Consider the following 144,179-nt stretch of genomic DNA (forward strand, 5'->3'; position numbering starts at 1 on the left):
TCAGTAACCGACATGAACTCTGCCATTCGAAGAGTATACAATCTTTTTTTAAGAAGATTTTATTATGCAAATACTTGGTCTCATACAATCCCGTAAGAGTATCACATATTTCCTTCGCCGTCCGTTTTTCAACCACACTACACAACACTTGATCAGCTAGTGCCAAGTGTAGGTGCTGTCTATGTCGTTCCACTTGCTAGAATCATTAAAGTCTGTGACTTGCCTTCAATTGCAGCTAAATAATTGTCTTTTCTCAATATCACTCTTATTTTTATTTTCCACAATGAGAAAGTAGTCCCATTGAATTTCTCAACGTCAAATGTTGTTGTGCTCGTCATTGTTATTTGCTTCACACCCTTCTAGATTATTTATGAATATTTTTGCGAACAATCGTGACAAATTGTACCGTCATCGAAATTTATTATTCACATGAATAGTACTTTTCACCAAATTTTACTATTCACAAAAAAATATTATTCACAGATAGTACCTTTGCATAAAACAAATAGAATAACCGAAGGCTCTGGTACCACTGTTGGGGGGAGAGAACACTACAACTAAAGTTTGATATGATAATAAATAATGAAAATAAATTGGACACGACAATTTTACGTGGAAACCCCTCAAACAGATAGAGGGGAGAAACCACGGGGTAGAAAGATCTTACTATGATAATATGAGAGTACATTGCTCTGAAATACAAGGATAAAATAACAATTAACACTTCTCACTTGTAAAAGGAATAACTCACTAAAGAGGACACTCAAAACTACAATATCTTGGTGTATAACTCTCTTTGTTTTCTTAGTCTTTTGAATTGTATTTTTTTGTGGGATAATATAAATGAGGGCAAGAGGCCCTCTATTTATAGGAAACTAAAAACGCGTAAAATCCGCGTATTGCACCTCTCTTTTTGACTACGTATTTAAAATGCGTTTTGTTTCCTTTTTGACTACGCGTTCAAAACACATTTTATTCTCTTTTTGACTACGCGTTCAAAACGCATTTTGTAGTATTTGACTATCTTGCGGTCTTACCGCGTTGACTGACCCAGCATCAGCTCAATATGAATATTTCTATATCATAGGGGTAATGTATCGCTATTGGATTAGTAGATATGGAAGAGATAGTATTTATAATTAGGTTGTTTTTGTTATAAATATACTACCTTAACAATTAATTACCCGGAAAGTAAGGAAACTAAAAAGAGAACAGAAGAGAGAATTATAGATGTATTTTTTTTTCGTTTCTGTGTTTTTTGTATTATCATTCATGTTGCTAAACATGAGAATTTATAGTAAAAGGAAAGAGAGCAAGTTGGACAACTTGCCTTGTGGGCCCCACCTTATCATTTTGGTGGTGGCTTCCACTACAATGACATCCATCTTTTATTTAACACTAGAAAATAATGTTAAAATACCCACAATTATATTCGAAGACAATGTCGCGTGCATAACTCAATTGAAAGGTGGCTTCATAAAAGGAGACAGAACAAAACATATTTCACCAAAATTATTCTTCACACATGATCTCCAGAAGAATGGTGATATTGATGTACAACAAGTTCGTTCAAGTGATAATCTTGTAGATTTATTCACAAAGGCATTACCAACATCAACTTTTGAGAAATTAAGATATAAGGTTGGAATGCGCCGTCTCCAAAATATCAAATGAAGTTTTCATCAGGGGGAGTAAAATACGCGCTGCACTCTTTTTTCCTTAACCACGGTTTTGTCCCACTGGGTTTTCCTGGCAAGGTTTTTAATGAGGCAGCAATCAAGGCGTATTACCAGATCTGTGTACTCTTTTTCCTTCACTAGGCTTTTTTCCACTGAGTTTTTTTCTAGTAAGGTTTTAACGAGGCACAACATATATGAATATTGAAAATAACTATGTATATTATCTCTGATAAAATTGTTAAGCAGACATGGACATCCAAGGGGGAGTGTTAAATAAAAGATGGATGTCATTGTAGTGGAAGCCACCACCAAAATGATAAGGTGGGCCCCACAAGGCAAGTTGTCCAATTTGCTCTCTTTCCTTTTACTATAAATTCTCATGTTTAGCAACATGAATGATAATACAGAAAATGTTATATCAGGCCTAATTGCGTTAGCAAGATACATAAGTGCACCAATAGCACTGAGATATGGTACTTCAGGACCAAGAATTTCTTCATCTTCTATTGCAGGTCGAAATTGATCTTTTTCCACTTTAAGTGATCGAACAATCATTGGAGTACTTAATGGATGTGATTTGTCCATGTAAAATCTTTTTAAGATTTTCTCAGTGTAGGCAGATTGATGGACAAAAACCCCGTCTGCTAAATATTCAATTTGCAGACCTAGACAAAGTTTTGTCTTTCCAAGGTCTTTCATTTCAAATTCTTCCTTTAGATATTCAATTGCCTTTTGGACCTCTTCAGGGGTTCCAATGAGATTTATGTCATCAACATAAACGGCGAGTATGACAAACTCTGATTCCATTTTCTTAATAAAAACACATGGACAAATAACATCATTTATGTAGCCTTCATTTATCAAGTACTCACTGAGGCGATTATACCACATACGCCCTAATTGTTTTAAACCATATAATGATCTTTGCAGTTTTATTGAGTACATTTCCCGAGACTTTTTACATGCTTCAGGCAATTTTAATCCATCTGGAATTTTCATGTAAATTTCATTATCAAGAGAACCATAAAGGTAAGCTGTAACTACATCCATTAGATGTATTTCAAAATTTTTATGTACAGCTAAACTGATGAGATATCGAAATGTTATTCCATCCATAACCGGTGAATATGTTTCTTCATAGTTGACTCCGGCTTTGAGAGAATCCTTGTGCAACAAGGCGTGCCTTATATCTTACAATTTCATTTCTCTCATTTCGTTTTCTAACAAAAACTCATTTATAGCCAACTGGTTTTACATCTTCAGGGGTTTGGACTACAGGTCCAAAAACCTCACGTTTAGCAAGTGAGTCTAATTCTGATTGAATTGTCTTTTGCCATTCTGGCCAATCACATCTACGTCGACAATTTTTGACGGATTTAGGTTCAAGACTTTCACTATCTTGCATGAGGTTAATTGCAACATTATATGCAAAAACATTATCCACCGTAATTTTTTATCGATCTAAGTTAATCTCATCACCGGTAGAACTTATTGAAAGTTCTTCATTCACTTGAGTCTTGGGTTCACTGATTTCTTCAGGAATATCAGGATTACTCAAACATTGACCTTCTTAAGGAAATTCGTGTGTAGTATCATCTTTATTATTTCTTACGCTTCTTTTTCTAGGATTTTTATCCTTTGAACCCAACGGTCTACCACGCTTCTGGCGTGTTTGGGATTCAGAAGCTATAATACTTGTAGATGGTCCTTTTGGGATATCAATCCGGATAGGTACATTCACTGCAGGGATATGTGACTTAGTTATCCGTTTCAAATTAGTAAATGCATCTGGCATTTGATTTGCTATTTTCTGCAAGTGGATGATCTTCTGGACCTCTTGTTCACATGTGCGGGTACGTGGATCAAAATGTAATAGTGATGAAACTTTCCACGCAATTTCTTTTTCTTTTTCGGGTTCTTTTTTCTCTCCCCCTAATGGCGGAAAAATTGTTTCATCAAATCGACAATCTGCAAATCGAGCAGTGAATAAATCTCGAGTCAACGATTCAAGGTATCGAATTATGGAGGGTAAGTCAAACCCAACATATATGCCCAACCTTCGTTTAGGGCCCATTTTTGTACGTTGTGGTGGTGCTACAGGCACGTATACCGCACAACCAAAAATTCTTAAATGGGCTATATTTGGTTCATCACCAAATACTAATTATGACGGAGAGTATTTATTATAATGTGTCGGTCTGAGACGTACAAGTGCTGCTACATGTAAGATAGTATGACCCCAAACAGTAATTGACAATTTTGTTTTCATTAGTAAAGGTCTTGCTATCAATTGTAGGCGCTTTATAAATGACTCTGCAAGGCCATTTTGAGTATGAACATGAGCAACAGGATGTTCAATTTTTATCCCAATTGATAAGCAATAATCATTAAAAGCCTGGGATGTAAATTCTCCAGCATTATCAAGGCGAATGGCCTTAATTGGATAATCTGGGAATTGCGCCCTTAATCTTATCATTTGTGCTAACAACTTTGCAAACGCCAGGTTGCGAGATGATAATAAGCACACATGAGACCATCTAGATGATGCATCTATTAGGACCATAAAATATCTAAACAATCCACTAGGTGGATGAATAGGTCCACATATATCTTCATGTATACGCTCTAAAAAGCCAGAAGATTCGATGCCAACCTTTAGGGTCGATGGTCTGGCAATTAATTTGCCTTGATAACAAGCAGCACATGAAAATTCATCATTTGTAAGAATCTTCTGGTTCTTTAACGGATGTCCAGTTGAATTTTCAAGAATTCGTCTCATCATTATTGATCCAGGATGACCTATTCGATCATGCCATAGCACAAATGTATTTGGATCAGTAAACTTCTGGTTTACGATCATGTGTGCTTCAATTGCACTAATTTTTGCATAATATAGGTCAGATGACAAAGTTGGTAATTTTTCCAAAATATATTTCTGGCCTGAGACACTCTTGGTTATACCAAGATATTCAATATTCATTTTATTTAATGTCTCAACATGATATCCATTTCTGGGGATATCTTTAAAACTTAATAAGTTTCTTGGGGATTTAGAAGAAAATAGTGCATCTTCTATAACAATTTTTGTCCCCTTAGGCAGAATTATAGTAGCTCTTTCGGAGCCTTCTATCTTTTTTGAATTACCAGAAATTGTAGTAACATTAGCTTTTCTTCTAAGTAAATCGGAAAAATATTTCTCGTCTTTAAAAATGGTATGAGTGGTTCCATTATCAATTACACAAATATCCTCGTGATTTATCATTGATCCAAACAAGATTTGAGGCATTTCCATATTTTCTTCACAAAGAAAAAAAATCAATATTATAATTAATACATAATTTATTCTATAAAATTTTATTTTATTACATGGATCTAGAAAAATACAAACATAATATTTAATACATTTATTTTGTTACATGGATCTAGAAAAATACAAACATAATATTTAATACATACAACAACAAAGAGAATTGTTTAAATATTATCGGGCTTATCAACATTCATATTTACTTTTGGAAAATTAAAGAAATCAGCTACATTCAAATGCATGGGCTCAATATTGTCCTTAGAGATAAAATTTGTCTCTGGATTATTTTCTGCCCTTTTTAACGATGCCTGATATAGCTGAACCAAGCGTTTTGATGACCGGCAAATACGCGACCAGTGCCCCACACCTCCACATCTATGACATATTGTTTCTGAATTATTCTTCGGTAAAGCTTCTGGCTTTTTACCCTGCCTTTTATATTGCTGGTTATTTCTCGGTGCCAGCCGAGCATCATGATTAAAATTTCTTCTTTGACTACGACCATGACCACGACTGGGGCCATGGCCTCTTTCTCGTTGGTTAGAATTTGCCTGATTCACTTCAGGGAGTGGCAAAGAACCAACTGGCCGACTATCATGATTTTTCATTAATAGTTCATTATGTCTTTCAGCAATAAGAATGTGAGAAAGTAATTCAGAATATTTTTTAAAGTCTTTTTTGTGATATTGCTGCTGCAGGAGCATATTCGCGGGTGGAAATGTGGAGTATGTTTTTTCAAGTTTATCTTGTTCCGTGATTTCATCTCCGCATAAAGTTAACTGAGCTATAATTCTAAATAAAGCAGAATTATATTCAGTTATATTTTTAAAGTCCATCAGTCTCAGATTCAATCAGTCATAACGTGCTTGTGGAAGCATGACCAACTTCAGGTGGTCATACCTTTCTTTTAAATTTTTCACAATTTCAAGGGATCTTTTAATGTAAGATATTGTAATTTAAGACCCTCGTCAAGATGGTGGCGGAGGAAAATCATAGCTTTTGCACGGTCTTGACTAGATGCCGTGTTATCATCTTTGATGGTGTCTGTCAGACCCATTGATTCAAGATGAATTTCGGCATCTAGTGCCCATGAGGAGTAATCTTTTGCAGAGATATCCAAAGCAACAAATTCAATTTTTGAAATATTTGCCATTTTATGAAAAGAAAATTAAATAAAATTCTTACCGCTTTTTGTTACCTTCAAAAACAAATAGCCGGAGCCTCGTGCTGATAACGTGTTATAAATATACTACCTTAACAATTAATTACCCGGAAAGTAAGAAAACTAAAAAGAGAACAGAAGAGAGAATTATAGATGTATTTTTCTTTCGTTTCTGTGTTTTCTGTATTATCATTCATGTTGCTAAACATGAGAATTTATAGTAAAAGGAAAGAGAGCAAGTTGGACAACTTGCCTTGTGGGCCCCACCTTATCATTTTGGTGGTGGCTTCCACTACAATGACATCCATCTTTTATTTAACAGTTTTCCTATTATTAGTGTACTTGAATCTCCAATACTAATATATTACTCTTTTTATCAACTAGAAATTGTATACTTATTTATCGTATAATTAAATTTATATTAGTAACTACCTAATAATAGGTATAGTCTGATGACATTTAGTTGTAGTTTTGAGTATTGAAACAGCTAGTTTAAGTCACCAAATGAGGTGTTGTATGATTATTTTGACGTGTATTAATAGAGCAAACTTTTTCATTTAGTTAGATGTCTTTGTTTTTTTTGTTGAAAACATTTGATTGAAAATCATACTTCTCCGTTACTTTTTACGTGTTACAATATTTTCATCATATTAATATGAGAAAAAATATAATTTATAATATTTTTTGTATAATTTTTTTTATTATTTAAATATTAATTTTAAAATATCAAATTAATCTAATCAAATTTAGTTTTGAAAGTTAAACAAATTGACTTTCAAAACATGAAACATAACAACTATTTAGGAACGAAAGGAGAAGTACTTAGAGTTAAATTACTTAGGCCAAAAATAATTAAGTAGGATAAATTTGCTGCTAATGTTGGCAATGACAGGGATTAATTTTAATTGTCAATGATGGAACATCATTAGGCATTATTTTATAGGCCACTCAAGAGACACTATCATCATAATATCCATTAATATTTATTGGGTACAGTTATTTATCGAGAATCCTTTTCATAATGGTATATATCCAACAAGAAGTTCTATGTTGTGTTCATTAATGGAAGAAGGCCTAATATATAGCATTCATGGGATGAGTATTTTATTCAAGTAACTGAATTCAAGGGTAGCATACATAAATCCTACGTTGTCTTCGGGGGTGTGTAACGTAAGTTGGTATGAATGTTCATTGCAAGTAATCGGAGTCAAGAGTATAAGTAATGAAAATATATTTGTAAGTATAGCGGACAAGTAATAAAGAACAGAGAGAATATCAGTTAAAATATTTTATATTAGGTCAACAAACTATATATTTTTTTAAAACTATGAAAAAATTTAAAACTCAAATACATATAGCGGTTAAACTTTGATGTGTTGCTTTCCCTATCGACATAACATTTTAACCATTACTTTAATTAATGTTTGCTTCTTCTATGTAATATTTATACAACGAAGCACAGTCGGGGTTCGAATTTTGCAGAGAACACGTCTCTTTCTCTGGAGATTTAAGTCACTCCCTGTAGTTAATCTAGTCGTACATGTTGAATTTTTCAAAAATACTATATTTTTGAATGATTCAATTTAAAGGCATTTTTAAAAAAAATAAAATCAATCGAGACGTAAATTAGTTATCCAATTAATCTAATTTATGTTTTTTTATTCTCACCTCGTCTAGAGTAATTTCTGTAGTGATTTTACCAATTTCCATAGTTGCATCTTGTAAGATACTTTTCTTGCACAAGAATGTGGATGCGTGTCGATTTTTTACACTAAATTAGAAGGACAATAAGCTTGTGGTTTCGGTTCCTTGGTGCAAAAAGTAGATGACATTTGTAGTTTGGTTGCAATTAAATCATTCATATTCGAATTCTATCGCTCTATTCGTTAGGATTCGCAACTCGTAAATTTATTAACTACGTACGTACCCTTAAGTTCTTTATTTTCAAAGTTTAAACTCAAAATTTTTAATCAAAAATAAAAATAAATCAATCATATTTTGCTTGTACTTGACAATAATAAGAGAAAATGTCATAAATAATTCCTTAACTATAGGAGTAGGTTTAAAATGGTATTTTAACTACATATTTATTAGATTTAGTACTTTAACTATTCAAAAAATTATCACGTTTGGTTCATTAACTATATACTTACTGGTTTTAGTTCTTTAACCATACACTTTAGTTCTTAACTATTCAAAACCTTCTCAGGTTTGGTCTTTGTCCATTTTTTTATACAAATAACTTATGTTTATATTAACGAAACTCATGCATTTGTAAAATTAAATCTTTAACCAATTTTTTTGGTTGTTTCTCTCTCTCCGATATTTTTTCTTTTCAAATTACTCTTATGAAAAGAACAATAACTTCAACGATTTAAAAAAAATTTAATGAGGATAGAAGATATATTTATTCAATGGAGGATAAAATGAAGCATATTATTGATGCTAATGACTTGAATATTCTATGTTCTCTTTTTAAGCGGTTAACGGTTCAAAATCAATGCAAATTTTTTTAATTTGTTTTTTCACACACAATAAAAATAAGAGATTTGATCTTATTCCTCAAATTTCTCTACATAAAATAAAATCAGCAGACTAATAAAATCGATTTATTTCAAAATATAAAAAAAAAAAACTAAAAAAACATTGCAAATCTACCATTTTATAAATTTCAACTTTTGAAAAATTAAACAAATTTCCTTTAATAAAGTCGCTGGAGTACAAAATGTGGAATCAAAACATGCGAGAGAAGAATTTTAAATTTTATTCTCATTGCAAGAAATTTGTTCCTGTTAAAATAAATCTCTCCACATACCTAACGGATAATATTTTTTCTCTTTTTATAATAAATTTTAGCACATTCCAGTAATGAGTAGCAATAATATGCTTTATTTTATCTCCCGTTGAATCAAATTATGAGTTATATTTTCTTTCCTAGTGAATTTTATTTTGAATCGTTGAGATTAAGACTCTTTTTATAAGAGTAATTTGAAGAAAATTTAGCATGGAGAGAGAAACAACTAAAAATATGGATTAAAAATTTAATTTTACGACGGTTTGAGTTTCGTTAATATAAACCTAAGCTATTTATTAAAAAAAATGAACAAAAATATAATAATACTTGAAGAACTAAAAGTAATACGTATATAGTTATGGAACAAAACCTGATAAATTTTTAAATAATTAAAAAATTAAATCCGATAAATATATAAATAAGGGACCATTTTATGACATTTCCTCAGAATAATAACAAGAAAAACTGATAGATTCTACCTAGTACGAGGCAGTCATATCGTGAAAGAATAGTACATGTTCTTTATGTAGTTTTAAAACACAACAATCCTTTTTATCCTCTCTTGGTGCCTCTGGGTATCCCGCGTATCAAAAGTGAGGCCTTAATTAATCTCTACGTCTAATTATATTTTTTATATAAGAATAAGTCAGTATTTGAATTGAATTATTGTTAGTAATTTTTAATTATTTTTAATTTTGTAAGTAAAGTCAAAAATTGGGTGTTCTCAATTTATGACTTTTAATTTTTAATTTAAAAATTAATTTTTCGTCCCTTAACATATTTAATATTTAAATTATATTATCACTAAATACGGAGTAACACCCCAAACTTAACATAACTTATGAGTATATGAATAATTAAGTGAAGGGCAATTAATAAAAACCCACAATTTAATAAATTGAATATTAAATATACTTTATGTGATGTTACGAGAATTACATTTTCTTTTCTTCAATTTTGTTACCACTATATATCATTTCTTTTACTTTAGTCATCATTACATTTTTGTTGTCAGTATTTTTCTGTTTTCAATAGATTCATCATAGTTTTTTTGTTGTTGATACTTTGCATTTCATCAAACTTGTTTCCAAAATTATTTTCTTTATGAGTTGATGATTTACCAAAAATAATATTTTTATTCTATAAAAATAAAGATAAAATCTACATATACTAATCTTTTCAAATTTTACATAAGTAGTCATACTGAGTACATTATTGTTATTAGATATTACAAGATCTAAAATAAAATAAGCAGTAACTTAAGGACCAAAAACATTACTTACCCTGATAGATGATACTTCATCCGTTCAATATATCTAAAGAGTATACATGCATTGATTTGGTTCATTTTTTTTATCAAGTCAAACCAAATCAATTATATCGATTTGTTCAATCGTTTTTGTCAATTTTTTTAGTTACACAAGTACTAATTTAATCTTATTTTATTGAAATTATAGATAATTTTTTGATTAAACAATATATATCTAGTAATAGTCGATAAATTCTCGACAAATATGTGATCAACTAAACATATTATAATTATTATTTTGTTAGTCTTAACAATATTATTTCAATGATTTAATTTACACGTTCAAACTCAACAAAAATTTAATAATTAAACATAAAAGTCAACATAAAACCTAAATAATGATACTTCTTCTTTATTTTAAAAGTTACCAATAATACACCAACTTAAATTCAAAGAAAATATAAGAATTTAATATAACTTAAAATATGAATATAAAAGAATAAATAGATTGTCGCATTTCTACAAAACTAGATAAATTAAAAGATGATGATACATGTTCTCTCTCTCTCTCTCTCTATATATATATATATATATATATATATATATATATATATATATATATATATATATATTTTAAAGTATATAAGAATGGATGCACTATATGTGTTTTAATTTAAATATATAAGAATGATATATTTATATCGATTTTTTTTTCTTACATCAATATCAAATCAAACCTTATCGTTTCTCTTTTATCGTGTTTGATCTAATTTTTCGATTTGATGTGGTTTTTCAATTTTGTTGAACACCCCTAATTTTATCTACGTCCAAGAAAATTTGGTTTGTCACGTCTATATCTTTTTAAGTAAAATGACTTACGTTTAGTAACGAAAGATTAAGAGGACAGGAAGAAAAGAATTACGTTAAACTTATTTATGACACAAACAAAGTGAGAGAGATTACACATAAGTACATATAAATATTTTTTTATTATTTTTCACTTGATATTCAATATTTATATTGAAATCTGATTAATCTGAATTTGCGCTGGATAGGTCTATTTTGAATAGCGGCTACCATAAAGTTGTTTTGCTTTGTTCTTTTTCAATTAAAAAAATAAAATAAAACACTTTTTTTTGAGGCTTTTAAGATTTGCAAACTTTCTTAGAATAGAATCATATTCTGCTCTTGTGTGTATATATATATATATATAAAGCCCTAAATCCCTACAAAGATTGCATTGCTACACTTTCTAATTTCTAGTTTGGTTTATCAACCAGAAATATTTAAATGCATAGGACTGCGTCTGGAATCACTAAGTTTTCACAGAGATTACAACTAATTAGGTAATTATTAGAGTGTTGTTTAATTTTTTGATTTTTTCTTCTCTCAGCTGGCTTGCTTGGTTACTTGTACTTTTAAATTTATAATTTTTAATCATTCACAAATGCTAGCAGGATGTGTATCATCCTTGATTTCACAAGCAGGCAGCAGCGTTAAATATTACCAACTTGCCCCTACAATCTATTAAAATCGTTCTTTTATTCGATCCGTCAACAAAAAAAATTTAAAAAGTTAGAATATATGGTTGAAATCATGTCTAGTTCTCATACAGGGGCTAATTTATGTACTCAAATTCAAAAATTAGATATTATATATATATATTTAAAAATTAATATAATATTATCTGTAATCATTCATAATATAAGAAAACTAAATGGTGCACTTGATTGAATGTTGAGCTATTTACCCAGAGGACAAGGGATCAATTCCCACTTCATAATTTTTTTCATTCTTTTTTTTTTAAAAGTGATGCACTCATATTCTAGAAATGTTCTATTAGCCACTGCTCTTATACATACTAATGACTAAAAATTTAAAATGATCGATGCAGGTTTCAAAAAGTATACCAAATTAAACGCAGGATGAACACGTTTTCAATGTTGAAGGAAAATATCAACGATAAAACTGAAACATGGAGGAACGAGGAGGAGGAAGAAGAGGAGGATGAGATAAAGAAAGGGGAGTGGTGGGTGCCACATCCTCGTACAGGAATATATTTTCCAATAGGGCAAGAAAGAGTTATGAATGACATACCAAATGGTGCAGCCTCTCTTCCCCAGAATTATTGGTTAAGGAGTGAAGATGGTGTTGAAAAACCCGACCCGGATTTTCCCATTGCCTATAAACATCACTAATTATAGGCAACGTTATTATTACTTAGATAAATAAAGAGGAAATCTCTTAAGATTTGGGATCTTCCAAAAATAACTAGTGCTCTTGTTATATTGGTGTTATATATATATATATGCACTATTACCAGTAGTAATAAATAAGATACGTAGCAAAATATGTATTATAACATGGTTTCATAAGTAATCCACTATATATATCCAATATCCATGCATGCATGTTGGAAAAGGAAAAAAGGACAAAAATGATGTCTTATGTTTGAGGGTAGTTCAAAATGATGCACTTTTAACCGTTTTGATCTTTTAAGTTTGTTGAAATTAATTTAGCTAATATTTTATAAATAAATTAAAAATAATCAAAATTATAAAAAATTACCTCTAAATGTAAGTTCTTACAAACAAAAAAAAAATCATACTTTCCATCAAATCTAATAATCAAAATTCGATGATGGAGATTAAAAAGTTATTTTAAACCTACCTTCAAACAACAAAAAAAAAGCATTTTTTGTTAATTTCTCGTGAAAAAAGAGTAAATAATCAGATCCACGTAACTGATAATATCATTGGTGTTATAGTGTATTTACTTACATACATAAACTAAATCCATGCACGGTGTATCAATATGGCAATTGGCATTTACCGAATTAAGTTTGACTCTTACATTTAATGTGAAAAGAATTTAATGGCTGTACGAGTTGTTTGCTCATACTCAATATTTATATCAATTCAGTAAGTATATAATATATAAATATAATCTTATTAATAAATATATATTTAATTAATACACATCCTTACGTTAAACTCTTGTTTGTGTCATCATGAGTAAAGTTTTATATATTTTTTCAAATCAATTTCTGAACATATTCAATGTGAACTTCCATACATTCGTTATGATACTTCGTGTCAAAGAGTAGAGAAATGATACAAGCAAAAAAAAAACATTCTAACTTTTGTTAAAATATTAATATTCCTCCAAGAACATGGTGGTTCATGTACCTTTTTTATGATCACTTACAAATTAAATATATTTTTTTTCAAATTTCTTCTATACAAAAATGAAGATGCAAATAAAACACGAAACTAAAATACTTTTGTAAAAATACTACAAAACTGCAACTCCCCGATGTATACTAGACTATAAATGTGAAAAAAACTTCATGATCAAACACCTCCCAAAAAGTGATACGTGTAGAGTAGAATAATTAAATTAATTAATTTTGGTGTTAGTTTTCAACATAAAATTCTAAATTTTTTGTTATAAAATTTACATTAAAAAATACCAAAATTTATATGACAATGAGCATAATAATTCCACAAAATACATATAAGTAAAGATAAAATGTATTTCCTATATCAAATATAACACAGTAGAATCAGAGAATTTCTTAAAATTAGGGTTTTTGTCTTAAACCCAAATAGAACACTACCACTGATATTGCTCCTTCCACCATCAAACCCTCTCTTCCCTTTTCGCCTCTCTTACTTTGGCTTTAATTTTAGCTGACATTGCTAAACCAATAACTCAAAGGTATTCTCTAGCTACAAAAATTGAATCTCTTTGCTCGTATGATGAAAATTTGTGGAGAAAGATTAAATTTTTATTTCAAAGATTTGATTTTTTTGGCATGTAAGCCATTATTGTTGGAAAATAGCACACAACGGAAGCATTTCAGAAGCATATCGCTTACATGAATTATAGACAACAACTATAAATACATATCACATACAAAGTATGCTGAAAATTAACTCAAGGAATACCTCTTGAAGCGTGAACAAATATCTTGAAGCAAGTGAGACTCTAGTTCTACAGTCTTCTCTAGTGATCCCAAATTAATTAACAACTGAACTCTCTCAATACTTGGGTGGCCAAATATTGTATAGAAAACTGATTGCTCCTTTCTCTTTTTCCCTAAAAAATAGGATTCAGAGTTCTAGTTAAATATGGGCATGTAGGGACCACGGAATTAATTACTGAGACTTCTTATTATGGAAATAATTCCAAAAATTAATTTGAATTATTCTTTTCATAATAAATTACAAATCATTCCACTAAAAATTCGTAATTGCACTCCTCTATTTATATTTCAAAATTCCCAATTAAACACTTATGTAATTTCCCATGTTAAAATTATAGATACTAATCAATAAATTAAATTACCGACGAAGTTAATTCAATGATTAATTTCCTTTAGAGCAATACTTAACTTATTTCATGTGCTAGATTCATAAATCTACCGGCGGGTTTGCACATGAAAACTTATAAATTTCTCATAAAAAGGTGTATCATCAATCTCTATATTGAGACATGGATTCCATCAACTAACTAATTATTTCACCAATATATATTATCATCCAATCTACCAGACACATTGACTCATCTCAGAATCTCACATTTTAATAAATCAAAACGACAATTAATATATATAGATCATAATCGTTATATCAAGATTGAGAATATAAGTACATTTAATATATACAAAATGCACTATTACGAGAAGTTAGAACTATATCATTCTCATAATCAAGATAAATTACATTTAATCTCGTGCGACAATCTTTCTGATGGTTTGTCCAAATTCTCATCTACGATTGTGAACTATAACTTTTAACTTATAAGAGCTGATGATTTAATCTTCTGTGTATAAGCTCAAACTCTATACACCAAATCATTTACTATATAAGTTGAGGACACATATATGACAAAATGATATATTTAATCTAACACTTTATTAAATTGAATAAATAAATAAACAATTATTCAATAAATAATACTATGTCTAAAGGCATGGTTAATAGTATATCCTAATAATTATAGCTTTATTTTATCCTAAAAAGCTTTGTGGGTATGTTTTGTTTGTTGAAGAAAGGGCCAAGAACAAGTTTATGGCAACTCCTTGAGGGGTCAAGCTCCATGTTTTGCAGGAAGTTATTTTTCTTTAGTATGTAATTTTCAAAGGTGTGCATATCTTTGATTGGTTGGTCAAAGATTTATTTGGACGGTAGGTGAAGAATTTTGTATGTCATTTATGTCATTGATGATGTCATAGGATGGTAGCCTATTGCTATAAATAGGCAGATTATTTCTCAATTAAGACACACCAGAAAAGAGAGGGAAAAAAATATAGAGATATTCCATAGACTATAAGAAAATAGTCTGTGAAGAAAAATAGAGTGTGAGAGATATTGTTGTGAGGTGGAAAAACTAAAAGAGTGTTTTTCTTTTTTTGAGTGTGTAGTGGTTTTAGGAGTATTTATACTCGTGACTACACAATGTAAAATTCCTTACTATAGTGATATCAGCTGTTCCTCTTGGCCGTGGTTTTTTCCTTATTCAAAAGGTTTCCATGTAAAATCTTGGTGTCATTATTGCTGCATTTTTATTCTTGCTGATTTAACCATAACTTAGTGTTACGCGTTTATCACTAATACTGTGAATATTATTTTTGACGGGTCTATTTTATTCCCAACACTCCTTTATAGCAAGGAGTATTCTAAGTGGGGTATTTAATTTGAAATTTTGTTGGGTTTTTGAGTTTTTTCCCCCCTTTATGTATATTCTGCTAAAACACGAGAATTTAGAGATTATTTCTATGCCCAAAATCCTATCTTGATAACTGTTTCTTGATTATTTGTGATATTGTAGACTCTGTTTTAGTGGGGGGCTTATATTTTATCATCTCTTATTTATTGCAGCAGCAGAGTTTGGCAATGACAACATCTGCTTGGGACATTACTGCAACAGAGTTCTTGCAAGTATGATCATTACTTATTTTATTTTCTAAAATATGTTCTGTTTAATGATGTTTGGAAAATTGTTAAATAATTTTTTTTGGTAACTAAAGTTTTTATTGATCATCAATGGAACAGTTGTAAAATATTTTTTGTTTGAATTGCAGGGTTGTCATAGACAAAAGTTGGCATTGCCCAGACATAGTAGGCAGACAAACCGTTTGCTTTGGGGTACACTTCCAAGACAGAGCCCTGTTCCATATTCACAAAAAAATTTGAGATTAAGGTCCCATATTCCAGCGAAGATTAGAGCTGTTGTTTCTGGGGATGTCAGTAGCTTGGTAAATGAAGATTCAGGCAAATTTCAGGAGATTGTTGAAAAGGTGATACATTTATATCGCGTTCCGTTCCTACAGGACAGTGCCGCTGCTGAGCTTCTCAAATTGGTTCAGACAAAAATATCAAATCAAATAATTGGCTTGAAAACTGAACAGTGCTTTTAACATTGGACTCAGCTCAGATCTTTCAGGTGATAAACTTTCTGTGCTTGAATGGGTTTTAGGAGAAACTTATGAACCTGAGAGCTTGGGAAGTGAGAGTTTCCTTGACGGGGAGAAGAGGAAAAGTATGGATGCATATATCATTGAAGTTGGTCCACGGTTATCTTTCACTACAGCGTGATCTGCTAATGCAGTGTCGATTTGTCAAACATGCGGGTTAACAGAGACAAATAGAATGGAGCGTTCGAGGAGGTATTTATTATATGTCAACGGGGCACTTCCGGATAGTCAAATTAATGTGTTTGCTTCGATTGTTCATGATCGGATGACAGAATGTGTCTATGTTGAGAAGCTGTCTTCTTTCAAGACAAGTATAGTTCCAGAGGAGGTTCAATATATATTTATCAGGGAAAAGGGTCGTAAGGCATTGGAGGAAATTAATGAGAAAATGGTCTTGGCTTTTGATGAGCAAGACTTGAAATACTACACCAAACATTTCAGGGATGACATTAAGCAAACCCAACGAATGTAGAACTATTTGATATTGCTCAATCTAATAGTGAACACAGTAGGCACTGGTTCTTTACAGGGAAGCTTGTAATAGATGGTCAACCTGTGGATAAGACTCTTATGCAGATCGTCAAAAGCACTTTGCTTGCAAATCCAAACAATTCGGTTATTGGTTTCAAAGATAATTCCAGCGCTATCAAGGGGTTTGCAGTGAAGCAATTGCGACCTGCTCATCCTGGCTCGTCATGCCCCTTGGACTTGACTGCCAGATTCCTTGATATCTTGTTTACTGCAGAAACCCACAATTTCCCTTGTGCTGTGGCACCTTATCCTGGTGCTGAGACAGGTGCAGGCGGCCGTATTCGGGATACCCATGCCACTGGAAGGGGTTCTATTGTTGTTGAATCTACAGCTGGATATTGTGTTGGAAATCTTAATCTTGAAGAGTCATATGCTCCTTGGGAAGATCCTTCTTTCACATACCCAGCAAATTTGGCATCACCACTGCAGATCCTTATTGATGCTAGTAATGGAGCATCAGATTATGGGAATAAATTTGGGGAGCCCTTGATCCAGGGTTATACTCGAAATTTTGGAATGAGACAGCCAAGTGGTGAGAGGAGGGAATGGTTGAAGCCGATCTGTTTAGTGCTGGCATTGGGAAAATAGATCATCTTCACATATCAAAAGGAGAACCCGAGATTGGTATGTTGGTAGTTAAGATTGGAGGACCAGCATATCGCATTGGAATGGGAGGCGGTGCTGCATCCAGCATGGTCAGTGGACAGAATGATGCCGAGCTTGACTTCAATGCCGTGCAGCGTGGAGATGCTGAGATGACACAGAAGTTATATCGGGTTGTTCGTGCTTGCGTTGAAATTGGTGAAAACAACCCTATCATTAGTATTCATGATCAGGGTACTGGTGGAAACTGTAATGTCGTGAAGGAGATAATACACCCAGAAGGTGTCAAAATTGATATAAGGGCAATTGTAGTTGGCGATCACACGATGTCTGTTCTAGAAATTTGGGGTGCAGAGTATCAGGAGCAAGATGCAATACTAGTGAAGCCTGAAAGTCGCGGTCTTTTGCAAGCCATATGTGCAAGGGAAAGAGTTCCCATGGCTGTTATTGGAACAATTAATGGTGAGGGGCGTATTTTTCTGCTGGATAGCGTAGCAACTGAAAAATGCAGGTCTAGTGGACTGCCTCCACCTCCGCCTGCAGTTGATCTTGAGCTTGAGAAGGTTCTTGGCGATATGCCTAAAAAGACATTTGAATTAAATCGCATGAATACTCAGCATGAGCCACTTGATATTGCTCCTGCAACAGCAGTTTTAGAATCATTGAAGAGGGTCCTGAGGCTTCCTTCTGTTTGTTCGAAAAGGTTCTTAACCACTAAAGTTGACACATGTGTCACAGGCCTTGTGGCACAGCAGCAAACTGTGGGTCCCTTGCAGATTCCTCTTGCTGATGTTGCTGTTATAGCTCAAACTTATACAGGCTTAACTGGAGGTGCATGCTCAATTAGGGAGCAGCCAATAAAAGGTCTTTTGGATCCAAAAGCAATGGCACGGTTGGCTGTCGGAGAAGCACTCACAAATCTTGTTTGGGCGAAAGTTACATCTCTTTCTGATATTAAAGCAAGTGGGAATTGGATGTATGCTGCAAAGCTAGATGGTGAAGGCGCTGCAATGTATGACGCTGCTGTTGCTCTTTCTGAAGCTATGATTGAACTTGGAATTGCAATTGATGGGGGGAAAGACAGTCTTTCCCTGGCAGCCCAAGCATCCGGGGAAGTTGTTAAAGCTCCAGGGAATCTAGTCATCAGTACTTATGTGACATGTACTGATATAACTAAGACAGTTACTGCAGACTTGAAGCTTAGAGATGATGGTGTACTGCTTCACATTGACTTGGCCAAAGGGAAACGACGACTTGGTGGATCTGCCCTTGCCCAGGTTTTTGATCAAATTGGGGATGAAAGTCCTGATGTGGATGACGTCTCTTATCTTATAACTGTTTTTAATGAGGTTCAGAATCTAATCTCTGATGAGCTGATATCTGCCGGTCATGATATCAGTGATGGAGGACTTATAGTGGCTGCCCTTGAAATGGCATTTGCAGGGAACTGTGGCATTAACTTAGATTTAGTTTCTTCAGGGAGTAGTGTATCCCAAACACTTTTTGCAGAGGAGCTTGGCCTTCTCATTGAAGTTAGCCGGAAGAACTTGGATTTAGTTCTGGAAAAGCTCCGCCGTGGTGCTGTTTCAGCTGATATCATTGGTCAAGTTAATTCATCTCCAATAGTTCAATTGAGGGTTGATGGGGTTACACATTTGAATGAGAAAACTTCTGTGCTCAGGGATATGTGGGAAGCGACCAGCTTTCAACTGGAAAAGTTCCAAAGACTGGCTTCATGTGTAGAATTAGAAAAGGAAGGATTGAGGAATTGGCATGAACCATCCTGGAAACTATCCTTCACACCAACGTTTACTGATGATAAGTATATGACTGCCATTTCAAAGCCAAAGGTTGCAGTTATCCGTGAAGAAGGCAGCAATGGTGATAGAGAAATGGTTGCAGCTTTTTATGCTGCTGGATTTGAACCATGGGATGTTGCAATGTCAGACCTTTTCAATGTCTACATCACGCTTGATGAATTTAGAGGAATTGTGTTTGTTGGAGGTTTTAGTTATGCTGACGTACTTGATTCTGCCAAAGGCTGGGCAGCGTCCATTCGCTTTAATCAGCCTCTTTTAAACCAATTTCAGGCATTTTATAACCGTCCAGACACTTTCAGCCTCGGAGTTTGCAATGGGTGCCAACTCATGGCTCTGTTGGGTTGGGTTCCGGGCCCCCAAGTGGGAGGTGTTTTTGGTGCAGGTGGGGACCCATCACAACCAAGGTTTGTACATAATGAGTCAGGAAGGTTTGAGTGCCGGTTCACGAGTGTGACAATAGAAGAATCGCCATCCATAATGTTCAAAGGCATGGAAGGTAGTACACTGGGTGTTTGGGCTGCTCACGGTGAAGGAAGAGCTTATTTCCCTGATGATAGCGTTTTCAATCAGATTCTTGGCTCGAACTTGGCACCAGTGAAATATTGTGATGATGATGGCAGACCAACAGATGTATATCCTTTCAATCTTAATGGCTCTCCCTTGGGCGTGGCTGCAATTTGTTCTTCGGATGGCAGGCATCTTGCGTTGATGCCTCATCCCGAATGATGCTTCTTGATGTGGCAGTTCCCATGGTATCCCAAGAATTGGGATGTGGAAAAGAAGGGTCCAAGATCCTGGTTGCGGATGTTCCAAAATGCCAGAGAATGGTGCTCATGAGGTAACTATTTTGCTTCATTATGAACTATTTTTTCATCTTCCTGTCGGTATTGGCAAATAATTTCATGTTTTTGTGCTCTAATCTTTGAGTAAAGTAAATGCTTTAATTTTCATACTCCATTATGTTGAGTGCATCCGTAGTGTTGAATCATCGGGCTTAATGATTGGATTGGGGCTGTACTTCTTTTGGCTAACTTCTTTCGATGATTGATCAACTTGTGCAGAATTGATTAGACACAAAGGTAGAGACGCCTAGGAAGCAGATGAAGCGGAAGAACAGATCCCTGAGAGTACGCGGGGGTCAAGAAGGTAATGGTTTTTATTTTTTCCTCAGCTGCTACAACATTAAGAGATTTCATTTATTCTTGTTTTGATGTTCTGGTTGGTTGAATTTTACAGATGAAGGCTGGAAATGCTGGCAGGAAGAAATGATCTGCGAGGAACCAGTTCCTTCATACCAAACACAGAAAATGTTCGCCCTTATTATGTTTCTCTGGACATTTATGCAGAATCTTTTCAATTTTGTTCGAGTTGCGCAATTTGTTTTGCATGTACATATGATAGTTCATCTGAACTTGGAGAACTGAGGAGTGTAGTGTTGTTTTTTCCTGTAACATTCTTCTCTGTTCCATTATTACCTTATCAATATGAATTAGGATATACGGACTTTCTTGAAAAGAAAAGTTATGCTCTTGATGACCATCATTTTGAGTTGTATACTTTGCTCAAGGAAACTTATAAATACTTGCATCCACTTATGTTTGTATCACTATCTACTATAGGTTATCGATAAAATGAGGTAAAAATGTATAATCCTATTAACGATTCATGGATCACTGATAATGTTCAAGCATATTTTGTATTTATTCGATTTAAATATCGAATACGGATAAGTTTTTTCAAACACAATTTGTACACATCAAGGCCATGATTGACCACTTTGATTTTTGGTGTCTAAGCTGGACGTTCACATTGGAAAAACTCCAAAAGTAAAAAAAGAGAGGATTTTTTGGTGAGCCTAGTTAATAACAATGAGTGAAATATCCAATTTTTGGATAGCTTATACGCAAGCTTAGATATATATGAGTAGAACAAGATGAATAGTTATAATTTCTTAGTTAACATGGTTGTGGTGCAGGGACTGCTCCACCTTAATCGAAGGTCTCTGGTTAGAGCCCTGCAAGGAATCCGTATTTATTGGGGGCTCTACGGCTCCGCACACTAGTGAGAAATAAAAAAAAAAGTTATAATTTTTTAGTTCGCGTAGAAGTGTTTTAATTTGATTAGATAATTTTTATTTAATGTATATATCATTGTATCCTGATAAATATTTAATCAAAATTACCAAAAAAAGAAAAAGAAAAAGATATTTGATAAATAAGATAATGAAAAAGCAAAAATCAGAAATTCCATTAATTTCTAAAATCATCCACTCTCATTTATTTGCTTAGATGAAACTCTAAAAAGGAAGAAGAAGAAGAATACTATATAAAAAAGACCGTTGGGAGCGAAAGGATCGGTTGTAACGGATAGTTTCTTTATTCAAAAGCTATACCCTCTCGTTAGAGCATCAAAGAATCACAAGATAAATTTCTTATTCAAATTCAAGAAACTCTAATTACTCCATAGATTTCAGTCAGCGGTTTGTACGCTGCAACACATTGTTGAAGCCATTTGACTAATCACAGTTTTTTATCTACCAGTACAGAAAAAGATTCTATTTCCATCAATTTTAGTTTTGTGGAGAATGGATTTGGGTTGTTTCGATATGGGTTGTATTGAAAAGAAGCCGGCGAACGACAATATTTCTAATTCAGATAATAGTCCCACCGCCGCTTCTACAACGGCTAATTCCAGAGTCGGAAAGGTATCCCATTACCCATTCTTTTTTGATATCTGAGAAAGTAATTCTCAATTTTGCTTATGTTTCTTAGTTGGGTCTTTTCTGATTTTGGGGTTTTCCAAAACCCTTCTTCTTAATTAGGGGAAAAAGATTTAAATTTACCCCCCCCCCCCCCATGTTAATCTTGATTGTTATCTATTTGTGAGAGGGTGTAACGGTAATGACAAAATTAAAACTTCATTATCATTGATTATGACTGTTAAAAGAACTCATTTGCATAAGATCTTTTCGGTTCAAAAGGTGAAAATTTCTATTGGTTTTTCGTGTTCTTGTTATGAAGAAGAAGGTTGACAATCAAATTTTGTTACTTTTAAGCAAAATCACATAAATGTTTACTTTGATTGGTGTATTGCCAAACTTTGGTAGTATTTCGTTGTCTTGTTATCAAATAGTGCTGAAAAAGGCAATCAAAGAAAGTGGCCAGTCGAATCGAGTTGCTTTGAAATATTCTTTAATTGGTGTTTTTTTTTCAATTTTGGTTTTTCATTTTTTGTTTTGGAATAGTGCAGACTAAGGCAATGAAAGAAGGTGGCCAGTCAAATTTAGTTTCTCTAAACAAATCTGGATCACAAATTAGAAAGCCCCCTCATCGCAAAACGTCGCCTTTGAATTGGTTCCCTCGCAAGAAAGTGGATTCCTATTTGAAGAGGAAGATAAAAATGTTCCAGGTATATTTATATGCTTGTGCATCCTCTTTTTTGTTGTCAATATATAGTAGAAGTACTGACAGTGCTTTTGGCCTGTTATGAAATTTCAGGAAGTGGATGGAATGAACTCAACCCTTGATGAGACTTTGGGGGATGCTAATCCCCACTATTGTAGAGTTCTGAGAGAAAAAATTGCAGTAAGAGAAGCTGCTCAAAGAGCTGTGGAAGCTCGGAAGGCTGCACTTGTTGAAGCATCATGGTGCCGAATACTTCAAGCATCAAGGTGAGCATTTTAATATTCATTTATGTGTATTTATTGTTACATACATTCGATCGGGTGTTTGACAGGAGTTGTTTTATTCTGGTTAGAGATTCATATAGCACGTATTTGCAAATTATTTGATATTGGAGTGAAATGTGCAAATGGGGTACATAAAATTTAGATATAGTTAAGTTCAATGCCTTTTGGTGATCTAATTAAAAAAATAGCCAGCAAATGTATAGGTTTGGTATATTTTAGTATAAATATATATATTGTATACATATAATATACTCAACTGAATGAGGACATGACCTTATATAGGAAGTTGTAGAAGTAGAGGATTAATAGTCGAATGTTGTTGTGCAGTAGTATGATTTAGGTATCGCGTAGTTTTTTTTCTCTCTAATGTGTATTAGTATCTGTTGCTACACTTGTTTTGTACATTGCTATCTTGTTGTCTCTTTTTCTTTCTTAATTTCTTTCATCGGTTATATTTGTTTTTGAGTCCCAGGGTCTATAGGAAAATACCTCTTTGCCTCGCAAAGGTAGAGGTAAGGTCTGCGTACATTCTACCCTCCCCAAACCCCACTTGTGGAGTTATACTGGATATGTTGTTGTATACATATAATGTATATGTAATCAGTGTATATGTTTTGTTCTAGCGCCCATAATTAATTTCGGCCGACATGCAAGAAATGAAAAATAGCCAATATTAGCTTGTTTGTGATAGAGACATTGTTGATTGATTGAATAGAGATTTGTTCATATGTTAGTCTAGAACTTACCTTTTCTGTAACTGCTATAGTATGATTTAGGTATCGCGTAGTTTTTTTTTTTCTCTAATGTGTATTAGTATCTGTTGCTACACTTGTTTTGTACATTGCTATCTTGTTGTCTCTTTTTCTTTCTTAATTTCTTTCATCGGTTATATTTGTTTTTGAGTCCCAGGGTCTATAGGAAAATACATCTTTGCCTCGCAAAGGTAGAGGTAAGGTCTGCGTACATTCCACCCTCCCCAAACCCCACTTGTGGAGTTATACTGGATATGTTGTTGTATACATATAATGTATACGTAATCAGTGTATATGTTTTGTTCTAGCGCCCATAATTAATTTCGGCCGACATGCAAGAAATGAAAAATAGCCAATATTAGCTTGTTTGTGATAGAGACATTGTTGATTGATTGAATAGAGATTTGTTCATATGTTAGTCTAGAACTTACCTTTTCTGTAACTGCTATACAGGATTGATTGTAAAGAAGCAGAACAATTGCTGCAAGAGGCAGAAAAATATTCTGCAGAAGCTTTTGAAGATGCAACAGCTATTGGAGTAATCTTGTATGACATTCCTGATTGTTCACGGAAGCATTACAAAATAGAAAAGTCACCGGCAAAAGGAGGAGGACCCACCACTCATACTATTAGAACATCTTTTGAAACTGCATTTGAGGTTGATAAACAAGTAGCAAGTGCTGTTAAGGCTGCACTTCTTAAGCTTGCTAATTGCCCTTCAATGAACAAAGATGAAGTCAAGGAACTGCTGCACAGAATAAGCCAGAACCCGGAAACAGACGATAATCATCAAGAAGTGTCTGAGTTCTCTTCAGAATGTGAATCGGATACAGCTTCCGAAGCCACAGAGTTAAAAAAAGAAAAGGAAAGCAAATTTAAAGGGAAGCAGGCATATGAAAAGTTTAATATGCCAAATCTTATGGAAATGATGCTGGAAAGGCTTAGATGTTTGCAAGAAGATGAACTTGCATCTCTTGCTACTATAGTTGCAACATGTGGGTTGAACGCAGCTCTAGCTGAAGCGGAAAACAGCAAACATGTTTCAGGGTCTGCTGCTGATGACAGATCAGAATTATCTGTTGGAGACCGAACAGTTAAGGGCACTGAGGAACTTCCAAGCCTGGATAAGTTTCTGGTTAAGCGGTTAACTAGACTTGAAAGGGAGGTATTAGAAGCCAAAACTGCTAGAAGTGAACAAAGTCAAAATGAATCTTGTCATGAAGTGGTTCATTCAGAATACCATACTAACTCAGGCCATGATCTGGCAAGTATTCTTAAGAAGCCGCCTTTTTCAAAATTTGAGAAGGAAATTGAAGAGGCCAAGAACAACTCCGAAACTTTGGTAAAAACCAAGTGTAAAGCTTCAGATAGCAATGTGCATTCGTCTGAGGTTCCAAGCCTGGACAAATTTTTGGTGAAGCGATTGACGAGACTTGAAAGGGAGGTCCTAGAAGCCAAAAATGCCAGGAGTGAAGCTGGAGGAAAATGTGAGCAAACGCGAGATAAATCTGGTGGTAAAGTGGTTCATTCAGAATACCATACCTATCCAGGCAATGATCTGGCAAGCATTCTCAAGAAGCCTTCTTCAAAATTTGAGAAGGAAATTGAAGAAGCCAAGAACAACTCCGAGACGTTGTTAAAAAACAAGTGTAAAGCTTCAAATAGCAATGTGCGTTCATTGGAGGTTCCCGACTTAGGCAGTGTGTTGGTTAAGCACTCTTCAAAGCTTGAGAAAGATATTGAAGAGGCTAAGAGGAAGAATGAAAACCTTGGTGAAATGGAGAGCAAGAATTCAAATAGATTGGGTACTGTGGCAATTGGTCGAAGAAAGAAACATGAAATGGAAGTTCCTAGTTTAGAAGATTATCTGGTGAAACATATGACCAAACTTGAAAAGGAAGTTCAAGAAGCAAATAATAGGGAAAATACTGCAGACTTGAATGTGTCCGAGACCTCACTGGTAGGAAAAGAAAATGTTGACCAGAATGTAAATCATGATACAAATATGGATGAAAATTCTTGTAATGGAGAACAACCATCAAAGCCAGCAGACACATTGTCAATCGAGGTTGAAAACAAAGAACATGCAGATAGTCTGGACAAGATTCTAGTAAAGCCAGTTCATCGTTTGCAAAGGCTTAAAATGCAAGAATCATCAACAAGAAGCAACTACATTGTACAGAGGCCTCAAAGAAAGATTGAGGCCACAGACAGCGAAGGTTTGGACAAGATTTTAGTGAAGCATGTTTCAAAGCTGGAAAAAGAGAAAATGTCTTTTCATGCAAAGGAAGACAATTTGATGAATGTAAAGAAAAGGGACACAATTGGTAAAAAATTGCAGAACAATGAAGGCAGTTTGGATCAAATTTTGGTGAAACACAAGTCTAGACTTGAGAGAGAAAAGATGGCTGCTATTCAGCCAGAGGATGATGATCAGACAAGACATTCAATTTCTCGGAAAGCGACAAGGGAGAGGGAGTTGCAAGAAGCTTGGGGAGGCTTAAGTCTTGGGAAGGCCACAGACAGCGAAGGTTTGGACAAGATTTTAGTGAAGCATGTTTCAAAGCTGGAAAAAGAGAAAATGTCTTTTCATGCAAAGGAAGACAATTTGATGAATGTAAAGAAAAGGGACACAATTGGTAAAAAATTGCAGAACAATGAAGGCAGTTTGGATCAAATTTTGGTGAAACACAAGTCTAGACTTGAGAGAGAAAAGATGGCTGCTATTCAGCCAGAGGATGATGATCAGACAAGACATTCAATTTCTCGGAAAGCGACAAGGGAGAGGGAGTTGCAAGAAGCTTGGGGAGGCTTAAGTCTTGGGAACTCTTTGCGTCCTCATATGTCTAGACTTCAGAGAGACAAGGTGCATTATCTTTATCCTAAACCATTTTATACTGTTGTTCCTTTTCCTACTTCTCATGACTTTTCTCACGTTTTCCTTATAGGCTGCCTGGCTAAAAGCTGAAGAAGAGGAGAGGAAGGCAACCGTGGAGGAGTCTTAAAATTATGTTTTTAGATTAGAAACATCGTAAATTCTTTGTTTTTTCCCTCCCATTCTTTCTGTTGGTCAACATGACAGCAACCAACTAAACATTTGAATACTTCTTCACTACTCGTATAGTGATCTCGTGTTCTTTTTTGAGGTAAATATAAAATTAGAAGGGTATTTTCTTTCTTTTTCGAATGTGTCACTGAAGGTTGCAATGTAAAGAAGAGTGCTGCAAATTTGTACATATTGCTTGTCTAAATTCCTTCTATGTATGAGTGAGCTAAGAAACCAGTAGTCAGTAGAGAAATTACTTCCATTATAGGAAGAAACTAAGAGTTCAACTTCAGAAAAAAGTTTTTAAAATTTCATGGCCAAACACCCCCTTAATGTATCTCCAATATAAGGAAGAAACTTATACATCTGCAATACGTGTATTGTACAAATTTAATATATAACTTAGACAAGTACTTGAAATAATTGCAGTTACCGGATGGTGCAAGTAATATAAGGATAAAATGAGAAAAGATCACCAAAGATAATTTTGGCCATATTTTACTCAAGGCATCCAAAGTATATCAGTCAACTAATACAATAATTGAGTTCCTAAAATCATGTAGAGGAAATCCAAAAAAAGAAAACTATTAGCTGGAACATCCCCCCTCCACCACCACCCCCCCGCCAACACCCCAATTTTGTTCTTAATATTAAATGCTTACGAAAATTTGAATGTAATAATTGAGAGAAGGGGTGGGCATGGTATGGTAGATAGTGGCGGAGCCAATATTTTGAATAAAAGGGTTCAAAATTTGAATAAATAGACACACGAGCTAGTCGAAGGGGGTTTGACATTTACTTTATATACATAAAAAATTATTTTAACCATGTATAAATAATATAATTTTATGTCGAAAGAGGTTCGGATGAATTTTTGGCACAAGGTGGCTCCGCCACTAATGGTAGATACCGAATTATCATATCATTTCGAAATTTTTGATATCGTGATTTTGGTATTATGATATTTGGTCTGGTATATGATATACATTTTAAATATTTTTGGTATTCGGCATGGTATTTGGTATTTAGAAATAACATACCGAAATACCGAATACCATATCGAAGTATATAGTTATATAAATAACATATATATATTATTAGAATACTAACAAATATGCAACCTAGTATTAGTATAAACTAAATGTTTAGAAGTAGAAATTTTGACTACTCTATTTTGATTGAAATGTATTTTAAATGTAATTGATTAACAAAAGGAGTTGTTTGTACTTTTTTTTGAATATATATTTTTACACGTGTAATGTGTTAGTATAATACAATTGAGGACCTTTTTTGAATTATCGAAGTCATAATACTCTATTATACGAGTATATATTAGTCAAAGTTGAACAAATTATGATTACCGATTTATTATACCGCAAAATATCAAGACTGAACTTCAAAATACCTAATTAAATTGATATGATAATAATAGAATAATTTTAAAAATCGACTACCGAAATTACCATATCCAAATTTCTTGAATTTGAGTTCACACAGATAGTTTTTACTCTTTAGTGAACTTATCCAATGAATGGTAAAAAAAAATAAAAAAAAAATTAGGAAGATAAAAGATAACCCTTTAATTTTGTGGTTTGGCAATTGGCATTTGGACTTTGGTACACACTTATTTCAGTTGAGAGTTGAGACACCACAAAAGTCCTCATGGAAAATCTCACAGTGATAGTGTGAACAACAGAACACTGGTCTCATTTCCTCACTTCAATAATTTGTACAAAGTACTAACACTCAACCAGTATTTTACAGCTTCCAAATTTGACTTGACCTCTCTCTTATATATAACAACAAATAACACTTCTATTGGTTCTACCACTACTACATGTACTTTCTTCTTTGGCCTAAAACTTCTTGACTTTTCACTTCCATTGTTGCTCTATTCTCTCAATGGCTTTTCCTTCCTCCTTTCTCTTCTTCTTCTTCCAAATCATTCTCTGTATTCCCCCTGCCTTCTCCACAAATTCTGAAGGTAATTTCACTCAACTTAAGCTAATCTAAGTTTCCCATGTTTTCATTTTTTTGTTTGCCATTCTTAGGGTTTAAAGATTTCAGCTTTATGTTACCATTTGATTTAAAATCCTGGAAATGGACACATTTGTATGAAAGACAGAAAAAGGTTCAATCTTGAAATGGACCCTCTTACTCAAATTCCTATTTTTTTTTTTTGTTTTTGTTTACAGGGAATGCTCTACATGCTTTGAGAACCAGACTCTCTGATCCCAAAAATGTTCTACAGAGCTGGGACCCTACACTTGTAAATCCTTGTACCTGGTTCCATGTTACCTGCGACTCCAATAATAATGTTATTCGCCTGTAAGATGCTCTATCAGTTTCTTGATTTTTTTTCCTTTTTGTTTTGATTAGTTTTTCCAATTGGAAAAAAAGTAATTGACAATTCTTATGATTTTTTTAAAATTTTTGAAATTTGCAGGGATTTGGGCAATTCTAATATTTCTGGAACGTTAGGACCAGAGCTTGTTGAACTCAAGAATCTACAGTACCTGTATTTTTCTTTGTTCACCTCTTTTCTTGTTTTTTTGTTTCTTGTCTCAGCTTAGTATCTCTTGTTGGCTGTACTGAAACCGTGGAGAAAGTAACGGAAAAGTAATAGAAAAAAGAGGCGTTTTTTAGACAAAGAAATACTATGTATAGATTAGTGTCACATGATTAATGTTGTTTCTGTCATTAATTTAATGTGTGCTTTCTTTGCTTGCAAGTTTACCTATCTGTCTTTAAAATGATGGACAAACTTTTTTCCTGAATTGCAGGGAACTTTATAGTAATAACATAGAAGGGGAAATCCCAAAGGAATTTGGTGATCTGGAAAATCTTGTTAGCATGGACCTATATGGCAACAGATTTGAAGGCAACATTCCCAAATCTTTTGCTAAATTAAAGTCTCTTAGATTTTTGTAAGTATTCTCATTGAATAATTCACAGAGTTTGACAACTTTGATGTTATAAAGATTGAATCTTTTTCATGCTATGACTACAGGCGGTTAAATGACAACAAACTAACTGGTTCAATTCCAAGGGAACTTACGACACTCCCCAACCTTAGAGTATTGTAAGTTCTCAAATTCTGTTATTATTTTCATATTTACCATGAAACTGATAAAGACGATCAAACGATATGGCATTGATTTCTGCTTGAGTGAATTTCTTTATTGCATTGATGCAGTGATGTTTCTAACAATGATCTTTGTGGAACAATCCCTGCTGATGGACCCTTTGGAAGCTTTCCTATGGAAGGGTAATCATTTTCTCTAATTTCTTGAAAATTTGCTTACATTTTCGCTGATGCTCTAACTGTCCCTTGATATGGTACTGGTTCATTACTGTCCATTTTATTGGTGAAAGTTGTTTTGAGCTTCATTCTGTTGGTTGTTTTACTCGGGGAAGAAGAATTCTACTGAATGACCGGTTGCATCATGCTAAAAATGTGCTTTAAGGTTCATAGACACAGGTTCTGAGCTTAATCCACCAACCTATTGCAAAAATAAACTTATGTCAAGTCATTAGTTAGTAGTTGTTGGCTTTGGTTGATAGCTAGTGATTTATGCTTGTTTGGTGCAAGTGCAATTACATGTTATGTGTCTGCCTAGCCTGTTAGTCCCACATCTGCTATATGCCCTCAAATTGTTATTGGATGTTGATGTTCATACAACACTAGTATGAGTCTTAGAAACTATTCATTGGTCTTGTGTTGTTGAATTTGGATGACACATACAACCCCAAATGTTCGAGTTCATCAAATCTATCCTTCTTGGATTAAGGATACATCATAATAATAGGTAAAGTTGTGATATTTGTCGGTATCACAACATCAAAATCCGAACTCCAAAAACAGAATAGAAAAAGAAGCTGTTCTGAGTTACATATATGTTTGTGGCCTTTAACTCTATAGTGCAACTCCATAGTAGATTCCTATTTTGTCTTCCTCAATGTTGTGTAATGTTATTAGTTCTACGACTTGCAATCAATGCAACTCTTGATGACAATTCCTCTTGTTTCAGTTTCGCACACAACAGACTCAATGGACCTGAGCTGAAAGGACTAGTACCGTATGACTTTGGATGTTAAGAGGTGGAAGTATAGTTTTACAACAGCCTTCAGAAAGATTGCTACTATATCTTATGTATTGTATATGTAGTTTGACAGTGTTACTGAAATTAAAGACCTCGAGTCGAATGCACTTCATGATATATAAGGTTCTTTAAAATCATCACTAAAAAGCTCACCTTCACCGATAACTTGGCAGCAGAAAATGCGCTGTCTTGCTGAGTTTTGAACAAGCGTTATGATGGTTTCGAAGTGAAATTTCTTCTTCCAGAACAATCTATCTTTATTTCGTGTCACATTAATGTGCTCTCTAGCAAAGTTAATTTCATACGACTGAGTTATATATGTGGTTGTTGATATGTTAACTTAGGCTATCAGAAAATGTAAAAATAGAGTTGACGTCTTATTCAAAAAAATATAAGGGTATATATATATATATTACAAAACTCATGTGAGGTATAAGTTTTTATTTGGCACGTGAATAGACTGAAGTGAAGCTAAACATAAAGAATGAGGGTCATCCAGGAAATATTCAAAACTTAGAGGGACTCACAAAGTAAAGCTGGAGGTCCTGGACACGTGTTGAAAAGAGGATGGAAGTACGGAATCGCGTCAAAAAGTTAATGCTGACGTGGCTCTTAACTAAAATGCTGGAAACCCTTCAATGCAATTCAGCATGTGAATCGACTTTCTGTACTCGCGGCGCTAATTATTGTTCACTCTCGTAAATTGCCTTTTTTTTTTCTTCTTCCTGAAATATAAATAAAATACAATAAAATATTGTGTTAATTTAATAATGACATTAGCATACCGAATTGCTATCACTATAGAGATGATAAACATGATTGTATACTTCATCCAACCCAACTTCTTTTATTTTGAAAAGAAAAAAAAAAGAGATGGGACAATAGACCTTTTCATATTAAAATTTTTATAATTTAATTGGAGACAAAAAGGGAGTCAAATAATTTGGACAGAGGTGTGAAATGTAATGCAGACACATAGGTTTATTTTGCAAAAGATATGGACGAAAAAAAAATTCATATTCAAATTTTCACACTTTTAATTGGAGAAAGAAAAAAGGTAATTACAAACATATATTTGTATATTAACATAATTGAAAATATTTAGTATGTATGATGGAGTAGGAGTACTACTTTTTTCTAGCGACTATATTTTCATTGTGATTGGACTTGTGTTATATTAGTGTATATAATTGAATAGAAAAGAGTTAAAACTATATTTAAATTATGTGAAATGAATAAAAATATTTTTAATTGAAAGTTTGGTTCAAAAATAATTTTATAATTATTTAATGAGTTTTTTTTTTGTTTTTTTTATCATTTTTATGTAACAGAGAGTATACATTATAATTTTTCTTATATCAAAGAAAATTATGACTAAGTATTTTGAGAAAAGCAAAATAAACACGTGGATGAATATTAGGGAAGTGCTTGGTAAACCACAAACAAGACTTTACCTTTATTTTGTCTTGTACAGTTTGCTCCCTTTTATTGGCGGCCATATTTGAATGCCTGAACCAGAAAGCCAGAAACTTCTCTTTCTCTACTGACAAACAACAAGAAGAGGCAGACCCTTTTCCATTCTAACTCCTCCTCTACCATCCTGGGGTTTCTCCACATATACAAAAGATGTGTGCTTTTTTCCTCAGAAATGGTTCTAAAGCCCACCATTTATGGAGAAGACCCTCCATTGAATCTTGGAATATCAAGAACCATATTGTTCATCACCAACTTCAACATTCTAAAGTTTATTCACGATTACCTCATTCTTTTTACAAGAAAACTAAGGAATTAGAGTTGTCAAATCCCACTTTTCTCGCTTTCTTTTCAGGGATTTCATCTTCTGCTTCCAAAGTTAGGTTTGTGGGATGGTACTTAGAAAAACTCAACTCTCGACCCATTATCACCAAGACTATCACTTGCTGCCTTATTCTTACTACCGCTGATTTTTCCTCTCAGGTACTTTTCTTTAGTAAAGCTGTAAAGGAAAAAAAAAAGATTCTTGAAAGTTACTTAGTTGAAAAAATCATTATTAGGTTAAATAATCATGCGTGTTGTATATTGCTTTCCGAGGTCAGCTTTATGAGGTTTGAAGAGTATAGTAATGCACCCTGTTCTTTAATTTGAGGTGAAAAGGAAAAGTTGAAGGGGTTCTAATTGCAGAAATTATGAAGTAGGGGTTGTAGTAGGGGTTCTAATGGTCCTGACCCCTTTCCTCTCGTCCGGATAGTTTTTCACGCTAATTAAACATAGAGCTGAAATAGGGCATACCATTGTTAACAACACCATACATACTTAGTGTAATCCCTCAAGTGGGGGTCTGGGAGGGTAGGGTGTACGGCTACTTAAACGCAGGCAGAGAGGTGGTTTCCAACAGACCCTCGATTCAAGAAAAAAGAATTAACAGCTCTTAGGTATGGAATGAGTGGCCTTAAACCTAACCTATGAGTAATAAATTTTCCCTGCAACTCTTAGATGCCTCTTCTGCTTTTCAAATGTTACTGCACTTCATTGACTCAGAGAGCAGTTTGATACAGCAGCCTGTCCATTCCTTTATTTAAATCTTTCACCGATAAAGCTCAGAACAAAATTGTCATTTATTTCCGAGTATCTTTTTTAGGTTCTGTACTTCCCAACATCTGTTATAGTCTCACCCAAATCCACTCCACTTAGCATATGTACAATTCAAATTAGGTTGGCTTGTGAATCATCTTCATCCAGAGGTTCGAACTACACACTGAACATTATTCCTCCTGTTTGTTCTTCATCCTGTTTGTTCTTTAATTTGTGGCTGTCTCCACTGTGAATCCAAGTGATGAAGGCATCTATAAGAATATGACTTGTTGAATAAATTTGTGAGCTGCCACTGCAACATGGATTATCGATGAATAAGAGGAGCTGCCCTTGGAAATGACTTGACTTAAAAAAACACATGCTGTGAGGTGAAGAACAACTTGTCTAGTCTTGTGGTGCGCTTATCTAGTTACGAGAATGAAATCACACCCCAGTTTGACCCGTGGCAAATACTCTTTATGAGTCGCCTGGTCAAGTTCGAAGACTATTATTAGAAAGAGGTGCTTTAGTACATGTTATTGGATTGAGTGCGAGTTCCCCTTCTTTCATAACACTTAATCTGGAAATTGCATAGATTGCTTTGCTTGGGACTCCCTAAGTAACCAAACCAATCCTTGTCATTTCACACGGAAAATGGTTGCGTCTGAAGAGGATGAATAATCAGTGAATTTAATAGAGTTTCATGGTATCATGTCCTCTGCCTAACAATGTCAGATACTGCCCTCATACGTCTTGGTTGCTTGTGTAAAATAGAACTTGCCTAAAAATGAAGATGTTATTTTCCTTGGTTTCCAAGGCTTTAAGGAAGGTAGGCATCAATTAATCTGCTTATTGTCCTTAATTATCTATCTTCTAGACATAGCTGGAATGAGTACATTAAGTATAAAACTAGCTTGCTTCCCTTCTCCCAGCAAGCTATTTCCACTGATCAATCATTCTCCACGTAAAGCAACCTTCTCAGCTTTATATCTGGAGAACTACTTCATTACACCGGAGTAATACTCTTCTGCTATATGACCCATAGTCCATGGAAGGCTGGCCCATTTTCCACCAAGTTTCACACCATGCACCACGGCGCTCTTACAACTAGATTAAACCCTGTGGACTATTATTGTCTGATAGACTTGTTTATGTCATTCCTTATTTTCATCTTCACATACTTAGCAAGCTAGAATTCTTAAGAGTCTCCTCCAAGTTCATTCGCAATCATAGGGTATAGGATCTGCCTATAATCTCCTGTCTTTTAACAGATAATCATGGACCAATTCAACCACATTCAGTCGTTTCACCCACAAGTTCCACAATTATCTTCCCATAGTTGCCATAGCTGGCTCTTCGGTGCTCCTTTCCATTACTTTCTGGGCTGAAAACTGAATGACAGTTGGGATTTGCACCAATTTCTTTTACATCATGACCCTTATTGGCAATTCAAATTATTTGCATCTAAAGACTTGAATAGTTGATGTGGCCTTAGACTACTCTAGCAACCGGATTGCACAAAATAATAAAGAAGTGAAACGGATTTTTAATTCTTAGAAACTAGTACAAATTGACAAAGAGTGATTTTGCCTCTTTGTTATTTGAGAAATTGCATGTTGAGATTTGTTTAAATAGTTCTAATACTAAAACAAAAGTAAGATGCTGCGGAGAGAAATTAAATCATAGGAGAGCAAACTTAAGGAAAACGATCATATAAGATGAAGATCGAGGGTTAATGTAATCTTATTTTAATTAATGATGGTTTGATAATAACAAAGCTCAAGTTAGAATCATTCTCTTCAAAATAGGATTAAGTGATTAACTAACTTTGTTTCTATTCTGATCTTAACCGTCCCTTCCTGATTGGTTCGTAATTAGTAGTTGTTCAAGATGCTTTAATTTGTTATCACTCATAGCACGGACTGACTTGAAATTCCTAGTTCTGTGAAGTTACTTTCTGGAAGAGCCTAAACTAATTCAGTCAAACGTGCATTGATATCTAGTTCTTTTCTTCACCAGCACAAATTTGCCTAAAGTCCTTAGCAGGTAGTTTAGTTGAATTTATATGTAATGTTCTATGTTTCTTGTGTAGTACTCAGCTTAATATAATTTATCTTGTCTGACCCTATTTAGTTGACATTCAATGGCACAAAAAAATGCACATTCGTTCAACCTAACCATCTTGACTAGAGTTTATGCTATTGTTCGTGAATCATGGAGTAATATGTATTCAATAGGCACAAAGACGAAAATAAATTTTAGAAAACCCTAAAAGAATAAACATATGTTAAATAAAACTTTTAAAAAAAAAAACATATGTTCTATATAACCTATAACAATATGTTTTCTCCACTCTAATAGTTCAAACATCAAAAGGTAAATGAATGTCTTCATAACAACTTTCAAAAATAAAGAAGAGAAGAGAGAAGGTCATAGAAATGCCCTTTAAAATTCATGAGCAAAAATCAGTTCGTGATTGTAAAAGTTTTGAGTGTCTGGAACAGGTGTCTAGGCATTGAGATTGGGCCTAGGTGCTCAGACACTGCCAATTTTGGATCACTTTTGGTTGCCATGGTGCCAAGACACACCTAGCACTGAAAAGTCACTTGATTTTATCAATAGGAAACTAACATATCAATAAGCATGCAATTTATGAAAAATCTGATGAACACGGAAGTGTGCAGTTCCGCCCTCTTCTCCCATGCTGAGTCACAGGCAGCGCCTCGGAAAGCACGGACGAGCTACGTGCAGGGAAGTAACCATTTATTCTTTAAAATTTATTGAGCATATCTTGCAGTCAACAATTTATTTCCAGGAGAAGCTAATAGTAGTCTGTATTGGTCAGTGGAAAATAACAGTTCTATTCCTATAATGACAGAAAATTGGCACTTTGTACCTTTCAGGCGGCATCGTATTTTAGGATACATCTTGTAGGGGTTAAACATGTTTTTCATGTATTATGGTGTAGTAATAATGTCCAATACTGCACCCAAGGGTGTGGCCTAGTACCTATTGCTGGTGGGAGGTGGAAAGTATCCTGTGAAATTAGTTGTGGTGCACGCACGGTGCAGCTGACACGGACACCACTGTTATAAAATAAAAAATGAAAGAAACAAAAAATTAACAATATCCAATAGTAAGTGGAGTGGAAAGGTCAGGGACGATTCGTATAGCCAACCCCAACTTGCTTGGGATTGAGGCATTGCTGTTATATGGTGTAGAAATGATACCTGTAAATCTTGTTCAACAACACTTTAGAAAGTCAGTCTGTTAGTTCTCTTTCATTTTGCTCAACATATAATTATGTAATTTGCGTTTCACCTGCTTATTTATCATTCCCTCTTTTAGTGTAGCTTTTTATTCTGGTTGACCAGTTGAATAAATCATGACACGTTTCTAATCTTATCCCCCCCCCCCCCTTTTGTTGCACTCTGTACTGCAGACAATTGCTGGCTCATTGATGCAACAGTATGATCTCACACGAACATTGCGGATGGCTGGTTATGGAGCGCTAATTGTTGGACCTTCATTACATTTCTGGTTCAATTTCCTGTCAAGGTGCTTTCCAAAGCGTGATGTCATAACAACATTTAAAAAAATAGCTTTGGGACAAACAGTTTATGGCCCTGCAATTAACTCGGTTTTCTTCTCCATGAATGCTGTAGCGCAAGGTACATCTGAGTCCTGCTTTAGTTCTGTGTTGCTCTTGTTAAATTTAATAGTAGGCTGTATTTTACTGTCATTAACAAAATAAAATATTTGTGGAGGACTCTAGACCTCAGGCAATTATCATATTTGAGATAGAACCTGTTCTTTTTGTGCATGTTTCCCCGAGAGGAGGGCATAGGGTTAGTGACATGAGAGAGAGAAAGGGGGTGGGGGTGGAAACTAACTCGAAACCTCGGGTTTGAGGGATAGTGTTTAAACCCTGTATCACTTCTTTCTTTTTTTTTAATTTTCAAAATAAACTAGAAAAAGAAATTTAAGATTAGATAAGAAACATCTATTTGATAAACTTGACACAAAATAAGAATCTCAGTCAGTTCATTTGCAAGCTGCGTTAGGAAGTGCATTAGCTCCTTTCCCCTTTTTACTCTTTTGTTTTTATTAGTCCTTAATGGCTTTCTACCATGCTTGCTAAGTTTGAATTTGATTTTGTTGCAAACTTCTTTATTATATGGATGAACTAGCAACAGTTTTCAACATCTATTCGAACTCTTGAGAATTTTATTTTCTGAATTACAATAGGCATTTAACTTTGGATGCTTGTATCACTAATCCTTATATTGGTTGCTATCCTAGGTGAAAGTAGTTCAGAGATTGTTGCCCGACTCAAGCGTGACTTGGTTCCCACCATTGTCAATGGTCTTATGTACTGGCCAATATGTGATTTTATTACATTCAAGTTTGTTCCTGTTCATTTACAGGTATGCTCAAGGTCTCATCGACCTCTAAGATTGCTTTACATAACTTAAGGTTCAGATCCCTCAACTCCCAATTTGAAGATGATAAAGTTCTCAATAGTGTACCAAAAGAAAAGAGGAATTTCTCCCCTTCATTTTTCATGTCTTCACTTTTTTAGAAGTAACGTATGGGTATATATGTATTTGAGAAAGTAACTAACTAGATGCTACTATGACATTTGACAGCCGCTTGTGAGCAACTCATTTTCGTACTTATGGAATGTGTACCTGACCTACATGGCAAGCCAACAGAAAGTCTCTATGACATGATTCTATACTAATCACGTATGATGTCTTCTCTGCTAACAATTCATATATTCTTCATGCTAACAATCTGGATGGAGGCACGACTTTGGAGTGATTTTTATCTCGGTGACATGTTAGTGTGGCGGAGCAGAACTTCTCCAGAAGACGGAGGCCATTGAATGTGTTATTTAAGAGTTGCTCAGACCATCATGGGTTCTTTTATGTATATCCTAGTTCTAGTTACAGAAATAGCATATTACAACACTTATCAGCTTTCACGTAAGAGCGATATTTGACTATATAGAGCAGACACAGTTCAAATTTTGAAGATTTTGCAATTGTATCCTCATTCTCAACTTCACTCCAAGTTGACTATACAATTTATTATTGTACCACGTTGTTCTGAATATTGAAGATGTATTTGCAGCAGGCATATAGTTCTGATATCTCTCCCTCTCTATCCTATTAAGCTTGTAAAAGTAACAGGAAAGGAAATAAACTATTGTTGGCACATTAAAACAGTTGAATCTTACCCCCTATAACACAGAAACTCATTAAACAATGTTTATATTTTACTGTTAACGTGAGTAAAGCATTCATTTCTCTGTTCTGTTTAGTGTTTAAAAATTGCCAAATCTTAAACTACTTTGTGCTATTCCTCTTTGTTCTTATGTTAATATTTAATTTTTTTTTGTCTTCATTTTGTGTAACCAGAGGATGCCTCCCACTCTGTACTGACCAAGTCTTTATTTGGACTTTACTCTCATCTTAGTGGGTAACCATGAAGCCATTACATCAAATGTCAACAAGAAAGATGTCACATTGCTGTATAAAAACCAGAGCTCTTCCTCAAATATGCAAGACAAGTTTTTAGTTCTCTCTGTCTCTTCTCGAAGTGTAGCTTTGGTTTGCATATCAAAATGAGAAGCTTAGGGAGGCTGGGGCAATTGCCCCTACTTGCAGCTGCTTTGGCAATCTGCTAAGCAGCCAGCACTGTTTTTGCTGATTACTCCTATGGCTATACTTCTCCCTCACCTTCTTACAATTCTAAGAAGTACTACAATTCACAATCTCCATCTAAGTATCATGTACCTACTCCTTACTACAAGAAACCTGCTGAATATTCTCCATCACACAAATACTACAAAGCACATGTACCTTTTAAGCACAACTATTACAAGTCGCCATCGCCAGTAAAATATTACAAATCGCCCTCACCAGCAAAATATTACAAGTCACCTAATCCGTCAAAGCATTAGTACAAGTCGTCAATTGCAAAGAAGTATTATAAGTCCCATACTCCTTCAAAGCATTACTACAAGCTGCCAACTCCATCAAAGCATTACTACAAGTTGCCATCGCCAGTAAAGTACTACTACAAGTCGCCATTACCGGTAAAGTACTACTACAAGTCCCCAGCTCCTTCAAAACACTATTACAAGTCGCCATACTACAAGTCACCAACTCCTTCAAAGCACTACTACAAGTCCCCTGCTCCTTCAAAACACTACTACAAGTCCCCAGCTCCTTCAAAGTACTACTACAAGTCGCCAGCACTGGTAAAGTACTACTACAAGTCCCCGGCTCTTAAATACTACAACTCACCACCTCCAACAAAATATTACAAGTCACCAGTTTACTACAAATCTCCACCACCACCAACTCATTATGAAAAATCACCTTCATACTACAAATCACCTCCACCCCCTCTGAAATACTATGAAATATCACCTACATACTACAACTCACCTCCTCCTCCAAAATACTATGAGCAGACACCTACTTATTACAAGTCACCTCCACCTCCACCACCAAAATATTATGAGCAATCACCAAGTTTGTCACAATCCAAAATGGGTCGTGAGTGGCACCCACCCTTATGCGTGCTGCTTTCTCTCGAGATGAAGGCTGCACGTTCTCTTTTTTTTTCCTTCTAAAACCCTTATGTGTTGAAGTGATAAATATCATTAACTTATCTTAATAAATAAAGTGGTATATGATATTAAATGAATTAACACTTTAACCCACCAATTAAATAAGTTATCTAAGTTCACCCCTCATGGGTGAAACCTTCAACAACACTTGCTCTCCCTCTATAAAGTCCATGTCCCTGACCTTTCGGTCTGCATATTCCTTCTGCCTGATTTAAGCTGCTAGAAGTTTCTCCTGAATAAATTTCACCTTCTCTAGTGATTCCCTCAAAAGATCAGTTCCCCAAGGTCTCACCTCAAATGCATCAAACCAACCAATAGGAGACCTACATCTCCTCTCATACAATGCCTCAAATGGAGCCATATCAATACTCGAGTGATAGCTATTATTATACGAAAACTCTGCCAGGGGTAGAAACTGATCCCCATGACCACCAAAATCTATCACGCATGCACGAAGCATATCCTCTAGCACTTGAATTGTCCTCTCAGACTGCCCATCGGTCTGAGGGTGAAATGCAGTACTAAGATCCAATCTAGTACCTAACTCAGCATGCAAGATTCTCCAAAAGTTAGAAGTAAATTGTGTACCTCTATCTGATATGATAGAAATCGGAACTCCATGTAATCGAACAATCTCGCGGATATAGAGTTTGGCTAACTTTTCTGCATCATAAGTCACCTTGACTAGAATGAAGTGAGCAGACTTAGTTAACCTGTCAACAATCACCCATATAGAATCAAACTTACCCAATGTCTTTGGAAGTCCGACCACAAAATCCATTGCAATCCTTTCCCACTTCCATTCAGGAATGGGCATTCTTTGAAGTGTCCCTCCAGGCCTTTGGTGTTCATATTTTACCTGCTGACAATTTGGACAATGGGCAACAAAATCAGCAATGTCACGCTTCATTCTGCTCCACCAATAATGTTGTCTCAGATCGCGATACATCTTGGTTGCACCAGGATGTATAGAGTACCTCGAACTATGAGCCTCTACAAGAATAGTCTCGATCAAAGTATCAATACGGGGCACACATACCCGCCCTTTAATCCTCAAGACGCCTTCCCCATCTATCATAGCCTCTTTGGCCTCTCCTTGCAAGACCATATCACGAATCTGGCTCAGCTTCTCATCATCAAACTGCTTTTCTTTAATCTTGTCAAGGAAAGAAGATCTTGCCTCCACACAGGCCAAAAATCCTCCTTTCTCCGTTACTTCTAGCCTCATAAAGTCATTAGCGAGAGTTTGAACCTCTCTAGCCAATGGGCGATGGGAAACCTGCAAATGAGCTAAACTTCCCATGCTCCCTGCTTTTCTGCTCAAGGCATCGGCCACTACATTAGCTTTTTCGGGGTGATAAAGAATAGTGATATCATAGTCCTTTAACAATTCCATCCACCTCCTTTGCCTCAAATTCAAGTCTCTCTGAGTGAACACATGTTGTAAGCTGCGATGATCTGTATACACTTCACACTTCACCCCGTATAGATAATGTCTCCACTGCTTCAGTGCAAATACAACCGCAGCTAACTCCAAATCATGAGTGGGGTAATTACGCTCATGCACCTTTAATTGCCTTGAAGCATAAGCAATTACCTTCTTCTCCTGCATTAGCACTGCACCTAAACCAGAATATGATGCATCACAATAAACAATGAAATTCTTACCTTCTACTGGCAGGGCAAGAATCGATGCAGTAGTCAATAAGGTCTTGAGTTTCAGAAAACTCTCTTCACACTCATCCGACCACACAAATGGAACTTTCTGCTTGGTCAGATTAGTCAGCTGGGAAGCAATAGAAGCAAATCCCTTGACGAACCGGCAGTAGTAGCTAGCCAAACCAATAAAGCTCTTTACCTCTGAGACATTAGTGGGCCTTGCCCAACTCTTCACTGCTTCAATCTTCTGGGGATCCACCATCACTCCATCTTTAGAAACCACGTGCCCTAAGAAAGACACTGAATCAAGCCAGAACTCACACTTGGAGAATTTGGCATATAACCTCGTCTCCCTTAACAATCCCAGAACAGTTCTCAGATGCTCTTCATGTTCTTTTGGGCTTACAAATGCGCCTGCTGCTTTCATGAGTCTGATGAATGGATTATAAGTCTCCGCCTCCACCTTACTATGAATCTCCACCACCTCCACCAAAGACCTATGAACAACCACCATCATACTACTCACCTCCACCACCACCAACCTATGTCAAACAAACACCCACCTATGCCTCACCTCCACCACCTCCGAAGTACGAGCAATCTGCCACCTATTCTTCACCTCCACCACCAACAAACTATGACAAAGAAACATCCACATACGCCTCACCTCCACCACCTATGAAGTACGAGCAATCTGCCACCTATGCTTCACCTCCACCTCCATCACCATCTCCACCACTAACCTACTACTAATATTCAAATCCTTTCGCTTCAATAATTATCCACCATTTGACTTTTAACTCATTTTCAAACTCCTATTTGGAGCATTTTCGTTTCCTCTTCCAAAATTTGTTTGTAGGCTTTCCTAAATGATCGGCTTTGCTTGCTGTTTGTTCTTTTGTTGTACTAATATTTTGTAACATGTATTCATTCGGGATTTAAGTAAGATCCTCGAGATCTCCATCAGATTGGCTCACTGAATCAAAAGATTATTTTTGGTATATTCTCCTAAGAATTGTATTAATGCTACCATCTTCTTCTTTCTATAATATAGTTTCTGCTAATCGGCTGAACTCCTTGGTCTATACAACTCGTAGGAAGCATTAATGAATCTTTCTGATAATAACAAACCAAGTTATTTAATATCATCCCTCATGGTGATCGAGTTCTCCCAGTATTCGTTTGAAATCAAAGAGACGAAGACATCTATTGAAATAATTGAGTAGCTAAAGGCTGTAGCTCAAGGAAACGACGATACAAGTTCAGCAATGCTCTAACGACATTCAATCAACATCAATTATATACAATGGGGTTACAAACACCTTAAATCATTCTGTGAACCCAATCAGTGCACTATACAGTTCATGCATACAGTTGCATCAGCACATCCACATAGTTCAGTACAGTTTGGCCCTCAGGCATATTATCATATCAGAGTCAGTTAAGTTGAGTTCAGTCGGTATGTGCTTTGGGCAATGCAAAAAGAGATGGTTGATGTTCCCCGAGTTGCTGGGATAAAGGTTAACATCTGTTGCATGAGGTAAAACCTCTTCTCTGCAGATTCACCTGAGCCATATCACTACAGTTTCAGCTGAGCCTCCACGCTCACTGCTTATACATAGTGATCCTCCCTGTTAGTTTATACCTCTCTAGTCTTATACACACATAAGATGAGCACTTAGATGGTGCTCAAAACATACACAAGATGAAAGTTCATCTTCATGATGTGGAGCAATTAAGAGACAGAATTGGAAAAGCATGTCTGATAATTAATGTGCTTATCTTATAAAATTTGCTTCTATTCCTTTGAGTTCAAATTTGTACAAGCACTCGAAGAATTTCTTAAATTACCTCCATTGCAAGGCAACACAGAGCTTATCTTTTGCGTTCATGCGCAGGATTCTGAAGCTGCAGCAAGGCTGTTAGAATTTGTGTACAATTAACATTGAGAGCATGTTGGTGTAGAGAAGTGCTACATATTATGGTCAAAAACATAGGCAAATATATGCTAATATTTGAGAAACAAAAACAAAACAAATGGTGTAGAATTAACAACATACCCAGTATAATCCCACAAGGTGGGGTTAGGGAGGGTAAAATGTACGCAAACGTTACCCTTACCTCGTGGTGGTAGAGAGACTGTTTTTTGAAAGACCATCGGCTCAAGTAATGCATAGCAAAGCAGTTTTAACAGATAAAATACAGAAGTAAAGCAGGCATGACAACTAAATGAGAAATGGTGCAAAATTAAGCACACTAAAAAAGAACAATTAAGGAAAGTTAAATGTAAGATGATGTCAAGGACCATACTGTTCTTGATTCAATCAGTCTATTTGGTTTGGATTTTCAAGTTGATTCTGATTATTTAGAAAAGTAAATATAAGATAACTCAAAATTATTCAGTATCACTAAAATGATAGCATTTTCTAAAAATGATCTTTTTGTAAAAAAAAATAAAAAATAAACCACATAGCTGATTATAAATTTTACTATATATGAAGTACTGAAAATCAAGTAACTAAATTCAATACAAACAGGCATGTACATCTATCTTCATTCTATCCGACCTTTTTGTCGTGTTCTGTTTCTTTTCTGGCAAGTAACTAAATGACAATCGCTTCAATGATGCAAAGTTTCACAATATTCAGCCTCCCGAAAGAATCACTGGAAAGTAGTTACATTTTTTTATTTTGGTCCCTTTCAGACAAAGTACAACAAAATGTACTCTATACAACTATTGAATCAGTAACAAAAATCAATCCAATTGATTCAAATGTTCTTTGCCCTATCTCATGCTGGTGTACATAATCGTGTGTTACTTGGTAAGGAAAATTAGCTGAGACAATGAACTCTCCATATTTCAAGAATATAAATTTTAAAATTGAGAAAAAATTAGAATGCAAATTGCAATATCGGATATAGAAGGTATGGCAAGCGCAAGTCGGAGAAAAGAGCCTCACCAACATTGGAAAAAAGCCTTTAACTGCACAAACAAGCAAATAACCAAGGAAGTGTAACAATGTACAGTATGCTAGAGAGAGAAGACCGCCAACAGCAATAAACCTTTGAACAGAAATGTTACCTTTAGCAGCCAAAGCTAGAAGCATATATCAACTGAAGGCTTGAAGGCACCAAGCAGGGTTTGGATTGGACAGACTTCAGATCAGCCTCAATAATTTAATAACAAGAAGAGCATGCCTCAACCATTTAGAGGGTTCTGTCATTTGGATGAGCTAGAAAAAAGCACAGCAAAGAGAAATAAGCCCATCCAACATGCAGAAGTTTACGAACAGGCACAGAAACAAGGAAGAGTAACAATGCATTTGCTATGCTCGAGACAGGAGACTGCCAGAAGCAACCAACTGCTGAACCGACCGTGATGTTTCTTTTTGATGCGAGTACTGGAATTGTATATCATTTTAAGGCTCGAAGCTACCAATCAGGCATCTCATTAGACAAAGTCAGTTCAAACTCAGTAATGTAAGGGCAAGAAGTGCATACCTCAACCTCAAACTTTTAAAGAGCATTGTCATTTGGATAGACTAGAAAGAAAGGATGACGAAGAGATCAGAAAAAACCCGCAAACATGCAGAATTGCACTAACAAGCAAGGAACAAAGGAAGAGTAACAATGTTTAATATGCTAGAGATAGAAGACGCTAAAAGCAACCAGCCTTTGGACCATGATGTAACCTTTTGCAGCCAATGCTGGAAGCATATACATAACTTGAAGGACTGAAACCACCCATGAGGCATCACATTACATCAGATCAACCTCAATAAATTTGGGCAGACTCAACCTCAAACATTTAAAGGACATTAGCATTTGGATAGAATAGAAAGGAGGGATGAAAAACAAAGAGAAAAAAGGCCCACCAACATATAGAAGCTCAAACAAACAAACAACACCAAAAAAGAAGCAATGTAAGATATGTTACAGACGACTGCCAAAAGCAACCAATCTTTAAACCATGATGTTACATTTTGCAGCCAATAATGGAAGCATGTCACCTTAAGCTTGAAGCCACCAATCAGACATCACATTGGACAAACTTCAAATCAACCTCAAGAATTTTAAGGGCAGGAAGTGCATATCTCACTATATTCATCTCTAGAGGATTGCACTTGACACTTTAACCCAGGAAGAAGAAATAAAATGTCCATTTCACTTGACACGGGAAATAAAACTGTTGCCTCTTTGTTGCAAAAGTGGATCATTGAAGAGACAGGAAATTGGAAAATCTTTGGAGCTGAAAACACTCAGCAATGGTTAGAAATTGATTCACTTGCTAACTTCTCAGTTTTACAATAGTACACAGCTGCATGGAACTAAATGATTTATTTCATGAAAATATTTCATAGAAACCTCATCTGTAAAATGAAAAATGACATAAGAGCAAGTGCTTGTAAACAATATCTATTCTTAATCTATGTAAACATGACCCTTTCAAGGGACCAATTCTCCTAGAATACAAATCCCACAACACACATCCAACAGCTTCCCACAATATTCACATGCTTGTTCCTTCGGCAATTCTCATAGATACTTCATTCTGTGAGAAATCATGTCGAAAACCTCATCATCAAATCAGACACAAAAACCTGAAATTTCCACTTATCCATCTGGTAACAAGATTGATGACCGAGAGCTGTTTATTCAGAAGCAGAAGCACAGACCTTCTCAAGTAGTGTGGACCAATCTCCCCCAAGTATATGAGGATTTGTCTCCATTGCCACTCGGAAATCCAACATCCTAGCATATGAGGATCTTGTTTGTCTTTTTGTATAATTTCCAGGATATTGTCCATACCATCCAGGCAGTATTTGGCCATTACAATATCTGACACGTTCATTTATATGTCGAGATCCAGCCAGTCCTATGCAAGGTTCAATCAGCCTTTTCAAAAATGCATCTAAGCTATTATTTAGCAGGTTAGCACAGTCCAATGATATTCCAAGCCCCTCCGACTCTAACTTCCGCTCCAAACGGCTTCTTAATGATCTACTGTCAGGCAATTCTCCACAGCTTTGACAAGTCTCCAGACAAAAGTTGTACACTGATCCACTATGGAGAGTTTTTCGAGCCCCACCTACATTCACAGAAATTCCAAGAGGGGCAGTGACAAGGCTTCTGCTTTGGATGCCTGGACTTCCAATAAATTGTTCAACTTCTTCCCCATCTTCTACAGATGCAACTTCAACTGGAGGTCTGCTACCAAGGGAATGCAACTCTGTGGCACTTTGCTGTTCTTGTATCCTAGGTGCTGCTTCTTCACACATAATAGGACTTTTCCCAAGTGGTCCAAGAGGACTTGGACGATCCCGCAACCTTCTGTCCCTACTAACTGGAGACCTGGTTTTGCGAGGTGATGAGGGAAATGCATCACCATAGAGCGATTGTAGACAACTTCTTTGGTAACCGTTCCCAACTTTGATGCTGAGAGATTCTTCAACTTTTTTAGGCCTTGGTGGAGGAACCTTACCCAAAGAGGCATTTTTCACTAGGGAGAGAAGTAGACGATTATGTAGGTGGATATTCTCTCTCCCAATAGTTCGAATGCAAGACTTATCGAAGTCAACCTTGCTCAGCTTTGAACTGAAAAATCTACTAAGCTCATTGAAGTACTTTTCAGCTCTCTGCTGCCCAATCTTCCTATAGATTAGATCTCTCAGCTCTAACGTATCAACTCGAGTATAATGGTGTTTGGTTACCATTTTCAATTGAACCTCCTAAACATTCAAAATAACCAGACTTTCGTGAATTCCAGCAAAGAACATAAACAAATAGCAGCATTTACTACCAATACCCAATAAGCCCTAATTGCATATACCTTTCCGTAGATCACATTGTTGAAATTCAACTTTTCAAGACTTAGATCAAATGAAAGTAATTAAAGCTTATAAGTCCATTTTCAGAATCCAGACGTCAAATTAACAGAATCCGATAATTAACAAGAACCAAGATAAAGTCAGCAATTCCTCCTTTACTAGCTCCAAATTAATACTATCAAAACCAATATACATTAAAGATTTGCCCCAATTTAGTAATTTCAAAGTAAAATTAACCCCAAATTGAGATTAAGCGATCGAAGGAAAAACAGATGATAATCTAACTAAAATTAAAAGACAATTAAGAAACCCTTTTGATGATTAAACCCCTAATTAACAAAATTGAAGTAAACATAAACATTAGAATAGGAATTGACCTGTGTGGGACGAAGACGACGTTGGAGGTGTTCACTCAAAGCTGTCTTTTTTATTTGTTTTATTTTATTTGAGGAATGGCTTTTGCGATCTGTCTGTCTTTTGTAAACTATTTTTTTTGGTTGTTTTTTTTTGTGTGTTTTATGAGTAATGAACATAAGCCAAACACGAACAATTCTTTTCTCAGTTATAGGCCCTAATGTCACACGTGTGATTTTAATAATGGGCAAGTTTTATTAGGCTGTGTTTGGCTGATGCTGTATAAGGATCCCGTCTTCTTCTGTCAATCAAATGGCGGTAAGTTTAGGCGCCGTATAAAATAAAAATGGGTTTTATGTATAGTTTCGACCAGATAGTTAGACACTGCTCTGCAATAGCATTAAAGAAAATTATAACACTATTATATTATAAAAATAATAATGTATTTACCAGAATTCCTTCGTTATGGATGGACTGATCTAAAGAGTGGGTTATCGTGGTCTCCAAAAATCTTTTTCCGACTTCTGAGGTGGTTTTTGTGGTATTGAAAGGGACCTGTACAAGTGTGAAATCTTGTAATATGAGATTGAATGTCATAACTCTTATTTGTATTTTACTTTTTATTGGTGTTGTTGGGAAATATGACTGATATTGCTCATCGCCATTTAGCTATAGTATTTTACTTTTGTCGTTTCAATTTGTTTGTCCGAAAAAAGTAAAAAATTATAAATTTTGTAAAATAAAATTAATTTTATAATTTTAAACTAAAAATATATAGAATATATCAAAATACTTTTTAATCTTGTGGTCTTAAATATGGATGTAGAAAGTTGGAAAAAAAAGAATTATTAAAAAAGAAAGAGACATCATTTTCAAAATGGACTAAGAGGTCGTTTGGTGGAGTGTATAAGAATAATATTGAATAGAATGTATTAATAATGCTGATATTAGTTATACTGACATTATTTTTATACATTGTTTGGTTTGATGTGACAGAAATAACAACTCTTGCATAACTTTTAAAAAACTGTTTGTTTACAAAAATATCCTCATCACTCTTTAACTTTGGGAAATGAAAAATGTTTTAAGAGAGATTCAAGGAGTAATTATGTCATTAATCGATTTAATGCACGCATTAAAACTCTTTGTATTACTAATACATGAAAAATTATGGTATTAGTAATACACATCTCGATACATAATAGAGTATGTAACTAATACAAGTATTAATTATATATATATATATATAAAAATTATCAAACAAGATATTAATAATACACAAAATTAACGCATGTCTATGGTTTGGAATGAAGTAATAAGATAGCCACTGGTGAGGAAGTTATAAGAGATGCACAATTTGAAGTGCAACATCACTAGCTTGAAATCATTAGCCTTCATGAAAAATGGCATAAAGAATTTTAACATATCACTATCACGTGGGGTAACTCAAGAGTGAAGTTAGTAAATCCTTTGCTTTAGATCCGAAAAAAAAATAATGTTAAATTTTATGATTTTATTTTTACTTAAAATAATATTAAAAATTGAAAAACAAAAGGTTCAAATTTATATATAGAGAGAGAGAGGAATCATCTAATATTTACCAAAAAAGTTTTAGAACTTTGAATTAAATAACTCAAATTTTCATATTAATAAATAATTTTTTTATAACAAATATCCAAGATAATGTATGGTGAACACAAGACTAACATCTTTTTATTATAATTAATTCTTAATTTTATATTGCTAGAGGTTAACTAAAGGCAAAAACAACTTTAAATAATTATTTCTTTGTCTCTATCTATATGTACTTGAGGCATTTTAAATATGTATACTTAAGGCATTATACATAATTATTTCTAACGACATACAAAAGCATTTTTGATATTCAAATATGTTCTCAAATTCAAGACTACAATATGTGAATGTCCATATTAATCAATTATGAATCAATGTTTTAACAGTGGTCTTTATAATAGTGCAATCATTATCTCCATAATCGAATAATCTGAAGAAAGACAAATTGTAAAAAAATCACCTTCATACTATAAATCATCTTCAACTTTCTGAAATACTATGAAAAATCACCTACATATTATATTATTTTATTTTACTTATTTTGTAATTGCAACTTATTTTATGTATCTGAAAATATTTGTTGCAAACAACAACAATTCAAGTTCCACTTCTGCTCTAAAGCAAGCTAAAACAGATAGTGAATGAAAATTTTAATTCACACTTTATATATATACTAGATACGTTAACACGTGTTAGCACAGATTCAATACATGTTATTTTTTTGTCTCAATTTATATGACATCTTAGAAATTTGAAGAATTATCCAAATATTTATATGATTTTAAAATATTTTAATTTTTAATTATTGTGATTTATAGTGTTTTTTTCCGTCATTTACAAATAATATACATTACTTTTTTGTTCCAATTTATGCGGCACTAATAGACTTTTGAGAGTCAGATAAAATATATATTTTAAAATTTAAATATTTTAAATTGTTAATTATTGTGATATATATATTACGTAATTTTCAAATATTCAAAAGACTGAAAAATATAAATAAATAAATTAAAATTAAAAAAATATAAAATTACAGAAATGCATTCGCCTAAAAGCAGGCATGATTAAGGGTGTTCATGGTTCGATTTGGATCGGTTATTGGTTAAAATCAAAACCAAACCAATTAAGTTGGTTTTTAAATTTCTTAAACCAAACCAAAAAATAACTATCGGTTTGGTTATTGTCGGTTTGGTTCAATTTTTTTGGTTTTTCAGTTTAAAAATAATAAGTCTGTGGAGGGCATACACATCTCGATAGACATAAATACTCAGTACATGAGCAATTAAACAATACTAAAATTATTATTACACGAACAAAGTGACTTAGTTAAGCAATACTAAAGTCATTATATACCAAAGATCAAAAGATCAATTTTTATTGCAAAAAAAATAAATCCAAGCTCAACAACTGAGAAATAACCGGGGAAGGGGTAAAAGAAAATTATATATCAAAATTTAAATGTTGAGCTTGAAAAAATGGCAAAGTTAAAGAGTTAAGTTAATGAAAATTTAACAAAATATTCACATTTATTTATGAATATTTATAAAATTTATATATATATATATATTTCGGTTTGGTTTGATTATTTTTAGTAAAATCAAAACCAAACCAAATAGTATTGATTTTCAAAATTTAAAACCAAACCTAACCAAACAAATCAAATATCAATTTTTTAAATCGATTTGATTCGAATTGAGGTTAGATTTGATTTTTTTAAGCATATCCATAAACAACCCTAGGCACGACGACCGAAAGGTGCCTGCTTGAAGAACCAAATTTTATTTTTGAGCTTGGAATCAAAATCATTTTCACTCTTTGACTTAAATAAACAAGGAAAACTTGCATAAATATACTATATTGAGAATTTTTTTATCACTATAGCAATAATATTTTTTTTACACTTGACACTTACAATATATTTATAATATAATTTTAATACATATTATAAAAAACTATTTATAAAACACATATTATACAAGTTTTATTCATGGATAATACATTTATCATACTTTAATACACTTATAATATATTGTGTCAATTTTTCACCCCAAAAATATAATATATTTTAAAATACTTATAATATATTTATATTGCACGCATAATTCTATTTTAATACATAACAAATTTATCATAGCATTGCTATGTATTGTTATAAATGGTAATAAATTAAAAAAATACAAAAATCAATAATTTTTTATTAAAAAGTATTCACCCAAATAATTTTTCCAAGCACTAAATAGTCCTTATACTATGAAATATAAGTGCACTTTTAGCATAAAGTATCGAAACACTAAAATTTGGTGGAGAATTCCCTTTGTAATCTAATTGGGCCTCTAGATTTCAAGTAACGTGGGCCGGAATATGGCATTCGAATGGGCCCGTTGAAAAACAATTTTACTTGCTAGTTGAGGTACCATTACTAATCAATACATCCAAACAAAGAGTTAAATTTTTGTAGACTTTACCTAAATCTCATAGTGAAAAACCTCAATTACAATATATCCCTTATTTTTCTTAAATTATCCAAAGAAAAAATTTCATATTTCTGATACATTACTTATTTTGCTGATACATCAGGTTTGAGTGTAGAATAATTAATGTTGTTGAGTTATATATGGATAGTAACGTAATTTAAGTTATGATTGGTTGTTTCAATAAATTACCATGCTAATTAAGGAAAATAATCCTTAAAAACCGTAACAGTTATGAAGAGGAATAAAAACTCAAAAAACAGAGCATAACTGCGAACAAAAAATTCAATCCAAAATTTGATTTTCATCAAGCGAATCGAGATGAATATCGCGATACTACTGAGACATTCTGGAGTTTGGCAATCTGAGGCGAAGCACTAAAGCTTGATACATGAGAATCTGATACATAAACAAGATGTATCAGAAATATTAAAGCTTGATACATGAGAATCTATTATAAAAACAAGATGTATCAGAATCATTAAAGCTTGATACATGAGAATATAATACAAAAACAAGATGTATCAGAAGAAGTATAGCTTGATACATGAGAATCTGATACATAAACAAGATGTATCAGAAGCAAACAAGTTTGATACATGAGAATATGATACAAAAACAAGACGTATTAGAAATAATAAGGCTTGATAAACGAGAATCTGATACATAAACAAGATGTATCAGAAGCATTAAAGCTTGATACATGAGATTCTAATACATAAACAAGATGTATCAGAAGCATTAAAGAATGATACATGAGAATCTGATGTATAAACAAGATGTATCAGAAGCAAACAAGTTTTATACATGAGAATATGATACAAAAACAAGATGTATCAGAAGCAGAAAGGCTTGATAAATGAGAATCTGATACATAAACAAGATGTATCAGAAGCATTAAAGCTTGATACATGAGAGTCTGATACATAAACTTTCATCTTATATTCGAGTTTAATACATGAGAAAAACTTAAAAGTCTGTTAAATTGTTGAATAGCCCCAAAAAAATATATTTACTATTGGTGCAAAAACATAACTGTACATTCTACTCTACAAAATTCAAAAAAATGAACTACTCGACGTCCATCGGTTCTCCTTGACTAGGAGAGATGAAATCTCTCTTAGGTTTTTTTGGATTATCGTTTTTGCTAACATAATCATCCTTGGCCTTTCGACAACCATAAATCCACAATAGTGCGACATATCTTGAACGAAAGAATTCGACATGTAGTCCAGTAGTTGGAAAAGAAATTCCATCACTAAGATATTCAGCAAAAATAGCCAGAAAAATACCACAATCCCTGCAAAAATATAAACTTGATGTATCAGAAGCATTGACATGGAAAAATATTAAATACAACTTGAACTTGATACATAAACACGATGTATCAGAAGCATTAAAGCCTGATACATCAGAATTTAATACATAAATAAGATATATCAGAAGCAGTAAAGCTTGATACATGAGAATCCGATACAAAAACATGATGTATCAGAATCATTAAAGTTTGATACATAAGAATCTAATACATAAACTAGATGTATCAGAAGCATAAACCTTCAGAAAAAATGATATTTAAAATAAAATAAAATATAAACACGATGTATCAGAAGCATTAAAGCTTGATACATGATAATTTGATACATAAACAAGATGTATCAGAAGCAGTAAAGCTTGATACATGAGAATCCGATACAAAAACACGATGTATTAGAAACATTAAAACTTGATACATAAGAATCTGATACATAACTAGATGTATCAGAAGCAGTAAATCTTCAGAAAAAATGACATTTAAAAAAAACACATATTATATGAACTCCTACCTTTGGGAGATTAGGGCGTGTTGTAACCCCTTCAATCTTCTTGTCTACTTCTTTGGATGCATGTTGAACTGAAGATTTCGACTTTAATTTCTGACGTAGCTTATTCATCACTGCTGGATCGTTACAATGTTTGGATCTAACCTCGTCGTAACCTTTCCAAGATGAATCAGAACCTGGTGAAATAAGAATTTCTTGATTTTTATTCAACTGTGTGAAACCAACACTAAAAGATGGAGCGGATTCCATATGTATCAGTGAAGAGTATGAGTAAAAAACAAATAAAAATTTATAGAAGAAAGTAGAGGAAATCAAAGGAGGTGAGAATGAAGTGAGATTCCAGATAAGGAAAAACTTGAATATACCTTAGTTAGAATCTTGAAATTGAGTAATATATGTATAGAAATTCAAAATACAAAAACTGACGAAGCGGAGCTTGAAATTAGGCGTGAATTTATGGTAGTTGAGTGAAGTAAAATGTGATGTATCTGTGAGATGGGGAGAGAGTTAAAAAAAGAGGAATTTTTGATATTTTTTCATATGGTAGGGAATATTAGTAAATATGGTATTATAATATGTGTAAATAGGTAATTTTCCCTAAATTTTTTAATTTCTTTTTAGAATGGCTGAATACATAAATACACCCTTAAACTTGGTTGGTTTTTCCTCTCAGACACCTAAACTATGCTGCCTTCCTATTGAACCCCTGAACAATACATAATTTGTACCTTTTAAACATTTATTATTAACATTGCATAAATCGTTTTATCACGTTTGAAGAGCGTGTGAAAAGGATTTAAAGGGCCTGATGTAGAATTCATTTTGGGATGTAGTGTTATCACGTTTGAAGAGCACGTGAAAAGGAAGACCGTTACATCCCAAAATGGGTTCCACATTAGCCCATTTAAATCCTTTTCACGTGCGCTCTTCAAACGTGATAAAATATTTTATGCAATGTCAGTAATGAATGCTTAAAAAGTACAAATTATGTATGGTTCAAGAGTTCAATAGGAAGGCAGCATAGTTGAGGTGTCTGGGAGAAAAAACCAACCAAGTTCAAGAGCCTATGTGTTTAGCCTTTTAGAATTTACCCATTACATTACATGGGAATGGGGTAAGATGGGAAGGTAACGAATAACAGTGAAAATTAGATGCATGTTAGTTAATATCGTACGAAAATTTCTTTAATAGTATCACTAGACTATAAGATCATCGTTAAATCTTAATTTCTTCCCTTTACTAAGATAGACATGATTTCAAAAAGTAGCGTCAACTCAGGATGATAGTTCAAAATTAGTCGCCTCTTAGATAGGTTGTTCTACGTGGGTCACCAAATGTTCAATAAAGTGATGGTTGAACTTATTAACACCTACAACTTAGAGAAGAGTATTATATTATCACTAGTCAGCGTCAAGCTACAACTCTGCAAGTAGTTTGTCTAATTAACCAAACTGTCCAAAATAAAAATAATAATATATTACAGTACTAGTAGTACTAAACATTAATAAAACACATATTCAAAGTACCTGGTTAGAGTTTAGTTTTACCAAACACAGTGTCTCGTCAAGCTTACCACATTAAACTTTCTTTAAATCTAAGTAATACTTAATGGCACCGTTAAGATGTCAATTATATATATGTATATTAAGCCATTTAATTTCCCTTTCTCATTCACTCTTTGTGCCCACTTTCTTCTACTATTAAAGAATTAGATCTTGACTTAAACTTCGAGCTACAGTTTTGTTTGTTAATATATAACAAATTTCTAGTAATTTAGAATTGCTGAAATTGTCACGTTTTGCAAATTCAAGGAGAAATAAGAAGCAAAGGACAAGCAAGCATAATGATTTCTTCTCACTTCAAATTTGGGCTGTCTAATACAAGTACTTAATAAACTTCACGTGTATAGTTGTCTTTTTTTTTTGTTTTTTGGCAAAGGTGAAGAAGGAGATTCTTTTTATAACCTTAGTGTTGGGAATAATTTGCGCGCGTATCAATTTATTCCACAACCTATCTGGTACCTTCCGCAACAACAAACATATCATAAAGAACCCAAATTTTCATATTAATGACCGTGGATAGAGTAACAATACTACCATACCAATGTTCTTTTGTGTCATTTTAAGGGAAGTCGAATCCGTGGTGCAAATTTCAAATTTTGTAAGGACATATCAGACACCAGATAAAAAATTACACAAAAAAAGGCAGTTGAATTGAGTTGGAATAAATTAATACATGCTCCTAATCAAATCAAAGAAAGAAGCTATATTTTCCCACAATGCTATATGCTTATGTCACTCAATTGGTTATCTTTTGTCTTTATTATCTAGTTCGTGAATAATTGATCACACTTCACAAATATCACACATTTTTTTAAGTCATTAGTCACCAATTTCTCAAATATTGAAATATAGCTAGAGTCGCTTCACTTTGTTTCTTGATCTAATTCTCCAAAATATATACACATATAAGATGCTTGATTATGATTAATGGAATCCAAAAATGCTGTTTATGATAGCATGTGAGTCAGCTTGAAGGGAGGATCTTAGTTTCTTGCTTTAAAAAAACAGCAAAAGGTTAAATTAAAAGGGAGAAATAATTAAATTAAAGATACAAGTTTGTCCACAGTAATGTCTATTTGCTGTTCCCTTGTGATTCATCATTTCTGTTGATGTACTTATTAATAATAGTATAGTATTTTCTATAACTCGAATTTCTGGCACCTAATAATCATTATCAAATTCAGAGCCACAAGTATCCAAAGCAATATGAGTAATTTATCTAACATGAAATGCATTAAATAAATAGTACTTCCTCCGTTTTAATTGTTTGACCTATTTTAACTTGATATGAAGTTTAAATTTTGTGATCTAAAATTATAAATATGTCAAATATACGTAATATGTATCATTTATTTTATAATTTTAAACATGTCATGTGGAAATTTAAAATTAAAGAGTTACTAAAAAATAAATAAATATTTTTTTTTCACATGAACTATTAAAAAAATAAATTGAAATAGATAAAGTAGTACCTAAATTAGTAACAGTAAAAAAAGGAAATAAAACAATCTAATTTTGTTGTTAAGTGGCACAGTGACTTTTGGAGAAGAAGTAAATAGAGAAAATTTTAACATGCATGCATGGAAAACAAAGATATCTGAATACATTCAGAGAGACACACGTGCATTCCCATATTTTTATGTCTATAATAATTTTTGGATTTTATTTAAATATCCGCAGTCATTGTAATAAAAAATTATACACTACAGTACAGTTTAATTTGCTATAAAAGGTTAGTTAATTTTTAAATTTTTTTAATTTCAGATGACTAATTAGTACTCAACATGGTTATTTATCTGTAATTATATTTGAAATGAGCTGAAAGTATAGGAAAGCTATATTGTCGAACTTTTTCTTATGTATTAAATGACAAATTAAAGTTAAACCTCATTTTAACGAAATTTCTTATGAAATGGTGACAAAGAGGATAAGTCAGTAAAAATAGAATTCTCTTTCTCTTTGAAGTAATTTTTTTTTAATTAAACGGTTGTGATTTTCGGTGAAGTTGGGCGAAAAATGCTAAGATTGATGTTAAAATTATAAGAAATAAAGTAAAGTTAAGAAATTTTGTGGTTAAAAATAAGTTTGATAATTTTATCCACTTATATTATAAGTTGAATATCAGTATCGTTTGTGGACTTATGGTGATGGTCGGAATCTCTTCGATCTTTAATAAGAGGTTTTGGTTTGAGTTTATACGAATAAAGTAAATCCTGTAAATATAATTGCAGTATAATATATTAATTTAAATTTAGTTGAGACCCAATATAAATACACGGATGGAAACCAAAAAGAAAAGTTGAATGATCTTATATGAAATTAATCAATCATTTATTATATATGTTACCCTACTTCTTCAAACTTTTCACCTTCATCTCTTTCTTATTAAAAGACAGAAGTACCTATATATATAGGAAATAAATAAAGTCACGGGTGACCATAACTTCAAAACAAAAAAATGAATACTTCTTTGGCCATGAAAATTCTGACAATATATTTATATATCGATGTGAATGTTTGGTAACAAATGGTACGTTTCTATTTTAATTGTTTTTCATCTAAATATCAGACACACACATTATTCATGAACCTACGTACCTACAGAGGTTGGTTTTTCATAAACTTGGTTACTACCTCGGATTCTTGTGACATATCCCACAACATGATACTTGAATTCCCCCCCCCCCCCCTTTTTATTTTATTGTTACATTAATAAAATACGTGAAAATGATCTCTTATGATTACTTGTAAATTAAATTTTAAAAAAATATTATTTTTAAATCTTTTATATTTATTTGTAACGGACTATAAAATCAAATCTCTCTAATAATGTTATACCTGACCTAGAGACTAATCCAAAATTTTTAATAAGTGACTTTCTTACTTATGCACCTGTATTATTATATAAATTTCGTTTTGACATAATAGTTTGATAAATCATTTTGAGTTCAACCTATAAAGTCAAATGTTCAACTCAAATGAGTCATAATTCAACTCGTTTGACATATTAAACAAGGTTACTAAATAATGTATGAAATAAATTAAGGCGAAGGAAACAAAGTAAAGGAATAAGCAGAGAAGCAAAATGCGGCAAAAGCTAGGGAAATATTATATTTTGGAGACTATGAGTAGAAGAAAACAATGAGTTGGACGGATCATCTTATTACTAGGCTGTAGCTAGCAATACTTGAAAACTTTTCCATTTATATTTACTCAAAAGAAAAAACACAACATTTTGAAGCATATCTTTTTTGTTTGCAAAGGTTACAAGGCAAGGATGTCTTTTCAAGTTCACATTCCGTACTACATTTGAGTACTTATCTTCTTCATCCTTTCCAATCATCAGGTAAACTATCTCAAGTTTGGAATATATTACTGAATATCAATTGGCAAAACTAAATTTTATGTAAGTCAATAACAACAACTCAATATTTTGAGTTTATAGATTTTGAATTCTAAAAAAGACAGTTTACTGTATATATTATGAATAAAAGTTAAGTAGATTTCTTAACATAGATACATGATTTTATCTGAAATTACTGAATTCTGCTGAATCCGTAATGAGAACTCGAATTTCATCATTCTTGTGTAATGAGTGGGGTCGATATATTGTTACAATTTGTTTTTAGGTGAGTTTGAGTACTCTATATGACTATGATGCTTTTGAGGTTTATTGCATATAACATAACAAAATAATATATACTACTTGTATTCTTTTTAAACGGTGTTAATTGGACCATTTAATGTACATATGTACGTGAAACTTGATGTATACTTGAAGATTATATATACAAGAATACATGAATAAAAGTATTGTTGTAGAGATATAATTCAATTCATAAAGGAGGAAACTTAGATGGATCATATATATAGAGAGAGAAGAGAAGGGAATGTTTTAGTGAAAAAGACATTTGATCCACATGAACAACTTTAGACAGACACAATTGACACACAACTTAAAAAGTTGGCATACATTTATTTCTGATATACACAAACTATATACTATGTAATTCATATTACTATCTACAGTGTTGTAACTTCACTAGAATTAGCAATGCTCACATGCAAATAAGACACATAAATTTAAAGCCTATGAATTGCGTCCATCGATGTCATTCTGTCTTATGTACCAAAATATTAAAAACCCAAATTTAAGATATATACATTTTTATTGTGCGTATCAGACTTACAACAAAGAATTATTTATTGTTGTAGGTCAATTTAATCGGATTAGGTAAATAATCTATACATTGACTTTGTACAATAATAAAACTCTAAAACCCCATTTTAGTATTTTTTGGTTTTCTTTAATGAATCCTTATATAAATCCAAGAATAAGAACAGTCAATATAATTGTGGGACAAATTAAAGATTCCTTGGCTTGTTGTCTCTTATTACTATTAGCTAGATTCTTAAGCAGTTCTTGTTTAAGGGCCTACTTTAATAGTCAAACTATGAAATTTGTTTTATGTTAGTTAACTTATATAAATAGCTTTGCTGCCCAACAAAATTATAGGTAGTTAATTAATTTTTTTAAAAAAGAATATGACCAAGATTAGCATGACCCCTAGGAACAAATGGAATCTACTAGGGCATTAAGTTTTCAACTATTTTGAATTGTCCAAATTTCTATATTATGGAGCCATATGTAATTTAACTTCATAGTCTCGTATAGCTGAGGGAACTGGGAAGTATAAAGATTTTTTAATTTTCTTTTTTTTTCCCTTTTTTAAAAATTTATTTGACACTTGTCTTAACAAAAGGGTAATAGGACATTCTTATTTGAAATATAAGTTGAAATAGTTTAGTTTGTCATGTAGCAAAAAAATATAATTTCCATGCCCCCGGCCAAAAATAAAATAAAAATACATACCAATGACGCAAATTTTGTATATAAGGCTATTTAGATGTATAAAGAAAGATGAACAACTAGAGTTTTGAAAGAGTTGAATGGTTATGGTCTAGTAAACTATTAGTCCAATGTTGAGCAATTTTTCAGTTTATCCTAATAGAGTTATAGTAGTATTTTTTTATATTGAAATATAACTCAATTATGTTTATATTTAGAAACAAAATAAAAGAATGCTAAAAAAAAAAGTAGGCCATTTCTCAACAACTCACTTCATATAATATGCAAACAACCTTGGTTAAACAAAATAAAAAGATCCATTTTTATACCCCATTTTTTAAAACAATAAAGTAAAATTCGATTGAACAATTTCTTTTAAGTGGTAACCACATGAATATATTTTTAAACAAATTGTTGATGTGATATACTCGTATGATATTTTGTCTCTAAATATGTGGTGGTCTATTTGCATTATTTAAGATCGAATTTAGAATTTTTGATGTTTTTTCTCCACTTTTTAAATACTGAGGCATTATTATAAATTTAAAATAAATTAAAAATTAAATGAGCATCCATGATGTTGCCTATTGAGTTAGAGTTATTATAGCATTATTTTTCTTTTGACATGTCATATTCGTTATTGAGGGAAAGGATAAAATTTTAGAAAAGCAAAAAAATAAATAAAAAATAAAGTAATTACTTGCATTTCAAGTATGGGAGCTTTTAATATGTTTTTTTTCTTCTTTTTAAATCAACTTTTATATGGAGTTGGGACACCTCCATCAATACCTACGAACTCCACTCGCAATAGACAAAAATAAAGAAAAGTGATTGTTTTACTTGATGCAAATAATAAGTGAAATAATCATTTTCTAATTACTAAATTACATAATTATACTGTAGTGGAAAGGAAGCAAAATTAAATATCATTAAGAAATAATTGTAACATAAAATTTGTGATTTGCTTAGCGTAACGTCTTTCCAAAGATTCACAAAACCCCAAAATCAGCCATAGCAAAAAGATGTACCAATTTTCTGTACCCCCAAATCTGACCCTTTTCCCTTCACCTCTTCCGCCTCTTCACTCTCACCGGAAAACTACTGGCTACTTTTTCCGTTTCGTCATCTTTTTCCTTTAATTTGTGCCTTTTTAGCTGTTCAATCTTGATTTAAAAAAATGTGGACTTTATCAGAAACTCATAATGGGGTTTTGAGTTATGGTGGGATTTCTTGAATCTTGAATCTTTCTTGCAGGAGAAACGGAAAGAGCTAATGGTTAAGTGTATATTGTTTTGAAAATACAATGTGAGAGCTGAATTCCCATTTTGGAGTGAGAGAGAGAAAGAGAGAAAGTAAGTGTGATGATGGTTGCTGCTGTTTCTGGAGCAGTTTCAACTGGCCGACAAAACCCCAAAACCTCATCACAAGATGAGCCTTCAAGAAGACCCCCATTACTGCCTTCTGAGAAAGACAACAATGGAGTTGCTAACCCAAAAAGACCCAAATCAAGAACTGTTCAATCTCGGTATATGTCTCCTTCTCCTTCAACTTCTTCTTCAAATTCTTCTTCACTATCTTCAAATTCTTCTTCTAGTAGAAGATTTCCGTCTCCTTTGGTTTCAAGAAACTCTACCCTTTTGTCAAATACTCCGGCTTCAGCTCCCAAAAGATCTGTTTCAGTGGACCGGAGGCGGTCCTCAGTTTCCAGGCCCCTTACAGCTGATCTTGATTCAAAAGTAAGCAATGTAGCTGAAGTTTCTGCAGCAACAAAGTTGCTGGTGACATCTACTAGGAGTTTATCTGTATCATTTCAAGGGGAAACCTTTTCACTTCCAGTAAGTAAGACTAAAGCGGCTCCACCTTCTCCCAATTTGAGTAGTTTAAGGAAGGGTACCCCTGAGAGGAGGAGGACTACTACTCCCCTTAGAGGGAAAGCTGATGGGGCAGATCAGTTGGAGAATTCTAAGCCTGTTGATCAGCACCGTTGGCCGGGGAGGTCTCGCCAGGGGAATCCGCTGGCGAGGAGTTTAGATTGTAGTAATGGGGACAGACACAAGTTTATTGGATCTGGGAATGTAATTAGGACACTTCAGCAATCTATGATTGATGAAAGGAGGGCTTCAATTGATGGCAGGTTGAGTCTTGATTTAGGAAATGCAGAGCCTATGAAGGCTGTTGAACAAGTTCAGGATGTAAATTCAGCAAATAATGATTCATCTCTGCCATCTGATCTTACTGCATCTGACACGGATAGTGTTTCTTCTGGTAGTACAGGAGTGCAGGAGAGTGGTGGTAGTTCCCGTATACGCAGTGTGCCTCGTGGGATTGTTGTTTCTGCTAGGTTTTGGCAAGAAACAAACAGTAGGTTGCGGAGGTTGCAGGATCCAGGTTCACCTCTATCGACAAGTCCAGGGTCCAAACTGCTTGCGCAACCAAAGTTGAGAAAGTACCCTAGTGATGTCCCAATATCGTCTCCGCGAGCAATGTCATCGCCTATTCGTGGTGGCATTCGGTCTGCATCTCCTAGTAAGCTCATAGGATCATCTCCTTCCAGAGGAATGCCTAGTCCATCTCGTGTCAGAAATGTGGTTAGCACCATTAATAGTAACTTCGTTGAGACCCCGTCAGTTCTTAGTTTTGCCGTTGATGTTCGGAGGGGGAAGGTAGGGGAAAATCGAATTGTTGATGCACACTTGCTGCGGCTTCTTTACAATCGACACTTACAGTGGCGCTTTGTAAACGCCACGACTGAAGCAACTTTGCTTGTGCAGAAACACAGTGCAGAGGTAAAGCTGTATTTTTAACTTGAAAATTTGAATCTCTTAACTTGAATTGCATTTCTCATCTATGTCGTGTGTTTGCTATCCAAATGTGTACCCTAATCTGCCTTAATAGACAAATTACTTGCCATTATTGGAATCAAATAGGCCTGAATAGTGCAGAATATATAGAGGATTCATAAAGCGGACTCCAACTGGTTAGGAGTTGAGTTGTAGTTGATTAATTGATTTGCCATATATGCTCACCTCAGTATCTGACTGCTTTCCTCTGACTTTGCGTGCTGTGAGAAATAAGAGTAAGGGGAGCTCAGATTCTTTCATATTTGCAGAAGAACTATGTGAACTAGTCACTTCAAATTATTCCTCTTACAGGAGCTTTTCTTTGGTAGGTAACGGATGACATCTAGGGACAAAGAAAGCTCAGGTTGAATTGCATAGAACGTTAGATATTAGCGGTCCTATCTACAGAATCCAACTAGTTTTCTATACAAGTGGGGATATCTTGTAAACTCCAAAAATAATGAAAATGGTGCAATTTTAAAATCTGATCAAACATTTTATCTATTCCTTGAATTTCCTTCGGTTTTGTTCTCTCCATATAATCTGCATAACAGCTTCTGGGATTACATTCCAGGCTCTACTCCCCTGTTCTTCTTTTCTGTCCCCTCCAGTATCGAAGAGTCTCAATAGCAGTCCTAGGCATTGTCTGGTTCACCAAAACGTTGCAACGAGAAATTCCAATGGTTGGTTGGCTATCTTTACAGAGAATGAGCAAAATATTAATATATTCATTAGCTTCTTTGCTCAAAAACTACCAGCTGATATTTGTTCTTTTGTTCCTTATATAATTATCAACTGTTAAGATTGCGTCTGCTGTCCAAACAAATAAGTTCATCTTGCTAGGAGCATGGCTATGCCAATAGCCTAGTAAGGAACTCTCTTGCTTCCTGGTCTTATATGAATTAACCTTCAATTTTAGTTTGTGGATAAGATATGTTGCAAGGGAAGTTTTTAACTAAAGCTATAAGTTCATCTATTTGGCCGTTGTTCTTCTCACTTGCTAATTCAGATATGTAAAATTTAGTGAAACTCTTTTTTTTCCCAGTGAAATTCTATCTGTTAACGTTGATCAACTTGATGGTTCTGCACTTCTTCTTTCTTAGAAAGCTTTGATCGGATCCCATTCACTTTGTTCAAGTTGTCATGAAAATAGCTTCAATCAACTAGGTGGCTATAAGGTTGATCAACTTTGGATAATTATACTTAACCATTGTATTTGGATATTAAAATGACTCATTATCAGAGATCTCACCTCTACTAGGGAAAATGGAATGAGTTCTTGTTAATAGAAATACTTTCTACAATTCAAGCAGCAGAAGTTTCAAACTTGTTATGACAACTCTTTTGCTTATAGTTTTACCAGCTCATGTTTGAGATTCACACATACCAAGTAAGAAATTTGCAATTGAGAAGTTTACTTTCTATTTCTGTGTTTTTAAAAGGTCTATGCTAGTGTTCCACATATTGGAGTTTCTGCTAATCTCTTAGGTCATTGTTTTTGTCAACCTAGTAATTATTTATTGCAGTAGGCAACTTTTCTAAAAAAAGGATATTGAATTTTGCAGTTCGACCATACAAAATGTTCTTCTAGCTAATTTCTTTTTAGATGTTCACACCGTATTTATCAGCGCATTAGGTACTGAATGACTGTATGTAGGCTGCTACAAAAGAACAAATGGAGTGTTCTATTAATCTGGTCCACTTTACTACCTTCCTTTTGAAGGCATTATCTTAGTTCCTTTATTAAGTTTCTGCTGATTCATAAGCAAAATTGTAATCCATTTTAACCACTAACATATTGAGCTTTTTGCAGAAAACTCTGTGGAATGCATGGATAACAATCTCAGACCTACGTGATACAGTCACTAAGAAGAGACACAGGCTACAGTTGCTGAGGCAAAAACTGAAGCTAGCTTCCATTTTAAAGGGACAGGTATGGTCTCAGCCCTTTATTCTCCTAGTACATTTTCAATATTATAAATTTTGCTGGATTTTGGGTGAAATGATCTGCTGGTTTCCATCCTTATTTTGATATAGTCTGTTGAAAAGATATTCCCTACATGGTAAAATCAACCAACCTGCTGCAGCCAACTTTTAGGGTATTTGCTTTGCTTCTTAAGCATCATAATTGCCTCTTTCCTCTGCTGGTTATTATTGAATTATGGTGTTGCTTGATCTACCTCTTTGGCATATGAAATAAAGCCCTCAACTGCGTCATCCATGAATCATGACTAAAATTGTAATGTACAAGTGGAATCAGTTCAGGTCCTTCATATTTTCAGATTTCCTCAATATTAGATTGTATTCAAACGACCATTGCATATTTTTCTGTTCCATCATGCTTGACCCTGAACATCGTTGAAATCCAAGGCAGCTTCTTTTAATATTTTTTTATTATCTAAACTATCCATATTCCTTGGTGATCCTCTCTTTGGCGTGTCAATCATGAATCTTATAATTCCCAGCAAATACTAACTGGGGCATCTGAATATGACTGACACTGTCGACCTATTTGACACTTGCCTCACCATTTTTATCACGAATCTTGTTGATTATTTCACTCATGTCAGCTCTATTTGGATAGGGATGGAAGATTTCTCTCCTCCTTCCTACCTGACACTAGGTGTAACATTCAAAAGATCACAATGTGTTCTGGGCTTCTTCACATTTTTCAGTAGTCACTTTAGCTGCTCCTCCATTCCATTCTATGTGGTACCTGGTTCCTTAGTTATGAATGGAGTTTGGAACAAATTAACTTGGTATAATCCAAGTATAAAGAAGCAAGATTCACTAAAAGTTGTAAGATCCCGGCAAGTAACAACCTTTTACACTTGAAATTTTTCGACTGTTTTTCTACTGAAATTTGGACTCCACAAGCTCACTCAGACATTTTTTTTGATAGCAACAACAACAACAACATACCTATTGAAATCCCACAAGTGGGGTCTGGGGAGGTAGGATGTACGCAGACCTTACCACTACCTCATGGAGATAGAGAGGTTGTTTCCGAAAGTTTTTTTTGATAGCATAAAGTCGAATTAAAAAATTGATGAATGGAATGAATTGATACTTCCACCATGCCAATACAAGTTGAAATTTATGTGGGTACAATGGTTAAGAAAATAGTTGAAAATAGATGAAATTTTATTGTACTGAAATAGAAGTAACTCCAACTCTTGAGATAAAACTAAAATTCCAGTAGAATTTGAGACCATTTTATTGGGTGTCGGATGAACTTTTCATAGTAGAATATTGAGAAAGTACTGAAGAGTGAGATGGGAAGTTTCTTTTCGAGAATAAATTTACTTTAGGAATACATGCCTTGCTTATTGAGTGAGCAGGTGAGGAAACATAGGTAAATGGATGAAAAATTGGCAGAAGTTACAACTTACCCTATCTAACCCATTTATCAATTGTTTTAATTTCTTTACTTTAATAGTCAGCATGAAAGTTACTTGCTATATGCTCTCAAGTTTGTGGCATTATCATAACCCTGTATTACTCAGTTAAGATAAGTTTGTGCCATATTCATAATGTTGGAAAGCTCACTGTCAAAGCGTTGCTTCTACATGTAACTATGCAACTTCATGTGCTTTATAAGTTAATTTTAAAATATTCTTTTGTTATATTTAATTTTTTCCCCTTTTTAAAATGACGGTGGTGTCCGGGACAGCTTGCACACACTTCTACTATTCCACAGGATACCATTTCACTAGAAGTAGTCTATGACTTGCTGTAGTAAGATTACCATATAAGTAGTCTATGACTTGTTTCACCAGAAGTTTTCTGTGTTTGTCTTGTTGCTCCGAGTTTTTGCAAAGAAATTAGATGTCAGTTTTTACCTTCATTATATGAAAAAGGCCCTAAACTACTTAATTTATGACTATTATTTGCAAATAAAATTGCATCTGGTTTCCTCACTTAGTTTACATTTTCTGCACAAATACTATCTTTTATTTTTCATATATGGTCCATCCTCGTCAGTCATTTCAGCCAAAGTAGAGCCAATTTATCTGCAAACCAAGTCCAGATCAGAAATCTGATAGTTTTTAATATTAACTGCAAATGAAGCCCTGAGAAAGTGTCTTCAAGTTGATATAATTGATGTGGCCTTGTTGTAGTTACCAGAAAGAGAATAACTGTAGGCATGATATGAGCATTGCTGAGCTAAGTTGATTCTTTTCATATGTAGATGATGTCCTTAGAAGTTTGGGCTTCATTTGATAAAGAACACTCCATCTCACTTCTTGGAGCAATTGAAGCCTTGAAAGCTAGCACTCTCCGTCTGCCGGTTGTTGGAGGAGCTAATGTATGTAGTTGTGCGACACATATATTTTGCTTTTAGATTTATTTCTGTTCTTCACTGAATCACAAAGAGGCCACATGTAATTTTTCTATGTGTTAATATTAACAGATTAACATACAAAACTTGAAGGATGCTATTAGTTCAGCACATGGTGTGATGCAGGCAATGGCAACCTCGGTCGGTTGCATTTTGGGCAAGGTAACCTCACTAATCTAGTCATCTTTCTGTTAATGCCGACTGTTTCCGTGAATTCAGTTAATGCGTAGTCATTTTCCTAAATTCTCTTTTGTGTTCGATAAATTTGTTAGGTATATAAAAGCATGATAAAAAATTGTCTATCAAGTAGATCACAACTGGTGTTGAATTTCATATTCAATAGCAATAAAATTGTTTTTCTGTGTCACAGGCCTTTGGGAATTTCTTGTCACCCCAAAAAAAGATTGTTCCTATGTATCAACTAATTGGATAGCACAGTTCCTCTTTAAATCTGTTATCACTTTCTAATCTCAAGTTATTAAAAAAACCAAGTGATAGAAGCACATTTATCTTTTCATCTCAGCGTATTTCAAAATAAGAGAGATGCCTTAATGGAGAAAAACATCATATATCTTTTGTAAAATATAGGTGCTTACAGAATTAATCTTTTTGTGATGGAACAAATTGCGGGGGTGTATTGAATTTAGTATGTAATCTTTTTGTTGTTCTTTTGCAGTACTCCCTAGGTACTTGTTCAATACAACACCAGTATCTAATTTAATAAAAGACACTCTTAAAAAGATAATTTGTCAGGTTTCGCTGGTACGGTCATATTTCTTTTGACTTAATATTATAGGAACAGGCATACTCTTAAAACTGCTGCAGTCAAAGCAATACGTTAAGCTGAGAATTCCATAAGAACTTCTAAATAATTACAAGGGAATCCAAGGGCGTGACCTAGTGGTCAATGAAGTGGCTTGAAACCATGGGCTCTTAGGTTCAAATCCCAGTGGAGGCAAAAATACTAGGTGATCTTTTTTTCATCTGGGTAAGCCTTGGTGGACATAGTTACACAATATTTGTGCTAGTGGGAGGTAGCAGGCTCCCCTGTGGAATTAGTCGAGGTGTGTGCAAGCTGGCCTAGACCCCACAATTATTTAAGAAAAACAATAACAAGGAGCTTGGTTAAAGTATTTTATTACTTGAAATCTGGAACCCCTTAAAAATCTTCGGAGTATTAACTTCATAGAGGAAAAATGTTGGGGAAAAAAAGGGAAGAAGATCAACTTCCATAGAAGACCAATTGCAGAACCTTGAAAGGAGTGCAGTGATAAGAAAAAGCAATTAGAAAAGACGAGGAAAAATTAAACGAAAAGAAGTCTCTCATGCTAAACCCCTTTGTTTCCAGAACTATGGAATGCAATATACGGTGGTAAAAATTATAGGCAGATTTGTTGGATTTGATCTGTTAGACTCAGTGCTTACTGATGAATCAAAGCATAGTCTGCAATTGTGTCAAAGGGGAAAAGTAAGGGATTGAAAGCACTCTCATTCTCTGATCCAATTTCATCGTTTTGATTGAAATGATTTTTTTTGTAGTCTGAGGGAACTCTGTTGCAGAGATACACATAAAATGAGAAGTGAAAAAACAATTTGGAAGAGATATCACCTTTCTGTCACTTAGCAGAAACGTTAGGTTATTTCGAATACCCTGTCATCCATATCAATGTATGACAAATGAATGCAATTTGCAGTTTTACTGGTTGAACTAGAAAAGAAAAATCGTTGAGTGAGAATCTGTAACCAACATAAATTAGAGAAACAGTGAAGTTCCGGACATGTGTATCTTCTGCTGCAGCACAGATTCTAATGCTGTAGCAAAATATTTTTCCTTTCTATTCAAGTGGCCAATAAATGAATGTCTTGCCATAGACTATGTGATGCTATGGCACTGAGGTCTCCTTGGACTGCAGATCATTTCAAATCTGGATTAACCTTGAATGGAAAAGCTCATGAGATAAGCTTTTCCCATAATGTAAAATTTATCCGATCAAGCCTATGAGCCTGATCTGTTTGTACCAGATTCATGTTCAATGGTTATATTGATCCCTGAAACTTTCTTTCCTTGTTATGCTCACTTTCATGTCTACCTGAAGACGTATAGATTGAAAACCATAGATGTAACTAACATCACCATTTAGAGGGAGCATAATTTGATTCACACATTGATGCCTTGCTGAAGTCGCACATTATACTATCCTGGCAGCTCCACAGATCTCTATACAGGAAAATGAATTAGCTGTTATTATTCATAGAGCCTAAAGCTTTTACTTTGGTCACCTCCTTATTAGTTTTTTCTGCTCTGTAGGAGCCGACATGTAGGGATGGATTTCCATTAGTAAACAGCAGCAAAATTGAGACATAAAAATGGAGTTATGTATGGGGGGAAGGGTTAACTGGAATATCAAGCAGAATATATGATGGAATTTAGTTTCATGATGCCTCTGTTAAAAAAAAAAGCAGAATATATGATGGAATAGACAAATACATGAACAAAGGATTTGGAGGGTTATGGAAAAAAAAAATCTGAGAACCTCACCTGTTTTTTTTTTCTTTTGATAATGTAGAATTCCCTGAGGGCCTGTGGCAGACGGGTTCTAAATTCAGTGGATAATGGGTCAGCACTAATCTGAGAACCTCACCTTAATCTGTTTAGATACTACTTGCCAAGTTTCTTGTTTTTTTGCTCTGCTGATTAAATTACAACCTGGAGACTTCCACTTGATTACACAATCGTTAGACTTGGATTTCCAGTTCTTCACTGAAGCCTAGACCAAAAGATTTACTCAATTAATAGCAAAAGTTAGGAAGTTTAGTGCATTTTAACCTATGAATGTTTGAAAGCAGACCATCAGCAGCTGAGTCGACTCGTTCCCTTTGAAATATATAGAGGGATGAGTTTACTCAATGTCTTACGGAACGACGCCATACAGTCAGTTGTTAGCGTATAATAAGAGCTGAGATTCGCGGTGACACACGGTTGCCAAATTCCAGATTGCGCCTAATGTGTGTCTTCCAGAATAAGTCTATTCCAAGTTTCTAGTTTTCACGTGCATCAATTCTTCTTGATTGTATCCAAGCAACACCAATAAAACATATTGGATAGTGTGAACTACCTCATCAAAAAAATTAAGCTGTTAGCTGTAGGGTTATTTTACTTATGTCTTTAAGCATTTGAAAGCTTTGGATCTCATTGGTGCCATATGAGGGAATTTTTAGGAGTTATTATATATACTTTTCTGTCTGTTGAAAGCTGCTAGTTTGAGTGGTAAGGAATCTGGGACCTCAGCTTAATTTTTGCAGAAATGGGACAATTGCTTAAATCTAATGTTGTCCAATCCTGTTACCCAGATAAGCAACAAATGGCAACAAGTATGCCTCAATGCTCAGCTAGTTAGGCTTGGCCAGTCCTGTCACCTGGATGCATATACATTTTTTTTATAATTATTTTGATAAGTCAAGAATCATCTCATTAATAGACACAAGTAGGTGCCAAAAGTTAAATAGATAAAAGTGCCTAGTATCAAGCTTCAGAAAAATCTAACATATATCTTTACAAAAATGCACCAGAAATACAAGTAGAAAAGTAGGCAGTCTTGATTTTTACCCTGGCTTCTCAACCCTTGAAACTTAATTTCTGTTTCTCTCCAGTCCCCTAGAAGGTTCATAAAGGTTCTATTCACAGAACTTTCTCTCTAATTTGGTGCGTGGTCCTAGTAACAATGGCTTCGGCAACTGTTTTAAAGCAGCCATGAAATGTTAAACATGCAGTACACCAAATTCCATTATTTTATAAGGTGAGTACACCAAATTCCATAACCCATCTGCATACTCGCAATGAAGAAGTGAGGGGTCTCACCACTTTTCTTGCACACACGTGTCCAACTCACCGATGTGCAATTAATCCCTCAAGTTTTGCACTGTAAAATATTCCATTTGACCACATAATAAAGTTACCTTTTCTATTTCAGTCTTCCAAGTATTTCACATGGATTCCTCCTCTTTTTTCTTTTTTTTTCTTTTTAATAAAGGTAGGTAATTTTATTAAGTATCAGCACCTAGAGGGCACTGTAAATAGTACAATAGAGAGAATTACAATGTCCTCCGCCTAGTTTCCTCTCCTCTCCTATCCTATCATCTAGACAAAGGATCTCACCGAGGAACAATCTAACTCAGGCTCCTCCACTGTCCTAGGCTATGTATTGCTTGATGAAAATGGACTTGGCAGTTTACCTTGTAAAGAATTTTTTTTTTAAAAAAAAGTCCTTCGGTGAATTCCTCATAATGAATTAGTCTTCTAAAGGAAGCATTTCAGGAAATTCCGCGTGTCCTGTTAACTAGCATTCCACCAGCAAATGCCTTTGTGTCTCATTTAGACCTATCTGTTGAAAGTTTATCTCTTTGCCACCTTTATTAACTACAATGTCTAGTATAATTCTTCAGTTGGGTACCCACTCTTAGGGTTCCTTTAATACTGGTGGCTATCTATGAACATTGTGTGTGTCTGTAGCACTGTCAAATTGACTATTAGACTATTGTCTATTTTAACTTCTGTCCCAGCAGTAATATTACATTGGCGTCTTTTGAAAGATGAATAAACTAGTAAGTGGTTCTGGTGTTCATTTAAGGATTGTCCAGAGTTGTGGGCAAACAACTTTTACTTTCTCATATGGAGTGTTAGACAGTGCGAAATAGTGTTCCAATGTAGTCCATCCTTCCCCAGACCCCTTATAGCGGGTGTTTAGTGCACGGAATTTCCCTTTGATGAAATTATTATCCTTCGGGATTCATTATATAACCTGCTTGTGTTTTCATGATGGAATGACATGATGAAGTTGTAGTTGCAATACAGCACTTCTTATTGTATGATGGAAATAGATGACCTAAGGACCAATACCTATTTAAGACTGCAAACAGTGATGAAAAATACCTGTTGTAGAAGCATCTGGTTAGAGATTCGTGTGTTAATATTCTTACTTTGATTTGTGAAAGTGACTAGTAACTGTTCCTGACATGTATCTTGTGGTACCAATAGCACCGCAATTCCTCCTTAAAACTGAACTGTTGTTGCTGCATCTCAGTAATAATATGCCGCAGTAGACAAATACATATGACTCATGCCTAAAAAAGGTTCTTCTTTTTTCAGGTGGAGGAATTAAATTCTTTGGTAAGTGAACTTGCCAAGGTAAGTGGCAAAGAACAGGCTTCTCTTGAACAGTGCAAAGATTTCTTGTCGATGATAGCAACAATGCAGGTAATGCAGCCCTTTCATTTGTTCTGCTATGTAGTCCTTTTCCGCGTTACTCAGATTATGATTTTAACATTTATAATTTTGTGGAACAGGTTAAAGACTGTAGTTTGAGAACACACGTAATACAACATAACCGCAGATCAACAACCTGACATGACAGGTGTAGAACTGATCTTATTTTGACCAATTTTTAATGCTAACACCCTATAGTAACGGTGGCCAGAGCAAGAGAACGATGACTAGTCCTGGTTCTTGTTAGGCATTTTTTTGCAACACGTCTGTTCGCCCTAATCTCAATGTATTCTTCTCTATCAGAAGATGATTTCGGAAGTGATTTCTTTCTCACTAATTAGTTGTATACATGTTCTAATCTTTCGTTCTTTTCTTTTTCCACTGTTTGTCAAGGAAGAAGAGAAAAAAGAACTCGTGTATATATATGTAAAATTCTAACTAGACAATGATTCAGTAGTTGGTGCAACTTCCTGGTGTTTTTATTTCTCTTTTTGTTTCAGAGTGCCTATATGATTTTAGAAGAATTTGATTGTTACTTGACAATTCACAATGATGCAGTTGAGTATTTCTACTTATTTGTTTCCAGTCTCGAGTTACATTACTTTGATACATGTTGTTACTGGGTAAAGAATTTGAAGAAACATTTATAGTACTTACATCAACAATCGTCTCAAATAGTCAACCCGCACTAGCATCCTATTTAATTTCACACAAATTCATAAGTGACCAGAAGTAGTTAGTTTAATCTTAAGGTGTATGACCATTAACACTCACTTTAATTAGTTCACATTGTCAGTCTTGTTATTTTGTAGCCTTAAACATCTGAAAGCAAGAGCTGCGGACAGTTTCAAGGTTGTTTGATTCCGAGGTCAAACATCGGAACCGCAACCACTTTTATCGAGGTGGACAAGAGGAAAGTTTAGATCAATAAAACTAATCGCCGTTGATGGAATTTATTTAATTTAAATTTCTACTCAAAACAAATGGTTAAACAAAAAGCGACAATATAGAAAGTTGTTTCTGACTTGCCTTGATACAACAAATGAACAACATTGTTATGGAATAACTAAAACATAAAAAATAAAAAGTCAACAATCTTGTGCGCCTCTTAATTTTCTCAAAAAAACTATTCATCCAATAAGTTTCTGTTAAAGAATATTTCTGTCCTGAGCTTTTTGGGCCTTCGGCTCTAAACTACATGGTTAAATATTAAGGTGGTCCTCAAAATCTAGCCATCGATTTTGTGGACCTCACTATATTCAAATGGTCCAAATTAAGGCGTGGTCCATATAGGAGATGAAAGAAAACCCTCTCATGTTATATACGAATTCATGAAGTACGTTTCTACAAGTTTATTGGTAGGTTGTGTGTGTGGTGATACCCCAACAATCCCCCTACACCAACAAAAATAATACTCTCCCGTTTCAAATTTGTGTGCTACTTTAACTGATATAAGTTTCTAAATATTATACATAATATACTGATCCACTACAAGATCAAGCTCATAGAGAATTTTGGACCAATCGAGGAAGGGAATTGCCTTTTTTTCTGAATAGACTAAAAAGAAAAATATGTCATCCGCACTAGTATAAAATAGGAAGGAATATCTTAGAAGTGGTGGTGGGGTTTATCTTCCAAGCCTTTTGTGTAAAGTTAAAGGATTATTAGCCAATGTGACATTAGATATAGACTACAAATTATGCTTCTTAAATTTGGTTGGTGCTCTTCAAATGATGATGATGATGCCATCATCCAACTGCTGTGTGTCGCTGCATTTTCAACTTTTTTTTTTGTGTTTCCATTTTTATATCTATTTTATTTTTTAAATTAAATTGTGGATTGTGGATCCTTCTTTTTCTATTTAGTTTGTGGATTGTGGACCCTACTTTAACATATTTCTTTTTATACCTCTTTTTTGTAAAGCTATTTAGGTAGGGGGCTAAACCTAAATTGCAAAGTTTGAAAGTAAATATGCATGCTTGGCTTCAATTATATCCCTCCTCAATTTTAAAATCATTTATCTTGTAGCTACATTGACTCGAGGGTGCTACTCGAATAGTCTTAATTAAAAAATTATATTGTGCATAATTAAAAATAATATTACGTAGATAAATCAAATTATTTTTTTAAAAAATATATACTAATTAAAATTTTGAACATCTTTGATAAAATTTCTACCTTCATCACTGTAACTTCATTATATATGGAATTAGGGTCGACAAAAATATAAGCGGCTTAAATGTGGGCAGGCAAGATTTAAGTTAATATTATGGGCGGATATATCAGTTTGTGCATAATCCAAGTTAGTCCATATGAAATTTTTGGTCGCATTTGTAGTTCAAATTAACCTTTAAGAAACTTATAAGATATAGAAAGAGATATAATCATGATATTTGGAAAAGACAATCCAAAATTGATTTTGAGGGCATTTTTCGTTATAGTCATTATTTATCGTCCAAGTTGATCCAACAAAACATTAGGTAACTTATCACTCCACATGACCACATATTTATTAATTTGATATGTTTTTAAGCCGCTCAAATATAATTTAACCAGTTCATTTGGCACCTTATATATAGGATCTATTTGGAAAGCTATCTGGTAATTGAAATTGATGTCATTACTAGGATAGTAATTATCAGACTAATAATTACACAACCTAGTAATTATACTGACCTGTTTATCACAATATAATTACAATGTAATTACAAGTGTGTTGTTTGGTTGCACAAGTGTAATTACAAGATTATACTGAATTTTAAAAATAAAAGTTAATTATCTAAAATTAAAAAATTATATTAGATAAATAAGAGTATTTATAAATAATATTAAATTAAATATTTAAGATATATATTGTCTTTTGAAAATATATTAATTAGTAAACATATGTTCTTAACTAATATTATAAAAAATCAATTTATATTTTCCAAATTAATATATTTTAATTAAATTAATTATAAAACTAAAAATACAAGATTTATACGAACATCATGAAATGCATGTTTGATAAAAATATTAAATATTATAAATATAATATCATAGTAAAGTTATTAAAAGAATTGACAAAAAGATAATCTATCAAATTTAATTAAAAAATAAATGACTTGTAATATGAAATATCAAGTCAATACTACTAAAAGAAATGAAACTAAAAATATAACATAAGTTCTAAATTCAAAATAAAAATTTAACATAATACTCTTATGTCAAATTTCAACATGACGTACATAAATATAATTTAAAAGAAAAAAACGTAAGTTTATAACTTTATTCAAAAGCGAATTCAACTTTTATTTAAAAATTAGAATATTAATAAAATCATGCTAATGAAAAAAATAAACATAGAATAAATAAATAAAAAAGATAATATGAAAAATTGCATGAAATCACATGAAGTAAAAGTTGAGAATAAGAAAGAAATAAAAAATAAATATTATAAAATTAAATATATTTAAAAAAAATTAGAATAATAAAAATAAAAATAAATTTAAAATATTAGAAATAAAAAAATTAAAATTAAAATAAAAGAAAAAAATTCAAAAGTAATCAACTTGTAATTACACTATATAATAAATCCCTTATGAATTGAAGAATGTAATTACACCCTATTAATTACATCTAATTATATGCTAATTAAGTAATTATTTGACTAAGCAAAAAAATTAGACAACATAATTATATTCAATTACATCAAATTCAATTATGAAGGTGACTTTTCAAACAAGCCGCGACAAAACTTAAATATAAGTAAAGAGTTTACTTAGGTGTCAGAAATCATATTAATAAAAGAATTAATTAATCCAGCAATTGGATAAAGTGATGAACAGATAATGCAAATTGTACGTAGGACCCTCTTCACCACCGGCAATTGTTACTCCCCGTCATCCCCCACTAAGTTTGTTTTTATATTTTTTTATTGGTTACCCCAAACTTGGAAGTTGGGAGTAATGCATGTTTAATATATGGCTCTTTCACAACTCAAAAGCCAGAATAAATGTTTGTGGATTAAATATGTATACCGACTTCTTCAACTACTACTTTATTCATTTAACTCACCTTTTAGGACCTTCTTTCTTTTCTGTCTGACTCATTGAGATCATCATTTCTGTCATGTAGTAAACCTAAAATATTTCAGTTTGCAAAAACAAAAAGGCTTGAGGGACATTATAACTACTACTAATAATAATATTCAGAATCTTTTTTATGATATTGATTGAAGTTAAAATGGTTGTCATGTGAGATTCATTTATCAGGTGAATGACCTCACCAATATTAGGCACATGGTATGCAGGACTACTTATTTCCCGCAACATATAGTTTTCGATATTATTAATGATACTTTACATATGCTTGTATTGATTATGCATGTTGTATTTATTTCTTATTTGATGTTTGATTTGATGTATTAAAAATAACATACATTATATAATTTAAAAAATAATTATTTATTTATAATATTACCATTCATAAATACGGTGGAAAGTATCTACAAAAGATTTTCAGGGATAATTGTATTTTTTTAACAAGTGTATACATGCATTAAAACCTCTTTAATTGCTAGTACCATGCTTTTCTATATATTAATTGGTTATACATAACATAATATCAAATAGAATGTTTAACTAAAAAATTATATCAAACAGTAATACATAAAATTAATGCATATATTCTACTAAATTTCTTTATAACACACTCTACTAAAGGACCCTAGCTAATAGCTTAACAAATAGTAGTTGCCAATATCATGGTAAATTTTGATATATAAATTATAACTTTATTGAAGAGAGGAAAGCCTCAGCCATCATCCAATTCTCTCCAACAGATAGACATGGTAAAGGGAGAGTACAAATCATGTATTTAGATTAAGAAATTTATTTAATATGTATAAATTATTTATTTAAAACACAATGACTCGAAATAACTACATTTTCAAACCCATATATATTTTAAATCTGATTCCGCCTATGTTCAATAGCCAAAGCAACTTCCTCATTTTTGTGTACTCATTAAATGACAACCCTTCTAGTGATTTCTCTAGAGATCAATTCACTTATGTAGATTGACCTGAATGCAGAAAATTTACTAATGACAGGCGATCGTGTTTTTCATAAAATCTTTCATTATTCATATCTGCATTTTAACTTTTTATTGACTCAAGTAATGGAGACAAAAGTCAAAATACAAAAACTGCATAAGCTCCGGAGGGACACACACATATATATATATATATATATATAAATATTAAATATTAAATATTTGTAGTCGACATTATATATGGTTTGTTCTCTTCAAAGTCAGATTGGAATTTAAGACCAAATGCTTGCCGAGAATAGAACCCGCAACTGTGGGCTGAATCACATGTGTCTTATCCACTGATCCACAATCTTCATTTATTAAGGGGATGCAAAAATAATATTTGTACATTAATAAAAAAATTCGCAGTATATATAGTGCAATTTTCCGACGAAAGGGGTTCGGTTGCCACCCCTCGCACTCCTGTAGCTCCGCCCCTGTATATATATGCATGATATAATTTGGCTAGCTTTTTGTTAATTGATGTGAATTCATCCTCATCTAAATAAGTGTTTGATAATGCTTTATACATTTTTAATATCTATAAAATATTTAAAGTTATTCTGACTTAAAAACGATTAATAAGTCAATACAGGAACGCTCTTGAGTCTTTGACCCTGACTTGCCCATGGGTTAGCTTATGTAAACACTCAATCAGCACATAGACTAATCCTAAACAAGGTCTAGTTCTAGTCCTGTGTAGCTTTTCTGAACCTCTCAATTCCTATTTTCTTATGGTAAAAATATCTAAAGACCATTTTAAATTTGAAATTGTTTAATCCAGATACTCCAAACGTACACTTGCACCAGTTGCACGTATGGCTGCCTTCCAACAATATATACATGTTAATTTATCGATTCTCAACAAAATATATGTGGAGCAAAGCACATTAATGGAAGCATTTGTGATTCATGTAGAATTGTTTAAGTTTTAGTTGGGAGATTGGAGCATCACTTAATTAAGCTAATTCCTAGTTATACGTACGATAATATTCGTTTCTTCATTTGCTTCAGACATTTGAGACGATTAAAAAGCTTTGGTCATGCTTAATTTGGCAAACCATAGTAAATGACAAGAAACTACTTGTAAGACATACAGATTCTCTCAACTCTCTCTCTCTCTATCTCTCATTTTTATTACATTGCTAAGTTAATTTATTTTATAACACGTTATCAGCACGAGCCTCCATCACTTAGAGCTATTTTAAAAAGGTAACAAAAGGATAAGAATGTTATTTTCTTAAAATGTCGAATAAATCAAAACTTGAATTTGTTGCTCTTGATATATCTAGAAAAGGCTATTCATCATAGGCACTAGATGCCGAAATACATCTAGAATCGATGGATCTAGCAGACACCATCAAAGATGACAATTTGTCATCTAGTCAAGACCGTGGCAAAGCCATGATATTTCTACGTCACCATCTTGACGAGTGTTAAAATTACAGTACCTCACATTAAAAGATCCCTTAAACTATAGAAGAATCTAAAAAAAAGATATGACCACCTGAAGTTGGTTATCCTTTCACAGACACGACATGATTGGCTCAATCTGAGATTAACGGATTTTAAAAATATAACTGAATATAATTCTGTCGTATTTAAAATTATAGCACAGTTAAATTTATGCGAAAAAGAAATCACTAAGCAAGACGAACTTGAAAAAATATACTCCACATTTCCACTCGCGGATATGCTCCTGCAGCAGCAATATTGCGAAAAGAGTTTTAAAAAATATTTTGAATTACTTTCTCACCTTCTTATTGTTGAACGCTACAACGAATTGTTAATGGAAAATAATGATATTCGGCCCGTTGGTTCTTTACCCCTCCCTAAAATGAATCAGGCAAACTATAACCCATGAGAAAATGGGCATGGCCCCAGTCATGGTCATGATGCTCGGCTGACACTGAGAAATGATCAGCAATATAAAAAGAAGAGTGAAAAGCAAGAAGCTATACCAAAGAATAATTCAAAAAGTATATGTGATAGATGTGGAGGTATGAGGCATTGGTCATGCAGCTGTCGGTCATCAAAACGTTTGGTTCAGCTATATCAGGCATCTTTGAAGAGAGCAAAAAAAATTCAGAGACAAACTTTATCTCTGAAGATAATATTGAGCCTATGCATCTGGATGTAGCTGATTTCTTCAATTTTTCAAAAGTAAATATGAATATTGATAAGCTTTATAATATTTAAATATTTTTTTTCCATTTGTCTATACTAAATAATATGTTTATATTTTTCTAATTCATGTAATAAATAAAAAATTTATAATGAGCCGTGTTTTAATTATAACGTTTACCTTATTTCTTTTTGAAGAAAAATATGGATATGCCTCAAATTTTGTTTGGATCAATAATCAATCACGAATATATTTAAGTAATTGATAGTGGAACGACTCATGCCAATTTTAAAGACGAAAAATATTTTTCTACTTGCTTAGAAGAAAAGCAAATGTTATTATAATTTTTGGTAATTCAAAAATTGTTGATGGCTTCGGAAGAGCTACTATAATTCTGTCTAAGGGGATAAAAATTATTATAGAAAATGCACTATTCTCTTCTAAATCCCCTAGAAACTTGTTAAGTTTTAAAGATATCCGCAGAAATGGATATCATGTTGAGACACTAAATGAAATGAATATTGAATACCTTCGTATAACCAAGAGTGTCTCAAGCCAGATCGACTAGTTCATCCTGTATCAATAATGATGAGACGAATTTTTGAAAATTCAACTAGACATCCATTAAAGAACCTGAAAATTCTTACGAATGATGAATTTTCATGTGGTGCTTGTTATCAAAGCAAATTAATTGCCAGACCATCAACCTTGAAGGTTGACATCGAATCTCCTGACTTTTTAAAGCGTATACATGGGGATATATGTGGACTTATTCATCCACCTAGTGGATTGTTTAGATATTTTATGGTCATAATAGATGCATCATCAAGATAGTCACATGTGTGCCTCTTATTATCAAGATAGTTACAGCTTACCCTTATAGTTCACTTGATACTGAAATTTACATGAAAATTCGAGAAGGATTAAAATTTCCTGAAGCATGTACTAAATCTCGGAAGATGTACTCAATCAATTTGAAAAGATCATTATATAATATAGTCTGAAATAATCAAGGCGTATGTGGTATAATCGCCTTAGTTAGTATTTGATAAATGAATGTTATTTAAATGATGTCATTTGTCCATGTGTTTTTATTAAGTAAACGGAATTAGAGTTTGTTATACTCGTCGTTTATGTTGATGACATAAATCTCATTGGAACTCCTAAAGAGGTCCAAAAGACTATTGAATATCTAAAGAAAGAATTTGTGATGAAATATCTTGAAAAAACAAAACTTTGTCTGGATCTGCAAATTGAACATTTAGCAAACGGGATCTTTGTCCACCAATCTGTCTATATTGAAAAATTTTAAAACGATTTTAAATAGACAAACCACATCCATTAAGTACTCTAATGGTTGTTTAGTTACTTGAAGTAAATAAAGATCCATTTCGACCTCCAGAAGAAAATGGAGAACTTCTTTGTCCTGCAGTACCATATCTTAGTGCTATTAGTGCACTTATGTATCTCGCTAACGCAATCATGCTTGATATAATATTTTCTATTAATTGTCTGGCAATGTATAGTTCATCACCAACACGAAGACATTGGAACGGTATCAAACATATTTTGCGATACTTAAAGGGTACCATTGATATGAGTTTATTTTATACTAACAAATGTTGTGCATACCTTATTGATTATGCAGATGCAGGCTATTTAACAGAATTACATAAAAATTCGATGTCAAACAAGCTATTTATTTACATACGGAGGAACTGCTATATCATGACGATCTACAAAGCAGTCTATTGTTGCTACTTCTTCAAATCATGCTGAAATAATAACAATTAATGAAGCAAGTAGAGAATGTGTGGGGTTGAGATCGATGATACTGTTCATCAAAGAAAATTGCAGCCTGAATAATGATGTCAAAGTACCCACAGTTATATTCGAAGATAATGCCACGTGCATAGCTCAATTGAAAGGTGACTTCATAAAAAGAGACAGAATGAAACATATTTCATCAAAATTACTCTTCACACATGATTTTCAGAAGAATGGTGATATTTATGTACAACAAGTTCGTTCGAGTGATAATCTGACAGATTTATTCACAAAGACATTACCAACATCAACTTTTGAGAAACTAAAATATAAGATTGAAATATGTCGTGTCCAAAATATCAAATGAAGTTTTCATTAGGGGAAGAAAAAATACGCGTTGTACTCTTTTTTCCTTAACCAAAGTTTTGTCTCACTGGATTTTTCTGGTAAAACTTTTAATGAGACAGCACTCAAGGCGTATTATCAGATTTGTGTACTTTTTTTTTCTTCATTAGGCTTTTTTCTACTGAATTTTTTCTAATAATGTTTTAACGAGGCACATTATCTTTTGATGAATTCCAATCAAAAAGGGAACTTGCAAGTAACTCAAGCAGTGAGGATGAATCATGCAAAATAATGAGGAAACAAACAATGTTTATTACAAATAATTATATATATGTTTTTCTTTTGTACATGAATATCTAAGGGAAAGTTTTACACTGTAGCTCGCCATTTTTTTTCCTTCAGAATTTGCCTATAAAAGGGCACCACTGCAATACTTTACACACAAACATAGATTCTATCAACTCTATTTCTCTCTCATTGTATCTCTTTATTAATTTGCTAAGTTAATTTATTTTATAACAAAAAAAAATTAATAACAAATAAGCTTTTAATATTTGAGTTTCAGCTTAAATTTTCATTAGTTTATTAGAGGTTTTAGAGCTTCTTTAGATAGACTTACTAGAAGTTTGCCCTTCTTTTTTTTTTGTCTTCTTAGCTTAAACATAAGTATTGAAAAGCAATTTTCTTTACCCAAACAGTGCAAAAATACTTAAAAATTATTTTGACTTAAAACAAGTTAATCCTAACAAGCTATTAATACAAAATTACCAATTGCTCAAAAGGTTATTCTCATTTTAATTGCTAATATAGTTAACTTGGATGCTCCAAACCGAAAAAAAGGAAATGTGAAAAATTGATTATTATTAGAACAAAAAGTAGAAAAAAGAAAGAACCAAAAATAAAAGAAAAAAAAGGAGAGAGCAAGCAAAAAAGAGGCAACTCTCATTTTTCCCTCAGAACTTCATTTATGGAGAAATCCAGTGCCATGGAAGCATTTTAATTTAATTACCTCCTTAAGTTACCAAAAAACTTACTAGTGGATGCGTAACATTTTTTGACAACAAAAAAAGCAAAATTCGCTCTGAAGCTTCAGTTAATCGGTAACATGTAAGTAGGCCACACTAAAAGTTGGATCAATCTTCAAAAGAACAGTCTAAGAAGCTTCGTTTCATTTCCTTGTTGTGGATTTTGATGGTACACAAAACCACTTTCCAAAGTTGTAGTATCAGATTCATCTGAATTCAGTGAAGGCGTCGCCGCTCTTCGTTTCTCCGTTCGCCGGTTCAGTTTTCCTCCGGCATCCATCATCGATAATACCGACGTAAGTCCGAGATCTAGATCCTCCGCCACCTCATCTATAATTTTCCTCTTAGATCGGAAGTTGGAGCTTTGCGATCTAAACAGATCAACGTCATTTGCTTCTGAATCAAACTCCGAGGAAGCAGTAACACCTGAAAACTCCGGCAACGGCCGTAACACTCCTCCTTTAAGCACTGTTTCTACAGCAGACTGGCACACGTGCCAGTTACCCGTCCACAGTAATCCTACCGCTCCGTGCACCGGGTTTACCGTCCTTCCGCACGCTTCGAACAACAGCGATTGAAATAAAGCTGCAGGTACGCAAAACAAAACTACTCAGCATAACTTCTTTTTTTCAAATTAATTGTAGAAATAAGTTTTTACTAGTATGAAATTGGTTTCATGCACATGAATAGTAATTAATTAGTACCTGGTCGTTGAGATTCGTTAACGGAGGAAAGGAAAGACATGAGGCCAGCACGGCCGAAGAATTTGGCAACGAAGACGGTGGCATTGGCTTGAGCATGAGGGCTTTCAATGCCCTGTAAACTTTGTCGGAGTATGCAATTCTCATTGCAACCTTTCCGTAGAATTCGACAGCCGTTGCAACTCATGATGGAAAAAACGTAAAGCTTCTATTTTAAATAAACAAAACTTGAATATGACGCTTTATTAACGGCGAAATGGAGCAATGTTGAAGAGAGTTGAAAGTAGAAGGGAGCCTGGGAGAAAAGGAAACGGAGAGAGATATATAGAGATGAAAGGAACGTGGGGGGTAAGGGGCATGGGATGTGGAGAAAAGTGGAGAATTATTGAGGGAAATGGAAGTAAACCATGATTAAGAAACTAAACTATGGTTAGGTTAAGAATAATGAGTGGCTTTTGAGTAAAATGAGTGGACATGAGATGAGGTTGAGTGGGAAGGGGAATAAAGTATTACTCCCGTTTTAGTATAGGGCAGTGGGTTGGAGGGTTCCAAAAGTATTGGGTAATAGAACGGCTCCGTGTCTCCGCGAATGGGTGGGAGAGAAAGATGGATTATAGTGCAACACAGCGCCAGCACTTTGGAATCTTTTCTCCGGACAGCCCTCTTTTTACTCAACTTGCTCCACTTACCAACACAACGACTACGAGTGCTCGCATATTTTTTTTATTCAAAATTTTAAAAGAGTAGAATTTATGGTATAAAATAAGTTATAGATATTTGTATGGCTAAAAATTATTTAATTAAAAATAAAATAAATATTTTAAAATTATATTATTACTAAATATAAAAATATCTTTTTGGGGGGACAAATTAAAAAGAAAAGTAAGTTATATAAATTGGGAGAGGGGGAATATTTATTTTCCTTTCACATTTCACTCACTTTCCAACCCTTTTCTTTATATGAAAAAACTTTTTTATTTCCTCTCACGATAATTGTTTGCTAGCTGGTTAGAGTTATACAAGTATAAATAATGTACAAAGTAAATATGTGAAAATTTATATATTATTTTATGCATGTATTAGTTATCTAGAAATTAGTTATTCATGTATTAGTTATACATGTATTAAATATTTCACATTCTAGCTGCATAAAATAATATATAGATTTCCTCATGACTTATATATATATAGCTGCAAACAAAATACCATATTAATGTTATACATGAATAATTTACCTCCTAACCAACTATAAAATATGGTATAACTTATGCAAAATTTAATACTTGTATAACTTACCCCAAATCAGCTACCAAAGCAACCTATGTTTAGGCATTTGCAGCTTCCATCAAACACTTCACTACAATGAAAACTAATCAGTATCGGGTGTACAATAAATAAGTAATTTAATGCAGCAATTAAGCATAATTAAGTTAAAGAATTGTATATACAAATATATATTGAATATTTATGAGATTGATTTGGAGTGGATACATGATACGGATTAGTTTTAGTTTTGCTACCTCCTCCACTTTCACTTTGGTTCTTTCCCCTCTATGCTGACCACATAACAAAAGAATTAGTACTGTATAAAGAGAAAGTGGAAGAGGTACTGTATTAGCCTCCTTGCTTGTACTTTCATATTGATATCTTTTTAATTTTAATAAAAGGTCCCAAAACACTTTGTCTAGTAATAAATTTTGCTAAAAATATATATTACAATTATTTCTTCAAAAGTTTATAACCCCAATCTAATTAAACACAATAGTTTCTCAAATCCAAAAACACTTACAAATATTTTCTGGAAATTAAAGCTAATTTAAACTAATTCCTTCAAAGAGACAAAATCCAATGGACCTAACTTTATAACAAAATTCGATTCTTTTTCCAGAAGCTTTTGTGGATGCATCGCAAGCATAGAGCAGGTGAAATTTATTACTGCTATATTATACTCTTTTTGTCTATGTTTACTTGTTCACTATACTAAAAATAAATATCTAACAATACTTATTCAATTTATGAAATCAAAAGATAATTTTAACTTAGTTCTTAATTTACTCTTATTATTAATTGGCAGTCATTTCTCTATTCCCTTTTTAAGACATTATATTTATTATATTCAAAAAGATGATATGATAAAATTATCCTTCTATTTATAATTTTTTAAGAATGACACTAATTCAATAGTGGACAAATATTACTGTAGGGAGAGAGTAATATATATAAGGTACTTTGGCTTCTTTTAGAGCAGCTGTCAATATTGACAAAGAGGAACAGTAAAGATTTTACACTTTTTCGCGTACCATGGATGGAATTCCCGAGGGGATGCCAGGTTCTTGTGCATAACTATTGGAATTTCGGACGTATATATACTCCATTAATATTCTTTTCTGTTTTTTAATCTACTCCTCAACCAATGTGTTATAATTACTCATAAGCTTGTAATACTTAATTAATTATTTAAGACAAGGCTTTCAATCTGTATAACCAGTGACTATGGGATAAAAGTTAGTAAAAGTCAAGTGCAAAAGCACATTTTCTAGAGTTATTTGATCTATTTCTTATGATTCTTATAGTAGCATTTTCCTCTTCTTAAATCATTGACTGGTTGAGATTGGTACAATCTTTCCACATTATATATTGCCCCTAACTTATATAGTGTTTCCTTCGTTTTATCGTCATTTAAAAAAAATAGATGTCTAAAATCTCAATTATGATGAGATGATGGTAAATTAATAAAGTAAATCTTCAATGAAAAGAGACTATATTTTAATATGTAAATAAGTATAAAATAGTCAAAACTCCCCCTAATGAATATTTTCTTAACAAGGGTATAAAAAAACACCACAAATAATTTGACAGAAGAGAGTAAGTAAACAAAACTGCAGGCAATCACAAGTTGGAAAGCCTTGGACAGAGTATGATTAACTGTACTAGGCATGGCAAAATCAGTCCATATCATGATCTGCACCCCTAACTATTATAATAAGTTCTTCCCAGTGATAAAATATGCATTTTACTTCGCACAAAGTACTGATTAGTTTTTTTTAGTTTTCATCTGCTGTTTGGTATTCACTTCGAGGCCTGATTAATTTGGACTCACTTTGGGAAGTCTCATTTCGAGATAAAGTATTCCTTTCAAAGACGACTTTATTCTCAAGACTCGAATCTAAAATCTCTAATTAAATATAAAGAAACATTATCATTCCATCATAACTTTTGGTTGTAATTTTTACTTAGCTAGTTAACCACTTAACCATATGTTAGTTTGCTTAGAGCCCGTTTGGATTGGCTTTAAGTTGGTCAAAATCAACTTAAAACCCCTTTTCAGCTTTTGGACGTGTTTGCCTAATGCTAACTTTAAGCCAGAAAGTTCTTAGTCAAAAATGAAAAGTTAGGATTCCTAACTTTTTTTTTCTAAGTGCTTAAAGTCATTTTCTTTGACCATGGAAATTACTTTTATATCCCTTATATTTTAACTAAATTCCCGAACTACCCTTTTTATTCTTTTAACCCTAAAATTCACGTAATTTTCCTCATTTAAGCACTTTTATCCAAACACTCAACTGCTTATTTATAAAAATAACTTTCAGCACTTTAAAGTTCTAAAAGCACTTCATACATAAAAGTTACTTTTTTTAAGTCCATCCAAACGTGCTCTTATTTTACTCTCTTGGCTAGAATTAAAAGAAAAGGTAGGTAAATTATTAAATTGGACATAACATTGTCGTTTGATATCAACATTTCAGATCCAACAATATTTGTATATTTTATAAGGGTTTTGAGATTCAAACCTTATAAGTTGTTTTTTTCACTTATCAGATAATATATAATGGGCAGAAAAATGAAATATATTACATAAAGATTATCTAAAAATACAGAAATATATACTTGTGGGGGATAGGTTAAAGGTGGCCCATGATAAGGGAAAATAGATAAGCTACATTGTATGAGGCCCATGAACATGATTGAGATTTGAGAGGAAGGGGCAAACCAATTTGAAAAGTAGTTGTCAGCTAAAGTTGCAATTGTCCTTTCAAGAACATGTAAAGATCTTCTCATTTATTTGGCTACTTTTTTATCGTGAGATTCCCTTCTTCTTATATATATATCTACTCATCTATTGATGGCAACTTATGACTCATCCTTCACTACACCATTCGTAAAAGCCCTTCCCCGCTTCCTCTTTTCTATTTTTAAATTGGAAAAAAGTTTAAGTTTTTAATTATTGGCGGAGACAGAATTTTTCATTTTGGGAAATTAAAATTTCACTGACTTCCACCTTCGAGCTGTAGGTTTTATTGGCGAAACGCCGGTGTGCCCAATTTGTTACTAGGCTACTGTTTGTAGCCGGCGGATGAATCGGCAGTGAACAATTTCGCTACCTCGAAGCTTACGCCTTGCCTTGTATCAGATAAAATTCGCCTTAGCACCTTTAAAGACACTGGCCGATAATATATAATCTTTTCAACACAATCGGTTTAAGTGATTTGTAATAACATATAAAACAAATATGATCTGATAACTCGAAATATAAGGAAAATATTTAGCTATAACATATTAAATTACACAGTATAAAATATTTATATAACTCAAATTCCATCGCAAGCATATTTTAGGTCATATAACTAATGGTTCTATTTTTAGTATTGCTACTGATCCCTTAGGTCTCTTACATGTTTTTATATTACATGAGAAATGCTGATGCAACGTAAGCTTAAATGATCAATAATTGAAGCAGAAGTCTATCCATTATAAATTCTTAAAGTGGCCTTTTTGAGTTGTTAACTATGCATAGAAGACCCCTGTCTGAACTGACTCTACCAAAAAGTATTGTCAAATGCTTCAGTAATACCTATGTGGATCACATAATTGATTGTTTGGATAGCTATAACCAGCTGTTAATTATAAGTGAGGAGTAATGACAATAAATCATAAGCCAAAAGCTGTGAGATTCCCTTTCTTCTTCTTTTTTTTCGTCCTTTTTTAATGTAGTGTTAGCCTTTTGGTATATTAAAAGAATAAGTACCATTTAATAATTTGGTTAAAGTTATGTTTAACTAATATTCATCGACAATATAAAAGATTTTTTTCGCTATTACATTAACACTTATTATAATAGGTAACATATCTTATTTTTAAAATTGTATATCTCCCCTTTTTTTTGGAGAAAAATTGCTTGTTAAATGATCTGACATTTATCAGTGTATATAAATTATACTAATTATATTTGTGTTTCAGAAAGCAAAGTCCGGTAAGATTGGATCACTACAACAAAAACAGTTTTTAGCGGCAAAAAATATACATATTAACGAGAGAAAATTACACGCAGTGGCCATTCGGCCAAAATAATTACCAAAAAAATGGTCATTCTCTATATAGACATGTATAGCCAGTGTGTATTTCATGTATAGTCAAACTATATTTCGTTTTTGAGTGTATCATTATGTATATTCAGTGTATAGATCATGTATGATTAATCTTTATTGTATAGTCACGGTATATTTCTTATGTTTTTGATTATTTTTTATGTAAATAAAATATGGCTATATTTATTGTAAACTAATAAATTTCAAATACATGATATATATGTATTTACGCATAAAATTTTAACACTTGATCATAATTAATCCTATTTCTTGCTGTTTTTTCCGGTATGCCAACATACATCTTCACCCTAATAAATCACTCCATTATAATAATTTACATAAAAGGAAGAAGATTCATTGTAAATTACAGTTGTTGACCTATGGTACGTGGCATCTTAATCCATAACATGAGGGTCTTAGTCTGATGTGGACCACAATAATAAAATCCATAAGTAGCATTGGCTCCACATAGAACTTGTATCTTTTTTTATTATTATTTTTTGGGAATTTGGGTGCAAATTCCAATACACAAATGATGTATGCTAAGAATGGGATTCCAACCCACGAGGGAGGATGTTTGGCACTAGTTGAGGAGTTGGTCCAAATTTAAATAATAGTTACAAGTTTTATAATGGAAGTTTGGGTTCCAAATATATATGTAGATAATTGGACCAACTCAAGTATGTTGAGCTGGTCATGGAAAATTCCAAAGAGTAAGACATTTTGGACTTACTATCATAATAAAGTAAATGTGTCCTTCCATTGGTGTAGAGAGGCAATTGGTGTTTTACACTCTCCAAGGGGAGAGCTACATGCACCCTGACCCATCAATTCAATTCAATTATTATTATTATTCTCTCTGTTGCTTAATTATGTGATGACTGATTTAATTGACCAATTATATCTTTAAGGAGTATGTTTGCTTGAAAATGTATTGACTTCTAACTAATATTTTTAGCCCTACATTGCATATGTAAGGTGGTACAATTTTTTGGATTGGTCTAATAATCACAATTATACTCAAGGTTATTTAGGTCGAGAGTTCTACTCATAAGAAAGTACTTAATTCCCTCTATCAATCTCTAGCTAGCTAGTTTCTATTGAGAGTGTGTTCAGACTAAGCTAGATTAATTATATATTATAGTTTTATATTTATAAATTGCAGTAAAATATTCGATTGTACATATGTGTAAAGGAATTGATTAGGTGCGTAGATGTACCTTGATGATGTATCTAGACTGGATTAGCTACATTATTCATTAATGTGATTAGTTGCACAGTTAGTTGTAGTTAGTTAGAAAGGATTAGTGAGCTGTCAATTAGTGAACTAATTCAATTAGTCAGTTAAGCCCTATTGTATATCTACAATACTTTGTGCATTGAGCTCAATCAACAGAGAATAATTTCTTTCTCCAAACTCTCTCAATTTTGCTATAGTGCTAGTTCAGATTCATGAAGTTAACAATATGATATATGTTAATATCTAAAGTACTAAATATATGTACCATCACCCAAGTTGTGTGGTACATATAGAGTAATTTTTTTTCACACAATAGTTGTGGATTCAATTCTCAATTTTAAAAAAAGGAACCTGATATGCACTAGTAATACAATAATATAGATGAATCAATTTTATTTTACTTTTTCAAATTCTGTCAAGTAGTCCTGAGAAAAAGATTTAAAAAAACAGTAATAGACTCTATCCTATATGTTTAATAAAATATTAGTGGTTAGTTAAACTATTTGTGTGACTTCACCTTATCTAACAATTCAACGTATAAACAAGGGCATAGATAATTTACTTAAATATGGCCAGCCTATTGGAAGAGGTCATACCATTTCTTATATTTTTAATAGGCTTTGTGTACTTGGATTAATCCGCTAAGATAACTTAAAATTTCTCTAATGCACGTTGCTTTGTCTTTTTCTTTCCAAAGGTAAGTTAAAAGCTTTAAGTTTGAATAATCAGCCAATTTCAAAGGAACATTTATCTAATATGATTTTTGTCAACATGTATAAGATAAGACAATTAGCTGATTGTTTTTTGTTACTTTGTAAATGTCATTCCTGTACTAATTTATGAAGAGTGATCCAAAGAGAAATCAACAACTCTTTAAGATCTTATGAGCTTTGAGATTTACGCTACGCATGGAAATGTACAAGTTATTGCAGCTAAGTGAAAATTACTGTCTCTCTGAAAAAGAAAGATTAATTACTTGGTGTGTTTACCAATTTATATTTTGAACTTTCTTAGTGAAAAATTATTTTTATGTATATATAGTAGATGTTGAACCTCCTTCAATCTCTTTGTGTGTTTTTTTATTCATATTTTGAACTTCCTTAATGAAAATTATTGTTTCGCTATTGATCTGAAGAAACATATTTGTTAACATTCTATTTAGGATCTGTTTTTTTAAAAAAGGAAAAAGATTGCGTAATTGTTCTTTCAAAGGTTAAACTTGGTGCTTATTGGGCCAAGAGACCCAAAATTATTCGATTGCAGTCCCATGAGGAATCAAGCCCAACACGGGCTAAGTCCATAACCCACATATGAAGGGATCGATCACTTATGAGAATTGGGCTTCTAACATTTCATTTACATGTTCCAATCTACACCAGAGGAGAACAAAACTATTTGCTCGAATAATAAAAGATGACAACGATCTAAGATATGAAAACCGTTATTAAAACCCCCCCAAAAGGGCAATTTGCCTCGTACATGGGAAAATGAAATGTATTATATATATATAAAATAAAGGGATGATTACAATAGATGGACATTCGTTGTATATTTATATGTATTCGATGTATATTAATATACTCAATATATACTTTATATATAGAATGTATCATAATATATATTCAGTGTATAGTTCATTTATAAATAATCTATATTATATAATTAGTGTATATTTTCTATAACTTTTGACAGGCTATATTATATAGTCAATATATATTACATATAATTTTTGACTATTTTTATATAAATAGAATATGAATATATTTATTATAAACTAATTAATTTATTATATATATTTGAAATTATCCTCACAATAAACTTACCTTTGTCATTCATCTTCTTTTTTTTTCTGGAGCGAGTAATTCAGAGCTACATTTGAATGCCTAGACTCTATTAAGTCTAAATTCACAGTAAAATTTCTTATATGAAACTAGCACACCATAAAGTCATAATAATTGAAGAGCCACCTAATGTTAGAATACCTATACAATAAAAGCTCTGTTTTGTTGGCCCATAAGAGGCTTCATTTCATCCTACAAACTTCTTGTCAAACTATATCCTTCATTTTCTTCTAGAGACTTCAGAGAAAGATGACTAGTCTTATGACATATGCTAATATCATTTTAAAGAAAAACCAATCAAAAAAGGCCACCAAGAGTGCATTCCTAAAAGCTGTTAGAACTAAGAAACTGAATGCCTTCCTTTTCTTGAAGGTGTAGACTTAGCTTCTTCCAAGTTATTAGTAGATCCAAGACTCTCGGACGAATCTGAGCCACTATTCTCCCCTTGTCCACCTTTGTTAGACCATATTTTCGAAAAGAGCCTCTTTGATATGAGCAACCCTTTCATTTTACTCATGGCAGCCCTGTCAGCATGGCTCTTGGCATCACCAACATTAACTTTGTCATTCGTTCCTCCATTCCCCATTCTTAAGGCTGCAAGCTCTCCTCTCAAAGCCCTGAGTTCTTCTGCAGACGCTGCAGCATCCCAATCTTCTTCTGTATTAGTTGTTGCAGATCTTGAACTTCCATATGAAGCACTGTTAAGGTCCCTAATTGCTTTGGGCAGATCCGGAGTACTGCTACCAGATGAAGCATTAGCCCTGACTTGCTCAAAAAAGAGCACTTGTACAACAACACGAAGGGGAAGCCTCTCATTTTGCACGGCATGCATACAAGCATCTACGGAGAGCTTCTTGCAGTCCATCAGCTTACAAATTCTCTTCCTCTCACTCTTGCTGATTCCAGGGTGCTCCTACACAAAGACACAGTTCAATAAGTACATACAAATTATTCATTAACACGAGCTTAAACACTTTAACCCCAGGACAATCTGTTTATGTGCACTGCCCTTTAACTTATTGCAGTGTTGATAGTTATGGTTCTTTCCATAAGAAAACGACTAAACTAACCATCAAAAAGCACTAACACTGCATTTGTTCCTCCAAGAATCTGAGAAAGAATGTAAATTCATCAAATTCAAGCATACCTAACCTATATCTTCCACAAGAAGAATTCAGATTTTATGGAGAAAAGCTTCATCACTCATTTCTCCAGAGCAGAAAAAATACTTGGGTTTTTGTTACACTAATAAAATGTAAATTGCTACATGACTAAAGAAAAATCAAACAATACCAAGTTTTCTCCAAAAACTTAACAAATCTCCCATGATAAAAAAAACATAAAAAATTCTAGAGAAGAAAACTTTTTTTTTGAAATTGGTAATGTAGAAAAGAAACATATTTTCTTTTCCCAATGTAATTCAGTAAACATGTCTCTGTTGAAATTCTAATCAAGGATAGAGGGGAAGATATCTGCTAGTTATTTGTATAATGAGACTGTATGCAGAAGTCGAGAGAAGCTCACCTTAAGGTACATATCAATTGCGCGATAAATTCCGTCATGACCGGGTCGAGGGAAATTGGACACCATCTCTGCCAGACCAACAAATGTTGACAAAGGGAGATTAGGATCTTTTGCAATTTCAGTCAGATATCCATCTACTAGCTTTGCCACCATCAGTTTTGAAGCTTCTGATAAAATCCCTGGCTTACGGAGCTCCTGAATTTCATCTCCATCTTCCAGCTGAGGTTCGGAATCCTTATCTCTCATCATAAACGCTTCTAGTATTTTCTGGACGATATGCGCATCATACATGGTTCCTTCCCCATCTGCCGCTCTAATCAAAAGATCATTCACAGAAGCTTCCTCCAATTGCTGTCCTATTCTTTTTACTAGTTCTGCCTTCACCATTTCTCCAGAGTCGAGTGAAATAGATGCTTTTAGCAATTTTAACAAGAAACTACAAGAGACGCTACCTTTCTCAGAGGGCAATAGCCATACCACCGAGTCCAATATTGGACGACATTTGGCGACATCATTGAATTGGAAGATGCCTTTATTAAAGCCTGGGAACCTTCTATATGCATAAGCTTTGGCAGCTTCTCCAATAACTTCAGAAGAAACAACCCCTTTGTTTTTTATGGTGATAACCACTCGCTTATACAGATCTACTTCAAGCTCACATAAGTCCTCAACCCACCAATCTTTTGGCACTGTGCGGCTTCTAATCCCATTCAAGTTAGGATCATTTCCATTCTCCTCTGGTAGCTTTTTACGATTATAGGTATAGGACCAATCCACCCTCAAAACGTCAACCGAAGCCTTGGATGCTACAGCATCAATGCAGTGGCTGGTCAACTTCAGTTCCTCGCACAAGCATGACTGAGACTTAGTAGTCTGAAGAACTATTATTGAATCTTTCCAACTCCGGAAAATGCTCGAGTTCAGGAAAACATCAATCTTGTAAATAAGGTTTCCTTTCTCAATACTTTCATGCATACCAAGATACTCAGCAGCACATCTTGCAGAAATGACATTATAAGCATTCAGTGTAACAGTCATGCCGTAACAAAACTTGGCACATATTTCGAAAGCACTAGGTCCTCCAGGAATGTCATGAATGTCAGCTTCGTCACAATTCCCTTCACTTGCATTAGAAACCAGCTTTTGCAAAGTGGCACTCTTGGACAGGAGAGGGAACTGCAGAGCATTTCAGCAAAGAATGAGTAATCGGAGTATAAATATGGTCAATTCAATAAGTCAAGTATGTAAATAAGATATTTCTGTTGATTAAGATACTTCAAATATTAAAAGCACTTCACACAATTGTTTCAAAAAGTTTAACATCATAAAAGTACTCATACAGCAAAGCACCACTTATTGGAATGCTGAACAACAGCTACTGCTACTGTGATACCTATCAGTCCAAGTCAATCATAAGTACCACAGCTTTGAGTGAAGGTGACCTTTAAACTTGAGGCCCATGCACACACATGGAATTTTTTTTTTGTTATTTTTTTTTGTGTGTGATATGTAATGTGCAAATCCATGGATTATAACTTTATGTATTAGCACAAACAGCATAGGACAAATCAAAAAGACCTATTCAGCTATTATGCTGCAGTCTATTTGACCCACCAATGAACGCAAGCAACCCATGCTAATGTAGAAAATATATTTATCTTAATAGATAAGTGGAAATAGTAAACAGAACCACAACTTAATTTGGACCTACTGCTGCCCTCCCTCCTACAGGAGAAAAGGATCCATGTTACTCCTTCAGGAAGGGACTGTACAGCCATTCCACGTAGTAACATACACCGAAAAAGAAAAGCAAAACAACACAAATGCATGCTTAAATTATTATTTGTTCTCAAGTCCAGCTGACCGAATTTCTAAATAAAGCTTGAAAAGAGGAGAGCTCAGTGTACTTGTTAGACCATTGTACCTTGTGCAGATAAAACTTCACATCTCCAACATTAACTGTGATGTCCGAGGCCAACTCTGAAGCAACATATCTGCATCAAGAATTTGTTAGTGGAATTGACAAGAGTCTAAGAAGATACCAATAAAAAGGTATAAAAGTCATGGTAATATTTTTAAAATCAACAACTATGCCTCAATTTGTAATATGTTGAATCGGCTATACGAATCCACGATATTTCTCCATTTAAACTCATCTCATGCTATAATCATACATAGATAAAAGTAAGAGATAAGGTAAATATATATAAATAATAGTAAAAAAAATAGATCTGTATATTATTAATGTCGTATATGATAAGGCCAAAATGCTCCTAGAAAAGCATTGGACCTAAATTAAAGCTACTAACATGATTAAAACATTCTCTTAACTAGTTAATATCCCCCTACATAGATCTTTTACTTCCATTTTGCATATCTATAGCTAAATCTGTACGGATTCCAAGAAATTGTAGGTCTTTTGAGACAAATTCCTTCCATATGATTTTTTTAGCATCTTTACTCACCATGGTATAGTACATGGTGGGTGAGATTGGTATACACTAAATCATTTGAAGAGAGAAATTGGAACAGAATAAACTTCACGCTGCTATCGTGGTTGCTAAAAGTTGAATTACAATGATTCAAAAAGAATGAAGTCAACTTCATTCTAGCCTTTCTTTTCCATGTGTAATTATAACTCAGCAAAATGAAATGACACCAACTTCTCTTTGAAAACCTGACTACAAGGATGTGATATTATTTAAGTAGATAGGTATATATTTCCTCTCTTAGTGTTTCAAATCCATCAGCCAAAGACAAAATGAAGTTTCATCAATCATGTATGGGTCATCAGACAGAAACTGGTGAAGTTTTTGGCATTATCATTGTTAGCTACCCAAAACCAGAAAAAAAAAATATGAAAAGGAGCAATATATATGGGTCCCTATGTTTGCGCTTATATTACCACACTGATGGTATGGACCATTTATACCGACAGTTAGAACTTGTGCTATGAAATCTGGCGTGGTTTACTATAAGATCAAACCTAAAAAATCAGTAGTACAAACTTTTCATGCACTAGTATTTCATAAATGACAGCATTTGAAACTTCCAATCCACCATTCCTGAAATCCAACTTGCTGATTCTCTATTTGGAAAGAAAGGTATAATGCTTTTGAAATCAATAGCTAAGACTAGAGAATAATATGAATCAAGCCTCAGTCGCTTAACTGAGTAAGCTCCACATAAGCCAAAGAGAAATGGACCATCAAAATATAGCAGGCAATGTTGGAACTGGAAACTTCAAATGGCTGGATACCTTTATTTTGATTATCTATTTTTCTGTTAGGTGAAGGACTCACAACAATAAAAAATGGAGCCAATCTTTAGAAACGCTTTTCTGTTCCCTAATACACATAGCTATGAAATTCCGGAAACTTTATCCAGAGTTTGGCATTCCTTCTCAGTTCTCCCCTAACAATACCAGAAATAGAGAATTGAATGGTAATCAAACCAAAGTCATAGGATAGATTTTGGGGAAAGACAAATTAGGATAAAGAGTATACTTGATACAATCCTTAAACCATTTTCTAAAGAACATCCTAGACCCACCCCCAACTCCCACCCACCCAAAAGTCAATACACTAATATAGGACAGAACACAAGTAAAAGATAGAGCTGGATGTTGACACTAAATAAAATGCCAATTTATTTAACACAACCAGATACATAAAAAGACAAACACTAAGTAATTTTCTTAAGATATGAATATCAGTTACAATTCTGCAAAAGAAAACAGGTATGGATGATTGTTACCTTCCTCAAAATAAAAAATAAAAACAGGTATGGATGACAAACCATCGACAAATAAGAAGTCTTTTTCTTCTTTTAGAAAAAAAAAACTTAAAAAGAAGCTAGCAGAAGATCTGACCTGACATTGCTCCCATCTGTCTGAAAGGTATCAGGCTTGGATCCAAGTTTCATGAACTTCATCTTGGCAACTTAGAAAGATCTGATTTTTGTTGACACTTGAGAAAATAAACTTCCTTTTACTACTCAATAAATCACTGCAAAATCAAACAGTACCCTTTGTTCATAACCTGATATTCCCAATGCTCAAACATAACCTGAAACCAAGGACAAATGGCTCCAGAAATGGAAAAAATGAAAGAATCCAGGTGAGGGGACCAAGTTTCTGAATATAACCAATTTTCCTCAACTTCAAGGGAGAGGAAGGAAGACTAATGGGATCTCAAAGAGGGGTATTATAAGATATAAGATATAGCGCTTAGTATGACGGAATCTTGAAAGTAAACAAAGGCAAAGGCAGGATGAGCTATCTTAGAGTAAGATAAGAAGAAATGGTTTCTTTAATTTAAAGAAAAAGAGGATCACTTAAATGGGAAGAGAGCCATTAAGAGAAGAGATTGTTTCCTTGGTCGGCGGCAAAGCCCACGGACCACGGGGGCTCCTTCTCAGCCCAGGAGACATAAACAACAGACTCTCTTCACTAAATTATTCACAAAAACCAGTAACTGCACACCCCCACTACCATCCATCTGACTCCACCCCACCATCTTTCTTACTCTTTCTTTAATACTCCTACTACTTTATTTATTTCCTTCCCCTCTCTCTCTCTCTCTCTCTCTCTCTCACACACACACACACACACACTTTACTCTTTGCTAGTTTCTTCCACAAATTGGTTTCTTTTTTAATATAGAAAAACTAAAAGGGCTTGAGTTTCAGACCACACATATAAGAGAGAAACTAAAAATGGGGTCTTTTTTAAAAGATCCAAACTTCCAAACAGAAATCACATGTAAATCTAAAGAAATGTAAGATATTTTTTTATTGAAAGTTGAGAGATTTGAAGAACCTGCAACAGAAAACAGCATCTTGGTATCAGTTAGGGGCACCACCAAAACGGGAGACAGCAAGCATCTAATCTTTATAGTTTTTGCAAAGCCAAAAAGAACAAAAAATTAATGAGAAAGATCACAAGAATAAATAGAAGCATAGTTTATAATGCATTATTTCAAAGGACAAAATCAAACATCACCAACGAACAAAATCTGTAGAAACAAAAAGAATCATCACACAGAGAGAGCAGAAATCTAGCCAGTAAAAAAAAATTGAAATCAAAGAAAATTTACTTTGCATTTGAAAGATACAACCCTTTGTAACATGAAACCCCTATGTAGAAACACAAGAAATTTACTTCAACAGGAAGAAAAAGAATACCCACAAAAATATAATCTCAAATCTCTTTCAAGAACCAATTTTTTTTAGAATAAAAAGTTTTAAAAGGGATAAAAATAAAAACCCACATGCAAAAAAAATAACTAAAGCCACCAGAGTAATGTGAGAATCAAGAAACTGAGTTGTGTATCCTGTTTCCAGTAGAAAAAAAAAGTAGAAAGAAATGCAGAACAATATAGCCCAAAAAGCCAAGATTTGCTAGTATGTGCTTACCAGTTTTGCTAGAATCAGCACAACAACTTTATGGTATCAGAAATTTTCTATTTTACCAATTCTTATCAAAAGACAAACCATAAAAAAAGCAGAAGTCCACTCAAATTTAAGAGTATTTGCTTTTTTATGTTGTTTTAACCTTTTTCCTATTCTTGTTTCTTTTTTTCCTGTTTTTTCACTCTGGAAATTTCAGGGCAAAGTGGGAAACTATTCTTTATTTCAGTACTAAAGATTGGGAAGGTTGTAGTGATGAAGACACCCAATTTGCTATGTTATGCACGCCACACTGACACTCTACTTTCTTGCTCCCTCCCCTTCTCTGGTTTTCTCCTCTTTAAAGTGTGTGGACGCCTAAATTATTTTAGAATTATAATTTCTGAATAATTTATATTACTTGAAAAATGAGAAAAAATAATATCAACATTAAATTATAAGATGGGATATTTTGGATTGAATTTGGAATAAAAATTATATTGTATTACAATTAACGGTGGAATAAATTTATATCGTTAATCAAATAAGATATAAATCAAATTCTAAATTTAATCCTAGATTATGTCATCATATCGCGTTCTAAACGAGTTTGTCCTTTGGTAAGGATACGTTAGAAAAAAATAATGTATTCAGTAGTTTTGTGTGTTACTTTTTTAATGCACTTTTTCAACATACCTAAAACTTGTTATGTAGAACTAATAGTACATGAGAAATTATGGTATTAACAATGTAAGAGATTTTAATGAATGCATTAGCATGGTAGACACAAATGTTATTCGAAAAAAATAAAAATCACATAACTAATACAAGCATGACTAGAAACAATATTACTAAGGACAACATTATTAATACACTATATTCAACATTATTCTTATATTTCTTATTAAAGAGTCGTTTGGTAGAATGTATAAAAAAATTAATGCATGCATTAACTTTGTGTATTACTAGTATTTTGTTTGATTCATTTTTTAAAATATATAATTAATGCAAGTATTAGTTATATATTTTATTTGATATTAAAGTATGTATAATTGATGATACATGAAAAATCATGGTATAAATAATGCAAAGGATTTTAATTAGAGCGGTAAAATGGTTTGGCCCGTAAGGCCAGCCCAACTCAACTCGTGAATTAAGTGGGGTTGGGCTAAAATAATTTCAGCCTATTTATGAACGAGTCTTTTTAGTCCAGCCTCATTTGACCCGTCAGCCTCATGAGCTCAACCCGCGAGCCTCAGAGGCAGGCTCATAGGTCATGAATTTTAAAAAATAACTATGAATCTTTGACATCTTTCACTTTTGTGTTTATGCCTAATTTTTCGTTTCTCCTTTCTTATCTAGTTTATGAAAAAATGATCATGTAATGTATGTTGTTGTGATAAATTTTGTGATTGTTGTCTTTTAATGCATACATTAGCATAATTAGAGACACAATTATCACTCAAAACATTTTCCACATCATTTCCACCATATTCGTGAAGGATATTTTTACAAATAATTTATATATATATATATATATATATAAATTATCCAATGCTTGATATTTTTAATACACCAAATCAAATATTACTTAAAAAATATTTTTTACATATTTAATCAAAAATTAAAATTAATATTTTTAATACATTATATTTAATATTATTTTTATATACCCCACCAAACGCCCCTCGGTGTTTTCTTTCAAAGTCTATATCAAAAATGACCCCATTATAATTACTAGTAATTAACTAGGAACCACTCCTAACGACTTGTCAATCCAATCAATAATTCTTTACAAAAATCTTTTAACTTTTTCTTGTTTATAATCATTGTGCTTGTACTTTTATAAATTTTCCAGGATCATATCTCCCATCCCTCCACTGTACACACCAGATGAAATGAAACACTGATCAAGACTAGTCTTTGAAATCACTCACCAAATATTACTTTATTTTTGGTAGTATATTATGATAATAGTTTGCCTGCTATTTAGGAAATACCAATTAGTTAAAATTAGATTTTAGTAATGTAATAATTTGGGTCCAATATTTGTTGCAAGGTTTTTAATTGAGCTTCAAGCACTTTGACAATGCGTCACAATCTATACTTGGAAGTCGAAGGATTCACAATACATGTGAATTTTTTTTGTTTTGAGAAACAGTATATCGAAAAGGTCCTTGTAAACCACCTCATTCATTTTATATACCACTAAGATATTAATGTACACGACTACATGATAACTATTTTATGGAGTTAAATTTTAGTCATCATGTCGATATATTTTTATTATAAAGTCAATATCCGTTAAAAGTATTTTAATCTTATTAGAAACTTTTATTCCAATAAAAGATGTAGATAACTTTTAGTAATAAAGAAACCAACATAATTTATAATATTGAAAAGATATAAACTCAAATGAAAGGATAAAAGATATAAACTCAAATGAAAGGATATAGTGAAAATTATACTCCAGTAAACTCTACTTTAGCATGAATTTGAGGCTAAATGTTTATACTCCTTGATTAATACTACTAATTATCAGCAAATTCTTACCATATATATGCTAGCGTTTAACCTCAAGTTCTCAAAAGATTTTTGACAAGTAATTTTTTGGTGAAGTTTTACCATGCGTTTAACCTCAAATTTTTTAAAAAATATTTGACTGTTTCAAGAAATATTATTTTGTACTCGTAAGTTTTAAAAATTATTTAAAATATCCATAAATTTGTGTTATCATTTTATAATGAATATGCTCCGTTAAAAAAAAATCTTATAACATAATTGAAAACAATCAACGACAACAAAATAACAATATGGACAATAGCAATACATTAATCGAATTAAAAATAAATTTTTTTTTTCTCAATCTTGTCACTCAAACAATTCTTTTATAAATTTTTCCCACATTTTATGGACAGTCTATTCCGGACAATAAATGATAGACATTTTTATAAAATATAAAAGTTTGGATAATTTTTAAATTTTTAATACTTCTCAAGTTTTCAAATTCTAGAAAAAACTAAAATTTGGGAACTTGGATAGTTGCCAAATACATTTGTCAAATAATAACAAATTATATCATCAAATAAGAATTTCCAATTTTTTTTTAAGTTTTTCTTAAAAATTATTTTGAGCGAACGACACCTAAATATAGTGAAAAACTTAAAGTCATTATGTATTTACTGTACTGGTGTGAATCCTAATATGGTCAAATCAACTAATAGAAAATCTTACTCAGCATGTTTTCTAGAATAATAAGAGGCTAATTCCACTTATATATACCATAAATAAAAAAACACTTGCATGTTGACTATTATGTTATGGATATAAACGTAATCAAATATTCCAATGCTAAAAACGACCTTTGACCAATTGAACGCCCTACGTTTGAGGTGCCCCAAAAAATATCTTCCGTTTCAAAATACTTCTTCACATTTATTGACCTGATACACCTATTAAATTTTTTTTAATTAAATATATATTAATTTAGTGTGAAAAAAAAATTTCTCTTAATTTGTTTAAATATATAAATAATATGAAACATTATAATAGTCGAGTAAAATGAAACTGCAGAAGTGCTATACTATCTAACTTTAATGTACGTACATGCAATTTTGAGCTATAGAATTATTATTTAGAGGCAAATATTATTATTTCTGTTCCTCCAGGTTACAAGGCACCAAAATCTCTTGTTTTTCTTCATTACCCCAATTAATAGCACTTGACTAGGTCTTTGTATCTAATGACAAACACATGCTGCTGACTGTTCAACTATAATTACACATAGAAAAAGAAGTGACCCACACTTCAAGTAAGCACTTGTCTCCAAAGGCACCGTTGTGGGAACTTGAAGAATGGCAACCACCTCTGATAATATATTATTATTAGTGACCAAGTTAGAAATATTTTTACTAAATAAAATTTTAAAGAATAATAATAATATGTTGCTCGCCAGTGAACCCTCTTAATCGCTGAGTTAAAATTTTAACGCAATTTGTATTGAGGTATTTCACATATCGTATATATATACATTTACAACAATTTATCGATATATGTATAATATAAAGTTTTTAAAAAAGGAGTGAAAATTGATTGACTTCTCTTGAATAAGAGTACGGCATCACCCTTGGGTTAACCGTATGGTAAATTTTAAAATTTTAGATATACACATTAAAAAAATCATTTATAACATCAATTAAGATTATTATTTGATTAGATTATTATTTATTTCTCCACAATTTCTTTTACAAAAGGTAATGAACAATGAAAGGGTTTTTTAAAATCTGTTTAGATCAACTTGAAAATAATAAGGTAAAATTATGTCGGAAGACAAACATGAGATATGTATTTACTATACACAATAATAGTTTAAAAGAATTACGATTCATAGCTTAATTAGGGTTTTATAGCAAACATACCTCTCTTCTCTCCCTCCCTCCCTAGCTTCTCTCCCTCGCTTTGCACTCTCGCTCACCTCTCACCCTTCTCTTTTTCGCTCGCGTCTCTCCTCTCTCCTCTCTCTCTCGCCTCTTCCTTTCTCTCTGCAATACATATATAAATGGTAGCAGTCAATGGTACATATGGTAACACAAACACTCATGATAATACATTAATACAAGGGAAAAGGTCCCGATATATTCCTCAACTTTGTCATTTAGAGGTGATGTATCCCCCGTTATGAAAGTGACTCATATAATTGTATCTCTTTCACATGTCTCTCCTAAACCTCGCTCGCCTCTCTCTTTTCTCTCTCAATCTCGTTGCTTCTCTCCTCTTTCTAGGAACTAGTTTTTGATACAAATCAATTGTATTTGTGATAAAATTATCGCTCATATATACAAATCAATTGTGTCTCTCTCCTCTCTCTTTCAGATCTCGCTCGCCTCTCTCCTCCCTCTCCAATATCGCTTGTCTCTTTGCTTCTTCTAACATGTAACTAGGAATCGTAACTAAGCTAACGATAATTAATAAGTATGATCATGTTTCTACTCTTAATTAGTTGCTTTTTAAATTTCCTCGAATAATAATGAAGAGAAGTTAAAGTTAAACTTATAATACCGCCATATATTTTGGATGGTATTTGACCCCCAAGAAAGTCAACGATATACTTTTAGGAATTCAAAAAATATGTTTGATTAATCTAGAATATTCTTTATAGGGGAATAATATAACACTTGCTTGGAGGGGTCCCCTTGTGTTTTAGTTAACTCTGACCCATCACATGCTTAATTATCATCTTCCCAACTTGCATGGGATCCATGATTCCCCATAGTATGTATTTTTGTACTAATAATATGATTTAATTCATTATAACAGTTTAATTATTTACCAATTATTCTTGTTAATGAATTCATGTTACTATTAAATTGAGCTAATTACCTATAACTGCATTTTAAAATAATATGATTGTTGTATAACTACATTTATATTATTGCACACAAATTTAAATTCTTTCGACCAAAACACTCACACAACCTCCTGCCCACCCCCCACCCCACCCCACCATCGCGGTCCTCCAAATAGGAGCAAAGTTACATGATTCAAATAAAAAAAAAATTGAAAAATTATACTACAGTAATAGAGTAAAAATAATCTTCATTTTTGTACAATTTACAATTTATACATATATTATAAATTGTAAATTTTCTCGGCATAAAGGAAGCTTCTAGTATAACTGTAAATATAATTAGAAATTTACTTTACGTTACTAATTAAAATTTTAGAATTTTTGATTCCGCAACTATTATCATCAAAAAGGAAGCTGGGTGGGGTGGGACAATGGTGCGACACCAAGACAAGAAGGATTCTCTCTGCCTGAACTTTTTATAATATCTTCCTAAGGAGGATTTACTAATCATCTTCCTAAGATTCTAGATCGTTAATTATTGCAAATTAATTATATTAATTGATGATTTCACTTGTTAACAACCACTGCCTTTTAAGATTTCATCGTAATAACTAAATTAAATATGTGCAGAAAAAAGAGAGTACACTGTGACTTAATAGAGTAACTCAATTAGCACAATTCACATGCCCCACCCCAATGGCAGATTCTACGTAGATTTTTGGCTTCTTTTTTACAAAAACACTGACGTGTTTGCTTAATTAGCCATAATTTTAATTAAGATGGATTTGATTCTTCTATAATTATGATTAACACCATTTGGTTATACTCATGGCACGTTGCTAGCTAATTAATCTCTTAATTAATCACATGCATCCATTCATAATCAAGAGTATATTCATATATGACCATTTGTCAAACTCACAGGATGATCAATTTTATATATAGATCCTGGACCACTAATCTACAATTTTTCCCTTGATGTTTTTTCTATTGATTCTTTTACTTTCTATTAGTTGAAACGAATATATATATGCAAAAGTTGCATCCACAAAAAGGTAGTAGATTCCAATTGAGAACATTCGATTGTCCATATTCTCGTGCTATAGAATAAGTGGGGGTGATTTGAATCAAGATATTTTAAGTTTTCTTTATTACTTTTACTTATACAAATAAACATCTAGACAAATTAATTAAATTATAAAGTGTTGTCATGACTTAATAATCGTTATGTGTACCATTTATTATATCTCGACGAAGATTCTTTCGTATACATATCTTAAAAAAAAGGAAATTAGGTGATTAGATCATTTTCAGTATCGCCTTCATCACTCATCATCTTAGAAAAATGATTTGAAGACATTTTAGATCATTCAACATGAAAGAACTTCATAAGCACATAATATAAGTAGATATGACAGTTGTAGTTTGTTTTGGAGGTTAAGTGGTAAATAAGAATATCATCAAAGATTATGATGAAATGACTGATGTGTAATGCTCCATTCTTAACTAAGAATTTCTAGTTCAAACTTTAGAAATTAAGTTGACGTTGAAATTAAGTGATTCAACCCTTAGAAATTATGAAATTGACTTTGGAACTAAGTGATTTAAAGTGAAATTTTTCAGTACAAATCTGAATTCATTGAACCCAAAGTAAGTACGAATATTGAATGGGGAGCAAAAAGAAGGTAAAATAAGAATATCATTAAAGGTTACGTTATATATGTTGGAGTGATGATTATTTCTCCATCCTTATCCAGTAATTTTGAATTTAAACTATAAGAATGAAATCAACTTTTGATAGGAAGCGCGAGGTTCTTTAACTCCAAAGCAGTTATTGAATACTAAGCATGAAATAAATAAAAATAAAAATAAAAATGTGAATGGAGTATAAGATGGAGGTAGGAAATAAATACAAGAGAAGAAACAGACCGGCGTTGACAAGGAGGTTGATTTTAGAGATAATATAGGTCCAGCTTTAGCATTAAATATTGAGTGTAACTGCAGAAATATTATTTCAGAAAATCAGATCCATTAATTCCAAAGTCTAGAAGAATAGCCCAGCAGCCTCACAGTTCAAAATTGGAACCTACAACTCTTAATTAATTTTGAATTATACACAAGTTTGCACAATTTATCATGGTAGGTGGGGGGTCTCATTTTGAGTTCATTAATATCAATTAACAGAAGTATTTCTACATTGCTTATTAAGAAACAAATAAAAATTTCAAAATTTTGTCTAATAAATTGGACTTTCAAATAAGATCTTTAATCACTTGAAAGAACTTTATTGATCAGTGTTAGTAAACCGACGGATAGGATCGAATTTGTGTGTGGCAAAATGTGTTAAAACAAAAATGGATGTTAATTTATTTTGTCAAGCTTTTAACACGTTCGTATTTCTTTCAGTAATATACAATACAGTAAAATGAGCATGTAAATATTTTTACAATCAGATAGTTGCATGACAAAATCAGTGTGTAAAATTATGTTTCACCTGACTCATTTAGGTTTGGGCCGGTTAATGATCCATTTATTATTAGCTCAATTTATTTTGATCCGTTTAATTTAGTCCGTTTTAAAATTGATATTGACTTTTATCTAAATACTTTTTAAAAGATAATTTTTATTTGATATGTTATGTATAGTCATAATACAAAAAAAATAATGTTTATTAGGTACTCAAATAAATTACTCCTAAGAAAACAAACAAACAATAGGAAAGTAAGTAAGAATTAGACACATTGAGTTATGATCTGTTTTTTTAACCCGTATCAGCTCAAGTAATTTTTGAACGAGTCAATAATTCGTCCATTTATTCACTCATCTTATTTTAACATATCCAAATTCAACTCATCCGTTCATTTAACACCCCTAATTACAACCTTATCCTATATCATTAACATGTATTTTTTAAATGACTCATCTTTTTAATGTTTATCGAGTCGGTAAGTCTTGATATTTCAATAACAACGGAATTACATATATGAATTGGGTATTTAAATAGATTTGCAAATGCAAAAAGGGAAATGTTATAGAAAAAAAATAATCAAAGAACAATTTTTTTATGTGTACTCTTGCTAAATTAACGTCTCCTTGGTTTGGATTCAATCAAACGTACATCCTAATATTTTCAAAAAAAAGCAAAAATCATAGAGTGCACAATTGTGCAATTATTGAACTTGGTACCACAAAAATGATTAAACGATAAAAGTGAAGTAGCTATCTTTTGAGATAATAAAGTAGAAATAATGTTATCTTCCATTTGTAAAAGAGAGCCAATTAATTGTCTTGTACGATACTTAAGGTAGCTCTGCTATTAAATGTTGCTACCAATGGAACCGATAAGCATGAAGAGTATCAATTATGGGATCAGTTAGATTCAATATATTTAGTTTGATTATTAATTTAGAATTCTGTATCTATGATAACGTAACATTCTTGCAACAAAATGTCATTAGATTTTTTAAAAAAAGTTTCTACAAAAATTGAAACAATTTTCTATAATCGTGTTTTGAAAACAAATGTCAAATTATTAGTTCTTGGAATTTTAACATTTTTAGTTAGTCCGACATAAGAATTTTATGCTTAATCCTCCAATCATCATGGATCATCTTTCAGAACAAACAACTCACAAATAGATTCACAATAATAGACATCTCTCAACTACTATAATTGAAAAAATATTAACTGTCAGTGAATTTTCAAATTCTACAAGTGAAATTTGACGTTTCAAATTGTCATATAGTTTCACATATGATATTTGAAGCTTTATAAAACTGGCTTTAAAGATGGCTAATGAAGGTTATTTCTACATTCTATGCAGCATAGCTGTCCAGACCAGACTATGTTTCATGCTAATAGCCCAGAATTTAAACAGAATTACTGGATTGGGTTATTGGCCCATTTCTATTTTATTGGGTCAACTTTCACATCTGATCGAGGAGTGGGCCAAGCTTGCTTTTGGGCTTAATCAAGTACAACTCACGAGAAGCATTGCTTTACTTGAGCTCACAAATGGCAAGTACTGAGGTTCTTTTAAATACCCAATAATGGGAAGTAATGTTATATTGATTGTGAATTCTGGCCTGAAATCTTAACATTTTTTAAAAATAAAATTTGTATATTGAAAACTACGTAAAAAGTACTATAAGTCACAATATTTGACATTTCAAAGTAGTTAAAAGATAAATGAAAAAATTACGTTAAAATAATTGTTTGAATCTAGAAATTTGAAAAATGTTACATAAATAGGGACGGAGGAAAAAGTAAGGACGAAAAGAACAAATTGTTTAAAAGTTGGGGGTATTTCACCTACGTTTTTTTTAATTATTATTTAATATAGATGGGTGTTTTGTGTTTATTTTGTTAAAAAACTTTAAGTTAAACGAGAGCTTCTTTAAACTCGAACAATTATAAGTTAGATTGTTCACCTCCCATCTCACATATGTATTTGGAATTCAGGACCCATCGAAATATATATTTGTTGTCCAATGTATGTCTTGTTATTGTCCTGTTATACACATGCATTGGTTGATATTTTAATTATTTTTGTTTAATGTTTAAACTCACTTTTTGGGGGTTTTAAAAAGTAAAAAGAACAATCAAGCATACTCACTTACCCTTATTATACCTTTTGTTGCTCGTAGTGTTACTTTGGAGAATTCGACATGGATGCGACATTCAAAGTGAAGAACACACAACTTAGATTGTACCCCACAAATTGTAACTTTTCCCTATTTAATTGTTACATTAATATTTAGCATTTGTCAATCCTTCTGTTCATAGAAGGAGAAATATGGATGCAAATTGAACTTGGAAAAACAGGGTGACCAGCGTACATGCAATTTTCTAAACTAAAGCATTTAGAATGTGATCAATATATATATTTAAAATGAGATTAAAAAACGAGGCAGAGAAACTATTAGGATTTAAATCTATGAGATTTTAATTGTAAAATGAAAAACAAAAACAAAAAAACTAACATACTGAAAATGATTTTAAAAATAAGTTTTTTTCGCCTAAGACCGCAATTATCGTTTACGAACGGTCAGTGAAGGATAGATGCAAGAGTTGAGTCAAGTCATTGATTTGATTTTGACCATGCCGCTACATTAGCCATCATATATACTCGTGTGATAAAGAAAGGATGAATGGGTCACATATATAATTTTAGGAACTCGTTATTTTAATTGGTAGACTTTGTCAAATTTTAATTACTAAACTATAAAATTGGTCAAGTCAAACACACTTCCAATTTCAAAATCAAATTGAGGTTAGAGTATGTTTTGAATTTTTCATACTGATCTCCATAGTGCCTTAGCAGCCTCTCCATTTTCTGTATTTTTCCACGTTTTTCCTACATACAACAATTTATTTATTTAATATTTATCGCATTTTATTTTTCTACAGTCAAAACTAAGCTAACTTGGCTAACCTTTCAAGATATTAGTTCTCTTGCTTTGATCGATAGGAGAAAAAAACACTTTTTTGTAGTACTATTTTTGTGTTAGTCGCTGAATTTTAATTTAAACGTAACTAACAAAAGAACTAAATATCATTTAGCTTCGTTATTAAATTGTTCCTTGATAGGGGAAAAATTAATTTCAAATAATCATGGAGGAAATTGAAATCAATCAAAAATTAGTCAATTAGAGATGAATTTTTAATTAGTTAGAATCGTTTATATGAATCAAAAGTAGATGTAATCCCTCAATTTCCGTCTCACCCAAGCCAAAGCCAACTGTTATAGATAGGAAACTATTCATGAGCCCATCAAACAAGAACACTGTCTGAACCAGATTATAGTTATTAGTTAGAATTAATAAGAAGTCAGCATTGTGGTTTCAGTGTTTCACCAACTATTTTAATTTCTTGGTGATTTCTCGCACAGAGAAAAAAACTAGAAACTTTATTAATGGACAGAAAATGGAGTTGAAAAAAGTCCAACTACCAGACTAACACCAATTAACAATTGGCATGCATGATACTATTCCGTCCGTCCATCTTTACTTATCCAGTGTTGACTTGACATACCTCAATGATGATTTTATTATATTACTTTTCAATATAATAAATTCAATGATTCGTAAAATTCATTGCAAATGACTATAGCTAATAATGATATTAAATTACAAACTAAGTGATAAATTATCTTGATTTTCTAAACGGAATAAATAAAAATAAATATTTGTTTTTGGTACAGTTGACAAGTAAAAGTGAACGCCACGGGAGTACTACAATGTTTAGATTCATTGATTGAGAACAAAATATAAGATTTGTTTTTTTTAAGAATGTGTGGGTCTTATAACATATGCAACTTTTGGCAAGTAACCTAACTCATTAGGCTTCCTAAATTTAGCTGATTCACCAAATCCATTTTGGGAAAATATTATTAACAAACCAAAACCAAGCGTATTTGGCTTTAAGACAAAAATCTGAATTTTCATAAATTAAATAGCCTTCTTCTTTGACACCACAAACAATCTAAAGTGGAGCATTTATTTGATTTCATATTTACTTTTTATAGAGCTAGTTTTCCCGTTTGAGTGAAGTTGTGTGCTTAGATTAATTCTTTTAAAGGTAATTTATGTTAATTTTAGAAAAAACTACATTTGGGTTATACTTGGGTTTAGGAAAATATTTTTAATTGATTTCCTGAAATCAAATAAATCCAAATATCGCTGATTATTGTTTTGAAAAAGAATTAAAAGTTTATCTAATTTTTCTATTTTGCTTAAAGAAATTCTATAATTAATCTAGCTAAAAGTAGTATATAAAGCTCCAATAACATATTTCAGAAATTAATACAGCCATATAACCTTTTTTCCAAAATTGTTGTTCAGATTATTTTATTTTAAAAAAACTCATTAAACCAAAAAACAAAAAACTAATTCATTTGGATTAAAACCACACAAATTTCAGGTCCACTAATGAAATCCTAACAATATGCTAATAAATTAATCCATATGCTCCTCAGTGAACTCTATGTTTAGTCTTATCAGAACGGTTAATTAATGCCTAAACAAACAACTCTAATTAAATAGAAAATGAATTTAAGCCAAACACGTAAGTATAAAGACAATGATATGTCATATGTATCATTTTAGTTACCACTTTGGTTAAATACCGTAAATGTATAAAATTTAATCTCTTCTAAAAATTAATATGATTAGGCACACTTGAAGTTGATATATCAAAAGGCGATACTTTTAATTAAACAAGTGTAAATTTATTATTTAACTTGCAATCCAATTTGGACACTTCTTCTTACTTGCTAAGTATGACACTTGGGGTTAAGTGATAATTCAAACTTGCCAGAACAATATTTAAGTGCAATAAGACTATATACTATGTACTAAAGTGATTGTATATCACCTTGCTATGAGCTTTTAAACTACTAGAAAAAGCATTTACAAAGATATCCTTCGTAATACATAAGCACTTAAATTAATAAATTAGCAGCGCTCAAACATTACTCGAGCTGGTCCAAATGTTTATCAAATATGAAAATAAGCAACATATAAATTAATTTAACCCACTTATAAGCTTAGTAAACTGCCTCATAATCTTGATGGGTGCAAAAGAAACACTTAAAAGGCATCATAGTTAATAGATAGGAAGAAAGAAGAAATCACTCAATTTCTTGGTTAAGTTGTGAAATTTCAAACTGAAAAAATAAAAGTAAGAAACAAGGTATTGATGTGAATCTCATCGGAAAAAAAACCTATGTGTCCTAACATTCATCGCATCAAATCAAATTACATTAACTTATCATATATAGTTAAATTATTGAATGTGATAATAATATATATTCAAACAAATATATGTATTAGCTTAATATAAACTTCGATTCAGATTTTAAAAAAAATAATCATGTCATGTAGTACAATTGTGGCTTATTGGAACTTATATATGAGTGCATGCGTTAGCATGAATCGACCGCCAAAAAATATGTGCATATCTGGCAACGCTGTAACCAAAAGACACCTTCTGAGATGACTTAATCCACAAAGTGTACAGCCAAAGCAAGCATCACGAGACTTACGTACCTGGCAAAACAAACTAAGGCAAAAAAAACACCCTACTCTACTTTGCTATACAATTCTTGTGAGTGACAGGCAGGTTTAGAATATGTTGACAACTTAAAACAACTAAACAGTTCATTCCCAATATCTTTTTTTACTTTAATATATATTCTATCAACTGAAAGCTGGACTGGGTGTGGCTTGTACAGTTTATACTCTTTTAATAAATAATTAAGAGGATTCCAAGCCGCGTAATGTGGTGCTTGCTCAAGAATAAAACCTCATTGACGATGCACGTACTCTACACGTTGCCTTGTTAATCACGCACACACACACATTTCACATTAGACGACCCATCCATTATCATCATCTCCAGCTAATTTCAATAGGATCAACATGGATTGTGGTGCAGTGGTGGAACTGCTTCATCGTGATCAGAAGTCTCGAATTCGAGTCCTGATATGAAAAAAAATCTTATTGGGAGCGCTCGAATGGACCCTATAGTGTACGATCCAAATTTGAGCCTTGTAATGCACGATCCAAATTTAGTCAGGGAACTCCACAGGCTCCAGATATCAAGTAGGAAACCAAAAAAAAACCTAGTTTCAATGACGATATATAAAGGGCTTTCATCTACTTTTACTGTTCCTATGTACAAGCTGTTTACTTACCCTATTTTACTGGTCAACTTTTGAGTTTGTTGTCTGAAGAAAAGGCAGATGTAGAACAAACTAGTACTAATACATTTTTTTAGGTTGAAACAGTATCTAGGTAGACTATTTTTCACCATTGCGTTTTCTCATACCATTGAGATTACATATTTGTTCCTATAATTGAAGATCAACTCAGCAAAATTGGAACCAAAACTTTTTCCTCACTTTCGACCAAATTTAACAATTATTCTACTTTCACCGAGAGTTCGTTTTTTTCCTACGGCACACTGGTAATTGTAATCACAGATACATCTAATTCCTTTTTATAGCAAAATTAAGTTTGTATTAAACACTGAAAAAGAGAGCAGAACCTTAAACCCCAATTTGTTATTAGATCATTCTTAGTAAATAATTAATTGAAAATAAAAAGATGCAATTTATTTTCCGTTCAAGACAAACTAGTTTTGCTAATGTGATCAAGAGTTATGAGTAGAACATGGAATTTAGAAAAATAGCCACATGGACAAACGTCTTTTTTTATTTGTTATTGACAAATATTTATTCACCGCCCAAATAAAAACATTCTGCAGATCGTGCTATGGCATGCACCATTACCCCTATATCCACCGTCCTCCAAATTTCCACCTTACATAATATATACAAACATTAATCATTTCAATGATTGACTGACTGAATGAAATGAATAAATTTAACTAAATAAAAATTAGATGAACTCATGAGTAAATAAAAAAGAATCTTATATTGTCAATAGATAGAAACTAGAAAGTGTAAAAGCAATGAATGACCTACTTACTGTCTCTATACATATAAAAGGTACCCTTTAACTAAAAGGGTAAAAAAACAATCAATATTTTACTTCTAATAAATCACATGAAAAACCAATTAACTAATTTGACCAACACAATTTAATCTTCAAATTGCTATAAGAATTTTCAATCGAAAAATAAACGCGGCTTCTTAGCAGGCATAGGACTTTCCACTTCTTGTTCAATAGGAAGTTGACCTCTACCTCCACAGTCGATGCTCAGATCCAATTGCAATTCCGGCGATGGAAGCATGTTTAGGTCAAAGCCACGCGGCATGTGAGTCGACGCGCCGCCGCCGTCTGATGTAGTCACAACGCTTCCACTATGTACGCCTCCGCCGCTTATATCACGGTTGTTACCACCGAGTTTACCTTCGTAGTGGCGGCGTTTGTGTCCACCCAAAGCTTGACCAGTTGGAAAAGCCTTTTGACAAATAGAGCAAACGTGTGAACGACCACTCGGATTCAGAGCAGAGATATTAACGCCGCCGCTTGTGGAAGTTGACGTCGACGGATTGTTATCGTCGGAGGCGATAGCGGTGGCCGTAGTAGGAGTTTTACGGTGACTTGCTTTATGCCCACCAAGTGCTTGATAAGAAGTAAAAGCCTTGTCACACACGCTACACTTGTATAATTGCTCTGTTTTCTCTTGAATAAAAACCGGCCTCAATTCGGCGGGTTTTTTCTCCGGTTGTTTTTGAATAGCAACATCAGTCGAATCGGTTCCCTTTCCGATTCCTGTACCGTCATCGCGGTGGAGCATGATGAGACAGAGTGCTAAATACTCTTCTTCAGTTGGTGGGTTTTCAAAACGTGATCGTTTCGATCGTTTTCCTTTAGCCCATGAATCCAAATTATGAGCATCATCAACCTCTTCAGGACGCGGTGGCGGTGGTAGAGCGGCCGTGGGTGACTTCAAAGCTTCAAGTGCCATCGAGAAATTCTAGTAACGGTTGTAGAGAGAAAAAGAAAGAAACTAATAAACTTTAACACAAAGGAGAAGAGTTGAGTGAAAGAGTGAAGGACTGAAAGAGAAGTGTGTGAATATATTTATAAGGGTTTAGGGTTGGAAGTTGCGTGAGGAATGGCGGTGAACGAGTTGTAGAGGTTAATAATATGACTACATTATATTATATACTATACTTTTTATTCCTAATTCAATTGGGTTAAGGAAAGAAAAAATAAGAGGAATGGACACGTTTGGACATGAGTTGTACTGAAGTCGGTCAAGCAAAATGTAAGGGACTCTGTTTAATATGGTAAAGGATTTGGGCTATATGATTCAGCATTTTAAAATTTGACTTATTCAAAGGTCAAAACAAAAAAATTGTCCGTAGTGGATTGTTATCACTAGTAAAATTATCAGGTGACTTGGCAATATGGACTTATTACGTGGGCAAGTGCGTAATCAGCTAATTACCAATTCGACCCTCCTGATTTTTTATTTTCCGGGAATACTGATTAATAAAGGGTATTTATGTAAAAGGCGTGAATGAGCCTTAATATGTACTATAGAATAAAACGAGGTAATTTCAATGATGATTATTAATTCTAATACTAGTAACCTCTATTTTAAAAGAATTTCTAAGTTTTATTTAATTTGTTTAATATTTTTTTTCCTTATTATGACTTTCTCTATATTACATATAGCATGTTTTCATAGGCTTTTAGTTGAATCGTTTTTGATAAGCATGAATAACTTATGGAAATTGACCATTTGTCACCTAGTTACTACCTGGAAAACAAGAAAAGTCCTATTTTAAAAGCTAAAGCAAAAGATGACTTTTCAGAAAATCAAAAAAGTAGAATATCACAAAAAGTACTCCTACTTCTACTCGGTTCGTTAGTTTTATATACTTTTCACGCAATTACAAAGGGAAGAATTTTTAAATTTTTTCCATCGTTAAAATAGAAAATAATAATAAAAAAAACAATTAATTAAGTGTAGGTAGAGGGATGAGACTTTATGAAGTGGTGAGGGAACTTGGTTAATTAGCTTTATGGTTGGCCATCCATCTTGAAGACACCTATGCTGTAACGTTTTTAACAATTTAGACACGTGGTTTTATCTTTGACCAAATTATTAAGTAATTACACAATTTTCTAGAATGTAATAGATCTCCTATGATTGGTAAGAAAGTGTCCCTTTTTGACATGGAGTATCTATTCTCCCCTCTAGATAGACTAGCACAATTTGTGATGTAGAAAATCCTACATATTTATCTCTACATTTATTTATTACTACTATACTATATACTTGTTGTCAATTGCTAAAGCCGTTTTCCTGCCTCTCTTTTTTTCGTTCGATAGTTTTTAACCAGTGGATAAGTGAGAAGGAAATTTAAACTTCGAAACTCAAATTAATTTTCATATTTAACCTTCAAACACGTAGCTAATTAAAGCATAGCGTAGCAACCCTTTTATAAATTTTATACCACACTATTGTTTTTAAAAAAGTGTTACATATATTGTGACCATAATTTTTAAAAATTAATTATTACTTGATTAATGTAATCTATAGTCTTATTTTGTCAAAATTTCAAGCTTATAATTTTTATTTATAAATCTTGATTAGAATCCACGTATGAATTAATTGACAAGAAATATTAAGTAGTTTAATCATCGTAGCTAGGGGCATATAGTTCTTTCATTCAAACTCAAAATATGTTGCGTAGTATATTATGAGCCCGTTTGGATTGGCTTTAAGTTGGTCAAAATCAACTTAAAACCTCTTTTTAGCTTTTGGACGTGTTTACTTAATGCTGACTTTAAGCCATAAAGTTCTTAAAGTCAGTCAAAAATGAAAAGTTAGGATTCCTAACTTTTTTTTTCCAAAGTGCTTAAAGTCATTTTCTTTGACCATGGAAATTACTTTTATATCCCTTGTATTTTAACTAAATTCTCAAACTACCTTTTTTTATTCTTTTAACCCTAAAATTCACATCATAAACACTTTTATCCAAACACTCAACTGCTTATTTATAAAAATAACTTTCAGCACTTCAAAGTTCTAAAAGCACTTCATACATAAAAGTTATTTTTTTAAGTCAATTCAAACGGGCTCATATATCTTGTTTGTGATTGTACTTTGATCCTTGCAAATAGAACTTAATTTTTTGCTGATTGCTCCTTTTCGGTACAATTATTTTATAATAATCCATTTTTGTAATTGTAAAATTATATAAAAAAAAAATTAATAACATATTTATCAAAGTTATTACGTCATGCTGACGCTAATTTGATGAAAGATTTTTTAAAAAAAAATAGTTTCTTCTCCTTAAATAATAAAAGACGAAATTAAAAAAAAAAAAGAATAATTAAGTGAAGTGAAGAGAGAGGAGTGTGGAATATTTCGTTTGAGTGAAGAAGTAGAGGATAAGAAACAAGGCACGCAACGTGTGATATGTTGTGGGCGATGGATTTTGCAACACGTGTACACAACGATTGCTTCAAGGAAAGATAAATGAACAAACGACACGTGGCGATATGTTTGGGCAGGTTCCTGAATATTTTGAACAAGTTAAATATACCTCAAGGGTAGAGCCGTCCAAACACCAACAAACTTTGACAAAATTAAATAACACATCAAACTAACAAGATAATTAGATAAGTATGGTTCTCCTTCGTTTTAAGTTTTGCGTATAAAATATTCGTCATAGGAAATGTTTCCTTTAATTTTTCTTATATAGGTTAGGGAGTACGTAGAGGAGTCACTGAGTTCACGTGAATTTATATTTTGATATTGATTTTAAAAAGTTCGTAGCTACTTATAGATCAAATGTCATCATTTATTCTCAAATGGTGAGTGTCACCTCCACAAGAATTGTACTTTCTCTTGATTTCATGCTCCACTCTCAATATTTTATATAGTAATGTTATATTTTTTTAAAAAAAATTTGTTTAAATCAATATTGATGGAAGCACAAAAAGAAAGGGGTAGTTATTTAACTTATTACTTCCTCCGTTCCTTTTTTCGTTGTCAAATTGTATTTTTTAAGTGAATTTTAATTAACTTTTTAAGTTAAATTAGATTACATTAATTTAATATTATAAAATATATTAAAAACTAGACAAAAAGTACTAAAAATTATTTTTAAAAAAATTATATCAATATGGTAAAAAAAATCTTAAAATATTAGTCATATCTTTTGACACTTAAAAAAGGAATTTATGACAAGTTAAAAGGATGTGTACTATGTTAAACATGAGTTGTATTAGAATAAGTGGGATAATAATGACATTTTTATATAATTAATTAATCTTGTTCATATTCTTTTAAGTTTTGGCAACTAAGAACAAACATAGTTGAGTGAACGATATTTACTAGGTTTAATGTGTTCCTACATATGTATTTGGAATTTAGTACAAAAATGGTACTACTATTTTTATAAAAATTAAGTGGATGATAATCATCAAATTAAATTCCAATCTTGGTTACGTTTGGACAAAAGTCTCTCCAGAACAAACTTTTTGCCGACTCTTAAATACAAGAAAATATTGATCAGAACATGTGGCCAAGTCTAAGTAATAAATTTATGTCTCCAAACATATCAGAAATCATGTTTGACCATAAATAAGTCATGTAATTTAATTTTTAAGTCTTGTAGATGTATTTTTCAAATCCCAAACAGCTCTTTTTTTTTTTTAACTCTGTTTTAAATAGAGTAGCACCTTTATAAGATTTTGGGTTTAAGCCGTATCGAGTCATTTTTATTAGGGAAAAAGGCTCAAATGTGCCATTAAACTTTGAAATTCATCTATGTCATCCGTTAAAAGTTTGACTCATTTATGTTATTTTGTCTGAGAAAAGGCTCATCCATGTCATTATTTGTAAACTAAAAATATTTTCCGTTTTGCAAAACTATTTTGTACACGTGGTCAATTATGATTCGGCCACGTCATTAATTAAATTATTATTTAAAATAAAAAAAGGTTCAAATATGTCATCAAATTTTGAGAAAATGCTCATCTATGCCATTTCAAATAACAAATAATGGCATGAATAAATCTTTTCTCAAACGAAAATGGCATAAATGAGCCAAACTTTTAACGAATGACATAGATGAGCCTTTTCTCAAAGTTCGATGACATATTTGAGTTTTTTCCTTTTTATTATACAATACTTTATCTCTTTGTATAGGAGTTTTTAGCTTAATATAGATAACAAATATCAAATGAATTTATATAAATAAATGTCCATTAAAATATATAAATAAATGTCCATTAAAATAATAGCATACTGACCAAATAGGTAACTTGCCTTCAAAAGTATGATTTGGTTTGGTTCTATCGATCTGTGTATAGTTTGAAGCAAACGCAAATGACTGGGCAAAAGTTATGTATTGCAAACTGTCACCACTTCATTTTTGTCCACTTTATACCAGGTTTATCATTTGTTATTAGCAATTATTATCAAAGGCCAAATCATTTATTATCCTCCGCAAAAAGAAGGAAAAATATATCATATAATAGACATAACTAAGTGTATTTATTCTAATTTTCAATTCGAAACTTTTAGATGAAATGTAGATAATATATATATATATATATATATATATATATATATTTCAACAAAAATTTGAGTTTTATCACGGCTATCATTAAAAAAATCCTCGTGTATTTGACACATAAAAAAGAATTGACGTATATAAAGAGTTAAATGCTTAATTAAATAAATAAAAAATACATTTTTTTAATAATTTAAAATTAGTCACAGATTTACTCGACATAAACTTGTTGACACTTCTCTTTATTAAGTTCAATGTATGTTGTATTGGCTATAACAATATGATCATTTTCTGTTTGTAAATTAAACAAGTACGGCACAATCAAATATAAAGTGAAAGTGATTTTTTGTTCTCTTCAATAATCTGGCATATACTCTTTCTATTCTGATATTTCTTTTAAAATGTTCCGTAAAATAATTTTATTGAGTCGAGGATTTATCAAAAATAATTTTATTACCTCATAAACATAAGGATAAATTTTGTGGTCACTTATCTTCTTCAAACCTCGCTTATAAAATTATACAAATATGATATTGTTGAATATAATAATCCTGATTTCTCACTTATCAGACCAAAACAAAAATTAAAAATATTTTATCACGTAAGTCAACCTCTTTTAACCAAGTGAATTTGTCTATTTATTAACTTTGACTATGCCTACGTGGTGTATACCAAACTATATATTGGAAGGTAATTTTTTTTAAAAAAAAATAAAACTAACATATGGTATATGTGGGTTTAATGAACCGGAAGTTCCGTGACCCATTAGTGTGTGACTCAATAATGTTTATCCATTCAAATATTATTATTCGCATATTAATATCTACAATATTAAAATTAAAATGCATACTATACTAATTGAGTCTCGAGATAGTTCAACTCCAACACTGAAAAGTATTATAGTAAAATACCTACTCGCATTCAATATTTATATTAAATTAATAAACATATCACACGCATTTCCTCCGAAAAATAGTACAATAAGCCAACTAGCAAATGGAACTTATTGCGTGTGCTCCATCTCATACACCATAATTATACTTCACTACTAAGTATGGAATACAGTATAAAAAATGTACAAGTAATTCCCTTCTCAATTCATTATTCTTTTCTATACTACTTCCCATTCATCACTTTATTCCACTTTCACTTTAATTGGCTCCCAAATAACTGTTGGTGTCGTGTCAATTTGTGAACATGTTGATTATCCTATCGATAAATACTACTGCCTACTAACAAATATACAAAATGATTACTTGTAAGAAATTAACTCTAAGTCATGCATATAGATAGGGCAGAACAAAAGAGTTTCTTTTTTCTATCGAATTTCAGACGTATTTATCACGTGTTTAATAGTATCAAGAATTCATTCATCGAATCAGTACTACCTAAATGGGGGGGGGGGGGGGGGGGGGAGGGGGTTGACACTTGAGAGAATAATTGGTTGTATATGGAAAGCATGAATATGATAAAAACTTATCTCTATAGGGGAAGCAAATTAAGCAATTAAAGTGAAAGTGGAATAAAGTGAATGGAAAGGAGGAAGTTCAATAGTGTAAAAGGAATAATGAGTTGAGGAGACTCAGAAGATGCCTGCAGAGCATCTATCTGTTTCTCCCATTGTAATCCCTGGAATTTTATATGGCTCAATAAACAACCAATGGAAACAAAGGCAGCCATGATATTGCTCTATTTTTAGAGAATGGGACTGCGGAATGTCACAGAAAAGGTACAATTGCTAAGTGGATAATTACAAATTTTTAACTGTTCTCTAAAATTTCCAGTCAAGAACATGGAGTCCTGGAATTCAAACTGACATATGTAATAGAAAAAGTCTTTTTTGTTTTCAATATATGATAAAAAGTTCAACACTAGAAAGGATGGAGAAGGATTTCTAGTTTTTATGAGGTAGGATTCGGCAAAACTTTTGGCTTTGGCTTCACTTCAACTTCATTTACAGTGCGAACATATATGGCATCTGGCTCATGACTGCATGGTTAAACCACAGTTAAGTCTTATAATATAATGGAGTAACAAGAAAAGGTAACAAAATAAAAACAGCCTTCTTACGGTTTTTCTCCTTCTTCAAATGTATAACTTGATGCTACAGCCAAGAGTTTACCATCTTTGCTAAATGACAATGCTGCAACGCTTGAAGGATACTTAGGGTACTGCAGGTTGATCCAGTAAAAGCAATCAGCATACCAGTCAGTAGTTACAGAGAGATAGAAATCAAAGGCAATGTCAACAAATATTTACCTGATACAATCTCTTTTTGTTGTTACCATCCCAAACATTGACATAACCATCACAACCGCCAGTGGCGAAAGTACCATAGCTGCAGTTAACATGGAAAGGGATGTTACCCAAGAACATTTAAGATCACGTCAGTAGTATGAAATCAAAAACACATGTCACACATCGAAACATATCAATGAACCAAACAAGCAAAATCAAGGAATTTATGTAACGGAACAGAAGTCAAGAATTTTGGAACTAACAGCTAGAACATGAAATTTCGTTAGTAACAAAAGACAATTGCAAAAATATAAATCCAAGACACAGATTAATTGAAACTCCAGATATTTTAAGACCGTTTATTCTGAAATGTCAGGATTGAAGGCGGTCATGTTTCAGATGAGATGTTATCACAAAAAACATCAGCCATTGTTCAGTCCTGGACATGCCAAGAAAACTTTTGTTACATCTTTATGAAATTCAATCCATAGGAGAAAGTATGAAACTATACATGTACTGCTCCGCTTAATCCGCTAGTTTGAGGAAATATATATCATAATATCAGTGAAAAGATACTTTACTGAATGTGAAATTATTCCATTTATTTACACAGGAATAAAGAAAGTTGAAGTGAAGTTGGAACTCACATAGGGTGAAATGCAATCGCATTTACAGGGTACACGATATCCCTTCCAGCTTCAGATTTCCGATGACATTTAAATGCATATCTGCACATTGAGTCTATTTTATTACATATGAATAGATGCCAAATAGACAAACGATCCACCTAGCACATTGCAAAATCACTTCACATCCTCCGGGTTTTGGAAAGAGCTAATCGTAAAAACTAACCTATAACATGGTTCTCCATTCTTATTTCCAATTTCAGGAGGACTAGCTGTCTCTATCTCGTCATTCAACCATCGACAAACTTTTTTTTTATGATGACCACAACATACAATTGGCCACATTAAAATTCACATCTTAGATGAAAGAAAACAATCCAGCAAAAAGTTGACTGGACATAGAAGGTCTATTCAAAATTATATTTCACATCAAGGCTTTATTTCTCATTCCATTTCCTTGATTGTAGAATGATTCTCTGTTTGTACACACTGTTTTGTCAGTCTGTACAGTATTATACGCTAAAAGAATTTTATCTTCAATAGATTTAAGTTATATACACGGGCAATGTAGTTTAACTTGTGGTCGCAGGTTAATTACCATTATTAATATGTCATTATTATTGCTTATCATAAAGATTAACTGTAATTACCTTATAAGTGACTTAATTGTATAAATATTTTTTACACCGTTAGAGCATAGAACTTAAACTCCTTTTCAATAGTTTCATTATGTTTGATATCGAAAACAGGAAAGTATCAATTTCTAAAATTAACACCTATTGATTATTTTCTTTAATTTTATTTTTTAAGGTATAAAGTGTCAACCGGAATATGCAAATGGTTAAAGTTGGAAGTTGCCAAGAAAAAGCAAGAAACAAAAATAGAAGTCTCTTGAAAGGAACTACAATATGGATAAAGATTGTTAGCAAATTTACATACTTCTTTGATTGACCAGACTCAGAAAGATCAAAAAATTCCATTGCAACCCGACCTTCAACTGAACTTAGAGCATAGCCTGCAAATTACACATATAATGAGAAAAACTACGCAATGCATCAAAGAAACCAGAAAATTGATGAAGGCACAAGTCTTAATAGGAACCTAATGTTAGATTGAAGCTCTAACATTCAATATCCAATAAGTTAATTTTCCTTTACGCCAAGAATTTACAACAAATGGGCCATCAAAAATGTGCTCAAACATTCAATAAAATTCATCATGAAAGACTTCAGAGAATATTTGTGTGTCGCTAGGTTTTGCATACAGATAATGATGTAAATGTGGTTTTATGGTCAAATTTAGGATTGTCCAGACTCTTGAATTTAATGAATCAGATTAGTTCATTTACTAAGACCCCCAGATATTACAGAACTGCAAATCAATCCTGGCAGAACTATATTCATAATTTTATTTTGACTACTGAAGCTCCAGAAAGATATATATATATATATAATGGACACATCTAGTGCTTGTTAAAGTATTTGAGTCTGAAAATTTTAAACAACATAGAGTGGATGTCCTATGAAAGCAGGCAGTTGTGATGATTGATAATTGAGTCCAATATAGTGTAAATGGACCCCAATATGGTGTCAATCATTAGAGTTATCGGTAACTAGCTCTAAGATAGTGAGACGCAGAAACCTTGCAACCAAACGTCCAATATTGAGCCATTAAAGCTGTACAGTGGAGCAGCAAATAGAGATTAAGGAATAAACCTGTTCCATTGGGATAACACCGCACGCATCTAGTTTGATACTTCAAGGAAGATTCCCTCCGTTGTTCAGGTTGAGACATGTTCCGCAAGTCATAGACATTCACATGTCTTCCAGCAGTTGCGACTACTAAACGGTTCCCAACAACAGAGAGAGAGTAAACACGCTCTGGTTGTGTATAAGCTCCAACAAGAGTATGTTCCTGTCCACTTGCACCTCTAGGATCCCAGCATTTCAAGGTTTTGTCCCAGCTACCAGTTATCACTTGTCCTATCCCACACGAGAAAATCAAATAATTCTATTGGAGCCAACTTTCCAAAACATACCGACTCTAAGCTGAAATAATAGAATGCCACCATTGAGATTTCCAGTCAACATTTTATAGGGCCCGCATAATCATCAGAAACTAAAGTCATATTGGACCATATCATACTAACTGATGAATGAGATAAGGTTAATATTTGATCACAATAGTAAGAGGCATATGAAGGGCACTTTTGAAGAGATAGGCCAAAATTTTATCAAAAGGAGAAAGAAAACAGATAAATGCACGTGCAACTTCTTTATCCAACCAAGAAGAACTTGAGTCGTGACTGAAGTGATTGAATTTCCGTTGCAAAAACTTCTATGGAGCCACCAATATATTGGACATATGATTCTCTTAGATTATTTTACCTTGTCAATTGGAACACAACAAGCCAAAAAAAAAACGGAGCAAACAATTGCTAAAGTAAATACAAAAAAGCAAATAACGTATTATCATTTTTGGTAGCTTTACAATGGGGGACATAATATTGAACCGAATCAGAAAGTATAAGAATGGAATTGTGAAAAGATGTAAAAGGTTATTTCAATTTTCACGAAAGCCTGATTAAAAGCTGATATATGCAGAACAGAATGCACAAGATAAATTTTTAGCTGACTGGTAATGTTTTTCCAGTCTCCTTACATATCAAATGAATATACCACTAAGTCATATCTTCGAGCAGCAAGAAGCAACTTAGATTGACAATCAAAAATTGTAAATGCCAAGAATATCTACACTGACCAGTTGCATATGAGTATTCAATGCAGCGAACAGGTGCATCATGCCTTCCCAATATATCCTCTCTTCCATAGTTGAACACAAGCCTAGAGCAGGGGAAAACATTTTTCAGTGAGAAAGTCATTATAACCAAGGTGAATGCTCAAGCAATTATATACTATGCAGTAGTAAGAAATAACAATATGACATGGATATGATGACTATTTCTCAAACTTCAATATCCATTCACGATCTTAACACAAAATGATGATATGTATCATCAGGAAATCACTTGAAACTGGAAAAGTCTGTGTTCATTATCTAATTTCCAACATTATCACAGTTTTTCTCCCCAAAATTGTAGCCAGTAAGAAGAGAGTCAGCAAATTAGCATAGACTATTAAATCCTAGAAAAAACAAAAGAATAATACTTACAATTCACCTAACCAGGATAATTCAGCTATGCACTGTATCCAAACACTGGGTATATTAGAAAACACAACATCATATTACCTTCTAACAGTATTATCAGCACTGGCACTGAATCCAGATGAATCATCGTGGAAGCAACAATCGAGCACTGCACCTCCGTGCATGAACTCTCCTCTCAAAGCATTAGCACTTGCATCGTACAAACGAACCGTCTAATAAAATGCAAAGCAATTAAAACTTAAAAACTCACACTATAAATCAAACTAACTATATAACAACAACATATCCTGTGTAATCCCACTAGGTGATGTGAACTAGCCTTACCGCTATCTTGTGAAGTTAGAGATACTATTTCCAATAGACACTCGGCTCAAGTAAAGCATGTCAAAATCAAGTACCAAAGCACACTAAATTTCAAACTAGTAAGATCTAATAGTCACAAAAGAGATGAAACCTATTGAATTGCTCAAAATTAAATCAAATGTACTCGGGGATTTAGGAATTCAGAAAAAGTGAGTAACCTTATCCCAAGAAGAAACAAGGAGGTGATCACTGTGGTTGGAAAACCGGAGGTTGGATATGCCGTCCTTGGGCGGGTTTTCGAGCTCTCTTCCAGCAGACTGCGACACCGCCGTCATGATATCGCCGTCGTTTGCTTGAAATGATTGATTTCAGAGATAAGCAGAGGTTGTGGGAGTGACTAGGGTTTCACAGGGAGTGGAGGGAGAAAGAGAGAGATTTTGAAAATGAAAAAAAAGGTCAGATAAATGCTTCCAAAATTTGAATTCAAATTGGGGCCAGATAGAGAGTAATTGTTTTGGGTTTGGCAAAAGAATTTTATAGAGCTAAAGAAGGTGGGGTAGGGCCTAACGTCTTTTCCGTTTTGCTGCGCTACTAGTACTTCCGTGGAAGATCAGATGCGCATCAAATCTAAAATCAAACACCAAAAGATATACAGTAATATTAAATTTTTAATTTTTGTTAGGAAATTTTAAATTATATCTCATGATTTGAAGTTGAGTTAAAACTTATTACAGGTCTTTTTCTTCTGTGCAATTTAATAATCACACTCTGATTCGAGATCAAAATTTAAAATTAGATTTTTAAATTTTATGATCAAATGTTTGCCTGATGTATATCAAATAAATTAAATATCAAAAATATTGTTAATTTTTTAAAATTTTGTTACTCCATTAGCCGCCCTCTTAATCGATGGACTTTGAATTCGAATAGAGGGGGTAAGAGCACTTTTTTCGAAATAATTTTTTGTGATGTGAATTCAGATCAATCGGTCTTAAAGTATGTACCTGATGAAGTAATAACTAAGCAATAAAAAAAGGTATTAAAGTTTTTGCTCTTGATCTGACCTGTAGTCTAAAGACATTTGTATTAGTAAAAAAAAATTGTGGCTTGTCTCCCTTAAACAACTATTTAATAAGTGATTTATTTTATTTTTTTATAATTTATTAATTTTTAAAGAATAATTTTAAATATATATAATAAACTAATTAGTTTACAATAAATATAGTCATTTTTATTTACATAAAAAATAGTCAAAATCATAGAAAATATATAGTGACTATACAATATTGATTGCAAAAAGTCATAAAAAGTATATACTGACTATACAATATAGATTACTTATACATGAGTTGTACACTGAATATAAATTATGATACACTCTATACATGAAATATACATCGAATAATTATTTTTTTGGTAATTAAAATGACCAAATGGGCGTCTACTGTAACTATCCCTTTTTTTAAAAAAAAATCACGGCTCAAAGATCTATTTGAGCAAATTAAAAACTTTAAAAGAAATATCAAGAGCCTGTTTGAATTGACTTATTTTAAGCACTTTTGGAGTGTTTGAGTAAGTTAAAAAAGGCTTATAAGCATTTAGTTTTAAACTAAAATTCTAAAAATAAGCCAAAAGTTATAAGGTAAAAATTTTAAGAGATAATTACGCCACGTGACCATTAGGCAAAAATAATTATCAAAAAATTGTCATTTGCTGTATAAGCACGTATAATCAGTGTATATTTCATGTATAGTTAAGTTATTTTCAATTTTGAGTGTATCATAATGTATATCTCATGTATAAGTAATGTAAATAAAATATGACTATATTTGTGGTAAACTAATTAATCTATTGTATATATTTGAAATTGTCCCTATTTTTAACTTATAACTTTTGATTTATAAGTCAAAAATGAAAAGTTAATCCAAACAGGCTCTATATCGCGATTTTAAATATAGAGACGAAATAAATCAACATTTGCTAGAAGTGTCAAAATGAGCCCAGATATAGATAACCCGCCCAAACTTTTATAGGTTGGACTCAAGATAATTTGTATCAGGTTTAATCTCAATCCATTCAAGTATTAACCCATTTTAAAAGAATCTTCAATTGAGCCCAACTTAATCTCCAATTTCAACATATTTTAAGGCTCTTTATTTGTATTGGTGTAATGTATGTTCTCATATTAAATGTATGAGTTACTAGCTATTTTATATCTTTTTGGGTTAATCTATCCGTTTGTAAATTTTTATTTTTATTTTCTTGAGTTGAAATTTAAATTGTGGTTATAATAAATAAATAATAATATGTTAAGATTATTGAGATTAAGCGGGTCAAATTGGGCGGGTCGTGATTCAACCCAAATTTTAGCCCAATTAAGCCCAAAATAAATTTAAACGGGTCATGACCCAACTTAATTTTTATTTCAATCCATTTTAATATTTTCAATTTCAATTCAATTCGCCTATTTGACACCCCTAACATTTGCATTGACATAGCACGTCAGGTGGTTTTGGGTACCGTAAGAAAGCCCAACACCGAGCCCACACTCAACAGATCCAGTAGCGAGCTCCATCGTCATCAAACCAATCAACAATTCCCAAACATCGAAACGGATCTATAAACTCCCCCTAAACATAAATCTGAAGTTAATGCCGCTACGGACACTGGAGTCTCTCTCTCTGAATTCTGATTTTAATTTATGAATTCGAATTTTCCGCACCCTAAACCCTAACAATTCGCTGTTAATCAAATCGCCGACGATCTCAAACTCATCTGTTTCACTGGTACTGCAGCCAATGCAATGGTGGTCTGCAAATGTCGAAAGGTATTATTCTCCATCTCTCTCTCGTGCGATAGATGAGTTGTTAGTTCAGATGATCAAACAATTTGTAATTTGGAAAATGTTAGAAGTCGTTGGTATTCAAACAAACGTGCGTTTCTATTGCAAATTTGATTGGATCGGATGTTTAATTGCCATTTCAATCGTACATTGCTAATTTACTGGATTTCAGCTAGTAGTATTTTTATAATTTGTATCTGGATTTTCCAGATTCATTAATGAAGGCGGTAAAGGCGTGTTATGCTATCAAAGTTAACTGAACTTTTATCTCGTGAATTTTTACGTTTAAATTCTCAGCTATGGCTGGGTTGTTTACTGACAATTTCATGCTTCATGGATGTCAAGGACTTTGACTCGTGATGTTTTTTATGATTAATTGAATCGTAAATTGTGTTGGATTGCAGGCAACTAAATTATACTGTTTCGTGCACAAAGTCCCTGTTTGTGGAGAATGCATATGCTTTCCGGAACATCAAATATGCGTGGTATTGTATTTTTGCTATTTTTCTCTCGGCTTTTAGCATATTAAATTATTTAGTATTGAAAGTCATTTGCTTGCAGTTATTTGTGCTGAGCTTACATCTGTATTTTCCATTTGTTATCAACATATGAATTGTACTTAACGGTGAACTGATAGTAAGATGAGGGATGGAACCTTATTCAGATGATAACACTGATATTTGTATACATAAAACAACCATATTTTTCAATTTTCGGTCCTAATAAGAAAGTAGACTGGAACTCTGGAGCAGTGGAGCACAAGATCTTTTTTATTTGAATATAAGTTTGGCTTATCATTAATGACCAAATAAATTACGAAAAAACTGTTTGAGAACTTAGCTTGAGGGTGTTAGAAGGTGCTAATACGAAAAATCTTCTCATCAACGATTTTGATCAAAGCCAATACGACTATGCTGATTGAGTAGTCATTATGAATTTCTGATGTAATTGGTACTCTTCATGTTTTCACTTGACCCACTAATAAAGTTCATGGCGCTCAAAATATATGCACTGTTGTTCACTTTTTGTTTCCATCAGGTATTGTACACTAATTTTGCTGAGACCTGATCAATTAATATTATTTTTGGGAATTTGGGTTATACTATCTACCCTGCTGCATTTTTGTATTCAATTTGTATTTTCTATTACATTCTTGTCAAGCTGTTTTGTTGTTGATCTTGCTTCAAATGAGGTCCACTTGCTTCCTTCTATCTTCCATCATTTTGTGTTTCCTTTAAGAAATCCCAATTTCAGATCCGAACCTATTCAGAGTGGGTCATTGATGGAGAGTATGATTGGCCTCCAAAATGCTGCCATTGTCAGTCTGTGCTTGAAGAGGGAACTGATGCTGGGACAACTCGGTTGGGTTGCTTGCGTATGTAATCTTGCTAATCCATTGCGATAAATAAAATGCCTTCCCTTAATAAGTTGATAACTTCTTTTATAGTATTAGTTACACCGGTGATTGCTTTTCGCAGATGCAATACATACAAATTGCATGGTTTCACATCTGAAATCTTTTCCGCCACACACTGCTCCAGCTGGCTATGTGTGTCCTGCATGTTCAACTTCGGTAGAGTCTGCCTTCCACAATTATTATTCAATTATTTTATGTTGCTTTTGTGCATAAGAAATTGATTGTCATGAAACTTCCCCGGATGAAATGGCTGGATTGAGGGCTCTTAGGGCTTTGGTCTACTGGTAAGGCCGCCGTGACACGTGATATGTGGATTAGGTGCACGTCATGGATCCTAATCCTGCCACATACAAATGTCTTATATTTAAGTGGAGAAGGGTAGAGGGGCCGGCCCAGTACCCACTAAATTTTGAACTGTGTGCCATTAGTCCTCAGGGATTTCTTGGTTATAAAAAGAAAAAAAAAAGGCTGGATTAAGGTGTGAATTTCAGCTGTGCAGTCATTTGTTAGGGTGACTTAAGAGGCATAACACATTGTCTGTAAATTGAATGTCTGCAGTTAATGAAAAGCCTTCCAATTATATGTTTACTAAATAAACATGCTGAAATGATGGTTATGTCGGTGGCCTAATGAAAGAAGACATCTCTTTATTAGTGGATTAGCCAGAATACTTGTTGAATAGATTGATAATCTTTTCATTTAGTCACAAATTATTCACACCATAATGAAACAATTACTAATGACAGATATCAATGAAAGTCTGAAATTGTTATTCAATACAATTCTAAATGTTTAGTGAAAATCTCTAACCAAGATATAACTGCATATGTGATGAAATAATGAGCTTTATCCAGAAAAGGAGAAACATACTGGGATAGTTTGTGATTATGCTGTAACTTCCACCTCACCCCCCTCCCAAACTCAGAATTGGGCAAGCGTATTAGCATGAACATGTTCATGAAGAAGAGCTCGGAGGTGGAAAGATAAGAGCCAACAAATGAATTGGCAATTTGAGTCTCCGATGAACTTCATACTCACATTATCCAGTGCAAAACTATTAAACAACAATTTTTTTGCCCAGATAAACTGTTATTTAACAATATGTTTTGCCTTGAGACCGGTTATGACTTGAGTTGTTAAAATTGGATTTATGCTGAAAGGAGCTTTTGTAGTATCATTTGAATTAGAAGAGAGAGACTATTTTGTACTTTAGCATCTGCCTTTTATTCCTGTTTATTAAAGAATTTAACAAAAGTAACAGAAAAAAGAAATTGTACGTTCCATTATTCGCAAGTCTACTTTGCAATGAATTTGTGAGTGTTTGTTGCTGAAAGGAGGCTAGGATGGATGTCTAGCTGGTACTTGTACTTTGTGGTTTAATCTTTATGTTCACTTGCATGTAGTCACTACCTTATGTTTTTGCAGTTAACCGGCTAACTAGTAGGTTTATGTTGTACTTAGAAGCTAAAAGATTATTTCTTTTAGCTCACTGGGCACTAGTCTAGAGGTGTGAGTGCCTATTGTGATGTGTGGGTTAGCTGCACGTCACAGATCCATATCCTGACCAGTCAAAATCCTGGTTATTTAAGTGGAGTGAGCCAGAAAGTTAAGAGGGGCAGACCTATTATTCACCGAGTTCTGAATTTTCTGCCATTGACCATCAGCAATTTCTCGGTTATTAAAGCAAGATGAATATTTTATTGAAAAAATGAATTCAGAAATAACCATTTTGAGATCATTAGAAATGTTCCACTTTGGATATATTGGCATAAAATCTTACTGGCGCTTTGAATCTTTGATTTGCTCTGATACAGTAGCTTAAGCTTTTTTTTGACTATATTCATTTCTCAATCACCATTGATGTTCAGGAGATACTTTATTGATGCAGATTTGGCCTCCTAAAAGTGTTAAAGATTCAGGATCACGCCTTCATACAAAGTTGAAAGAAGCTATTATGCAGGTAATTGTGTTGTCAGTTGCAAGCATCTTTTTTTCCCCCTTTTGGTCGTGGAGGTTTGTTTTAGCAATTTCATATAATGAGTATGGTTAGCTGGCTTGATGACATTTGGCACAGAGTAGTATTCAGTAGCCAATAGGTTATATCTTCTGAAGCATGTTAATTTCTTAATAAGGGTTGATAAATAGGGCAACCCGGTGCATAAAAGCTCCCGCTATGCGCGGGGTCCGGGGAAGGGCCTGACCACAAAGGTCTATTGATAAATAATGATGTGATAAATGCATGGTGGACTTTTGGTTAGACAGGCACCGTACTGCTGGTAAAAGTCACAATAAAACCTTTTTTCCCATTCTCAAAAAAAAGAGAAAAAAGCCACAATTAAGTTTGAGTGTTCATTGTGATTTTCTGTTTGACTTTGTCCATCCATACCTTCTTGTCATAACTCAATTATCGATCCTCTTTTATTTTTCTTTTGAAATAATATATCTCATGTTTTCAACAATTTCTTAGCTTTACGGTGTGTTTTGTCATTTGTGTGACTTGAAATGTTTACCATGTAAAATATCTTACTATGGAGAACTACTTTAGATTATTTTGTCGATGTTTGCTTGGCATAGAGGTAAGTTACATATGGTATAATGGGGGATGGGAATGGTGAGATTGACAGTTCCAACAACAATATTTAGTGTGTTGGTTGAAGTAAGTACATAGATTTAGACCTTATATTTGGTTAGCCCTATATGTCATAAGTCATTTTCTCACGCGAGAGTTAGATTAAAACATCGTGATCAGTTTACCTCAACCATAATGGAAAATGAACTTCTAGTTTATCTTGGTTTCCTGGAATACACCCTCCACATTTCACCATAGATAGTACTAACTGCTTTATTCTTAATATTCAACGTATATTCTGTTATATCTATGTGCCATCATATACATTGGCTACAATGTGAACCTTATGTCTTCTGCTAATCAGAAGATGATAGTAGTTAGGATCGCACTTAAGCTTCATGTCCATTATCTGGCTGTAACTTATTAGATGAAATTTTTTGTATTGTGTGGTATTTTGGCTACGGGATAATCTTGAAATATTTCATATCCAAGTTAGGTGTATATACACACATGTTACCAGTTTCAAAAAAAAATCCCAAGTTCGGTGTCATAGTTCCTAATATGATTTTCTTCTGAAATATTCAGTGTTTTTTCTTTCAATTTCATTGTGCCGGCGGGGGGAAGGGGGGGGGGGAGCGAATTCATTGTAGCAAACTAACCAGTTGTGAATCCAGTGGAAATCAAGGCCATGCTGATCTTTTGCTGCTTTGCAGTCTGGCCTGGAGAAAAATTTGTTTGGAAACCATCCAGTGACTCTGCCAGGAACAGAACCTCGAGGTCCTCCACCTGCTTTTGCTTCTGATCCATTGAAGCAGGTTTCAGTGGGCGGAAAAGATTCTGAAGGATTAGCTGCAATTGCGACAGGTTCTTCTAAACCTGCAAGCTTGGACATTGTGGAGATGGATGGCTCCACCTCAGCACCTTCATCTATGTCTAATCACGAGACCAATTTCATGAAAAGCACAAGTCCTTCTGGTGTAAGCACTTTTTTTTCAATGTTGCAGGAGGTGTATTTTGTACTGCAGATTTTTATTTTGTGTGTCGTTTGGGTTTATTTGCATCTTATTCATGATGACATTCCTAGCAGCCTGGAGCCACCACACGAAAGAACACAGTGCAAATAGAGAGGCAAAACTCTGAAGTATCATACTTTGCTGATGATGAGGATGGAAAGCGGAAAAAGTACACGAAGAGGGGTGAGCTCTCTTCCTTTTGATAATGTGTATATCTTTCCTAGCTGAGCTCCCATGAGTCAAATGAAAGAAAAAGTTCATTGCAATTTGCAACTAATAGACTTTTCAAAGCCCTTATTATTACTTTTATTTTTCTTGGATGATTTTGCCACTGGGTATTCTGAAACTGTATTTATCTGTCTCATTAGGAAACTGTTGGGACTTTTCTGAAAAGTAGGAAGTATGATTAACCAGCATTTGTTCTCTGTGTATCTTGGAGTTTTCCCTATCAAAGGAGGGAACACAATAAGAATTCCTTGTGTCGAACCTTTACCTTGATATATTAGTGCACGTTGTATTGTGATTTTGAATTTGTTGAACTGAATTAAAGTTACCTGTTTCAAATAAAAAGATTTGTCGAACTGAATCCTTAAAAGAGGGATGAGGTAGAACTCTAAGTGCACCAGTCGGTCTGTGCCACAATTTGATTGAATTATGTTAAAAAGGGATAAGTTGAACCTAAATCACATGGAGTAAAGTTGTTTGAACAGACCTATAATATCTTGGAGTCTATACGTTCTTAACAAAGAACATTATCCATAGAAGTGATATCGACTACTTTGGAATTATGTCTAGTCGTTATGGTGCATTACATTAATTCTGGTGCTTGTCAGGAGTCTTTAATTTAGATATAGATTTGTATGTTGATGTAAGGGTAAGCATGGGATTTAAATTGTTAGCTTTAGAGAAAACATCACCTGTACTGAAAGATGAATTACTGAATAGGGAATGACATGAACCCAAATAGAGCGGATTAGATATATAAGATTCGTGTAGGACCCAACTGGTGTAGTGGTTATTGTCAAACTAATGCCTTTTATCAGCAGGTTCATTTCGCCATAAGTTTATGAGATCATTGCTCCCTTTTTGGTCGAGTTCCTTACCAACTCTACCAGTAACTGCACCACCACGAAAAGATGCATCAAATGTTGATGAAGTCACCGAAGGTCGTCAACGCCATCATAAATCTTCAAGAATGGATCCAAGAAAACTCCTCCTTATTATAGCAATCATGTAATGCTAATTCTGACTCTTGGGTTCCCCATTTTATTGCTTCCTTTCTTGATCAAACTGATTATGTTGAATTCTGCTTCTTTATTTAAATATAAAATAGTTTAAGGAAGAATACTTGATAAATGATACTTCGAAGACTAAGAAATCTTGAAACCATGCTTAATTTTGTCTTAGTCATTGTTTTGAACTCGTTCAGATTGACATGTCATCATGTCACATGTCCTTTTGTTCTGTTGATTTTGCATCAGGAAACATTATCAGGATTGAAAATTTTCGCCTGCCCCTTTGACTACTTATGGGAAGACATAGATACTTGACCCAAAATATCTGGTTCATATACCCAGCTTCAATAGAAAAGTACAAATAAAAAGAAGAAAAAAAAAGAAAATTAAAAACCTCCTGGAAGAAAGAAGTTTGCTAGCTGACACCCTAAGATTACCTGTACATTCAGGAAAGAGTTTGCTAGCTAACACCCTAAGATTACCTGTACATTCAGAACAAAACTAGTTCTCAGATGACTATGTAAAGGTTGTTTATGTGTTTTTTTATGGTTGCCATTACTATTATTATTAGGTTCAGTTTTTGGTGGACATGAAACTTCTCTCCTCTCTTATGTGCAGGGCTTGCATGGCAACCATGGGTATCCTGTACTATAGAATTGCTCAGAGTGGTCTAGATGAGGAGCTGCCTGATAATGAATAGTGGTAAGTTTATGGTCATAAAGTCTTTGGTCACCTGAGTTACGGCTATACATCAACAGGACCGACAGAGTTGCTTATTCTTCTGCTGCTTGTACGTGTTCAGTCTTTGTTATCATCATGTCACTGTTTTGGGTGGAACACAAAAATCTTGGTAACCTGTGATTTATAGAGATGCCTCCCTAGCTCCCATGTACCTCATTGATAACCTTCTCTCTCTCTCCTCCCATTTCGTTTTCTTGTTTGGTTTTTTAAGTTACTTCTTTTTGGAATTTAAATAGAGTAAGTAACATGCTGAAATGAAATAATATCACCTCGTCTCATTGTTTTTGTAATCGATTAGATTCTGTTAATGACTTTGAAAATTGGTGAAATCATGTGATCAATATGAGAATTTGATTTAACAAGGATATGCAAGCCTGAGATCTGTTTGCTTCCTTGCGAATCTCATTTCTATCATATTACTGGTGTACTATGTCAGGAAAAGTTCTGATATTTGGAAACAGTATGTAGAGATGTTTTTAGCCTTTTTGGCAGGCCTTCGACTCTCACGTTAATAGGAACATTCCCATCCCAGAAAATAACTTCTTTATGCAAGTCTTCGTGCACGTTATTTTGAAGGTTAAGAAAAAAAAGTTAGTACTTGCATCGATGGTGAATTTTACTCCTTGTGGGGGTAATATCTGTATTGTTCTCGTTTCTTGTTCAACTTCTAATCAAGCCATTAATGCCTGTCTGTAACCATGAAATCAACTGAATATGACGTATGGAATGTAGTGTACTTTCGTCAAGCTTTAGGCTCTCTGGTCCTGGTTTTAAACTTTTGACAGCAAGATCGCGATCCGAGTATTTTCAGGAAATATGTGTAGTTATTATTTGCTCCAGCGTGAATTGCCAGATTTTTAAAAACATTTGTGGTGGAAATTCCGACGATTCATTAGGATTTGGCAAATGATGAAAGTGGATCGAGACATTTATTAATTTGCTTTTTAGTCAATTTAAGATTAAAAATCCTCTCTTATATTATTAACAGATTTAAGAATATTCCATTCATTTTAAATAAGTATTTTTGTACACAACTTATCAACAATTTGTTCTTAGCTTCTACACATCTATTCTAATGTAATTATTTATTTCAATGGTTTTATAGCAAAGTTAGAGGAGAAAATGATTTTCACCGCATTTATTTACAATAAAGAAACAATACTATACGGTTAATTGGCATATATTTATGTATCAATCATGGGGTAATTACAATTTCACAGTTAGAGTAATAAGATATATATATATATATATATATATATATATATATATATATTAATATAAAGGATGAGAAAACGCGTCGTTACAATTAGATTAAATACAGATAATGTTTCTACGTGTCGCCGCAATTTGGCGATTCTCCATCTCTCAAACCACACCAATCTCTATTTTAAAATAAAATAAAATGCATCAGTTTTTTCTAGAAGTCTAGCTTTCAAATACAATCAAGTAGTAGAGTAGTTACTATTAATTAAAGGTTTTGAAGTTTAAGAATAAAACACAATTTTGATTTTAAAAAAAACTTTTTTCTTTTTAATGAATTTTGCACAACACAAATTTAAATTATTGGAAACTATCGAAACGGATTATGAATAAGTAGGTATGTACCCTCTCAAAAGGTAATGGAGCCAAAAGGCAAGTAGAAAAAAATAGGGTAGCCTCGTCCCATGAGACATGAACGACCCTTTTATGTAGCAAAATCTTATGTCGTCTTTGAGTTCTATATTTGTTAAGACCAATGAAATTATGTGTCTAAAAGAACTCAAATCATTATTAGGATGGAAATTGATCGTCTTCAACCATATATCTTATTCTTATATATAATTAAAGCATAAACAAAAGTTCAATTAAACTACGTCTCATGAACATCCTTCTCACCAGCTTTGATCTTACATCTTCTCACCAGCTTTGATCTTGTCATGAAAAATTAATCTGAATACTCTTTTTCTTAAAAATAAATAAATGATTGTGGAGTGTAGCATTGATTAGTTTATATAAAATATTTTTAAAATTCTATTGGCCTCTTATCTTCCAACAAAACGTTCTTCCAGCGACTAAGGCTGTCAAATGTATTCTCAAGTAAAGAAAATAAATCATACTCCTAGATTAATAAATACAATTATTGTAAGCTTGTTCATGCAAGTTGATTAATTTCTTTATATATATACTCAGCATTTGGAACCTTTGATTTGATTCAATGAGCAAAATACTAAAAGAGGGCACTCTAAATCTGTAGCTCACTTTGAAAATATCAAAATTGTGTTTTAGTAGTAATATTTTTCCAACTGCAGTGCTGACGTATATTTTTCCAAATTAATTGATGTTCACTTTATATTATTTTAGTGGATATCGTATATATAGATATTGTTTTCCAAAAGAAATATCAGTAATATATAGTTGTACAGCTGGACTTGCAATTTATTCTAGCTTACCATGATTGAGAACCTCTCCCAAAATAAATAAATAAATAATAAAAAAATATGCTTTATTTTAGGGAACTTTTTTTTTTCCAAAAGAAAAATAAAGAGTTGGGCTTATAAAAAAAAACAAAAAAAACCATGGACATATTTGTAGACGTGCAGGCCGTCACTCAATCTGTATGTGTTGTATTTTTCTTTGTTTCCCAATGATGTGCATTTTCTTCTTGTTGATAGAGAAAAATATATAGTTCTGTTTTTTCCTCATACTTCATGACAACTAGAAATCACTTTACTAAGATTTATTAAAATGTCTCTGTGTTTATATCAACAAAAATAATATATTAAGTATAATTTCATAAATAAAATCTGAAGAAAGAGATAAACCTTAATTAATTGATATGTCGCTTCACCCGTGTTATTTGATTTTTCAAGAATAAATATGGGGCAATATATGGCCTTTATTTATTTAGTTAAAAAGAAGAAATGAAATGTACAAATTTATCCGTCATTCACTATTTAAGTGAAATCTACAACGAGTCTAATGTCTCAAGTGACTGGTTGGTTCTACGAGCTCGTAATTAATGAAAAGTCTAATTATCAGAAACAACTCTTATGATTTGTTTGGTAGTCGATTAGAGTTATGCAAGCATTAATAATATAAAAAATTAATTATAATGGAATTTATGTATTACTTTATGTATATATTAGTTATACATGATTTAATTATTTATGTATTAGTTGTTTAATTTTTTATTATGCATAAAATATAATACATAGATTTCTTCATAACTTATACATGTATTAATTATTCATACCTTATTAATTTTATACATAAATAACTACCTCCTAACTAGTTAACTAACGTCAGTGGCGGAGCCAGAATTTTTAGTAAGGAAGTTCAAAAGCTAAAATTAGAGTAATGAACTAGCCGAATGAGTTCGACATCTACTATATATACATAAAAAAATATTTTAACTATATATAAATAGTATAATTTTTCGTCGAAGAAAATTCGAATAAATTCATGACTTTAAGATGGCTCCGCCCTTAACTAACATGATATATACATATTACTTTTATATAATCAATAATTTAATAATTACATAACTCACCTTCAAATTAATCACTAAACGACCCCTTCTCTTTTCTTCATGACGATCCCTTGTCTTTTCTTAATTAATGAAGGTCAAACTGCCAGATACAACTCTTATCTTTTTCTTAATATCCACTCGATCCCTTAATAATCTAAAAAATCCATAGAAATATTAATTAATCTGTTTAACTCGTGTGGCGGGCAGGCTTTCGATTTTTAATTATAATAAATTATAAATAGAAAAGGGATGTTGTACTCGTTTTTAAATGTATTATGCATGGTTTTTTATTAGTATGATTATTAGATGTGAAGGAATATTTAAGTACATCGTGCAATGGCCGGCACGAGTCAGTCTTCTAAAAATGTTTATATCTCACTAACATAATTTTTTATACTATACCGACATGTAAATTTTCATTACAAGTATAGAATAAGATATTTTGGAATATAAAATAATTAATTGTTACCTGTTATATTCAGTTAAATTACACTAAGGATGTACTCGGTACGGAGAATTCTAAGAAAATAAATAGGGTTTTTTTCTGATACATAGGTAATAAAAATATTATAGTGAAAATATTTATATATAATTTAAATAAATATACTACTATGAGAGGTGGGGGATATGGGTGGTGGAGGTAGAGGCTACATGAATGAGGTAAAAATAATATATGTTAGGAGGAAGGGTAGACACAATTAATCAATATAGAATGTTACTTACAGAACTTATTTTCATTATAAAAGTTATTTTCCTCATTTTAAAGAAATTTATTTTTCTAAAGAGTTTTTTTTTAATAATTCAAAAAATATTTTGTAAGAATTAAAACGTTTTCCTCCATCTAGCTCCACTCCTAACACACCCTAAGGCATCTTTTGATTTTATTTTTTATTTTTGGTATAAGACGGGATAAAAATAATAATCCCAGCAATCAAGTATAAAAGATTTTCTTGGACTATTAGCACATAAATTAAATTCGATTCATAAATATTGTTCAAATGGTGGAAGAGGTCCGTATTTTACTGGTAGTTCGACGCGTGTTGAAGCGTTTACACCGCCGGAATCTTTGGCTTCATCAACCGAAAGATAATCAAGTAATGAACCATTGAATTCGTTGTTTGGTTGTTACAAAGAAGTGCGAATAATATTTGTTATTTATCAGGAATACATGTATTGAGTAATTTATTTTTGTGTCCGTTCAAATTTAACTGAAAACCCATAATGTTGTTAAAGTGTTCTCACATTTTGCCCCCTTCTAATTCATAACTATTATCCCGAATCTTGCGCACAACAAGTGCTTTAATCTTTTTTTGAAACGATTGATTAATGATATTTTAGCATAATTTATCACAGTTTAAATAGTAACAAGTCATAATCCGATTATATGTGCTTTTACTAAAAATTATTTACACGATCAGTATATATCGTTTAAGTGGCTAGGTCCACCAGCTAGCCAGCTATTTTCATATAAATAATTCACAAATATAACTACGTAAGCAGACAGAATTAGGTCAGACAATAACCAACAACGTTCCTCTGCTTCTTATTAAATCCATTAAACTATATATTATAACTTCAAGTAAGCTCTTCCAACCAAGATTAGTCTTATTTTAATAATTTTATATGCGAATTATAGTCCTAATCTTCTGCTAGACCCTTTGCTGCATTTCACCCAAGCAAACAATATGTGATCTGCATTATCTCAGATTAACTGGGTTGAGATATATTTTTATTTGTCTATTTTCAGAAAATCTAAAGTCTCAATTAGTCCAATATTTTTTAATAAGAAACTATCAATAAGATCAACTAGATAATTCCATATTAGAAAATCTTTATTTCTCTAAAAAGTCAAAAGTTACTTTTCACTTTGGGTGAGATATGACTTTTACCTTCTGGGGCTATATATATAAAAAATTTCACCTTAATTTAATTAAATTGAGTCTTGGAGATTGAAAACGCTTTCTTTTTCAATGAACCTTGAGTCCACCTTCTTTGAGCAATATTCTATTTTTCAGAAAGAAGAATAACCAAAAGTAAACCTGACCTGAATAAGTACATTATGAATCAAGAAAGACGGGAAAATGGCTGTCTCTTCTCTCTCAAAGTAAACGAGCTTGAAGCTTGAAAGATCAAAAAAAAGCGAGAAGATCGAGTTTGACTTGCTCAACGAACTCGATTTCCCTTATGTCTTTCTCTACCGGGCCCCATTCGAGGTTTTTGTCCAGTACCTCTCGAAGGTTTTTGTCCAGTACCTCTCGCTTCCCGGAAAAGAAATCCATAAAGTCAGACCGATGAATTAAGCCCACAAAATGAATACTGAAAATCTGATGGAAAACTAAGTATAAAAGACTTCTATTTTCTCTCTTTATTTCTTGTTTTCCCTTCATCAGTTTAATCAAATACTTGTTTCCTACAAATATTTTGTTACTGCCTTATCCCGTCCTCTCTTTTGTATGTAATTTAAATTTTCAAAAATGTCCAAAATCTATTGTCCCTTTAGAAAATTATGAACATCACATAAAAATTACAAAATATAAGAGATATAATACATTTTTAGAACTTTGCATTGGAGGAGACACGAACTTAGTAGCTTAAAAAGATTAAAATTCTAAATTCAATAAACTTCAAATTTTGACTTGCGGGTGCTAATGCAGAAGACTTTATGTGAAGCAGCAGATAGTTTAAATGTCCTCACCTATCACGATCTATGTTTTATTCCAGGATGTGTCATTTTCATTAATATTTTATTATGAATGAAAGACCCGCACGTTCTCTAGATTGCCAGATATGATTCTCTGCAGTATCTACTTCACCAAATGATATCTCACTTAATTCTATCTTTACCTAACTTGCTCTTGATAATAACATTGTATCCTTTTCTCACTACTATATGATCGGAATTTAATTAAATTTCAATCACTCTTACACACATATTTAATAAGATGGAGTTTAAATTCATGTTGTTTTAAGGCCTCTGAAGGGTTCATTAATCATTATGTTGACTATAATTGCTTGAACCAAGTATGTCTTAGTTGTAACAAATTAGCTCACATAATTATTTTCTATGACGGAAAAATAACATCTGGACAAAAACATCCTTAGCTAAAATACGGAACAACTCCAACACTTGGTACTGGAGTTCAAAGCTTGGACAAGTGGAACTCTCCAATACAATGTGTTGGAGTTAGAGTTTCAAACTCTATGAACGATTCATGAAGTTCAATCTTTATCAGTTCAAACTTTCATTAAAAGTTCAAACTCCAGGAAAAGTTTTTTAGAGTTTCTTCGGTAAATGTTTACCTTCAACCATAGGTTAAAGGTTCAAGTCACCAAGAGAGAAAAAAGGATAAAAGTTTATGATGAAGAGAAAAAAACAAAACAAAAAAAAGGGCCATTTTTATCAAAATTTTATTTCCGCATTAAGATGTGGCTAGATACTAAATATAGTTTTAAATCACTGGCTAAACACTGAATTAGTGGTCCCAAAAATGGCTATTTACCATTTTTTGCTGTCTTAGATGTAGTTGGCCCATTCTTAACAAATGATTGCTAGTTCAAAAGAACCAAGTTCTAAAATATTGAAATTGTTATAAAAAGTAGTGTATGTGCTCTCTTCCTTATCTTCTTGCTCTTTAGGCTATAAATAGACTCTTTCAGTGTGTAATACTGACACACAGAAAAAGAAATTCTCTCGACTCTCTCTATATCTTTCTGTCTTCCTTTATGCTTAATTTGCTATGTTGGTTTGTTTTATACCATCTGTTTTATACCACGTTATTAGCACGAGTCTATACTATTTTGAGCTATTTTAAAAAGGTAACAAAACGGTAAGAATTTTATTTTTTAAAAATGTCGAATATCACTAAACTTGAATTTGTTGCTCTTGATATATCTGGAAAAGGCTACTCATTATGGGCACTAGATGCCGAGATACACCTAGAGTCGATGGATATGACAGACATCATCAAAGATGACAATAAGGCATCTAGTCAAAACCGTGCCAAAACCATGATATATCTCCGCCATCATCTTGACGAGGGGTTAAAATTACAGTACCTCACATTAAAAGACCCCCTTAAATTGTGGAAGAATCTAAAAGAAAGATATGACCACCTGAAGTTGGACATCCTTCCACAGGCACGTCATGATTAACTCAATTTGAGATTAATAAATTTTAAAAATATAACTGAATATAACTCTGCCTTGTTTAGAATTACAGCACAGTTAAATTTATGCAGAGAAGAAATCACTGAGCAAGACAAACTTGCAAAAATATACTCCACATTTCCACCCACGAATATGCTCCTGCAGCAGCAATATCGCAAAAATGGTTTTAAAAAATATTCTGAATTACTTTCTCACCTTCTTATTACTGAACAACATAACGAGTCGTTAATGAAAAATCATGATAGTCAGCCCGTTGGTTTTTTTCCACTCCCTGAAGAGAATCAAACAAACTATAATCAACGAGAAAAAGGTCATGACCCCAATTTGTGGTCGTGGTCGTGGTCGAAGAAGAAATTATAATCATGATGCTCGTTTGGCACTAAGAAATGATCAGCAATATATAAAAAAGTGAAAAGCAAGAAGCTATACCAAAGTATATGTCATAGATGTTGAGGTATAGGGCGCTGATCACGGACTTGCTGGTCATCAAAACGTCTAGTTCAGCTATATCATGCATTCTTGAAAAAAGCAAAAAATAATTTAGAGACAAACTTTATCTCTAAAGATAATATTGAGCCTATGTATCTGGATGTAACTGATTTCTTCAATTTTCCAGAAAAAAATAT

At 32.9% G+C, this 144,179-nt stretch overlaps 11 protein-coding genes and 2 pseudogenes across 16 annotated transcripts; 8 read left to right on the forward strand and 5 right to left on the reverse strand.

Moving 5' to 3' along the window:
* The first annotated feature begins 11,425 nt into the window (after positions 1-11,425).
* LOC129884529 (uncharacterized) lies at positions 11,426-12,618 on the forward strand. The gene is made up of 2 exons (XM_055958823.1): positions 11,426-11,537; positions 12,086-12,618. The coding sequence occupies exons 1-2, from the start codon at positions 11,482-11,484 to the stop codon at positions 12,387-12,389; spliced, it is 360 nt and encodes a 119-aa protein (XP_055814798.1). The 5' UTR covers positions 11,426-11,481; the 3' UTR covers positions 12,390-12,618.
* A 3,473-nt stretch (positions 12,619-16,091) lies between these two features.
* On the forward strand, positions 16,092-20,463 carry LOC129884530 (probable phosphoribosylformylglycinamidine synthase, chloroplastic/mitochondrial; annotated as a pseudogene).
* Positions 20,464-21,948: 1,485 nt separating this feature from the next.
* Positions 21,949-27,249, forward strand: LOC129885625 (uncharacterized). The gene is made up of 5 exons (XM_055959974.1): positions 21,949-22,330; positions 22,876-23,034; positions 23,124-23,296; positions 24,520-26,932; positions 27,015-27,249. Exons 1-5 carry the CDS (start codon positions 22,211-22,213, stop codon positions 27,069-27,071), a joined length of 2,922 nt encoding a protein of 973 aa, XP_055815949.1. The 5' UTR covers positions 21,949-22,210; the 3' UTR covers positions 27,072-27,249.
* Positions 27,250-28,864: 1,615 nt separating this feature from the next.
* Positions 28,865-31,362, forward strand: LOC129885626 (leucine-rich repeat protein 2-like). Its single transcript, XM_055959975.1, has 7 exons — positions 28,865-29,096; positions 29,308-29,440; positions 29,559-29,630; positions 29,896-30,039; positions 30,123-30,194; positions 30,309-30,380; positions 31,144-31,362. The coding sequence occupies exons 1-7, from the start codon at positions 29,015-29,017 to the stop codon at positions 31,208-31,210; spliced, it is 642 nt and encodes a 213-aa protein (XP_055815950.1). The 5' UTR covers positions 28,865-29,014; the 3' UTR covers positions 31,211-31,362.
* Positions 31,363-32,676: 1,314 nt separating this feature from the next.
* LOC129885627 (uncharacterized) lies at positions 32,677-39,077 on the forward strand. Its single transcript, XM_055959977.1, has 4 exons — positions 32,677-33,171; positions 37,208-37,436; positions 38,068-38,192; positions 38,415-39,077. Exons 1-4 carry the CDS (start codon positions 32,842-32,844, stop codon positions 38,496-38,498), a joined length of 768 nt encoding a protein of 255 aa, XP_055815952.1. The 5' UTR covers positions 32,677-32,841; the 3' UTR covers positions 38,499-39,077.
* A 241-nt stretch (positions 39,078-39,318) lies between these two features.
* Positions 39,319-42,848, forward strand: LOC129884531 (extensin-3-like; annotated as a pseudogene).
* A 2,467-nt stretch (positions 42,849-45,315) lies between these two features.
* On the reverse strand, positions 45,316-48,512 carry LOC129885628 (uncharacterized). The gene is made up of 2 exons (XM_055959978.1): positions 48,273-48,512; positions 45,316-47,796 (listed from the first exon to the last, which is right to left on the reverse strand). Exons 1-2 carry the CDS (start codon positions 48,426-48,428, stop codon positions 46,720-46,722), a joined length of 1,233 nt encoding a protein of 410 aa, XP_055815953.1. The 5' UTR covers positions 48,429-48,512; the 3' UTR covers positions 45,316-46,719.
* Positions 48,513-61,430: 12,918 nt separating this feature from the next.
* On the forward strand, positions 61,431-73,549 carry LOC129885629 (QWRF motif-containing protein 2-like). The gene is made up of 6 exons (XM_055959979.1): positions 61,431-63,315; positions 65,183-65,302; positions 67,562-67,678; positions 67,784-67,873; positions 72,858-72,965; positions 73,055-73,549. Exons 1-6 carry the CDS (start codon positions 61,891-61,893, stop codon positions 73,112-73,114), a joined length of 1,920 nt encoding a protein of 639 aa, XP_055815954.1. The 5' UTR covers positions 61,431-61,890; the 3' UTR covers positions 73,115-73,549.
* Positions 73,550-83,141: 9,592 nt separating this feature from the next.
* Positions 83,142-84,734, reverse strand: LOC129884532 (LOB domain-containing protein 37-like). Its single transcript, XM_055958824.1, has 2 exons — positions 84,014-84,734; positions 83,142-83,894 (listed from the first exon to the last, which is right to left on the reverse strand). Exons 1-2 carry the CDS (start codon positions 84,195-84,197, stop codon positions 83,425-83,427), a joined length of 654 nt encoding a protein of 217 aa, XP_055814799.1. The 5' UTR covers positions 84,198-84,734; the 3' UTR covers positions 83,142-83,424.
* Positions 84,735-92,424: 7,690 nt separating this feature from the next.
* On the reverse strand, positions 92,425-99,726 carry LOC129885631 (BTB/POZ domain-containing protein NPY2). Of its 3 annotated transcripts, none has more exons than XM_055959981.1 (6): positions 99,397-99,726; positions 98,801-98,865; positions 97,853-97,988; positions 95,906-95,975; positions 93,982-95,157; positions 92,425-93,370 (listed from the first exon to the last, which is right to left on the reverse strand). In XM_055959981.1, exons 3-6 carry the CDS (start codon positions 97,912-97,914, stop codon positions 92,798-92,800), a joined length of 1,881 nt encoding a protein of 626 aa, XP_055815956.1. In that variant the 5' UTR covers positions 97,915-97,988; positions 98,801-98,865; positions 99,397-99,726; the 3' UTR covers positions 92,425-92,797. The 3 variants fall into 3 exon arrangements, with proteins under 3 accessions (XP_055815956.1, XP_055815955.1, XP_055815957.1); XM_055959980.1 differs by having other exon boundaries at positions 98,801-98,870; XM_055959982.1 differs by lacking the exon at positions 98,801-98,865 and having other exon boundaries at positions 97,853-98,800.
* A 14,408-nt stretch (positions 99,727-114,134) lies between these two features.
* LOC129885632 (zinc finger protein ZAT10-like) lies at positions 114,135-115,421 on the reverse strand. The gene has a single exon (XM_055959983.1). It carries the CDS (start codon positions 115,151-115,153, stop codon positions 114,347-114,349), a length of 807 nt encoding a protein of 268 aa, XP_055815958.1. The 5' UTR covers positions 115,154-115,421; the 3' UTR covers positions 114,135-114,346.
* A 5,856-nt stretch (positions 115,422-121,277) lies between these two features.
* LOC129885634 (mitotic checkpoint protein BUB3.1) lies at positions 121,278-126,655 on the reverse strand. The gene is made up of 9 exons (XM_055959984.1): positions 126,280-126,655; positions 125,840-125,970; positions 125,351-125,433; positions 124,306-124,572; positions 123,530-123,605; positions 122,612-122,692; positions 121,986-122,064; positions 121,797-121,897; positions 121,278-121,715 (listed from the first exon to the last, which is right to left on the reverse strand). The coding sequence occupies exons 1-9, from the start codon at positions 126,394-126,396 to the stop codon at positions 121,628-121,630; spliced, it is 1,023 nt and encodes a 340-aa protein (XP_055815959.1). The 5' UTR covers positions 126,397-126,655; the 3' UTR covers positions 121,278-121,627.
* Positions 126,656-128,565: 1,910 nt separating this feature from the next.
* Positions 128,566-136,378, forward strand: LOC129885635 (uncharacterized). Of its 4 annotated transcripts, none has more exons than XM_055959985.1 (9): positions 128,566-128,888; positions 129,308-129,388; positions 130,158-130,278; positions 130,382-130,476; positions 132,209-132,280; positions 133,603-133,866; positions 133,974-134,085; positions 134,946-135,135; positions 135,756-136,378. In XM_055959985.1, exons 1-9 carry the CDS (start codon positions 128,865-128,867, stop codon positions 135,835-135,837), a joined length of 1,041 nt encoding a protein of 346 aa, XP_055815960.1. In that variant the 5' UTR covers positions 128,566-128,864; the 3' UTR covers positions 135,838-136,378. The 4 variants fall into 4 exon arrangements, with proteins under 4 accessions (XP_055815960.1, XP_055815962.1, XP_055815961.1 ...); XM_055959987.1 differs by having other exon boundaries at positions 128,571-128,888; positions 133,977-134,085; XM_055959986.1 differs by having other exon boundaries at positions 128,574-128,888; positions 134,949-135,135.
* The last annotated feature ends 7,801 nt before the right edge of the window (positions 136,379-144,179 follow it).

Source organism: Solanum dulcamara, chromosome 4 (genome assembly GCF_947179165.1).
Source record: "Solanum dulcamara chromosome 4, daSolDulc1.2, whole genome shotgun sequence".
NCBI classification, from domain to species: domain Eukaryota; kingdom Viridiplantae; phylum Streptophyta; class Magnoliopsida; order Solanales; family Solanaceae; genus Solanum; species Solanum dulcamara.

Coding starts and splice junctions, on each gene's coding strand:
- LOC129884529 (XM_055958823.1), top strand. CDS start 11,482: ATGCATAGGACTGCGTCTGGAATCACTAAGTTTTCACAGAGATTACAA. Junction 11,538..12,085: donor CAGAGATTACAACTAATTAG/GTAATTATTAGA, acceptor TGATCGATGCAG/GTTTCAAAAAGTATACCAAA.
- LOC129885625 (XM_055959974.1), top strand. CDS start 22,211: ATGGATTTGGGTTGTTTCGATATGGGTTGTATTGAAAAGAAGCCGGCG. Junction 22,331..22,875: donor CTAATTCCAGAGTCGGAAAG/GTATCCCATTAC, acceptor GGAATAGTGCAG/ACTAAGGCAATGAAAGAAGG. Junction 26,933..27,014: donor CTAGACTTCAGAGAGACAAG/GTGCATTATCTT, acceptor TTTTCCTTATAG/GCTGCCTGGCTAAAAGCTGA.
- LOC129885626 (XM_055959975.1), top strand. CDS start 29,015: ATGGCTTTTCCTTCCTCCTTTCTCTTCTTCTTCTTCCAAATCATTCTC. Junction 29,097..29,307: donor CTTCTCCACAAATTCTGAAG/GTAATTTCACTC, acceptor TTTTGTTTACAG/GGAATGCTCTACATGCTTTG. Junction 30,040..30,122: donor TTAAAGTCTCTTAGATTTTT/GTAAGTATTCTC, acceptor CTATGACTACAG/GCGGTTAAATGACAACAAAC.
- LOC129885627 (XM_055959977.1), top strand. CDS start 32,842: ATGTGTGCTTTTTTCCTCAGAAATGGTTCTAAAGCCCACCATTTATGG. Junction 33,172..37,207: donor CCGCTGATTTTTCCTCTCAG/GTACTTTTCTTT, acceptor TCTGTACTGCAG/ACAATTGCTGGCTCATTGAT. Junction 37,437..38,067: donor CATGAATGCTGTAGCGCAAG/GTACATCTGAGT, acceptor TTGCTATCCTAG/GTGAAAGTAGTTCAGAGATT.
- LOC129885628 (XM_055959978.1), bottom strand. CDS start 48,428: ATGTTCATTACTCATAAAACACACAAAAAAAAACAACCAAAAAAAATA. Junction 47,797..48,272: donor GTCGTCTTCGTCCCACACAG/GTCAATTCCTAT, acceptor TTGAATGTTTAG/GAGGTTCAATTGAAAATGGT.
- LOC129885629 (XM_055959979.1), top strand. CDS start 61,891: ATGATGGTTGCTGCTGTTTCTGGAGCAGTTTCAACTGGCCGACAAAAC. Junction 65,303..67,561: donor CTTCCATTTTAAAGGGACAG/GTATGGTCTCAG, acceptor TTTCATATGTAG/ATGATGTCCTTAGAAGTTTG. Junction 72,966..73,054: donor CGATGATAGCAACAATGCAG/GTAATGCAGCCC, acceptor TTTGTGGAACAG/GTTAAAGACTGTAGTTTGAG.
- LOC129884532 (XM_055958824.1), bottom strand. CDS start 84,197: ATGAGTTGCAACGGCTGTCGAATTCTACGGAAAGGTTGCAATGAGAAT. Junction 83,895..84,013: donor TAACGAATCTCAACGACCAG/GTACTAATTAAT, acceptor GCGTACCTGCAG/CTTTATTTCAATCGCTGTTG.
- LOC129885631 (XM_055959982.1), bottom strand. CDS start 97,914: ATGAAGTTCATGAAACTTGGATCCAAGCCTGATACCTTTCAGACAGAT. Junction 95,976..97,852: donor ACAGATGGGAGCAATGTCAG/GTCAGATCTTCT, acceptor TTCTTGATGCAG/ATATGTTGCTTCAGAGTTGG. Junction 95,158..95,905: donor TGAAGTTTTATCTGCACAAG/GTACAATGGTCT, acceptor AATGCTCTGCAG/TTCCCTCTCCTGTCCAAGAG.
- LOC129885632 (XM_055959983.1), bottom strand. CDS start 115,153: ATGGCACTTGAAGCTTTGAAGTCACCCACGGCCGCTCTACCACCGCCA.
- LOC129885634 (XM_055959984.1), bottom strand. CDS start 126,396: ATGACGGCGGTGTCGCAGTCTGCTGGAAGAGAGCTCGAAAACCCGCCC. Junction 122,693..123,529: donor GAGTCTGGTCAATCAAAGAA/GTATGTAAATTT, acceptor CTCAATGTGCAG/ATATGCATTTAAATGTCATC. Junction 122,065..122,611: donor GCGATTGCATTTCACCCTAT/GTGAGTTCCAAC, acceptor TGTTAACTGCAG/CTATGGTACTTTCGCCACTG.
- LOC129885635 (XM_055959985.1), top strand. CDS start 128,865: ATGGTGGTCTGCAAATGTCGAAAG. Junction 129,389..130,157: donor CGGAACATCAAATATGCGTG/GTATTGTATTTT, acceptor TCCCAATTTCAG/ATCCGAACCTATTCAGAGTG. Junction 132,281..133,602: donor TGAAAGAAGCTATTATGCAG/GTAATTGTGTTG, acceptor GCTGCTTTGCAG/TCTGGCCTGGAGAAAAATTT.